The sequence below is a fragment of the Balaenoptera musculus genome, chromosome 7 (assembly GCF_009873245.2).
Source record: "Balaenoptera musculus isolate JJ_BM4_2016_0621 chromosome 7, mBalMus1.pri.v3, whole genome shotgun sequence".
Lineage (NCBI taxonomy): Eukaryota > Metazoa > Chordata > Mammalia > Artiodactyla > Balaenopteridae > Balaenoptera > Balaenoptera musculus.
This window is the reverse complement of record NC_045791.1, coordinates 20053737-20197915: the sequence shown is the minus strand read 5'-3', so window position 1 is coordinate 20197915 and position 144179 is coordinate 20053737. Positions and strand designations below refer to the sequence as shown.

General features: G+C 40.6%; 3 protein-coding genes across 6 annotated transcripts; 2 read left to right on the top strand and 1 right to left on the bottom strand.

The window, feature by feature from the left end:
• Positions 1 to 396: 396 nt before the first annotated feature.
• MCM6 (minichromosome maintenance complex component 6) lies at positions 397 to 43935 on the top strand. Its single transcript, XM_036858119.1, has 17 exons — positions 397 to 601; positions 10882 to 11028; positions 12365 to 12475; positions 13353 to 13602; positions 14935 to 15100; positions 15387 to 15532; positions 16280 to 16430; positions 20009 to 20150; positions 22469 to 22610; positions 23317 to 23424; positions 24295 to 24450; positions 27188 to 27316; positions 29088 to 29249; positions 36928 to 37063; positions 37547 to 37702; positions 39934 to 40073; positions 43189 to 43935. Exons 1-17 carry the CDS (start codon positions 495 to 497, stop codon positions 43303 to 43305), a joined length of 2466 nt encoding a protein of 821 aa, XP_036714014.1. The 5' UTR covers positions 397 to 494; the 3' UTR covers positions 43306 to 43935.
• Positions 43936 to 53095: 9160 nt separating this feature from the next.
• On the top strand, positions 53096 to 107984 carry LCT (lactase). Of its 2 annotated transcripts, none has more exons than XM_036857244.1 (17): positions 53096 to 53735; positions 62934 to 63013; positions 65684 to 65767; positions 67475 to 67577; positions 68994 to 69072; positions 71668 to 72394; positions 82468 to 83113; positions 85380 to 86930; positions 87576 to 87844; positions 90591 to 90881; positions 93166 to 93364; positions 94801 to 95003; positions 96868 to 96977; positions 99926 to 100060; positions 101599 to 101822; positions 102712 to 102936; positions 103573 to 107984. In XM_036857244.1, the coding sequence occupies exons 1-17, from the start codon at positions 53096 to 53098 to the stop codon at positions 103791 to 103793; spliced, it is 5787 nt and encodes a 1928-aa protein (XP_036713139.1). In that variant the 3' UTR covers positions 103794 to 107984. The 2 variants fall into 2 exon arrangements, with proteins under 2 accessions (XP_036713139.1, XP_036713138.1); XM_036857243.1 differs by lacking the exon at positions 53096 to 53735 and adding an exon at positions 67077 to 67230 and having other exon boundaries at positions 62963 to 63013.
• On the bottom strand, positions 106051 to 140059 carry UBXN4 (UBX domain protein 4). 3 transcript variants are annotated; one of them, XM_036857245.1, is made up of 13 exons: positions 139707 to 140058; positions 132202 to 132304; positions 129591 to 129619; positions 128806 to 128924; positions 127984 to 128158; positions 123335 to 123428; positions 120174 to 120228; positions 119247 to 119411; positions 118072 to 118199; positions 113460 to 113562; positions 111629 to 111760; positions 109974 to 110176; positions 106051 to 108295 (listed from the first exon to the last, which is right to left on the bottom strand). In XM_036857245.1, the coding sequence occupies exons 1-13, from the start codon at positions 139786 to 139788 to the stop codon at positions 108157 to 108159; spliced, it is 1527 nt and encodes a 508-aa protein (XP_036713140.1). In that variant the 5' UTR covers positions 139789 to 140058; the 3' UTR covers positions 106051 to 108156. The 3 variants fall into 3 exon arrangements, with proteins under 3 accessions (XP_036713140.1, XP_036713141.1, XP_036713142.1); XM_036857246.1 differs by having other exon boundaries at positions 107625 to 108295; positions 113460 to 113559; positions 139707 to 140059; XM_036857247.1 differs by lacking the exon at positions 132202 to 132304 and having other exon boundaries at positions 107625 to 108295; positions 139707 to 139959.
• Between the last annotated feature and the right edge of the window lie 4120 nt (positions 140060 to 144179).

Sequence of the window (144179 nt, the reverse complement as noted above, 5' to 3'; positions counted from 1 at the left end):
TTTTGACTCTTACAGGGTTTCAGCCAGTGGTTTACAGTTTATGTCCTCCAATTAGATGGTTCAAGCAGGAGGTCGGAATCTTACTTTCCTCTTCCATAAGGCATTACGCCTCTTGCTCAATTAACATAAGTGAAACGATTTGAAGAATATTAGAAAAACCACCCCCGGGCAAAGATCTTATCTTTTAACTCGCTCCAGCAGCAAACTTCCCCCGGACACGACCAACTGCGCAGGCGCAGAGGCCGATCACCCGGCTTTCTCGGGTCTTTGCATTTGGCGCGAAATCTCCGCTCCGTGGGCGGGGCTGAGGGAGAGGCCGCGCTCATTGGACAGGTTTGGCGCGAAATCCCCGAGCTCCTGCGCCACGATTGGCTCTGGCCTTCCGGCGAAGGGGCGGGGCAGAGGAGGTGCGCGCCGAGCGGCAGCGTCCGGGGAGAAGCAACGCTCTGCTTGCTTCCAGCGTGGCGCCGGCGGTCCGTCAGCATTAGGCAGCGATGGACCTCGCGGCGGCAGCGGAGCCGGGCGCCGGCAGCCAGCACCTGGAAGTCCGCGACGAGGTGGCCGAGAAGTGCCAGAAACTGTTCCTGGACTTCTTGGAGGAGTGAGTCAGAGGGCGCCCCTTACCCGCGGAACTTCCCCTCCGGCCCCTCGCGGCTTCCGGAGCCCGGGGGCGCCGTGGGCCCCGCGCGTGTTCGGGAACTGAGGGGTCGCGCGCCTCGGAGAGCGGGCCGCGGGGAGGAGGCTGGGCCGGGCTGGGCTGGTTTCCGGGGGTGAAATCCATCTGGAGCCCTTCCGCAAACTCCTGCCGTGCGCAGTGCCCTGGGCCGAGCGCTTTAGGCCCGTCGTTCAGTTCTCACAGCCTGTAAGGCTGGTGGTCGGGTAGCCCCCGGTTCCCTGTTCGGACCCTGAGGCTGGGTGGGGATGAGTAACTCGTCCAGTTAGGCCGCGCGTCCGCGGGGTCGCGGGGGAGGCCGAACTGGCGTATGAATCCTGGCGGGGGCCTGACTGGGGTCCACCGAGGGCCTGGCAGCCCTGGAGCCCGTGGAGTTGAAAGGGCCGGAGTGAACCCCGTGGTTGACAGATGCTCGGGCGAGGGGCCGACCTGCTTATGGCGCTGAACGCACTCCCTCCGTCTCTTCCTATCCTTCCAACCCTCCAAACCCCACTTTTCTTTTTTTCTGTTGCCTTTTTTAGGCTGCAGCCATCTCAAACCCCCTCTCCCTGGCTTTCAGCCACTGCCACCAGTTACTTTTCTTAGATCGTGCAGATATAGCTCTGCTTTCCCTGAGTATGGACTCTACCGCCTCCAGGAAGAAGTGGAAGCACTGCGGAATGTCTTAGGAAATTCTTTTTTTTTTAAGAGCTCAGTTTTTAAATTTGATCATTTCTTGCATTTGAAGTTCTCCTCGATGACATCTTGGCCTGAGACTCTTTGCCATAGTTCTAAAAAAAAAAAAAAATCTTATGCGGTTTTACTAATATTTAGAAACTCCACTAAGTTGTTAGCACTAGTTATAGTGAAGCTTTAAAAAATTAGCACGTCTTACGAAAATGCTTCCCATCCTTAAAATTTCTTTTAGCTATTCTCAGGGACCTTAATGACTTCCACGTCTTTAAGGCTTATAACATAGCAGGAAATTTTTTTTTTTTTTTTGTGGTAAAACCTTTACCATTTTAACCTTTTTTTTTTTCTTGGTCGTGCCCTGTGGCACGCGGGATCTTAGTTCCCCAACCAGGGATCGAACCCATGCCCCCTCTATTGGGAAGAGAGTCTCAACCACGGGACCACCAGGGAAGTCCCCATTTTAACTTTTTAAACGCAGAGTTCACTGGCGTTAAGTACATTTACCTTGTTATACAGCCATCACCAACATCCATCTCCAGACCACTTTTTTTCTTCCCAAACTGAAACTCTGCACCCACTAAACAATGGTAAACCATTCCCCCGACCCTCCTGCCCCTGACAACCACCATTCTATTTTCTGTCTATGAACTTGACTACTGTAGGTACCTCAGACTTGGAGTCATATAATATTTGTCCTTTTGTGACCAGCTTACTTCACTTAGCATAGTGTCTTTGAGGTTTTCCATGCTGTAGCATGTGCCGGAATTTCCTTTTTAAGGGTGAATAGTATTTCATTGTATGTCTATACCACATTTCGTTTGTCTCTTCATCCATCCGTGGATATGTAGGTTGTTTTCATGCTTTTACTACTGTGAATAATTCTGCTGTCTTACGAAATTCTGATAGAGTTAAAACCATAGTTTACTTTATATTTCCCTACTTTTGGCAGTGTTACTCTCTGCCTGACAGCTCTTCATCCTTCAAAGCCTAGCTAAAGATTCATACCTCATTTGTTAAACCTTATAAACCTTTCAGGCAGCACCAATCCTTTCTTCCCGTATGTTCCCAACCTGCCATTTTCTGTCATGTCTGGTAATATATCTACCTGTCAGCCGTTTCATCTGAATGTAAATCCCATCCTTAATCCCACCTAGCCACCACACCACATTACACAGGTCCTCAATTATGTTTGATTTTAACAAATAATGTAATTGCCTTTGCTTCCTTGCAGTTTGCCATGCAGCTAACTCCTGGGCACAATGATGAACAAGGCAAATAATCCCTGTATTTGTTGGGAAAAAATGTTAACTCCCTCTCAAAATACCAACTTTGGTTTGCCATTGCTTATGGAATAAGATCCAAATTCTTCACAGCTGCTCTTTCCAGTTTGATCTTCCACAGCCATTCTGTCATTATCCACACTCCTCCAATACCTTCCTGACTTTGCCACATACTTTCGAACATCTGTAGCCAATCTATCCACCACTCATTTTTTTTCTTTCAAATTTTAAAACTCTTTCAACGCCGAATTCCAGTACTACCTTTTATATGCATGAAGCCTTTCTAGATGTTCCTGTTAGGCAAAATTAGTTTATATTCCCCTGTCACATTTCTTTTACCTCCTTTTTTTTCTTTTTCCTTTTTATTTTATTGTGGAAAGAACACAACATGAAATCTACCTTCTTAACAAAATTTTAACTGTACCGTGTTATTGTTATACAGTAGATCTGTTAGAGCTTATTCATCTTGCTTGACTGAAACTTTATGCCTGTAGTACCTCCACATTCTCCTCTTCCTCCAACCACCATTCCACTCTTTGATTCTATGAATTTGACTTTTGGGGGGTTTTTTTTGGCCACTCCCAATGCCTTGTGAGATCTTAGTTCCCTGACCAGGGATCAAACCCCAGGCCCATGGCAGTGAAAGCGTGGAGTCCTAACCACTGGACCGCCAGGGAATTCCTGAATTTGACTATTTTAGATACCTCATATAAGTAGAATCATGCAATATTTGTCTTTCTGTAATTGGCTTATTTCACTTAGCACCATGTCCTCAAGATTCATCCATATTGAGACATTGCAGAATATCCTGTTTTAAGGTTGAATAATATTCTGTTGTATGTGTATACTGCATTTTGTTCGTTCATTTGTCATGGACATTTATGTCCATGTCTCCTATGAGAGTGTCAACCCTAGCAGAGGAACAATGCTGTCATTTCCAGCCTGTGGTACCTCTGGCATAGTGCTTTGCAGATAGATATTGTTCGTTAGGTATTTAACAGTTAGAACATGCTGTATTTGAAGGAGAAATTGATTTTTTCTCAAAACTAATCTGCATGGTTATGTTAGAAGAACAAAAATCAAATATTGTTCATATGATACGCTTTTGGAAAAAACACACCAGCTTTACTTTGTGTGTGTGTATGTTTCCATTTTCCTGAGGTCTTAGGTGCTGAAGCACCTCATTTCTGTGTATTTATTTGTATTCTGGTTCTTAAACCAACAGCTAATCTGTCAGTTTTCCCTTTAGAAATTAAATCTTTGGATTTTAACCTGAATTTCTTTCTTTTTTTTTTTATATCATTAATAGAGTTGGGTTTTTTGAGTTTTTTTTTTTTTTACTTATCACTTTTTTTAATATACAGCAGGTTCTTATTAGTTATCTATTTTACACATATTAGTGTATATATGTCAATCCCAATCTCCCAATTCATCCCACCACCACCACCACCAACAACAACCCCCTGCTTTCCCCCCTTGGTGTCCATACGTTTGTTCTCTACATCTGTGTCTCTATTTCTGCCTTGCAAATGGTTCATCTGTACCATTTTTCTAGATTCCACATATATATGTTAATATACAATATTTGTTTTTCTCTTTCTGACTTACTTCACTCTGTATGACAGTCTCTAGGTCCATCCACGTCTCTACAAATGACCCAGTTTCATTCCTTTTTATGGCTGAGTAATATTGCATTGTATATATGTACCACATCTTCTTTATCCGTTCGTCTGTCGATGGGCATTTAGGTTGCTTCCATGACCTGGCTGTCACAAACAGTGCTGCAGTGAACATTGCGATGCATGTGTCTTTTTGAATTATGGTTTTCTCTGGGTATATGCCCAGTGGTGGGATTGTTGGGTCATATAGTAATTCTATTTTTAGTTTTTTAAGGAACCTCCATACTGTTCTCCATAGTGGCTGTATCAGTTTACATTCCCACCAACAGTGCAAGAGGGTTCCTTTATGTCCACACCCTCTCCAGTATTTGTTATTTGTAGATTTTCTGATGATGCCCATTCTGACCAGTGTGAGGTGAAACCTCGTTATAGTTTTGATTTCCATTTCTCTAATAATTAGTGATGTTGAGCATCTTTTCATGTGCCTCTTGGCCATCTGTATGTCTTCTTTGGAGAAATGTCTATTTAGGTCTTCTGCCCATTTCTTGATTGGCTTGTTTGTTTTTTTAATATTGAGCTGCATGAGCTGTTTATATATTTTGGAGATTAATCCTTTGTCTGTTGATTCATTTGCAAATATTTTCTCCCATTTTGAGGGTTGTCTTGTTTATCCTTTCCTTTGCTGTGCAGAAGCTTTTAAGTTTCATTAGGTCCCATTTGTTTATTTTTGTTTTTATTTCCATTACTTCAGGAGGTGGGTCAAAAAGGATCTTGCTGTGATGTATGTCATAGAGTGTTCTACCTATGTTTTCCTCTAAGAGTTTTATAGTGTCTGGCCTTACATTTAAGTCTTTAATCCATTTTGAGTTTATTTTTGTGTATGGTGTTAGGGAATGTTCTAATTTCATTCTTTTACGTGTAGCTGTCCAGTTTTCCCAGCACCATTTATTGAAGAGATTGTCTTTTCTCCATTGTATATCCTTGCCTCCTTTGTCATAGATTAGTTGACCATAGGTGCGTGGGTTTATCTCTGGGCTTTCTATCCTGTTCCATTGATCTATATTTCTGTTTTTATGCCAGTACCATGTTGCCTTTATTACTGTAGCTTTGTAGTATAGTCTTAAGTCAGGGAGTATGGTTCCTCCAGCTCTGGTTTTTGTTTTTTGTTTTTTGGTTTTTTTATTTACTTATTTTTGGCTGTGTTGGGTCTTAGTTTCTGTGCGAGGGCTTCCTCTAGCTGCGGCAAGTGGGGGCCACTCTTCATTGCGGTGCGCGGGCCTCACTATCGTGGCCTTTCGTTACGGGGCACAGGCGCCAGACGTGCAGGCTCAGTAGTTGTGGCTCACGGGCCTAGTTGCTCTGCAGCATGTGGGATCTTCCCAGACCAGGGCTCGAACCCGTGTCCCCTGCATTAGCAGGCAGATTCTCAACCACTGCGCCACCAGGGAAGCCCCTCCAGCTGTGTTTTTCCCCTCAAGATTGCTTTGGCTATTCGGGGTCTTTTGTGTCTCCATACAAATTTTAAGATTTTTTGTTTTAGTTCTGGAAAAAATGCCATGGGTAATTTGATAGGGATTGCATTGAATCTATAGGTTGCTTTGGGTGGTATAGTCATTTTCACAATATTGATTCTTCCAATCCAAGAACATGGTATATCTCTCCATCTGTTGGTATCATCTTTAATTTCTTTCATCAGTGTCTTATAGTTTTCTGCATACAGGTCTTTTGTCTCCCTAGGTAGGTTTATTCCTAGGTATTTTATTCTTTTTGTTGCAGTGGTAAATGGGAGTGTTTCCTTAATTTCTCTTTCAGATTTTTCATCATTACTGTGTAGGAATGCAAGCGATTTCTGTGCATTAATTTTGTATCCTGCAAGTTTACCAAATTCATTGATTAGCTTTAGTAGTTTTCTGCTGGCATCTTTAGGATTATCTATGTATAGTATCATGTCATCTGCAAATGGTGACAGTTTTACTTCTTCTTTTCCAATTTGGATTCCTTTTATTTTTCTTCTGTAATTGCCATGGCTAGGACTTCCAATACTGTTGAATAAGAGTGGCAAGAGTGGACATCCTTGTCTTGTTCCTGATCTTAGAGGAAATGGTTTCAGTTTTTCACCATTGAGAATGATGTTTGCTGTGGGTTTGTCATATATGGCCTTTATTATGTTGAGGTAGTTTCCCTCTATGCCCAGTTTCTGGAGATTTTTTATCATAAGTGGGTGTTGAATTTTGTCAAAAGCTTTTTATGCATCTTTTGAGATTATCATATGGTTTTTATCCTTCAGTTTGTTAATATGGTGTATCACATTGGTTGATTTGCATATATTGAAGAATCCTTGCATCCCTGGGATAAATCCCACTTGATCATGGTGTATAATCCTTTTAATGTGTTGTTGGATTCTGTTTGCTAGTATTTTGCTGACGATTTTTGCATCTATATTCATCAGTGATATTGGTCTGTAATTTTCTTCTTTTGTAGTATCTTTGTCTCGTTTTGATATCAGGGTGATGTCCTCATAGAAAGAGTTTGGGAGTGTTCCTTCCTCTGCAATTTTTTGGAAGAGTTTGAGAAGGGTGGGTGTTAGCTCTTCTCTAAATCTTTGATAGAATTCACCTGTGAAGCTATCTGGTCCTGGACTTCTGTTTGTTGGAAGATTTTTAAGCACAGTTTCAATTTCATTACTTGTGATTGGTCTGTTCATATTTTCTGCCTCTTCCCGGTTCAGTCTTGGAAGGTTATACCTTTCTAAGAATTTGTCCATTTCTTCCAGGTTGTCCATTTTATTGGCATAGAGTTGTTTCTAGTAGTCTCTTATGATGCTTTGTATTTCTGCAGTGTCCGTTGTAATGTCTCCTTTTTTTTTTTTTTTAAGGAATTTCTTTATTTTATTATTTATTTATTTATTTTTGGCTGTGTTGGGTCTTTGTTACTGTGCGAGGGCTTTCTCCAGTTGCGGCAAGCGGGGGCCACTCTTCATCGTGGTGCGCCAGCCTCTCATTATCGCGGCCTCTCTTGTAGCGGAGCACAGGCTCCAGACGCGCAGGCTCAGTAGCCATGGCTCACGGGCCTAGTCGCTCTGCAGCATGCGGGATCCTCCCAGACCAGGGCTCGAACCCGTGTCCCCTGCATTGGCAGGCAGACTCTCAACCACTGCGCCACCAGGGAAGCCCACGTCTCCTTTTTCATTTCTAATTTTATTGATTTGAGTCCTCTCCCTCTTTTTCTTGATGAGTCTGGCTAAAGGTTTATCGGTTTTGTTTATCTTCTCAAAGAACCAGCTTTTAGTTTTATTGATCTTTGCTATTGTTTTCTTTGTTTTTATTTCATTTATTTTTGCTCTGAGCCTTATGATTTCTTTCCTTCTACTAACTTTGGGTTTTGTTTGTTCTTCTTTCTCTAGTTCCTTTAGGTGTAAGGTTAGATTGTTTATTTGAGATTTTTCTTGTTTCTTGAGGTAGGATTGTATTGCTATAAACTTCCCTCTTAGAACTGCTTTTGCTGCATCCCATAGGTTTTGGATTGTCATGTTTTCATTGTCATTTGTCTCTAGATCTTTTTTGATTTCCTCTTTGATTTTTTCAGTGATCTCTTGGTTATTTAGTAACGTATTGTTTAGCTTCCATGTGTTTGTGTTTTTTACAGTTTTTTCCCTGTAATTGATTTCTAATCTCATAGCGTTGTGGTTGGAAGAGATGCTTGATATGATTTCAGTTTTCTTAAATTTACCAAGGTTTGTTTTGTGACCCAAGATGTGATCTATCCTGGAGAATGTTCCGTGTGCACTTGAGAAGAAAGTGTAATCTGCTGTTTTCGGATGGAATGTCCTATAAATATCAATTAAATCTATCTGGTCTACTGTGTCATTTAAAGCTTGTGTTTCCTTATTAATTTTCTGTCTGGATGATCTGTCTATTGGTGTAAGTGAGGCGTTATAAAGTCCCCCACTATTATTGTGTTACTATCGATATCCTCTTTTATAGCTGTTAGCATTTGCCTTGTGTATTGAGGTGTTCCTATTTTGGGTGCCTATAAGTTTATAATTGTTATATCTTCTTCTTGGATTGATCCCTTGATCATTATGTAGTGTCCTTGTCTCTTGTAATATTCTTTATTTTAAAGTCTATTTTATCTGATAGAAGTATTGCTACTCCACCTTTCTTTTGATGTCCATTTGCATGGAATAACTTTTTCCATCCCCTCACTTTCAGTCTGTATGTATGCCTAGGTCTTAAATGGGTCTCTTATAGACAGCATATATATGGGTCTTGTTTTTGTATCCATCCAGCAAGCCTGTGTCTTTTGGTTGGAGCATTTAATTCAATCACATTCAAGGTAATTATCGATATGTATTTTCCTATTACCATTTTCTTAATTGTTTTGGGTTTGTTTTTGTAGGTTCTTTTCTTCTCTTGTGTTTCCCACTTAGCGAAGTTCCTTTAGCATTTGTTGTAGAGCTGGTTTGGTGGTGCTGAATTCTCTTAGCTTTTGTTTATAAAGCTTTTGATTTCGCCTTCGAATCTGAATGAGATCCTTGCTGGGTAGAGTAATCTTGGTTGTAGGTTCTTCCCTTTCATCACTTTAAATATATCGTGCCACTCCCTTCTGGCTTGTAGAGTTTCTGCTGTGAAATCAGCTGTTAACCTTATGGGAGTTCCCTTGTGTGTTATTTGTCGTTTTTCCCTTGTTGCCTTTAATAATTTTTCTTTGTCTTTAATTTTTGTCAATTTGATTACTGTGTGTCTTGGCGTGTTTCTTTTGGGTTTATCCTGTATGGGACTCTCTGCGCTTCCTGGACTTGGGTGGCTATTTCCTTTCCCATGTTAGGGAAGTTTTCGACTATAATCTCTTCAAATACTTTCTCTGGTCCTTTCTCTCTCTCTTCTCCTTCTGGGACCCCTATAATGCAAATGTTGGTGCGTTTAATGTTGTCCCAGAGGTCTCTTAGGCTGTCTTCATTTCTTTTCTTTTTTTTTCTTTATTCTGTTCTGCGGTAGTGAATTCCACCATTCTGTTTTCCAGGTCACTTATCCATTCTTCTGTCTCAGTTATTCTGCTGATTCCTTCTAGTGTATTTTTCATTTCAGTTATTGTATTATTCATCTTTGTTTGTTTTTTACTTCTTCTAGGTCTTTGTTAAACATTTCTTACATTTTCTCGATCTTTGCCTCTATTCTTTTTCCGAGGTCCTGGATCGTCTTTGCTATCATTATTCTGAATTCTTTTTCTGGAAGGTTACCTATCTCCACTTCATTTAATTGTTTATCTGGGGTCTTATCTTGTTCCTTCACCTGGTACATAGTCCTCTGCCTTTTTATTTTGTCTGTCTCTCTGTGAATGTGGTTTTCGTTCCACAGGCTGCAGGATTGTAGCTCTTCTTGCTTCTGCTGTCTGTCCTCTGGTGGATGAGGCTATCTAAGAGGCTTGTGCAAGCTTCCTGATGGGAGGGACTGGTGGTGGGTAGAGCTGGGTGTTGCTCTGGTGGGCAGAGCTCAGTAAAACTTTAATCCACTTGTCTGCTGATGGGTGGAGCTGAGTTCCCTCCCTGTTGGTTGTTTGGCCTGAGGCGACCCAGCATTGGAGCCTACAGGCTCTTTGGTGGGCAACACCAGGAGGGCTCACGCCAAGGAATACTTCCCAGAACTTCTGCTGCCAGTGTCCTTGTCCCCACGGTGTGCCACAGCCACCCCCCGCCTCTGCAGGAGACCCTCCAACACTAGCAGGTAGGTCTGGTTCAGTCTCCCCCGGGGTCACTGCTCCTTCCCCTGGGTCCCGATGCACACACTACTTTGTGTGTGCCCTCCAAGAGTGGAGTCTCTGTTTCCCCGAGTCCTGTGGAAGTCCTGCAATCAAATCCCCGTAGCCTTTAAAGTCTGATTCTCTGGAAATTCCTCCTCCCATTGCCAGACCCCCAGGTTGGGAAGCCTGACGTGGGGCTCAGAACCTTCACTCCAGTGGGTAGATTTCCATGGTAAAATTGTTCTCCAGTTTGTGAGTCACCCACCCAGCGGTTATGGGATTTGATTTTATTGTGATTGCACCCCTCCTACCGTCTCATTGCAGCTTCTCCTTTGTGTTTGGATGTGGGGTATATTTTTTGGTGAGTTCCAGCGTCTTCCTGTCAATGGTTGTTCAGCAGTTGTGATTCCGGTGCTCTCGCAAGAGGGAGTGAGCACACGTCCTTCTACGCCGCCATCTTGAAACAATCTCCTAACCTGGATTTCTTGATTTAATATTTTCTAATCAACAAATACTAACTATTCTTTTATTGTTGGTGTGTACAGTTCAGATTGGAAAGTGTTAAATCAAGAAATTCAGATTTAAATCTTAAGACGTGGTTTTCCTATGTTCCCAGCTTTGTACAAAACATTTGAAAGGCATTCTCTCATTTAATCTTCACAGTTATCTTAGGAGATAAGATGATGTTCTAATCTTTTTTATTATTATTATTTTCAAACAGAAGAGGGACAGGTTTAGAATAGGTAAGTAACTTGCCCCAAGTTATACAACTACTAAAATGGGCCTGTCTGACCCTAAAGCTGATGGTCTTTAACCAATATGCTGAATTATCAGGCATTCACATTCTTCTTTTTGCTGCCTAATGCTTCGGTTTAATCTGACTTGCATGTATCTACAGGTTCCAGAACAGCGATGGAGAAATTAAGTACTTGCAGTTAGCTGAGGAGTTAATTCGTCCCGAGAGAAACACATTGGTTGTGAGTTTTTTGGACCTGGAGCAATTTAACCAGCAACTTTCCACCACCATTCAAGAGGAGTTCTATAGGTTTGGTGTATTAATTTTTACTTTAAATAGACATGGACCCCGGGAAGCCAGCTCTTCTTAGAACGGAAGTGTTCATTTGTGAGGCAAAAAGGCAGCTGTCACAGAGGCCCTTTGATACAGCCAGTGGTCATTTTATTGCTGCTCTGAACTAATTTAGGCCTTTGTGGAGTTGACTATTTTTCTCATGCGAATGTTGAAAACTTTTGTTTTCTATGTAGTTTTTCCAGGTGTTAAGAGGATTGCTTACTTTGTGTCAGGCTTCAGTGCTATTGCTATGTCATTCATTTAATCCACTCCCACTCCCCATATCATATAAAATCCCTTGAAACATTTTAAAAGCTGAATGGTATTTTTTTGGCAGAAATTAGACATTAGGCTTTTGTTTTGCTTTCAATTGCTATATAAAGCCAGAAATATCTTTCTACACAAAACTTAGTTTAAATAAAATCAGGTTAAAATAAACACTGTGGACTGTTACGAAAGAGAAATGAAGACCCAGGAGTAAGCAGTCACAGTCTTGTTCTTTTACCTGGTATACTGGGAGATGGAGGATTTGTCTCGGTGTTTCTAGTCATATATGGCTATCAAGCTATCAAGAATGGTTGGAGGGATAAGCAGCAGAGTTTATTGTGATAGTATGTAGCAGGAAAAGTTGTACTAACAAGTGAGAGGGAGGTAGAAAGTCAGGGCTGTTGGTGGAAACACCTATGCCTGTACCTCATGCACAGACCGTGCCGCAGTTCTGTGTCCTGAAAGTAGCTGATTTTTCAGAGGACTTCCAGATCCTACCACTTAAACCAAGCTGCCTCAGCTATTTAAAACTTAAGAGAACGTGCACACTTCCATCTAACCAGTCAAGTGAAACGTTTCTGCCAACTTGCTCTCAAATCAGTACACAAATTCCTTCCCTGCCCTTATCTACTTCCTATCAATCAAGAATTAAACCTGGAAGAAAATAGTAGGCCTTGACACCAAATGGGAGGCTGCCTTGCTAGATAGTATACTGCCCAGGTGGTTCAGGCAGAGTCATCTTGGACAGAGGAGTGACCTGCCATGTGCATGCTAAATGATTATTTAAAAATAATAGGTATTCAGGAACAGCATTTTATCTTTGGTGTTTCTGTTGTCTTAGATGTATTTATGGTGGAATAGGAGAGGATTGAAGATGCTCTAAACCTAGACCAGATGATAGAAGACTCCTGCAGAGTTAAATTCTAAAGCTTGGTTGTAACCAGATGAAATTCCTTAGTTTCAGCTTTTGGGAAGCATAAGGGGAAGGAGCCCTTGGTAAGCCTCTTGAAGTTGTCAGTTGATTTACTTTTTGTTTGTTTTTCAGAGTTTACCCTTACCTATGTCGGGCCTTGAAAACCTTTGTCAAAGACCGTAAAGAGATCCCTCTTGCCAAGGATTTTTATGTTGCATTCCAAGATCTTCCTACCAGACACAAGTAAGAAACCCTTCTTGGAAAAAAAAAAAATTCCCCAAATAGTATAGGCATCACTTAATTGGCAGAAAGCTCAGAAGGTTGTAGTCTTAGGTCTATAAAGAGTTATATCCAGTTATCCAGAAGATTTAGTTTTGGAAAATATGTATTTCCAGGAAAACGGGATGGGAAGTATGTTAAGTGAAGCAATTTCTGGGGATTATAGTATTTTAGGACACCTTTTAAGGGATGTTGAGGTGAAAAATTAGTTCAGTGAGAAAATATGAAAACTGAGAACAGTCACAAAAATTAATGAATTGTCAAGAGCTTAAATAGCATAGCTTTTAAACTGTTTTCCTCTTTAGCAGTTATTTAAAGAATAAATTTGTTGGAGGAAATTGAAGTGATATTTTGAAAACTTAAACTACTAAAATTACTTATAAAATTACAAGTTATTTAATATAAAATGGGTTTGTGAAATACAGTGTTTTCTAAACCTTCAAGTTCAGAAAAAAATTTGTCCCGATAATTTTTCCCAAGGATAACTTTACTGTGAAAATGCTTATTTAGAAATGTAGGTAAGAAAAAAATATATTTGCATATAAAACAAAAATGGGATCATTCTGTTTTATAATTGTAGTTGCATTTCTTTCATGTCCTTTACTTAGTTTTTCTTATTTATTCATTTATGTATTTTGTTGTGGATGCATGTACATTATACTTCAGGAATGGGCATGTTGATTAAATTATTCTTGTAGGAGAGTCCAAAGAATACCTTGTCTCTTATTTTGTTGTTGTTGTTATTTTAAGCATAAATTATCATTGAATATCCTCTCATTAAAAGTGAAAATTTTTAGTTTGAAAATGAATACTTACTAATGCAATATCTGTCTTTAAACAGAATTCGAGAACTCAACTCATCCAGAATTGGTTTGCTCACTCGCATCAGTGGGCAGGTGGTACGGACTCACCCAGTTCATCCAGAGCTTGTGAGCGGAACTTTCCTGTGCTTGGACTGTCAGACAGTGATCAAGGATGTAGAACAGCAATTCAGATACACCCAGCCAAACATCTGCCGGAATCCAGTTTGTGCCAACAGAAGGAGATTCCTGCTGGATACAAATAAATCGAGATTCGTTGATTTTCAAAAGGTGCTTATTAATTTCTCTTTAGGTCAGATTCGGCCTATGCTAATAATTCACTTCTAGGCACTTGTAATTATTATTATAAGCTTACTTAGGCAATGTTAAACTCAGTTTTTATGTAAGTCAAGGTTCGTCAAGTGTGACTACAGATTTAAGCTAAAAATTTGTAATGCAAATTTCAATTATCAGTATATAAATGTGTTCTAACCTTTAATAACTTGGATTGGAAGCTCCTTCAGGCAAATAAAATGTATTTGTCAAAGAATAAACAGTAACCATTATTATTATTACTGTTATTATTATTATTACAAGCTAGAGTTAGGAAGATTTTTGAAGAAGTAGAGACTTGTTGGTGTAAGACTTGGAGTTGGTGGTTAGGAGGGAGGAAGGCATAAATAAAAGAACAGATGAAAATGAACATGCTTGTCAATAGCAGTGAGGATTATCATGATTAAAGTAGAGTAACCAAATTGGAGATCATCTGAGAGATGATTTGGTATGAGGCATGGAAGTACTTGGAGCCTTAAATCTCAGATTGAGAAGCTTGGACCTATCTTGATAAGCAAGGGGAATACGTTTTCAGATGATGTGAATTTTTCTTTGTTAAAGGAAGATTGATGAGACAACTGTGCGTGGTATTTAACAAGAGACTAATAGGTAGTTGTAGTTAACTGGGCAAGAGTTGCATGGTAGCAGTAAGAATGAAGGGGCTAAAGCTCTTCAGGGCTTAGTAACTCTGGTATATGCAAAGAGAAAAGTTGCAGCAGCTCAAGCACTGGAGAATGAGTACCGGACTAAAATAAATAATTTATATTAGATTCAGTTTTTAGTCCTTACTTAGTTTTCTTGTTTTATTCTGATACTTGGTTTATAGGAAACATGTGTTCTTACCAACAACTTTGGGTAAAAGATGCTTTATATTTGATAAAGAACATGATATAACAACCAAATACAAAATATGAATTCAGGTTGGGTCTTGGTTTGGGGAAAAAAAAAACAGCTGTAATAAAGGACATTCTTGACAACTGGGGAAATTTGAAGACGGACTAGATAAAGAAGTCATTATGGAATTAAATATTTAAATCTCTTGGTGTGATTGATGGTATTGTGGTTACATAGGAGATTGTCTTTATTCTTAGGAGGTGAGTGCTAAAATATTTGGGGGTGAAGTATCTTGATTTTTGCAACTTCTTTCAAATAATACAGTAAAAATATGTGTGTCTTAAGTAATGTTAACAGTTGTGTTGAGGTGGAGGGTATAAGAGATGTGAAATTTTTCATAAAATTTCCCTGACAATTTAGAGGAAGATGGAACACATTTATTTGTCTTTGTTATAGGTTCGTATTCAAGAGACTCAAGCTGAGCTTCCTCGAGGGAGTATCCCCCGCAGTTTAGAAGTGATCTTGAGGGCTGAAGCTGTGGAGTCAGCTCAAGCTGGTGACAAGTGTGACTTTACAGGGACGCTGATTGTTGTGCCTGACGTGTCTAAGCTTAGCATACCAGGTCGGTAATCTGTGGCTCAAATTTAACAAATTCTCAGTTACCTGAACTGCAGAGTATCTAGCTTCTTGCATCTTCCTTGTCTTATTTTTGGCTACCAATCAGAGGGTGAGCGAGGAACTATGATGAGAATAAAAACAAATTGGTTTGCTATAAAAGCTACTGTTCTGAAAAATTTCAAAGCCTAAATGAAATTTTTGCATTTATAGGTTTCGTTTATCTGAGCAGTTTTGATTCTCAGCACCTTCAGTATTTGAGCTGTGAAACAATCTATCATTCAATGTTTCAGGAGCACGTGCAGAAACTAATTACCGTGTCAGTGGTGTTGATGGATATGAGACAGAAGGCATTCGAGGGCTCCGGGCACTTGGTGTTAGGGATCTTTCATACAGGCTGGTCTTTCTTGCCTGCTGTGTTGCACCAACCAACCCGAGGGTGAGTCTTCTTAGTAGAATGGCAAAGCTTAAGAAAGGCATCCCCTGAGGCTGCCGCAAACTCAGTGTTAAAGATGGGGTTGGGTTGAGATTTGTTCTTTAGTTTTAAAACCAGATTTTTTCACATCTGTCTTCCCGATCTTAAGGAAAAGTCTTATTTTTGTACATAAGAGCTCAATGCTTTAAGAGCATTGGTACTATTATTATTCACGGTGGTTTTTCTGTTTTTAATTGTTAAAGTTCCTCTGTCACGTTCCTCGAGATAGTACAAGTAGAAAAATTTAGTAATCTGGGAAGTACAGTATATTGCTCTTTCTGAGAGTGATTGACCCCTGGTATTCTAGTTGTTCAGAGCTTGATTTTGTTCCAGGTGGGGAAAGCAGTGAGGAACAGTTTGGAAAATGAGTGGTGAACATAATATTCTGTTTCTTCATTTTCATCTTCATATCAGTGATTAACATTTTATTATGGCTCATCTCATGAGCATCTAGATTCATTTAGATAGCAATACAAAACAATGGTGGTAGCTTTTTTTGTTATTTTTAAATCACTGGACAAATGACAAGCTCTTCAGTGTCTTAACTTAGGCCGTACTGGTTAGGAGATTTTTTTAAAAAACCTTTACAGTCAGCAGATTCTGAAGTTGACCTCCCAGGCTATATTTCGTTTGTGGTGATGTTTCTTCTCTTTCACATTATTTTGACTATTTCTATACTACTATTTTTTTCCTTTCTTCTCCACCCCTCAGTTCGGAGGAAAAGAGCTCCGAGATGAGGAACAGACAGCTGAGAGCATTAAGAACCAAATGACTGTGAAGGAATGGGAGAAAGTGTTTGAAATGAGTCAAGATAAAAATCTATACCACAATCTTTGTACAAGCCTGTTCCCTACTATACATGGTAAGAGTTCTATCCATTTGTGGCATAAACTTGAAGTCAAAATAATGATTATAAAACAGCAACATGTGACTTCTTAAAACACACAAATCAGATTATGAAAGTTTTTTAGTGGGTTTAGAAGGGGTTTTAAAAAGTCATTTGTAAAAGGACAGATATTATACAATTCCACTTAAAATGAGGTACTTAGAACAGGTAAATTCACAGAGACAAAGTAGAAAGAGGTTACCTGGTGGGGAGGGAAATAGGGAATTGTTGTTTAATGGATAGAGTTTCTGTTTGGGATGATGAAAAGTTCTAGAAATGGATAGGGGTGATGGTTATAAAAGATGGTGAATGTACTTAATTCCACTGAACCACTTAAAAGTTGTGTATATTTTACCACAATTTTTTTTTTTTTCTGAAGGTTACTATTTTATTTACACAGATAGTTAAGGACTGGAAGAGAATAATGTTTGTTTTTTTTTAATTGAAGTATAGTTGATTTACAATGTTGTGTTAGTTTCAGGTATACAGCACAGTGATTCAGTTATATACATATATATATTCTTGTTCAGATTCTTTTCCTTTATAGGTTATTACAAAATATTGAGTATAGTTTCCTGTGCCATCCACTAGGTCATTGTTGGTTATCTATTTTATATATAGTACTGTGTATATATTAATCCCAACTTCCTAATTTATCCTCCCCACCTTCCCCCTTTGGTAACCATAAATTTGTTAGAGAATAATGTTAACTTAAACATCATTGGAAATAGATTATTCTTGACATGACTCTTACTAGGAAATGAACCTAGCAGAATTCTTAAATTATATTAAATTTACAAAAAAGTTCGGACTGCCCACAGCAAATTCTATACATGAAAACATTTTTATAAGTGTCTAACAACTGTAATCTACTTTTAACAAGTATCACTACCACAGGCAGGTAGTCAAATAAGTGCTCACTTACATTTTCTTTGGCTTGTTGATGCCCCTCTCCCATATTTCTTAAACTTGCCAAATGCAGTTTTTCCAAGTTCTTTATTTTCTGAGTTGGTGATTCCTCCCATTCTGTCCTTAGTTCTTCTGCCAAACGAGTGAGTTGCTGATTTCTCCTGTTTTATATCTTCTCTTATTTGTAAAGCAATATCTCTTTCTTGTTCTCGAACCTGTAGCAATCTTAGTTTTCGTCTTCTTTCATAATCTTCCTTTAAAATGAAGGCTTCCTCATTAGGACTCAATCTCAGCTTGCCGGCGGCATTCATCACCTTTCTTTTCGTTTTCACGTAGTACTTTAAATATGAAGGTTCCAGGAAACGGGACCCCGGACTCAGGAACCGCGGCTCAGACAGAGAAGGTCTGGGCGGCCGCCACACAGCAGCCTCCCAACAGCCGTTTGTGCGCCTGCAGGGCGGCCATCCCCGAGCCCCCGTCACTCTACCACAATGTTTTTTAAAAAGAAAACAAAAAAGGTCATTTAGTCTTCTTTTTTTCTGGCTTTAGGATAGAACTGCACTTAAGTATATTCTAATATGCCAGATTAATATCCTGATCTTGTTTTTCTTTTTAGTTTTCATGGTGGAGAGAGATTTCTTGATGTTTTTTGGTTATATGTACTATGCCTATACCTTGTGGTTTCTTTCATATTTTCTTAGCTCTTGGTTACTAGCTGCTCACTGTCATTAAATCCCCTTGTGTGTTGAGGATTTGACTAAATTTTCAGATCTCATGCTTTACCCTTGTTTTTTCCATCCTTATCTTCCATTTTCAGTTAGAGTTATGGCAAGAATTCATAAGATTATGGGTATTTCTCTTAGGTATATACATATATTTTTAAGCTATTGGGATTTTTACAAGTATTTATTTATTTATTTATTTATTTGCCTGTATCGGGTCTTCGTTGCGGCACGTGGGATCTTTCATTGTGGTGTGCGGGCTCTTCATTGCAGTGCACGGGCTTCTCTCTAGTTGTGGCACACGGGCTCTAGAGCATGCGGGCTCAGTAGTTGTGGTATGCAGGCTCTCTAGTTGTGGTACACGGGCTTAGTTGCACCGTGGCACATGGGATCTTAGTTCCCTGACCAGGGATTGAACCCGCGTGCCCTGCATTGGATGGCAGACTCTTAAGCACTGGACTACCAGGGAAGTCCCTAGGTATATACTTTTAATCATTGAAAGTTAACCTTTTTTTCTACTTAAATATTTGGTCAATGAAATTGAACTGAAATTCTTTATGTTAATAATCCTTTGTGGATTTTAGAGTGTCCTCCCTTATAATGAGTAGGTGTCAAATTTTATGTTGCTCCATTCCCCCGTAAATTAATCTGTTGCTACATAACAAATTATCCCAAAACTTCATGGCTTGAAGCAACAAACATTATCTCATACAGAATATAGGTCAGAAATTTGAGAGAGACTTAGCTAGGTGGTTCTGGCTCAGTCTCTAATGAGTTTGTAGCCGAGACGTCATCTGGGGCTGCAGTCATCTGATGGCTTGACTTGGGCTGGAGAATCCACTGACAAGGGAGCTCACTCACTGCTTATGTTAGTGCTAGTTGTCAGCTGGAAGCCTCAGTTCCTTGCCACATGAGTCTCTTCCATTGGGCTGGTTCAGTGTCCTCACAACACAGCAGCTGGCTTCCCCCAGAGCCTGCAATCCAAGAGAGCAGAGCAAGGAGGAAGCAAAGTGCTTCTCAGGACCTAGTGTCAGAAGTTACACACCTTCACTTCTACCATAGGCTATTTGTGGGAAGCAAGTTGCTAAGCCCAGCCACACTTAAGGAGAGGAGAATTAAGCCCCATCTAGAAAAGAGGATTATCAAATAATTTGTGGACCATTTTAAAACTACCACACCTCCAACACATTTGTTTCATATAGGTTATGAGTCAGAGAAATTTTCTTTATGGAATGGATTTTTAATTTTTTGCTTTTAAGGAGTGTTTTGTATAAATGTACCTAGCACTTTGTTGATGGAATTCACAGAAAGTCATAATAATTAAAACGGAAAAATGTTTCTTCCCGTATCACATTTCTAAAAATCTGGTGTTGTCTTTTTTTTAAATTGTGCATTTCCTTCTTATATTGCATTTATAAACAGTTCTTAGAAGCAGCTGTAAATCACATTCAGCATCTTATCTAATCCATATCAGTTCAATTAGCTTGTATTTATATTCAGCATGGGTCACTGTACCTGATACAAAAGAAGTAAGTCATGGACCATTTCCTCAAACTCTTGGTAGAGCTGTAAGACTTGCCTTTAGAAAGAACTAGTAAATGTGGTAGGCTGTAGTGGACATAGTTTATTTATGGGGAGAGATATTTGAGGACTGTGACATAGGGAAAGGCTTTGTTTAGGAAGTAGGACTTACGGACAAGGAGAGGCTCTTAGAATGGTGAGCATTGGCATCTATGATAAGGTGAAGACATTAGGACAGTGACTGGGTGACTTTACGTTCACAGGACAAGAACCAGATATTTTTACTCTAGTCTTAGCTTTGCTTCAGCTGTCTCTGCTCTTTTGGTTGGTAAATATGCCTTTGTAGTTTCCTGTGAAATTGTTTAACCTCATGTTGAAAAATACCTTGGGTTTTCATTTCAGGCAATGACGAAGTAAAACGGGGTGTCTTGCTGATGCTCTTTGGTGGTGTTCCAAAGACAACAGGGGAAGGAACCTCTCTTCGAGGGGACATAAATGTTTGCATTGTTGGTGACCCAAGTACAGCTAAGAGCCAGTTTCTCAAGTAAGTGTTTGCCTGAGATAGTACAGCAGAGAAAACAATATGCGTAGTTCCAGGCTTTCTGTGCTACCAAGAATGCAGTCAGTGTGCCCTTACCAGAGCAGGAGTATAAATTATGACTGTTGAATATATAACTCTCTTAGGTTAAGTACACCTTAATTTGTTAAGTAGAATGTAACAACATTTTACAATTTTTTGGATTAGGGAAAAATTGTAATTCCAATCCCACATAGAATTCTTTTAATCTTTGTGTAAAAGTCTTTGACTATATGAATATATATTTTCATGGTTATAAGTCACAGCATGCATATTTTTAATTTTAATTTACCCTAAATATTTTTCCATGTTTCTTTATTTTCACGATTGTTGTTTTTTGTTGGTATAACTTACAAAATCATTCCCCTAGCCTGATATTAGACAATTTAACAGTAATTTATTTTAATGGTCAAATACAGTGAACATCATAATGTGTATAAGTTTTTATTTTATTATTTTCCTTTGGGTAAATTCCTAGGCATAGGATTGCTGAGATTAAGAATACAAACATCCTTAAGGTTCTTAAATAGGACACTCTTTCCAAAAACAGTGTGATAAAGATGAGACATTTTATGCTAAACTTATCAGTATGAGTACTACTTTAGCAATTTTTGCTTATTTTTAAAAGCTATAATAAAATACTTGCTTACTTTCAAACTTTTAAGAAACTTAGAGGTCAAGATAATAGCAACCAGTTTTTGAGCACTTGCTGTGTTCTTGGTGCTGTGTGTGTGTGTGTTATGTCTTATCCTACCAGCATCCAGACAGGCATGTAATATTATTCTCTTTTTTTAGGGAGGCAATCAAAACTTCTCTGAGCCTCAGTAATTTCCCTAACTTCATAGAGCTGACAAGTGACTCTTAAGCCATGAATATTAGAACTCAGCATTTTGACTGCAAAGCATGTGCTCTTCATATTATATCAAGCTGCCTTTCCTTTATTTGTTTGGGAAATTTTTAACATGGCAATGTTCTAGAACCTGAAACATTTTTAGTTGAAGTTTTGTAACTAAATACTATTTCCTTCAAGTATATCAGGGACTGAGTTCTAGATTTGAAGGTAACAGTCCTGTGTTAAGAGAATTCTCTTTTTTTTCTCCTCATTTCCTCTGCCCCTGCCTCCCACCTCTCCCACCACCACCACAGAAAGATGTACTGCATTGTTGCCTCTGAGCGGTATTATACACGATTATGTTTGCTTGTTAACAATATTAAGTCTTTTGATCCATGAACATGGGATATCTTTCCATTTATTTAGGTCTTCTTTAATTTCTTTCAATAATGTTTTGTAGTTTTCAGGGTATAAGCTTGCTCTTCTTTTATTAAATTTATTCCTAAGCATTTTATTCTTTTTGATGCTATTGTAAATGGAACAGTTTTTGTAGTTTCATTTTTGGGTTGTTTATTACAAGTGTGTAGAAATACAATTATTGATCTTTTATCTTGCAGCATTGCAAGAACTGACTTATTAGTTCTAACTGTTTTAGTGGATTCCATAGGATTTTCTGTTGACAAGATCATGTTAACTGCAAATGGTGATAGTTGTTGTTTCTTTCAAATCTGGGTGACTTTTTCTTGCCTAGTTGCCCTGGCTGAACCTTTCAGTATAATGTTGAATAGAAGTGGCAAGAGCAGACCCCTAAGTCTTGTTCCTGCTCTTAGGGGGAAATCATTCAGCCTTTTACCTTAAGTATGATGTTAGCTGTGGGTTTTCATAGATGCCCTTTACCAGATTGAGGGAAAGTCTCTTCTAGTTAGTTGAGTTTTTATCATGATGGGTGTTAGATTTTTTGACATGCTTTTTCTGCATCTGTTAGGTGGTTCTTATCATTTTTTAATATGGCACGTTATTGATTCTTAGATGTTAAACCAGCCTTGCCTTTTTGGAATAAATCTCCCATCTAGTTTTGTTTTGTTTTCATTTTTTTGTTGTAGTTGTTGTTGTTTGTTTGCTTTGTTTTGTTTTTGTTTGTTTTCATTTTAAGTGCAAGGCCTTCTAATAGATCACTTTTGCTGAACTCTTTATTATCGATTGTTTTTGCCATGTATGGACTTCATCTTCCTTTAACAGGAATGGATTTGACCTATTTAAAAGACCAAAGGAGAAAAGGCTTTCTGTTTGGTCTATGGCATGTGTCTTTATGAATTGCTTTTTTTTCTTAATGCCTCTTTCAAATGTTCTTTTAGAAATTTAAATTCTTACCTGACATAAGCCATAACCAGCTGATAATCCTGAAAAGGATGCTTTGTAGTCATATGTTAATGAATATGATAACCTTGAACAGGCACGTGGAGGAATTCAGTCCCAGAGCTGTCTACACCAGTGGCAAAGCATCCAGTGCTGCTGGCTTAACAGCAGCTGTTGTGAGAGATGAAGAATCTCATGAGTTTGTCATTGAGGCTGGAGCTTTGATGCTGGCTGATAATGTAAGAACATTTTACCCTCTTGGGTATAAAGAAATCAGAATATCCCCTACCCTATCAGTAAAGGCCTATAAGTTCCCATTAAGGAGATGTCCTCTTTTTAATAAGTACTTTTAGTAAATAATTCATGGTTTTATTAATTTAGAAATTGGGATTGTCATCATTAATCAGCACTTTCTGAACTTCTCTAGAACGTATTACGTGCCCTGAGCTTGTGTTTGCTGTGACTAGTACTTCTGAGCAGTTTTCCTTTCTAGACTGTGACACATCTATGAGTATATCTATTGCATTTCGCATGTATTTGTCACAGATCAATTAGCTCTGTGAATGCGTGTAAATTGTAGCTATATATACTTATAAACATTATGTTCCAACTCCATCCTTCACTTTCCCAGTCTAAAGTCAACACTGAGGTAACCCAGAATATTTTGACCCTGAGATTTACACTAGGTTTTTATGTTGAATAAAAGTGCAGTAAGTAACTGCATGTTTTTAGTTTCACTCTTGGTTTAAAATGAGTCAAAAGAGTATGGTTCCCTCGAGCTCCGGGAATTATTGTACTATCTTTAGTAGAGGGAGTTAGGATTGCTTACTTACCTATCTTAGTTGTTTAAAAGAACTGAAAGGTCTCTGTGGTAGCAAACTTTGAGTTTCCTTGCCGTTTGACATCTGAAAGACAGTTTCTTATGCTAGGTTTGTTTGGTTACAGGGTGTATGTTGTATTGATGAATTTGATAAGATGGAGGTGCGGGATCAAGTTGCTATTCACGAAGCTATGGAACAGCAGACCATCTCCATCACTAAAGCAGGAGTGAAGGTATGTGTGTCCACTTCTGTTCCATTGCATCATGCCTTAGCCTTGTAGATTAATGTAGCTCTAGATGATCACTTGGATAAAATGCATTACTTCAACATGAAATGCAGTTTACTGAAACGGAAAACACAGCCTTGAGGATTATTAATCAAGTTGACGGATTATTTAAATGAAAATAATAAGTACAATGTTGTAACTAGCATTAGAGAGAAATCAAACTTTAAAAATAAAAGTAATACATTCAAATAGTTAAGAAAAATGTAAGCAATACATTAAAACATAAGTTAAAAAGAGAAATCTTCCCCTCCAACTCCTAGCACCAATAGATACTCAGAAGTATCTGCTGAGTTTATGTCCCTTTTAGGAATATTTTATCATAAATAAGCATAATACACATACAGTTTTGTTCCTTGTTCATTTAACTTCATAATTTTATTTTGGTAATCTTTCTATACCAGTATATATTAGATCCACTTGTCTTTTTATTACTCCCTGATTTTCAATTGTACATACCCCCGTTTGGCTCATTAGACTCTTATAAGGAAGAGTTGACATTCAGGTCATTTCCAGCCTTTAGTATTAAAAACAATATTGTAAACATCCTTGTACACATCTTCCTGTACCTAGCTGCAAGGTAAATTCTTAGTAAGAAATTGCTGGCTTAAAGGGTGTGCACATCATACCATCAACATCATATGGGAGTACCTGTTGCTATATATTATCAGACTTTAATTTTGATGATTCACTGGGTGAAAGATGATATCTTACTCTTTTGGTTTGCATTTAGTTAATTATGAATGAGGTTGAGCATTTTGTCATATGCCATTACAGTTGTCTTTTTAAACCTGTCACAATTTTTCCTTTTGTGGTCAGGCTACTCTAAATGCCAGGACATCCATTTTGGCAGCAGCAAACCCAATCGGTGGACACTATGACAGATCAAAATCATTGAAACAGAATATAAACTTGTCAGCTCCTATCATGTCCCGATTTGATCTCTTCTTTATACTTGTGGATGAATGTAATGAGGTAACTACATGAGCTATTGCTCTGAGCTTCCTTTATTATTTCCAGTTTGGGTAATTGAGTGAGACAAGCCTGGAGGATGTACTCCTGAAGAACTGGTGCATGTGTTGGCACTGACCTTTCATTTCTGTCAGAGTGGCACAGGATTGGACAGAGGTTTATTAAGCAACTGAAAATCACTTGAATTGCTGGTTCTGCTTAATTGTTTTGAGGAATATCAAGTTTTTTGGTTTTGTTGCTGTTTTTGTTTTGTTTTTGGTTTTTTTGTGTGTTTTTTTTAAAGATTTATTACTTACTTATTTACTTATTTATTTATGGCTGCACTGGGTCTTAGTTGCAGCATGCGGGATCTTTTGTTGTGTTGCGCAGGCTTCTCTCTAGTTGTGGCATGCAGGTTTTCTCTTCCCTAGTTTTGGTGCACAGGCTCCAGGGCACGTGGGCTCTGTAGTTTGTGGCACTCAGGATCTCTAATTGAGGCGCACAAGCTCAGTAGTTGTGGCGTGCGAGCTCAATAGTTGTGGCGCGCGGGCTTAGTTGCTCCATGGCATGTGGGATCTTAGTTCCCTGACCAGGGATCGAACCTGTGTCTCCTGCATTGGAAGGCAGATTCTTAACCACTGGACCACCAGGGAAGTCCCCTTGTTACTGTTTTTTAATTCTCAAATAAAAAGTATTTCAGTTAATTCCCAACCATACTCTTTAAGATTTTTACTAGATTTTTCTTTTTGTTTTTGTTCTTTCATTAAGGTTGAAAAGAACTGGGGTACCAAACAAATTTCTTTTTTTTTTTTTTTTTTCAAATTGAGTCATTTGTCTTCCTCTGTCTTCCTATCAAATTATTGCATGTGTCACATTTTTTTTTCCTAATTATGTAAGAGTGTTAAGATTGAATATAAAATTGCAGATTTAGGGACTTCCTTGGCGCAGTTGTTAAGAATCTGCCTGCTAACTCAGGGAACACAAGTTCGAGCCCTGGTCCGGGAAGATCCCACATCCCGCGGAGCAACTAAGCCCACGCGCCGTAACTACTGAGCCTGTGCTCTAGAGCCTGTGAGCCACAACTAGTGAGCCCGTGTGCCACAACTACTGAGGCCCGCACACCTAGAGCCCATGCTCCACAACAAGAGAAGCCACCACAATGAGAAGCCCATGCACCGCAATGAAGAGTAGCCCCCTCTCGCTGCAACTAGAGAAAGCCTGCGCGCAGCAAAAAAGACCCAATGCAGCCATAAATAAAAAAGTAAATAAAAGAAAAAAAATTTTTTTAAACTGCAGATTTACTTACATTTCTAACATGTTAGTATTAGAGTTATTTATACTTAGACTTAAATATTTAACAACATTGCACATCTCAGATGTGCACAGAAGTACAAAATGACCTTCTGTAGAAGGTCATGTTGTACTGTACTTTTAACTGCTGAGCATGGAGGTCCTACGTTACATTAGGTACAATGCATACCTCTTGCTTACAGCAAAATTTTAAATTTATCTAGATAAAATTTGCCTTCCATTAATGTGAATGTTTAAAGGGTTTTCGTTTTTTTTTTTTTTAATTTTTTTTTTTATAGCTACTTTATTTATTTATTTATTTATTTATTTTTGGCTGTGTTGGGTCCTCGGTTCGTGCGAGGGCCCTCTCCAGCTGCGGCAAGCGGGGGCCACTCCTCATCGCGGTGCGGGGACCGCTCTTCATCGCGGTGCGCGGGCCCCTCACCACCGCGGCCCCCCCCGCTGCGGGGCACAGGCTCCAGACGCGCAGGCTCAGCAATTGTGGCTCACGGGCCCAGCCGCTCCACGGCACGCGGGATCCTCCCAGACCAGGGCCCGAACCCGTGTCCCCTGCACCAGCAGGCAGACTCCCAACCACTGCGCCACCAGGGAAGCCCAGGGGTTTTCGTTTTTTATGTTTGGGTTTTGTTCTTTTCCTTCACAAATCTATATAAATGTTTAACCCAGTCCCCTCCCCCCCATTGTTGGGCATTGTCTGATTTTCATATATTTCTGTCTATACATAATTTACTAAATTAGTTTTTTAGCTTTTTAATTAGAAATAATTTCAAACTTACAGAAAAGTTGCAGGAAACACAATAGTGCATATAATACTCATATACCCTTTATTCAGTTCACATATTAACTTTTTGCCCCGTTTGCTTTACCATTTGCTCTGTATCTCTACTTTATTTTTCTGTACTTTTTGAGAGTAAATTGCATATTTTTAGTATGATTTTATTTTTTTCAATGTTAATGGTTCTATGATGATCATCATTCGTATGTTCATAAGCGGCAATGTAATGTAGTGGCTAGGAGGATGGACTCTGAAACTAGACTCTTCAAATCCTTGCTCTATTACTAACTGTGTGGACAAGTTACTTAATCTTTCCAGGCCTCAATTTATTCATCTGTAAAATGGGGGTAATATTATCTACCTAATAAATTTTTTTGTGAGGGTTGCATGAATTAATGCTTCTAGACACACTTAGGGCCCTAGAAATCTTATTTCTGCCATATTAAAGTCAGTAAATTCCTTCAGGAATAGTCTTAGAATAGGGCAAAGGTATATGTTTAAACTTTTGATTTTGGATGTGGTACTAAATTTTCGTCAGAAACTTGAACCCATTAATACATCTTACAGTGGCATATTAGAGCTTGTTGTTAGCTATAAAAAATTTCTTAATGCCTGGGATAGTCTGGAGTGGATATTACTATAACTGATTAAAATGATTTTCTTATTTTGAATTAGGTTACAGATTATGCTATTGCCAGGCGAATAGTAGACTTGCATTCAAGAATTGAAGATTCAATTGATCGTGTGTATTCCGTTGATGATATCAGGAGGTATCTTCTTTTTGCAAGGCAGTTTAAACCCAAGGTAACCTGCCCTTTTGTACTGTAATTGGGCATAATGAGTATATGAAAGTGGCATTTAAACAAAAGCGTTGTATGGAAATTAACTGAACCTGACTTGTTTGGGTGTTTCTTTAAGGTCGTTTGGTTGGTTGGTTGGTTGGTTTGATTTTCGGTTTGGGTTTTTTGGTTTCTTTTTGGTTTTTTTGAGAACAGTTTGTTTCCTCAGAGAGACTTGAGAAAAGGGAATTTTTTAAAAGTCTGAAAAATTCCATTTCTTTTACTTTTTAGGTACTAATAAAAAGATTTTTATGGGTGAACAGTTTTGAATAACCAAGTAAAGTAGGATACCCTTTTATTTCAACCATTATTCCTAAGAATCTTAAAACTGCATGTGCTTAAATCAGTAGTCTACTGAATGCTCTCGAATCTGTCTCTGAGGAAAGCTTGGATTCCTCTAGGTTATTGTAATGAACATGAGTAATTCTTTAACAGTACAAGATCCAGGGTGCTCACTTGGACGTTTATTTTTAAGATAAACCTCCAAAATGCATATTTTTTTTGACATTTTCCTAAAGTAGAGTACAAAAAAAAAATTTGTTTGATTCTGGTTGAGGTTTTTACACTCTTTCTGGCTTGACTTTTGGGAGTTATGCTTAGATTTTAATTATCTATCACCTTCACTTGATTATCCATAATATTGGGATTGACTCACTGTCCCAAGGGAAGGGTAAAGCGCTTTTGTTTGCAGGGGCATTTGTTCTCCATGACTGTGCTGGTCCCTCTTGACCTTGGCATGCTTCCTTAATATGCTTAGTTCCTTGCTCTGAAAAACAGTATTCTTTAGTATGCCTCATTTTGTTGTTATTATTTAACTAATAATAAGGTTGTTATTATTTAACTAATAATAAGGTATATATACAGTAGGGGATATGTTCCAAGACCCCCAGTGGATGCCAGAAACCACAGATAGTACCAAGCCCTATATGTACGATGTTTTTTCCTATACGTACATACCTGTGATAAAGTTCAGTTTATAAGTTAGGCACAATAAGAGAATATCTGAATTGCCCGCATTACTACTATTGCACTTTGAGGCCATTATTAAGTAAAATAAGGGTTACTTGAACACAAGCACTATGTTACCCTAACAATTGATCTGATAACCAAAATGGCTACTAAGTGACTAATAAGCAGGTAACATATACAGTGTGGATACACTGGATAAAGGGATGATTCTCATCCCAGGTGGGACATTGGACAGCATAAAATTTCATCACACTTCTCAGAATGGTGCACAATTTAAAACTTATGAAATTGTTTATCTCTGAGATTTCCTATTTAATATTTTCAGACTTCAGGTGACCACAGGTAACTGAAACCACAGAACGTGAAGCCACTGATAGGGGGCAGTATTATATATATTGACTTCTCTTTTTCCCAAAGACTGCATAAGTTAATTAACTGAGCCTAAAGAATAGCCTGAGTAGTAATTTGTTTAATGAGCTTTGGCATCTTGGGTATAAAAGTATACATTGTTTAGAAATGGTCATTTGCTTAAATACTAACTCTACTGTCTTCCTATTCATAAAATTAGTACATGGAATTCATAGTCCTCCTTTGTATTAGTTTCTTTTGAAAGGCATTTCAGTATTAATTTCTTGTCATTGGTTTCAAAGTTTGGACCTTCTCAGTTCCCCCAGAGTATCTTCACCTGGGAGGCTCTTAAACTTAATGTTTAAAGCCACTCCCATTAAGTAGAGAAATGCTCTGACTTCACTGATATTCTGAAACAGATTTCTAAAGAGTCAGAGGACTTCATTGTGGAACAGTATAAACGCCTCCGCCAGAGGGATGGTTCTGGAGTAACCAAGTCTTCATGGAGGATTACAGTGCGACAGCTTGAGAGCATGATCCGTCTCTCTGAAGCAATGGCTCGGATGCACTGCTGTGATGAGGTATCAAAGTCACTCTAACATAATGGGAAAGAGAAATTGATTTGTTGGCTTACAAGCTGTTTTTATGTTTGGTATAGGACATACTAGCATTCGCTGCAGATTTATTTTTATATAACTGTTGAGTGCTCATAGGATACATGACCCCTGACCCTGGGGTTTTTCCCTTGAAGAATGTTGCTGTCAACCATTTATTGAATGTACTAGTTAGATTAATGATAATGAGATAATCATGACATAGATTATAGAGTACATACATATAGAAGTGAGTTCAAGATTAATGCCATTCATTCAAGGAAAATTTGTTTAAACCCTACAATGTGCTAGGCCTGTGGGCAGGGGATACAGATATGATAATGTAGCCTCCAGTCCTAAGAAGGGAATTCTCCTCCTTTGTATAACATGTGGATATTAAATTGTTCTTTGAGCCCTGGGTTCTACAGGTACATGTCAGTGGGTATTTAGGGAGTAAATGGGGAGCAGAATGGAAGGACGCCCTCATCTCTGCTTCAGGCAAATAAGCCCTGCTTTTATCTAGCTTTATATTTTAGATGGTGTAAGATTTTGTTTGAGGAAGGAGTTTGGCTATTTTTCTTAATAGTATGATTGAGGTATAATTCACATAGAGGAAAATGTACAGCTTTGACTTTTTACATACACCCTTGTGGCCACTCAGCTCATAACATAGAAGGTTTACATCATCCTAGAAAGTTCCCTTGCACCCTTCCTTCCCCAGAAGTAACCACTGTTCTTACTTCATTCACCATTTCTATCCCATAGATTTCATTTTTTGGCTTTTTTCCTTTTGTCTAATTTTTCAAATTCTCTGATGTGGTGCTTTACTGTTTACAAAATACTTTCACACTGTCTTACTTGTTATTCTTTGATTCTCCTGACATTTAATGGACATCTTTGTAAGTTAGGAGATGAATAAAAGAGCCCCTGTCTTCCATTGCTGATAGTTTGGTGGGAGCAAGACATATGTTTAATTAAGCATGTGAAATATGAGAGAGGATATTATGATAGAGTGTCATCAGCAAAGAGTACAGAGATCAATGAATTCTTTCATAACAAAGGTGGAGGGTTTGGGGAGATGCCAACATTTAAACTGAATCACTGAAGGGTGTATAGAATTTTGGTAGGCATTTTTAGAGTGAAGGTGGAAAGTTTAGCAAGAGTGTAGGGTATTGGGAGGAATGTAGTGGAATCTGTAGAGAAAGAATAGGCCATGATGGAGGGGAATTCTTAAAAACCATGCTAACATTTGTACCTTTTTTTTTTTCTTCATTGTAATGTTTCTTAAAATGAGTTTCACAGAACTGACGTGTCTTGGAGAATTTCTAACAGATTTTTCTTTCCTTTTTTTGGTTTTTCCGTAGGTAGCAAATTCACATGATATGAAATAAATATACATATATATGCATATATATATACACAGATACAGTTCCTGAATAAAATCGAGTGTTTTTGCATATATTTAAGAGCCATTTCTACTTCCTTTTATGATCATATTCTTTGTTCATTTTTTACTTATTGTTTTATTAGAAAGGCCTCCCCCACTCTAAGATTATAAAAGAATTTTCTCAGGATTTCCTCAGGCATTTAGATGGTTTCATTGTTTGTATTTAAATCATTCAAACATTTGGTATTTATCCTGCTGTAAGATGTGAGGTGTAAATCAGTTGATTCTTTTTCAGCTAGTTTCCTAGTTGTTCCAACACCACTTACTGAACAATCCATCTTTTCCATACTGGTTTGGTACACTTTTATTATATATTAAATTCTTGTGCTTGTTAGGATCTTTTTCTGAATTCTGTTCCTGTGCTGTCTCAGCCTCCTCTTGCATTAGTACCACGATATTTTAAATGTTCTCTTTTGTTCCACTGCATTGTTCTCTTTTGGCTGTTGTGAACTTAATAGCCAGCTGGCTTTATTTTGTTTTGGTTTTTATTGATTATTGATATTCACTGTTTGAGGAAAGCATCCTAGGAACTTGTTTGGAAAACCCAGGAATTTCTGAACAAAGCACTAACCATTCTGTCTCTAGACTGCTGTTCTAATCTACAGATTCTGAACTTGAGCTACAACATTTCCAGCCTCCAGCCACCTCTGCTCACTTCAGACTGGCCCACATAATCCTGATTGGCAAGAACCAATTCCTTAATACCTATCCTATTGCTCCTGAATTCAGTGGTTTTTGTATACTGACAGACTCCTTGGTTTGTCTGAAGTCAAGGGCAGATTCTGTTGACATTCAAGGACCTCTCTGTTCAGCCCTGAAATGGGTTTCTCCTCCAATTGCATGGCTTGTCCCTATACTTGTGCTACTAAATGTATAAAGGTATATAATTATACCACCCCCTAGATTTTCCCTGATTGTTGAATATATTGTGAAATGTGAAATACATTCACCCTTAAAGCTATCTGTCCATTTATCTTTATTTCAAAAATCTGAACATAGAGCCAGCATATACTTGAGCTCAGTATTTGAGGTGAAATTTAAATATGAATAAAATAAAAATAGTACACCCCCAAACAAATTATTGATATTGAGAGTATGTTAAATTTATATGTTAATATGGAGAATTCTTTATGATGATTTTTCCTGTCTAAGAAAACATAATAGCGGTTAGAATCTAGATTATGCCACTATAAAAATCTCAGCTGTTTAAAACAGAAACAATTATATTTTTTTGCTCGTGCTTCATGTTCATTTATGTTAGCCAGAGGCTCTCCGCTTCACATCATTCAGAAATTCAGGCTGATGTAAAGGCTTTCTTGACATACACTTCTATGATCACAGAAGATAGAGAAAAGACAAGGTGAATCATATGCCATTTCTTAACCTTCTGTCTAGAAATGACGTGACACTGCTGGTCACATTTCATTGGTCAGAGGAATTAACATGGCCATACCTAAGTTCAAGAGGTTAAAGCAATGCCTTCCTTTCAGGTGTCTAGAATGAGAAAAGCAAACATTTGTTAACAGTTCTGAGTACCAGAGACCTCATTATCTTTCCACTTATGTCTTCTGTTTCACTCAATAGGTTGTAAGTTCGTATGATTTTTGCATGTTTCTTGTTGAATTTATTTCTTGATATTTTGTTATTCTTGTGGGTATTGAAGGTAGACTTTTTTTCATTTTATATTTTAACTGGTTGTTGCTTGTATATATGAACTATTGATTTCTGTATGCTAGTTTTGTACCATACTGATACCTTTTGTTTGTAGTAGTGTTTCAGTTGAGTCTGTTGATTTTCCAGATTTTTGTTCTTATTTGCAAATGATAAATGATGTATGTTTTTCTTTCTATTCTTATTGAAAAGTAAACTTAATCTTTTCCCATATTCTCCACTAATTTACTTTTGCTGTTGCAATACAATGTCTAATAATTATGACATTGGACATTTTTTTCTTGTTCCTAATTGGCTCTGTGGCTGAGATACGATGTGTTTTTATCAATAGGAACTATACATTTATTATTATATCTTGAATATTTTTATCAAGAAGATTTTTTTTTTTTTTGGCCAGTTGTCTTTTTAGTGTGTATAGAGTTAATCATGATTTTTTTTTCTCCTGGATCTATTAAAATGAAAAATAATTTAATAGACTTTCTAATGTCAAGCCTTCCTGGAATAAATCCCACTTTTTTAATGCATTTGGCTTCTGTTTGCTGTTATTTAGAATTTTTAAAGCAGTACTCATAAAAAACATTGATTTCCGTTTGTTTTTGCAGTCTGTTTTATTATTGTGGTTATTTCATTTAAATTTTTGAAAGTTTTCCCCTTTTTTCTCTATTCTAGAATGGTTTTCTATTGCATTAAAATTATCTGCTGTTTTACTGATATGAATTCTCAAGTAAAACTCTCCGGGTCTAGTGTATACAATTTGGGTGCATGGTTCTTAATTTCTGCCATGGAAGTCAGTCTTGTTTAGATTTTCTATCTCTTCTTGGGTCAGTTTTGGTAAGCTACATTTTCCTAGAAAAGTATCCACTACCAAGAGTTGTTTCAGAGTTTAATAATATCCAGTTAGAATGTGTTTTTTTGGTTGCTTGTTTTAATTTTACTGCATTGTGATTAGAAAATGATGTCTATGTTTTTCATTTAGTTTTTTGGTTTTTTGGAATTTGGTTTTTTGGATGCTTTGTAGCCCAGAGCCCATTTCCATAAGTGTTCCATGAACACTTCAATGGAAGGCCTAGTCTCTGTTTACAGTGTATATAATTTTATATATATCTGTGAAGGGGGAGGTTACCTTATTATGTTACATAGGTTTTCTATTTTTTTGTGGGGTTTTTTGGTCTACTGTATCTTCTCTAGATTGAAAGTTAAAAGTCTCCTATGGGGACTTCACTGGTGGTGCAGTGGTTGAGAATCTGCCTGCCAATGCGCAGGGGACACGGGTTCGAGCCCTGGTCTGGGAAGATCCCACGTGCTGCGGAACAACTAAGCCCGTGAGCTACAGCTACTGAGCCTGCGCTCTGGAGCCCGCGAGCCACAACTACTGAAGCCCGCGTGCCTAGAGACCGTGCTCCGCAACAAGAGAAGCCACCACAAGGAGAAGCCCGGGCACCGCAATGAAGAGTAGCCCCCACTCGCTGCAACTAGAGCCTGTGCACAGCAACAAAGACCCAATGCAGCCAAAAATTAATTAATTAATTAATTAATTAAAAGAAAAGTCTCCTATGAATAGTTTTTATTTCTCTACCAACATAGTTATTGTCTCTTTGTATTTATCCTTTTTTCTCCTGTAATTTCTATTTTACTGATATTGTTGTTCTCTTAACTGATACATATATTTTCATTAGATTTGTACCTTCTAACTTTGTCTCATTTATGCTTTTTGGCCTGAACTCCACCTTGCTTGCTTTCTTTGGTATCCCTTTGCCTAACTTTTTACTATTTTTCGGCATTTCTGAGTAAGTTTAAGTGTGTCTTATATACATGTACAGCATAGAGTCGGATTTTGTTTTGTGATGCAAACAAAATTTTTTTTAGTATGTAAGTTAAACCCATTTACATTTATTGGTATGAGAGATAGGTTTATTTGGGTTTTTGTTTTTGTTTCTTTTTATAGTTGACATGATTTTTCATTTTGTGGTCACTTTGCTTTTGCTTGTGTGTGTAGTTCTGAGACTCAGAAAGTTATTTTATTTTAGTGGTTACTTTTATTATTATAACTTTATATTGTACCCTTAGTTCTCTGTTGGTTCTCTACTATGAAGTGATAAAATTAGCATGTTCATCTTCTTTCTTCTTCCCTTCCCTCCCAACCACCTGATTTTAGTAAATAATATTTTACTGTTTACCTTTGCACAGTCAGATATGCTTATCCATGGCTTGATTTATCATCTGTTACAGGTGAGAGGCAATCAGCAAAATTTTTTTTTTAATTGGGATATAGTTGTTTTACAGTGTTGTGTTTCTACTGTACAGCAAAGTGGAGTTCCCTGTGCTATACAGCAGGTTCTCATTAGTTATCTATTTTATACCTATTAGTTAGTGTATATATTTGTCAATCGCAATCTCCCAATTCATCCCACCCCCCCTTTCCCTCCTTGGTGTCCATACGTTTGTTCTCTATGTCTTTCTGCCTTGCAAAAAGATTGATCTGTGCCATTTTTCTAGATTCCACATATATGTGTTGATATATGATATTTGTTTTTCTCTTTCTGACTTACTTTATTTTGTATGACAGTCTCTAGGTCCATCCACGCCTCTACAAATGACCCAATTTCAGTCCTTTTTATGGCTGAGTAATAGTCCATTGTATATATGTACCGCATCTTCTTTAACCATTCATCTGTCGATAGGCATTTAGGTTGCTTCCGTGACCTGGCTATTGTAAATAGTGCTGCAATGAATATTAGGGTGCATATGTCTTTTTGAATTAATGGTTTTCTCTGGGTATATGCCCAGTAGTGGAATTGGTGGGTCATATGGTAATTCTATTTTTAGTTTTTTGAGGAACCTCCATACTGTTCTCCACAGTGGCTGTATCAATTTACATTCCCACCAACAGTGCAAGAGGGTTCCCTTTTCTCCATGTCCTATCCAGCATTAATTGTTTGTAGATTTTTTGATGATGGCCATTCTGACTGGTGTGAAGTGATACCTCATTGTAGTTTTGATTTGCATTTCTCTAGTAGTTAGTGATGTTGAGCATCTTTTCATATGCGTCTTGGCCATCTGTATGTCTTTGGAGAAATGTTTATTTACATCTTCCTCTCATTTTTTGGGCTATCAGCAAATTTACTCCCATCTCTCGGGTCTCCCTGTACCCCTCTATCTTCAGGACATATACCATTTACATTTTGCTCTGTCACTCTTAATTCCCACGTTTGTTTAAGTCTTAGTTTTGTAGCTAAATATGTGCAAGGCATGATCATTGGAGATAAATTTGTTATGATTTCTAACTTATCACTTTGCTGATTGAAATTTGGCCTTTTTTCAAGGGTTTGATGAAAAAGATGAGTTCATGGGAATAATATTCCCTGAGTGTTATGTTCAACAGGGTTATTTGTGGTCTTTACCTGAATGACATCCAACCTCTGGCTCATATTTTCTTTTCTTATAAATTTTTCTGCTGTATCCTGACATCACTTGTTCTTTGGGAAAATCTGAGGCCAGCCCTTGATTATTAATTTTTCCTCCATAAGTAGTTTGATATTTTTCTCTTTCCAAAGTATTCTTTCTTATTTTTATAGACCAGTAAGCTTACTAGGATATGTCTTGATATTGACTGTCTCAAATGGCTTAAAGTTTCATTGCAGGTGGTAATGTATTTAAAGAAAAAAAAAAAAAGGGCTGCTCTGCTAGGTTTATCTGTTGTTAGGGGCTCAGCTCGTTAGGAAGGGAGTAGATTTAGAGAGACTGTTGGTTATTTATACAAGGACTTAAAGCAATCTCCCCCCGCCCCCAAATAGACTTGTAATTTTTCTTCTAAGTAAGCTTTTTTTTGAGGCAAAACATACGTACAGAGAGTGCACAAATCACAAGTGTACAGTTCTGTTAACTTTCAGTGAACATATCTATGTAATCTATACCCAGATCAGGAAGCTCTCTAAGAGCTACCCTTTCAGTTTGTTTACAGTCACTGCTACGATTCTCTGAGGATAACCTTTTTTTTTTTTCTTTATGGTTATATAGTAGTCTAACCATACTTTTCCTGATGGTTAGTTAGGTTGTTTTCAACCTTTTTTCCCCTCCCAGTTGTGGTTAAATACACATAACTATCAGTGAATGTATCACAGTGATTGGCTCATTCTTCTATTAATGGACATTTGGATAGTTTCCAATTTGGGTTCTTATGGGATGTGCAGGTCTTTTAGTTCATCTGGTGTATTTATATGTACATTTCTGTTTGGTGTTTACCTAGGAGTGGAATCATTGGGTCATAGATTGTAGGTGTGTGCAGTTTAGTAAAGCCTGAAAATCAGTTTTCCATAATGGTTGTAACAATTTATATTCCCAACAGCAGTGAATGAAAGTTGTCTACATTCTCAATATTGTCGGTCCTTTTAACCATTCTGGTGAATTTATGGTGTTCTCTCATATTTTATGTTGTGTAGAGGGAGAGTGTGAGAAAACCAAAATGCCACTGTAATTTCATATGGAGAAAGTCTGTTTGGTATGTCAAAAAGACTGGCTTACTGATTTACTTAATCTTGATTGGCTTAGGTCCAGCCTAAACATGTGAAGGAAGCTTTCAGGTTACTGAATAAATCAATCATCCGTGTAGAAACACCTGATGTCAATCTAGATCAAGACGAAGATGCCCAGATGGAGGTAGATGAGGGCCCAGATGGCATCCATGGTGAGGTGTCTGTTCATGACTGTTCTAGAGTTAGGGACCAAAATGTTCTCTGAGATGTCATGGTAAAAGTGCACTTACTGATGGTTGTGAAGTCTATGTAGCAAAAGGGGAAAAAATGGATATTGAATTTTATTAACTGTTTCTAAGTTAAAATATAATTAAATAGTTGATATAAAATATATATGCTTGAAAGACAGAGAAAAAACACCAAAATGGAGATAGTGGACTTAATATTGCAAATGCACTTTCAGATCATGAAATCCTTTTATCTCCCAATCTTCCCATCCCTTCCAAATGGGTTTTTGTCTTCACTGGTAGCATTTATAAAGTTTCTAATTTATTTGTACAATTACTAAATACTGAGTATAACTATATGGTTGTTTTAAAATTAGTATTAAAGTATAAGTAGTATATTTATAAACATTTAATAGGGGAGTATTGGAGGCACAGAAACAAGATTCAAACAGTTAATATTTCACTTAGGTCGTGCTGATAGCCCTGCTCCTGTGAATGGAATTAACGGTCACAGTGAAGACATGAACCAAGATTCTGTTCCGAAAGCCTCCTTAAGGCTGGGCTTCTCCGAATACTGCCGAATCTCTAACCTTATTGTGCTTCACCTCAGAAAGATGGAAGAAGGTGAGGCCATACTTAGTGCTGCTCACATGCTGAGTCATTTACATAAGCTGTATTCACATAAACAACTTTTTTTTTTTTGTCTAACAAATCTTTTTTTTTTTAACATCTTTATTGGAGTATAACTGCTTTACAATGGTGTGTTAGTTTCTGCTTTATAACAAAGTGAATCAGCTAACAACTTCCGATTCCTAAAGATTGTGTTATTTTGTCAGAAGAGATGAGAAACTGTTAGACAAGCTCACTTTGGCAAACAAAATCTACTAGGGAATGTCAGCATATCTACCAGCCTAGACATTTCCCCACAAGTTCATTGTCAAAGGTTTATGACTCATTCTTATTAATGTCCTTGGCCTATTTTAATATTTGTGAAGCCGAATTTGGGATCTGATAATATATAAAGATGCACTTAACAAATGTTTTTACAGACGCAAAGTCACTTTTCCTTACAATGAGTTTGTTTAAAATGGATGGACTCCTAGGGTATTTATATTTCATAGACAAGTAATTGAACTCAAAAGACTATTAGCACAAGTACATTCCAGACTAGAAATGAAGTAAAATCCTCTTTTCTCTGTAGGTAAAGTGTGATATCTGAACATTAGTACCCTTCCTGTTCTTAACTGCTTTACCATGCTATCCAAGTTTTCTCAACCTATAATTAGCCACAAGGCAGAGGAAAAGTGATTAAATCAAGGGGTTGAACTTAAACTTCAATTTGGTGATTAACCATCAGAAAATTCTTATCTGACTGTCAGTATGCTGGCTTCCGGACATATTCTCATCACAGTGTCTTAACTGCGATGGAGGAAGAGAACACCAGAGATCTTCTTAGCTTACTAAAAGATTTAAGCCCTTTAGTTTCTGCCCTCATTCCCCTGGGAACTGTGGACCAGTGGGAAGGAGGAAAGAAGGCAGTAAAGAGGCCACTAGGACAGACAGGTTTTAGTTCCAGTCCCTTCTCACATAAAAAGATTTGGGAGCAAACATTCCTGTGTTCACATTGTACTTCATTATTCTTTCTCTCTCTCATGCAACTAAGTTTTAAACATGGCCAGCCATCAGTGGAGCAAAGATATGATTAGCACCCACACAGTGCATTCCACAGATAAATTCTAGGTCTTCCTCCTTTCCCTAAAAAAAGAAAAAAGACACTATTCACCCAGCCTGGTAAGTTATTATTTCACAGTCTTCAGATAGACAGCTGTTTTCTAGCAAAACTTTTTTCTTTTTTTAATTCATTTATTTATTTAGGCTGCTCTGGGTCTTTGTTGCCACACGCAGGCTTCTCTGGTTGCCGCATGTGGGCTCTAGGGCACGTGGGTTCGTTGCGGTATGTGGGATCTTTGTTCCCCAACCAGGGATCGAACCCAGGCCCCCTGCATTGGGAGTGCAGAGTCTTAACCACTGGACCACCAGGGAAGTCCCCTAGCAAAACTTTAAACTGTAAACCAAGGAGGTTACTTACTCAAAAGCATTTGGACAAACCACTGAAATTTGAGTACAACCATAATAAAACTTTTCAGAGGCATCATCAGTAAAGCTAAAATTTTCCTATTTTGATTTTGTATTTTATTAGCAATTTCTAAAATCAAGACAAATGAAGTTTTCTTTTATTATGCTTTATATCTGTGATAGTTTAAAATATTGCCAGGTTCCAACTTTTCTTGTGAATTTAGAGTTCTGGGCTCTAAAGGGCAGGTAGTTCAGTCGATAAAGATAGACCTTGCTGGAATAAATTGGTAATTTTTTATTTTTGAGTGAACATCTATGGATTTCACTCCTTGGTTGACCTCAATTCCCTAAAGTGTTCCCCTTTCCAAAGAGGAATAGTTGTATTTAAGCAGTTTTGCTTGCTGTGACTTCATTCCTAATTTATGCTTTCAACTGCTGTTGAAAGATTGTCATAGGTGGTGAAGCATGAGAAGGTGAAGGAAACACCTTCATACTTTGAAATCGTTATAGCTTTAAGAAACTTGTTTCTTATAATCTCTATTTTTTTAGGTTTTTCTTTTCAGGATAAAGTAAGGCATACTTTAATTCAAGTAATGTAACACGTTATTTCAGGCTTATGCTGGAAGATTGCAAATCTTATTTCAGCAGATATGTTTTCTGACAGATTGAAGGTTATCTATTCTGTACATTATCTTGTGCATGCAGACTCCAAGAATTGGCAACACAGTTTGCTACAAGGATAATTTAATCCTTTTTAAATATATTTTTTGTTGTTGCAGAAGAGGATGAGTCGGCATTAAAGAGGAGTGAGCTTGTTAATTGGTACTTGAAGGAAATCGAATCAGAAATAGATTCTGAAGAGGAGCTGATAAATAAAAAGAGAATCATAGAGAAAGTCATTTATCGACTCACCCACTATGTACGTATAGAATTAACCTTGCTGAGGTATTACGGAGGGAGTTCATGCCTCATATCTGTGTAGGTTCATTAGATGTTCATTTATTTTGAATCATTAGGATCTAGTCAGAATTAGGAGTTGTATAAAACGAGAGAATTATTAACAATTAATTGACTTATTTCTTCTGCTAAAATAAGCAGAACTTAAAGCTGGTAAAATGAATTTAGGGTCTTATTATTTGTGTTTTTAACCTTTGTTTCCCACTCTCTTTACCATAAACCTTCGAGCGTCCTGCCCACTGTCACCTATTTTCTGCATTTTATCCTTCCTCATGTTCTTATCTCCCCCATTACCCAGCTTAAAATCTATCCCATGATCACTTTTTTCTTATACTTTCAACTTCATTCTCTTTTTATATTACTTGCTTGGCAAAACTCCAGATTTGGTTCAGTCTAATTCATTTTCTGTACCTATATCTAAGCAGTTAAAAGTATCTGGAGAAAAGCATACAACCATGTGCCAACTCTTATTTTAAATTCATGACCACAAATCTCAAATGGACAATTCTTTACTTCTGTCTTATCGACGTCACAGTAGCACTGACCTCACAGTAGCACTGCCTGATGCTATTACTTTTCCCTAGGCAGTTCATTCTCCCACTCTCTTAAAGAACCATTATACATACCTTCTCACTACTCCAATCAGTTGATTATTTTCAGTATTCAACTTGTCAGCAGCATCTGTCAAAGTTGATCACTCCTTCTAGAAATACTTTGTTCACTTGGCTTCTGGGTCACCATGTTCTCCTGGGTCTTCTCCTTCTCACTGGTTATTTCCTCTTATTCTCTTTTCCTGAGTCTTTCTCCTGTCACTTTTTAAATGAAGTATTATGCTTAGTCCTCAGACCTCTTTTCTATTTATATTCCTTGCCTCAGTGATCTCATTTGGTTCTATGAATTGAAAACCATTTGTGATGACTCCCATATTTATATCTCCAGCTCTCACCTGTCCTCTAAATTGCTAATGTATGTAGCTAGCTGCCTACTTGCAAATTAATAGGCGTCTCACACTTAATGTGTTCAAAACAGTTTTTCCTTGCAGTGTTTCACTTACTCAATTGCTTTAAGCCAGGCACCTTAGAATTATCCTTGATTCCTTGATTTCTCTTTCCCCTCACAACTTCTCCTTTTATAAGCAAATCCTGTGTGCCCTGCCTTCAGTATCAGTATTCTCTGTTTTCTTCTCACCACCGTCACATCTACCCAAGCCACCATGCCTGGACCTCCATGGGTGCCTCCTAACTGTCCTCCCTTGCAGTGGCTCTCTGCCCAGCAGCCAGACAGATCTTTTAACAAATCAATTGTTTTAGTGCCCTTCCTTCTAGTCCTTCCCTCACATTTAGAATAAAATCCAGTCTCCATACCACGGCCTGCAGAACCCTGCACAAGCAAGCCCCTGCCCACCTCATTCACCTCATTTCATAGCCTCTTCCCCTTGCCCTTTCTGCTCAGTGACACTGGCCTTGTCACTGTTCCTTAGACACACCAAGCATGAAGGCCTTTGTACATGCCCTTTGTTTCTTTGCCCATATTCCGTCCTCCATTCTGATGTCTGCTCAGATGTTACCTTCTCAGAGAAGTTCTTCTTGCCTGGCCAGTCAAAATAGCCTCCTCCTTGCTGTCACCCCCTTACCCTGCTTTGTTTCTTCATAGTGCTTATCATTGCCTGGCAGTATAGTCTTTATTTGGGTGTTCATTTTGTCTCTCATATTAACATGCAAGCACTATGAGGACAGGGACTTTGTTTCTTTAGCCACTGTGTCCCCAGAATCTACAGTGGTGCCTAAGTCATAGAGGGCTCAAATACTTGTTAAATGATTGAATTTTTCTGTTCAAATGGCAGAGATTGCAGTTGACTTCACATTGCTCACTATATAAATATTATAGTTGTCACATATCAGGGTTTGTCATCTGAAAAACTATTTCCCTATAGAACTAGATGAGTCTATGGTTACAGGTATGGGGGTGTGGGAAGAACTATTCCATTCAAAATTTAATGAAAAATATGTACAAAAATAAAGCTGAACTGGGCTGGCGTTGTGCTCAGAGTTATCTATCTAGTTAGTGGTGGGCAATGTGTTTGCATCAGGCCAGCCCTTCCCTCCCTTGTGGCCCTGAGATCAGTGTAAGATAAAATGGTCCACACAAGAAATCCACATTCGGACACATTGTGAGATTAACTGATCTAAATTGGACTTACCTTTTTAAGTTTGACTCACCGCCTGAGCCAACTCAATACAGAAGACTAAGGAACTTATACTGTGCTAATCAAATGTGCTTCCTATGAAGGTGTGTTAGTACATAGAGTGAGTGCTTGAAAGTGTCCAGTCCCTCTTAGTGGAATTAGTGCTTATACTGTGGGACTTTTCCACCTTCTTAGGATCAAATCACTGTTTCCTGAGTTCCTCTGTATGGGCCTTCGGTAGGAGTCCTTCTCATTTGTGGACATGTTAGACTGACTTATAGTTACATCATGGCTTCAAATCTGTCATCAAGTTTATTAAGCCACATGGCATGTTCTGCTTTTTTTTAATTAGTTGATAGGTCAGTGAAAATTTTTTCATGTTAATTATCTTTAGATTCTACTTCTAACTGAATTATGAATGAATGGTATATAAAAGAGTTCAGTGGCCAATAATTAAAAATTAACATAATATTAAGCAAAATTAAACACTTTTATCAGAGTGATAAACAGAATCATAAACATACTTATCAGAGGATTTTATATAATTGCATGATTGTAAAATTCATATGTTCTTTTTTGAAGTTATATTTATAAGTAGTTGATGTAATATGCTAGGGAACCTGATTAAAATCACAATGTCAATCTTACTGATATATTTCTTAATTTTTCAAAAGAAGTTTATGGTATGAAAAAGTCTATATCCTAATGGGAAGGTGACTTAGCAGAAACTTGATATTGACTTTAAGATATAGTCCTTTTTCTGAGAGAGTTTCTGGGGGGAAATGAAAGAAAATGTTAGTCACAAACATTCAGAAGAAGGGTCAAGTCCTGTGTATCTTAGCATTCTTATAATACTGCTGGAGAACTGAGGACAAACGTTTGTGTTTCATAGGATCATGTTCTAATTGAGCTCACCCAAGCTGGATTGAAAGGCTCCACAGAAGGAAGTGAGAGCTATGAAGAAGATCCCTACTTAGTAGTTAACCCTAACTACTTGCTTGAAGATTGAGCTATTGAAAGTAACCAGAGAAACTGGCCCTCCACCTCTGGCGTGGAGTCTGGGTGGAGCTCTACTAGCCAGAGAAGTGCTTCTGGGAGTGATGATTCAGGAAGATTTACTCTGAGGAAGAAGAATCAAGTTGATTGTCTTATATGTCACATTCCTTTTATACCAACACAGGTTTTATCCCTTTGTTTAGTGTGCTTCTTGCCTAAAAAAAGTTGGATTGCAATAGTGTGTCATTTCTATAACTAAGACCTTTGTTTTCATGTGTAGGAAAAGGTCTGTTTTTATGTTATGTGGTGTCTTACTGGAGAAATAACTTTTTTCAATTGCCAACTACTTTTTTTCACCAAAATAACTTTTTCTGCACTTGTCTATTGGATTTATTTCTATTATAAATTATTGCTTCCATTTATTCATGAATATGAGTCTTTCCCTTTTTGCTTGATTCCTGGGGAAAGGGGTGGAAATACGGCATTATGGTAAACATTTAGGTGTAGGTTCCTGTGAGGAGAGTCCTTATAAGAATTTGTTAGTGTGAAAGCTAAGAGGCCTTGGAGATGACTTTCCAAGGTTAATTCCAGTTCTCTTTGGTTTTTTTTAAAGAGAGTTTATGAAAATAAAAAGTTTATTATACTTTTTTCATTACTCTTTAATAACTTTTTAAACATATATCCTAAGAGTAAGGTCTCAGAATTATTTTCTAACTGCTTTTTTAAGGGAAATACATCATTTTGTTTTGTTTTGTTTTTTTAAGATTTCTTTTGATGTGGACGATTTTTAAAGTCTTTATTGAATTTGTTACAGTATTACTTCTGTTTTTTCCTTTGGTTTTTTGGCCACGAGGCATGTGGGGTCCTAGCTCCCCAACCAGGGATCAAACCCACACCCCCCGCATTGGAAGGCGAAGTCTTAACCACTGGGCCGCCAGGGAAGTCCCCAATATGTCATTTTCTATATTACAGACCACCCTTAAATTTTATGGCATTTTTCCAGGAAAAGACTTATTGCTGTTTATGACATTAATAGTCCCTGAGGCTTAGCTTTGATCAGTATGTTCATCATGTAGCAGTTCCTTTTGCTGCAGCTTTTGTCAACAGATGGCATTCTGGGGCCTGCAGGGCCAGTTGGGGAATGTTTATATGTGGCATTTGAGTTCACTAATAGAAACCTCTCTCCACTGGTTTGCATACAGTAGGGTAAGGGAGACTGGAAATGGATAGAGAAGTTGCACAGTTAGCAGATGCAGGGTATAAGCTCCTGTGAAAACTATGTTCCTAATTAATGGAGGTAGGAGAGCCTGTTGGGACAAGGAAACTTCAGTGTACAGGATCTCAGACTACCTGTTGAGACAGGAGAGTCTAGGATAAGGCATGGACTAAGGCAGGACGTTCAGTAACAGGTGATAGGAAGAACAATGAGTAAAAACTCAGAAGACAGCAAGAAAGAGTTCCTTCCATGCACTGATTCCCAACTTGATAAAGAAAATGGGGTGAGGACATTCTGAAAAGAGAAACAGCCTGACAGAAATTTGAACTTCAATTTGATCAAATACTGAACCAAAGCAAAGTGTGAAGCCCAGGGAAGATGAGTTCCTTTATGGTGAATCTGTCTTCTCCTCCCCAATTGTGTCATTAGTGAAAGTAGGAGCTCTAAAGCAAAGTGAGGCCATTAATACAACTAAAATCAGTTTTTACCCATCTGAATAAGTGTGTTTACATTTTCACACACCCCCTTTCTCTACGTGTTACTTGTCAGGGAAATGAAGTGGCTAATGGATGATGGAGCATGTACAAGATCTTTATGAAGAAAATTAGACGAGTATTTAGTAAGCAGATGTAACTTCTTTCTGAATAGGACATCTTGAATACTGTAAGTTGTCAACTGATCCATAAATTTAATGTATTTTCAACCAAATGCCAACAGATGTCCATCAGTAAGGAAATGACTACATAAATTGTGATATAGCAATGCTCTGAGTTATGCAAACTAAAATGAGGGAAATGAAGATGTTTGAAATGGAAATATCTCTAGGACACATGGAAAAGAAAATGCAAATAAAGCAGTGGAGCACCTAAATATATAAAGCAAGTATTAACAGACAGACAGCAAACATTAACAGGATAGACAGCAAAACAGTAATAGCAGGGAACTTTAGTACCCCAGTTTCATCAAAAGGATAGATCATCCAGTCAGATTATCAATAAGGAAGCATTGACCTTAAATAACATGTTTAGACCAGATGGATGTAACAGACATGCAGAACATTCCATCAAAAAGCAACAGAATACAGACTCTTTTCAAGCACACATGGAAGATTCTTCGGGATAGATCATATGTTAGGACACAAAACAAGTCTTAATAAGTTTAAGAAGACTGAAATCAATATCAGGCATCTTTTCTGACCATAATGGTATAAAACTAGAAATCAACTACAAGAAGCCTGAAAATTTCACAAATATGTGGAAATTAAGCAACCTACTGAACAACCAGTGGGTCAAAGAAGAAATCAAAAGAGAAATTTAAAAATAATGAGAAATGAAAATGGAAACAGCATACCAAAACTTACAGGATACAGCAAAAACAGTCTAAGAGGGAAGTATATAGGGATAAAAGCCTACATCAAGAAACAAAGATTGCAACCTAACTTGATATCTCAGGGGGAAAAAAAAATGAAGCCCAAAGTTAGTAGAAGAAAGGAAAGAGCAATGAAACTAAGAGCTGGGTTTTTTCTTTTTAAGATAAAATTGATAAAACTTTAGCTAGACTCACAAAAAAAGCCCTCAAAATCAGAAAGGAAAGAGGAGGTGTTACAAGTTGTACCATGGAAATACAAAGAATCAGATGTTACTGTGAATGATTGTTGGCCAACAAATGGGATAGCCTAGAAGTGGACTGCTAGAAACACACCTACCAAGATTGAATCATGATGAAATGTGAAATCTGAGTAGTCTGGTTAGTAGTGAGGAGATTGAATCAATAATCAAAAACCTCCCAACAAACAAAAGTCCAGGACCATATGGCTTCACTGATGACTTCTACCAAACATTTAAAGAAGAATTAATACCAGTCCTTCTCAAACACTTCCAAAAAATCAAAGAGGAGGTACCACTTCCAAACTCATTTTATGAAACCAGCATTACCCTGATAGCAAAGCCAGACAAGGACACCTAAAGAAAAGAAAATTATAGGCCAATATCCCTGATGTACAAAATAGATGCAAAAATCCTTAACAAAACTTTAGCAAAGTTAATTCAACAGTATGTTAAAATGATCATACAACATGATCAAGTGGGATTATTCCAGGATGCAAGGAAGATTCAACATCCGAAAATCAATTAATGTATTACACCAGGTTAACAAAAAAGGATGAAAATCATGGTCATCTCTGTAGATGGGGAAAAAAGCATGTGGTAAAATTCAACATCCATTTATGATTTTTAAAAACTGTCAACAAATTGAATATAGAGGGAAAGTACCGCAACACAATAAAGGCCATAGAGACTACCCTGGTGGTCCCCTGGTTAAGACTCTGTGCTCTCAATGCAGGGGGCCCGGGTTTGATCCCTGGTCGGGGAACTAGATCCCAAATGCTGCAACTAAAAAATGATCCTGCATGCCGCAACTAAGGATCCTGCACACGGCAACAAAGATCCCATGTGCCACAACTAAGACCCGGCACGGCCAAATATTAAAAATAAAAATAAAGACCATAAATGGCAAGCCCACAGCTAATCATACTCTTGGGAATGAGACAAGGGTGCCCACTCTCACCTCTTACTCAATATAGTATTGGAATCCTAGCCAGAGCTAGGAAAGAAAGGCATCCAAATTAAGGAGAAGTAAAATTGTCACTATTTGCAGATGACATGATGTTGCATATAGAAAACCCTAAAGACTCCAGCAAAAAACTGTTAGAATTGATCAACGAATTCAGCAAAATTGCAGCATACTAAATCAATATGCAAAAATCTTCATTTCTATACACTAATAAAAACTACCAGAAAAAGAAATTAAGGAAATAATCCCATTTACAGTTGCATAGTAAGAAAAAAAAATACCTAGGGATAAATTTAACCAAGGAGGTAAAAGACCTGTACACTGAAAACTGTAAGAGTGGTGAAAGAAATTGAAGAAGACACAGATAAATGGAAAGATATTCCATGCTTACAGATTGGAAGAATTAATATTGTTAAAATGCCCATACTATCCAGAGGAATCTACACATTCAATGCAATCTCTATCAAAATTCCCACGTCATTTTCCACAGAAATAGAACAGACAATCCTAAGATTTGTATGGAGCCACAAAAGACCCTGAATAGCCAAAGCAGTGTTGAGAAAGAATAAAGCTAGAGGTATCATGCTTCCTGATTTCAAGCTGTATTACAAAGGTATAGTAATTAAAACATTATGGTATTGGCATAAAAACATACATATAGATCAGTAGGACAGAATAGAGAACCTAGAAATAAACCCATGTATATATAGTCAATTAATTTACAACAAAGGAGCCAAAAATATACAATAGGGAAAGACAGTCTCTTAAATAAATGGTGTTGGGAAAACTAGATCACTACCTTACACCATACACAAAAGTTAATATGGATTAAAGAGTTGAAGATTAAACCTGAAATCATAAACTTCCTAGAAGAAAACACAGGTGCTGGCTTCCTTGGCATCAATCTTGGCAATGATTTTTTGGATTTGACACTAAAGCAAAGGCAGCAAAAGCAAAAATAAATAGGACTACATCAAACTAAAAAGCTTCTGCACAGCAAAGAAAACCATCAGTCAAATGAAAAAGAATGGGAGAAGATATTTGCAAATAATGTATCTGATAAGGGCTTAATATCCAAAATATGTAAAGAACTTATACAAGATAACAATCTAAAATGGGCAGATGATCTGAATAAGCATTTTTCCAAAGAAGATATTCAGATTGCCAACATATACATGAAAAGGTGCTCAACATAACTAATCATCAGGGAAATGGAAGTCAAAACCACAATGAGCTATCACATTACACCCATGAGAAAGGATATTATGAAAAAGACAAAAAATAACAAGTGTTGGCAAGGATGTGGAGAAAAGAGAACGCTTGTGTAATATTGGTGAGAACCTCTATGGAAAACATAGAGGTTTCCCAAAAAACTAAAAACTACCATATAATCCAGCAATTCCACTTCTAGGTATTTATCTGAAGAAAATGAAAAAACTAACTCAAAAAGATATATGCACCCTCATGTTCATTGCCACATTATTTACAATAGCCAAGACATGGAAGCAACCTAAGTGTTCACTGATGGAAGAATGGATAAAGAAAGTGTATATATATGTACAATCAAATATTATTCAGCCCTAAAAAGAAGGAAATCTTGTCATTTGTGACAACATGGATGAAACTGGAGGGCATTATGCTAAATGAAATAAGAGAAAGACAGTGTATAATCTGTGTGGAATCTAAAACAAATATTTTTAGAGTAATTTAAAAAATTTTTAATTTATTCGTTTTGTTTTTTTGGCTACGTCGGGTCTTAGTTGCAGCATGCGGGATCTTTTCATTGTGGCACATGGGCTTCTCTAGTTGTAGTGCACAGGCTTCTCTCTAGTTGTGGTGTGCGGGTTTTCTCTGTCTAATTGTGGCACGAAGGCTCCAGGGTGCATGGGCTGTGTAGTTTGTGGCATGCAGGCTCTCTTGTTGAGGTGCGTGAGCTCAGTAGTTGTGGCATGTGGACTTAGTTCCCCTGCAGCATGTGAGATCTTAGTTCCCTGACCAGGGATCGAACCCGCATCCCCTTCATTGGAAGGTGTATTCTTTACCACTGGACTACCAGGGAAGTCCCTAAAAAAATATTTTTAATAAAATAAAAAATGAACTCATAGGTACAAAGGATAGATTGGTGGTTGCCAGAGGTGGAGGTGGTAGGTGGGTGAAATGGGTGAAGGTGGTCAAAAGGTACAAACTTCCAGTTACAAAATAAATGTTATGGGGATGTAATGTACACCATGGTGACTATAGTTAATAACACTCTATTTGAAAGTTGCTAAGAGAGTAGATCTTAAACGTTCTCACCACACACAAGAAAAAAATTTGTATCTATGTGTGGTGATGGATATGTTAACTAGATTTATTGTGGTGATCTTTGTGCAATGTATACAATCATGTTGTACACCTGGAACAAATATAATGTTATATGTCAATTGTATCAATTTTTAAAAATTAATTTTAAAAAGGAAAAATATGTGCTTTTCTTACAACTTTGTAGAAGAGGCTTTTTAAAACTATGTATAAGCAGAGATGCCATAAGGAAAAAAAATTAATAAATTTGACTACACCAAAATTTAAAAATTTAAAAATTAAAAACCAAAGCTACAGATTGGGAAAATGCTTTCTCAACCTATATACGAGAGAAAGGATTAATGTCCAGGATAAATAAGCTGCAGATGAGAAGAATATACTATATATATGTTTCAATAGCTATATATTTTCTCAGTTTATAATGGGAAAAAGATTATTTCCCAAAATGGATACAGAGCTGATACAAATCAATTTTAAAAATCATTCAAAATTATAAACACTAATAATTTGATAATATTATAATAGCATTGGTGGGTTTGTCTGGAATTTGATGTTGTAATGCACTACTAGTAGGAGTGTAAATCAGGACACTCCTTTTAGGGAAAAATTTGTCAGTACCATTAGAAGTTAAAATATAACTGACTACCCTATTACCCAGCAATTGTACTCTTCAATATTTTCCCTGAAGAAATAACCTATATATGTATAGAAAAAGGCATATACAATGACATTCATTGTGACATTGTGACACTGAAAATGGAAAATAACCTAAAACCCAATCAACAAAATAATGATTATGCAAGGTCACACAATGCAGCTCTCAAAAAGAATAAGATATATCAATATTTGCACAATGTGAAGATCTCCAGGTTGTGCTATATGGTAAAAATAACAGTTGTAGATCAATACTCACATTATAGTACCTCTTATTTTGTAAACTTGTTAGGTAAAAGTATATTCTTTATGTACATACACATGTAATAAATGGTGAATACTTTTTAGGAAGTAGCTGGGATTAGGTATAAGGCAAATGGAACTATTATCTAAATTTGGGGGATATTTATGAGAATGCATTTATTTAATATTTCTATAATTAATATATATATATACTTTTAGAGAGATAACAATGATTATAAACACAAGAATCTGAAAAATGATACATTTATATGAAGCTGTCAGGGCCACCTTGAAAATTCCACTAAGCGAAATAAAACTGTTTCTATTAAAATAAATATATATATACAACATTTCTAAGACAATTCTAGGAAAAAGAATGATAGGAGAGGCCATGTCCTATCATAAAGTGAAAAGTACTACACAGGTATAAAAATTAAAATACTGTGGTACTGGCACAGGAATAGATAGACAAGGAGTAGAAAGTCTAGAAACATATGTCTAGATAGATATTTCATTTCTGATAGTTGTCATTTCAAATAGTGGGGAGAGAATGGCCTATTCAGTAACCCATTAGAAATTGATAAACCCTACCACACAGCACAAAGTTAAAATTCAAGATGGGCTAAAGATCTAAAGATTAGAAACAAGAATATTAAATAATACATTTGACACGAGCTTTCAAAAATATGGTACCAAGTAATGTATTTTGAAGGACACTATAAAACAAATTTTAAAACTAACACTAGGGGGAAGTGTTTTTTCTATCACATTTTAATACATGATATCCAAACTCTATTAAGAGTTCTTATATCAGTAATTTAAATAATAAAAATGTACAAAGGATATAAACATAAATCTCAGAAGAAAAACAAGTAGCCAATTAACATGAAAAGCTACCCCTCTAAACAGAAACAAGTGTCCAAAATATGAAGTTTTATAACAGGTGTGAGCAAACCAGAGAGATTTAGACACACTTCTAACTGTAGGTAGGATTTAAATTTGAAGAAGCCTGTTTTGGAAGACTTTGGATTACAATAAAAATTCCAAATGGGCATGCCATTGAGTCAGCAACTTAATTTCTAAGAATCTATCTTAAAGAAAAGAAATGTGGACAAAGATGTATAACTAAAGATACAGATATTAATTTGCAACATATTAAAATTAAGAACCAACCAGTGTTCAATATGCAAGAGGTTAAACCGTGGTACAACCTTACTGTGGAATGCTATGCATCTGTTAAAAAGAAGTGGGTCTACATATTCTGGTATAAACAGAGCTCCAAGCACTATTAAGTGAAGGAAAAAAAAAACTGAGGAACGCTACATAAGACATAATTCCATATGTGTTAAATTATATTATATATTTTAAATGTTATACACATGTATGTTTGCCTTGTATATATGTAATAATAGCTATCATTGAGTTGCATTGTTCTAAATATGCTAATGAATGACCTCATTTAATTCTCACAACCTATCTATCACCATTATACAGATGAGGAAACTGAGGCACAGAGAAATTTAGTAACTTTCACCAGATGAGATTTAAACACTGGCATTCCGACTCCTGAACAGCCATTAATATGTACAGAGAAAGGAAACTGGAAGGAAGCACAGTGTTGAAAGTGATTACCCTACAAAGGGAAAGGAAGAGGAGAATTAGTAAGTTTTCATACATATTTCTGTATTGTTTGAATCTTTTACAAAATGTGTTCATCATTTACTTACATATTTTTATTTTTATTTTTTAATTTTATTTATTTATTTTTAAGATTTATTTATTTATTTTTGGCTGCGTGGGGTCTTAGTTGCAGCACTTGGGATCTTCACTGAGGCATGCGGGATCTTCCGTTGTGGCACGTGGTGTCTTCACTGCGGCTCCCAGGCTTCTCTCTAGTTGTGGCATGCAGGTTTTTTCTCTTCTCTAGTTGTGGTGCGCAGGCTCCACGGCACGTGGGCTCTGTAGTTTGTGGTACACGGGCTCTAGACGAGGCACAAGAGCTCAGTAGTTGTGGCAGGCGGGCTTAGTTGCTCTGTGGCATGTGGGATCATAGTTCCCTGACCAGGGATCGAACCCGTGTCCCCTGCCTTGTAAAATGGATTCTTTACCACTGGACCACCAGGAAGTCCCTCCTTTTTTTTTTTTTTTTTATTGGCTGCGTTGGGTCTTTGTTGCTGTGCGCAGGCTTTATCTACTTGCAGTGAGTGGGAGCTACTGTTCATTGCGGTGTGCAGGCTTCTCATTGCGGTGGCTTCTCTTTTGCGGAGCAAGGGCTCCAGGCGCGGACTCCAGTAGTTGTGTCACGCAGGCTCAGTAGTTGTGGCTCGCGGGCTCTAGAGCGCAGGCTCAGTAGTTGTGGCGCACAGGCTCAGTTGCTCCGCTGCGTGTGGGATCTTCCCGGACCAGGGCTCGCACCCATGTCCCCTGCATTGGCAGGCGGATTCTTAACCACTGCACCACCAGGGAAGTCCCCCTACATGTTTTTAAAGGAGAAAAAAAGTTTGGCGAGGAACTCACTTTTGTTCTGCTATGTAAATAAGTTTTAAAATAATTTGTAAGTAAGAAAAAATGTGGAGAACTTTTTTTCTTCAGACACTTCCCAGGTTCCTTGGCGTAAATTGTGTGAGAAGTTTAAGGTTTTTGTGTTGTCTCTTACGGTTTTAAAATTTTTTGATATTACATAGGTGAATCACATACTGATTTTATTATCGTAGATAACCCAGTTACATATTAAGTGTTTACAGTCACTTAGTATTTTACAACCTCAACTGTAGTTATAAAGTAAGTATTCCACATACTTCCTAACAGTTCCTTGAAGATGGAGCTAGTCTGGCATTTAGTCCTTATTGTCCTCCTAAGTTTTTCTTGTTGGGGGTTAGACTGGAAATCTGATAGAAACTTCATTTCAGCTGCTGGTCCTCTAACCACCGACTTGCTACACAACCTGAGGGGTCCACTGGGAAACCAGGATTCTCCCTTTGTAACAGGAGACAAAGAAATTTATGTTTGTCGCCAGCCACTGCCCTCTTTCCTGCCAGAGTACTTCAGCAGTGTTCGTGCCGTTATGATCACTCATTACAAAGTATTTCTGCCATGGGCACAACTACTCCCAGAAGGAAGCTCCGAGAACCCAGACAAGGAAACAGTGCAGTGCTACCGGCAACTCCTTGAGGCCCTCAAGACTGCTCAGCTTCAGCCCCTGGTGGTCCTGCACCACCAGACCCTCCCTGCCAGCACCGTCCAGAGAACTGAGGCCTTTGCTGATCTCTTTGCTGACTATGCCTCCTTCATCTTCCACTCCTTTGGGGACCTAGTTGAGATCTGGTTCACTTTTAGTGACTTGGAGGAAGTGATAATGGAGCTTCCGCACCAGGAATCAAGATCTTCACGTCTCCAGATCCTCACTGACGCCCACAGAAAAGCCTATGAGATTTACCATGAAAAATATGCTTCTCAAGGTGAGTACACATGACCCAGGTGGCTGACCCACCGGCAGCCTTCATTACCCACCTTCCTCCACTCTCCTTAAAGCAGGACTCAGCATTTCTTTCCACTTACCTCCAATAGTCCCCTTGGGACTTCCCTGGCAGTCCAGTGGTTAAGACTCCGAGCTTCCACTGCAGGGGGTATGGGTTCGATCATCCCTGGTCGGGGAAGTAAGATTCCACATGCCACAAAGCACAGCCAAAAAAAAAAAAGTCCCCTCATATCTATTTATTAGTGAGAAATTAATACCGTACTGAAGATTTCCTGGTGGAGGTAGGTAGGGGTGGTTTACATTGTACGGTGCCCAGCATTCCCTTTGAAAAATATCTTTTAAGCCCCCTTGCCCAATCTTGAGTCTGCACTTTCACCGATTATCTTTCTGTCCTTCTTTCTCCAGTCCTGCCTCCCTGACTCTTCCTAAGATTTCAAGATTGCCCATCCTCTCATCCACCCCGTTTTCTTTTATTTATTTATTTATTTTTATTTTATATATATATATGTGTGTGTGTGTGTGTGTGTGTTTCGGTCATGCCCCTCAGCTTGGGGGGCCTCAGTTCCCCGACCAGGAATCAAACCCATGCCCCCTGCAGTGGAAGCCCAGAGTCCTAACCACTGGACCTCCAGGGAATTCCTGAGCCTCCCCTTTTTCTTATGCAAAGCAAGTTACATGTTCTAGTTGAAGCCTACATTCCAGCAGGGGAGACAAATACAAAGATAAAATAATAATATGCTGACAGATAGTGAGAAGAGCATGCTTACAATTGTCCGTATTCCTGCTTCATGGCTAGTTTAAGGTTCCAATTCAGTAGGCCTGGACAGAATCAAGACATTGATTTTAATAAATTCCCTAGGTGAATCTAGGCTAGGTACACCAAAAAATTGGTACACCAATTTTGAGAACCAATTTTGGGTTATATATGCTTTCTGGTTATTATTATATACTGTATGTATATTTTTATACATAGTATATAATACATCTGCATACTTGTATACTCTACCTTTGAAACTTAACATATTTAATGAATATATTCTCATTTTATTAAAAACTCTTTGAAAGCATGATTTTCAGTGGTGTTACAGGTTCCCATTATATTAATGGATCATAGAGTTTAAAATATTCTTTCATTTTTGTATATAAGTTTATTTAATTTTCACTATTAAAAATTATGTTGCATTGAACATTCATATAAATAAATGCTTGCCTTCAGATAAATTCTTTCTGATAGATTCTTAAAACTGAAATGACTGGGTCAAAAGATGTGCATTCTTTAAGACTTTAAAGGATGTTGCTAAATTATTTTCCAGAGAAGTTGTAACTTTAACTAACAGTTATAAAATTGTTCTTCTGACCCCACTCAGCCTGTTTTCAATGACGTAATTATTTTTATCATTGGTATAGACAGAAATAGTCAATAACTGATCTATTGTAAGAGTAGAAGAGACTTTTATTCAAGCCAAGCTGAGGACTCTATCCTCAGAGACAGCCTCTCAGATAGCTCTGAGGAACTCCGCCAGGGAAGCATGGTTTTCAGCAGTTTTATCTTTTGTCAGAACAAAGAACATCAACCATGACTGGGGTATATTCCTTCAAAGTTTTGAAAAAAGACAGATTAGCATGTACACAGCGAGTCTGTATGGCTTGGCACCTGGGAAGGGAGCCTTATTATCAAAGGAGTACTAGCATTGATGTCCCAGGAAAAGAGGCATTTATGTCTATCTTTGAAACAGACATTCTTTACTTCTGAACAATGCATCCTCTTCTTTAATGGTTAAAGCAGATGTACAATGTATGTTTAATAGGCTACAAAACAGGATGTTCTAGTTAGCATAAAGTTTATGTTAAATCATGTATAAGTCAGAATGACTTCCCAGTATGTGAAAATTTTCTTCCGTCACTGGTAATTTGACAGCTGAAAACTACTATCTTCTTATATTCTTTATTTGCATGTATGTGCTCATAGAGAGGTTAAACATTTTCTCCACGTTTAAAATAAAAGCAGGACAAGGGCAGAAAGAGTGTGAGTGTGGATGGAGCTATTTTATATATGATTGTCAAAAAAGCTGTCCTCAGACCACCTTTTTTTTTTTTTTTTTTTTTTTTTAATTTTTTAATTTATTATTTATTTATTATTTTTATTTTTGGCTGTGTTGGGTCTTCGTTTCTGTGTGAGGGCTTTCTCCAGTTGCGGCGAGTGGGGGCCACTCTTCATCGCGGTGCGCGGGCCTCTCGCGGCCTCTCTTGTTGCGGAGCACAGGCTCCAGACGCTCAGGCTCAGTAGTTGTGGCTCACGGGCCCAGTTGCTCCGCGGCATGTGGGATCTTCCCAGACCAGGGCTCGAACCCGTGTCCCCTGCCTTGGCAGGCAGGTTCTCAACCACTGCGCCACCAGGGAAGCCCTCAGACCACCTTTTGAGCCAGCTGGAATGAGGGAGGGAGCAAGCAACCATGGGATCTGGAGGATTACTGGCCATGGGGTGAGTGCAAAGCCCCTGGCGAGGGAACAGCAAGAAGCCCAGCTATCCATTTCATGAACTGTAGAGGGAGGGAGAAGAAGGAGATGCCAGATTTGAAACTGGATTCTTTGGAAAGCCTATCATGGGGTGAGTGAGAAAATAAATAAATAAATGTTTGTTGGCTGTGATTCTACTGAAGAAGCTTTGAGTAAAATGAACTTTGAAAGAAGGCAAGGCTGAACTGGATCATCTGAAATTAAGGAAAATCTATCTCGTTTTTAGAAAATTCTAAATAATAGAGTAATTTAAATTATAAAACTAGACACGTTTATTAAAATGCTTTATATATTTCATTTTTAATCTCCGTCAGGTTACTAAAGACTATTTCTTTCTTAAATTCATATTTTCCTTCTTTTCTTCTTCTGCTCATTCCTCCCAGCCTTCATTTCGTGTTTCATCAACATCACTACATTATCTGCCCCTGATAAAATGCAGGACACAAAATAAATTCTCTTCTCAGTCTCTTTACTATACCAAAAGGTGGTTTTCCTTCTTCCTTTCTCTCTCTCATTCTCCCCTCCCTTTTTAGTCCAATTAAATAGCTTTTTTGTTCTTTGTAAAATATATTTTTAATATACACAAAAAAAGTTATATAACATATGTTGGTTCAAAGCAAAATAACTTTTCGAAGGTGGGGATATTGAATAATATCCCCCAAATTGAAGAGGAACTTTGAGACCAAAAAGTGAAGCAGGCAACTCCATAAAATGCAATTATGGAGTTTATTGTGGGTAACTTACATATGGGTAGGATCGGGTGAACAGCGATCTGGAAGCATTTGCAGCTGCATTCCTCACTGCCAAAAGGGGCACAGGGGAATTTAAAGGGGCCAAAGCTAAAAATGCAATCTGACTATTAAGGAAGAAGCACATCTGCACCAGTGGGACTGGGAGTTTTTCCGTCCCCTCGGGGGTCTCATGACCATTATTCCTTGTGGACCATTAACCATCTGTGTCAGCTAAAGAGCATTCTTCCAGTTCTTATATCAGATGAAGACAAGGGTAAAAGTTGATAGGAAACTTATCTGGCTTGGGTGCATTACTTGTGAGTAGGCTAAAGCTCAGTCACACAGGAAGGGGAGGGGGTAGGACTGTGGGCCTAAGATGGAGCTGACAAAATAGAGTCAGTGTGGTTCAGCCACACAACAACTAATACCCATGGAGTGACCACTCAGTCCAACAATTAAAATATAACAGAATACTGTGGTGATTTTGTAACACAGAAATATTGAATCACTATGTTGTGCACATGGAACTAACATAGTATTGTAGGTCAATTATGCTTCAATTTTTTAAAGAGCAAGAAAACAGCAAAAAATTATATATAATATATAATACATATATATAATATATATATATTATACCACTTCACATCAACTAGGATGGCTGTAGTAAAAAGGACAGACAGGGACTTCCCTGGTGGCGCAGTGGTTCAGAATCCACCTGCCAATGCAGGGGACATGAGTTCGAGCCCTGGCCCGGGAAGATTCCACATGCTGGAGAGCAACTAAGCCTGTGTGCCACAACTACTGAGCCTGTGCTCTAGAGCTCAAGAGCCACAAGTACTGAGCCTACGTGCCACAACTACTGAAACCCACGTGCCTAGAGCCTGTGCTCCGCAACAAGAGAAGCCACCACAATGAGAAGCCCACGCACCACAACGAAGAGTAGCCCCCACTTGCTACAACTAGAGAAAGCCCGTGCGCAGCAACAAAGACCCAACGCAGCCAAAAATAAATAAGTAAATAAATTTATTTTTTAAAAAAAGACACAATAACAAGTGTTGGCAATGATGCTGAGAAATTGGAACACTCATACTTTGCTGGTGGGAATGAATTATGGTGCAGCCACTTTGGAAATCAGTTTGGCAGTTCCTCAAGTTAAATTTTAGAGTTACCATATGACTCAACAATTCTTCTCCTAGTTATATATCCAAGAGAAATAAAAGCAAATGTCCAGACAAAAACGCATCACAAATATTCATAGCAGTATTATTCATAATAACCAAAAGTGGAAACAACCCTAATGTCCATCAATTGACTAATAAACAAAAAGTGGCATATCAGTACAATGGAGTATTACTCAGCCCTTGAAAGGAATGATGTACCGATTCGTGCTACAACATGATAATCCTTGAAGACAGTATGCTAAGTGAAAGCAGCCAGTCTCAAAAGACCACATATTATATGATTTCATTTATATTAAATATCCAGAGTAGACAAATCTATAGACACTAAAGTAGAGCAGCTATATCTGGGGCTAGAAGAGAGAATGGGAAGTGACTGCTAATGGTTATGTAATTTCTTCTTGGGTTACTAAAATGTTCTGGAATTAGTGGAGATGGTTGCACAGCTTTGTAAATGTACTAAAGACCACTGAATTTTATACTTTAAAGTGATGAATTTTATGGTATATGAATTATATCTCAATTTTTTAATGTTAAAAAATTAATTGGAAGGTTGAGGATTTATAAAACAAAACAAACCATACCACAATTTATGTCTACTTGTATATTCTTCCCTATCTCATCTCCCATTCTCCCCCACCGCATCCCAGGTTACCACTGTGCTAAATATTCCATCCATCTTTTATTAGTCTATGACTTTCCCCTCTTCCCCATTTGGTGTCCATAATGGAGGTACAAGGTCAAACATTTTAAATAAAAATATTTAATTACAGAAAAAGTGGGATTTTACTAAATATATTATAGCCCCCCAAAATTCACCATGTTTAAAAAATATGTTCAAAAATTAAATTCCCATTTACTGCTGATTAGAAAATAAACAATGTGAAATGCAGTTCTGATTTTTTCCTAAGAATTTTTTTATCAGGGTATTATTTACATACAGTGAAGTGCATAGATCTTAATTTTACAGTTTGATTAGTTTTGACAAACACATACATCCATGTAACCCATACCTTTATCAAGATATAAGACATGAACCAACACCTCCAAAAATCCCATTCCTGATCAATTTTATCCCTTCCTAATCAATCCCTACCCAAGGAACAACCACTGATCTGACTTCTATCAGCATAGTTATGAATGGAATCATACAGTGTGTACTTTTTTGTTTCTGTCTTTTTTCATTCAGCATGTTTGTGAGATTCATTCATTTCGTTGCTGTATTAGTAATTTGCTCCTTGTTTCTTCTAAGTGGTGTTCTATCATGGATGTATCACAATTGAGGGGCATTTGGGCAATTTCCAGTTTTTATCTCCTATAAATAAGTTGCTATCAACCTTCTTGTACAAGTTTTTGCATGGACATATGTTTTCATTTCTCTTGGATAAATACCTAGGAGTGGAATTGCTGGGTTACAGGGGAGAGATGTATTTGACTTTCTAAGAAACTGCCAGTTTCCCAAAGCAATTGTTCCATTTTATACTCCCACTAGCCGTGTGTGAGAATTTCAGTGGCCTCACATCCTCACCGTTTGGCATTTTCATCCTTTCTATTTTAGCCATTCTGATGGTATCTCATTGAGATTCCATTACTTTTTTTAAAATATAGTTTCTATCCCAACTGCATGTGTGCTTAAACAATACAGTATTCAGTTTTGCTTGGTTTGGTTTTGAGCATCATGAAAGAATATTATACTTTTTGTAGTCCTTAGGACTTCTTTTTTCTCAAACAAAACTGTTTCAAAAGCTTATTCATATTGTTGAATATAGCTATAGTATCTTCTTTTCACTGCTATCTGATATTCCATTGTGGGACTAAGCCACATTTTATTAATTAATTCTCCTGCTTATGTGCATCAGCCACCAGAATGGCTACTATTTTTAAAAAGCAGAAGATCCCAAGTGTTGGTGAGGATAGAGAGAAATTATAACCCGGTGCATTGCTGGCCAGGATGTAAATGGTGTAGCCACTATGGAAAAGTGTGTGGCACTTCCTCAAGAAATTAAACATAAAATTACCATATGATCTAGCACTTGTGGGTATATACCCAAAAGAATTGAAAGCAGGGACTTGAACAGATATTTGCACACCCATTTTCATAGCAACATTATTCACAATAGCCAAAAGATGGAAATAATCCAAATGCCCAGACAAGGATGAATGGATAAAGAAAATATGCTAGATACATACAATTGAGTATTATTCAGCGTTAAAAAGAAATGAAATTCTGACACATGCTACAACATGGATGAACCTTGAAGACATTATGCTAAGTGAAATAAGCCAGACACGAAAGGACAAATATCGTATGATTCCACCTATATGAGGGACCTAGAATGATCAAATTCACAGAGACAGAAAGTAGAATAATGATTACCAGAGGCTGGGAGGTGGGGGAAATGGGGAGATACTGATCGTGAACGCAGAGTTTCAGCTTGAGATGATGGGGAAGTTTGGGAGGTAGTTGGTGGTGACAGTTGCACAGCAATGTGGATGTACTTAAAGCCACTTAAAAAAATTTTTTAATGGTAAATTTTATGTTACGTATTTTTACCACAATTCTGAAAAGTTCTTTTCTAATCTTTCTATATGTGTTATTATAAACCTCCTATTGATGTTTTCAATGTGCTACCATGGGAAGGATACAAAAGAAGATTCTTAGCAGAGAGTCAGAGGGAGGGCAGGAGAGTGAACATCCCTCTCACATAAGAGTAGAGTTGCACACAGCACCCTGCTCTTGTACAACACTGGGACACAATCTACAGCAACACTTGTAGTCCCCACCCACCTCTTGAAGCACTGATACTGGCAGTTCAATACTGGCCGTATTAACTTTTATTGAAGCATTTGGGGCAAAAGGGAAAGGAGCAAATGGAAAGGGACTATTTTTTAATGGACAACGGCAATGGTTTTTGGAGGAACGACTTCCCTTTGTGGGGGAAACAGAATTGAGCTTAGCCTTAGTGAAATCTAGTAATGCCTGTGAGGGACATGAACTTACACAGTGCCATGCAGTGATTTTCTACATGGCCTTGAAACAGTTAATTCTCAACCCACAGCAAATACTGATTTTGAGTTCTGTAGACAAGAATACTGACTTTTAACCATATCCAGCAAAAATTACAAGATAAATTATCCTAAGCCAGAGCAATTACCCCCCATTTCATTCCCAAGAAAACATGAAACTGCAAGCTTAGAATGAGAATCTAGTTTTGAGTAATCTGCATTTTACATTATTTTAAGAAGTAGTTTGTGCTTGCACTGGAAACAGGTTGGGAACCATATCGGAAAGTTTATTTTGTATGATATGAGAATTTCTGGGACTTCAGGTACATTTGTTCACTCTCATGCTAAAAACAGCTTGTAAAGTCAAATAGAAGTGATTTGTGGGTCACTTGTGCTTAGGGATTAACTGTACTCTTGTGTCATGTCCTTGATCCAGAGATAATACTAAATTGTACATTTTAAAGTGTTGAGCACAGTCTGAGAACACGTGTTCTATGTGAGCTGATGTGATGATAGACTGAAGCATGGAAATCTGTGGAAGATGAAATGGCTCCATCGGGCACAATCACTGAATAACTGGAAAATATCGTTATCTTATCAGAATGAGGACTAAATGTCTCTGAGTGATATTCCCTGCTCAGGGGATTTCAAAGTTCCATTATGTTTATCAAAATAAGCACTTTGGTAGTTGGCAGCGGTTGTTAATGGTGGTTTCATTGACTGGGGAGATCTTTCTCCTGTATAGAATTTGGATGCAGGAGAGAAGTCAGGCATATAGTCTTATAGTTTAAGTCTCAAACTCTGGTTTCATTCAGTTTTTGTTCACTGTTTCCAAAGCACAGGTCTGAGCACTTGCCTATGCACCCAGTCCTAAGCTTGCTGTTTGGAGGGCCTAGAGAAATGTTTAAGTTTGCTCCTCAAGGAGCACACAATCCAGCAGGAGATAAAGACTTATGCACATCAAAGAGTTAGATGACACTGCTAACAACTGAGGAATCCCAAGTCCACAGCAGCGTGTCTCGAGTTGTGGTCTGAGCATCACTGCCTCAGAAACACCCAGGAAGCTTGTTAAAAGGCACTCGCTCCTGGGCCCACCCCAGTTGGCTGACGAGAAGGACAGGTGATTCTGATGCACATAAGCTTAAGCACCACTGTTAGGTGAGCAAATGTCAAAGCAAGTGGGTACAAGCTGCACAGGTTTATATTTCCTTCATGTGCAGTAAGTGTCGAATGGACATTTGCACAACAAAAAAGGACAGGTAACAGCAGTCCCCTGAGAACGACCTGTCTTTCAAAAGTCTCTCCCCACTTGGAACCCTTAGCTGTTTGGGACCAATGGTTCCCAAGCTTAGTGTGTATCAGAATCACCTGTAGAGCTTGTAAAGCACGCAGAGGCCAAGGCTTATTAGGAACGTAGGACGCAGTTCTCGCCTTTCCGCCTTTTACATTGCTCAGAGTTGGGGGAAGGAACTGCTTTTATTCTTACAAAAGACTTTACAAGGGTCCTGCACTTCACCATCCTGATTTACATGAAACACTCTTTAAAGGGACATTTTTTAAAAAGCTATCTTGTTTTCTAAAATCTTTCAGCTAGGGTAAAATCATGTGAGTGATTTCTTAAGAAATCCTTTTTAAAGCCAGTGAACATGGAATAGAAAAGTCGATAGGAAATGAGTTCGCCAGGGGCTTCTGGGGTCACAGGCTCCTTCCTCTCTCACCTTCAGCCCTTCCTCTGGTTGGTTTCAGGCGGAAAGCTCTCTGTGGTCCTGCGAGCTGAGGCGGTCTCTGAGCTCCTGCTAGAGCCATCTACGTCTGCACTTGCCAAGGTAATGACAGCCCAAAGAAATAGCATCTGTAACTTCTCAGGAAAGTTGCTATTTTAATTTTTAAAAACCAAGAGAAATTTTTGTCTGTTGGCTTGACATTCTTTTTTTAAAATCTATTTGATTGAAGTATAGTTGATTTACAATGTTGTGTTAATTTCTGCAGTACAGCAAAGTTATTCAGTTATACATATATATATATTCTTTTTCATATTCTTTTCCATTATGGTTTATCACAGGATATTGAATATAGTTCCCTGTGCTATACAGTAGGACCTTGTTGTTTATCCATCCTCTGTATAATAGTTTGCTTGACATTCTTACAAATGCCTCTTATGAGTGTTATGCATTCTCTAGATTCATAATTACTTTAAAACAAAATCTTTATTTGTTGTAGCCCCAGCTCTCACTTGGTCAAGTGTCAGCTTTTGCCTGCACAAAGAAGTCAAATGCCTCTGCTCTTGCTCTGACTTTTTATTAAAAGAGCTTCTTAGAAGAGAGGTCAGTTTTTTTAGCAAAACAGATACTAGGGTAAAGGTTTTTTGGGTTTTTTTTAAAATAATGTGCTCCCTAGAGTGCCCATCCTGGTTTTTACCTCCTCTAAATACAACTTTTAAATATAATTTTAATAGGAAAAGTTAAAACATCTGAGAATTTAACAGCTTTGGCCCTTGTAATGTTGGCTGCTGGGCGGTATGGAATGCCCTCAGAGAAAACAACTGATTTCTGTAGTTGTGCAGCACTGGTGTCTGTGCTATGATGGAGGCCCCATATGCCAAGGTCCAATTTCAGATTTACCAGCTCAGGGATTTAAAAACCAGACATGATAAGGTTCTGAAATGACCAGGTCCAAGACTGATTGTATGGCCAGATAACCATAAATTCTTTTACAAGGGGCGATAATTGCTATCAGTTATGAGCTCAGGAGACCAAAGTGCTGATTGGAAAGTGTTTGTCAAGCAGCAGTCTTTGAACTGGTCTCTCTGCCCCCACTCCTGCCACGCGTCTGGGCCACCTTCCGAAAGCACAATTTTGTTCATTCCCTACTGAGAAGCTACACTCCCCTGAACTGGTGAAATTCCTCAGGGCCTTCCAGAATATGGCTCACTCAGGCCCTCTTGCTCTCTCTCTGGCCTCACCTTTTTGTCCCAGCGTGTATGCTATGCTTCCTGGCGGCTCTCCTGCATTCCCTACCTCAAGTCCTATCCTCCTGGCCTTCCTCAAATCTCTTCCAACAAAATTCTATCTATTTTTAACATCTGTGTGAATGTGCCGTCCATCAGGAGGCCTCTGTTAATAATACTCCCTCACTCAACCTGATGTTGTCTCTCCCCGCTTGGAACCCTTAGCCATTTGTTTAGATCAGCAGCTCCCAAGCTTTGGTGTGTACCAGAATCACCTGGAGAGCTAGTAAAGAACACAGAGGCCAAGGCTTAATGTGGAGGGATGCCCTGGGCCTTCATAGGCTTCCCAAGTTCCCAGGTGAGTCTAATCCCCACCAAGATTTGAGGAGCACTGATGTGGATTTTTCATATAGCACTTAGAACTTTCTGCCTGTTCTTCATGTAGTCAGTGCATCTATTAACACTCTGTATCAAGTTGTAAGCTTCTGTGGATCTTACTCTTCTTTAAACCCAGCACAGTGACTTTCAAGAGTATGAACTCAATGATCATGTGCTGTATGGAATTGACAAACAAAGCAAGCGCTGATAGGGCAGAGGGGAAGGTTCGAGTGGAGCTCACCAGCGGGGAGCAAGCCTGTGGAATGTTGAGTAAACACCGATGATAACTTGACTGGGAAAGCCATAGGGAGCCAGAGGAGAGTCAGTTATCAAATGTCACAGTGCACTGGGTTGTCAGCAGATGCCATTAGTGACGGTCTTTGTCCCAAGAGAAGAGAAGGGGAGAAGACAGGCAATGATCTGGTCATGGCCAGGATAGAGATGGCTCGCTGAAGAGGGTAGGGAGGGAATCACCGTGGTATCTGCATGTGTTTAGACTCTGAATCTGTAGTTCTTAAAGTATATGCAGGCCAGAGACAGGGCAGAGGGGTATGTCCTTAATTGGAGCACAGACAGGGGTGTCCATGGACCATGAGAGTTCTGTTCTCCAATAATAATGTGGACCAGGCTAGGGCCAACTGGGGTGGACTTTAAACTGTGGCCTGAACGTAGCCAGTGACTATAGCCTACAATTAAAACAAAACCCCAAACCCCAATAGGGTCTGCTAAAGTTACTAAGGGGCCTGTGGGTGGGTGAGGGCCCCACTGCCTCCGTCCTGCAAAGTGGAAGGCCGTGAGGAGGTGCTGCTCAGGGCAGCTCTGGCCTCTGACTCCCTTCCTTCGTGCTCATCCACTTGGTGGAAACCCACCCCTTCTGGCATATGGTGCTTCTTTCATTCACTCATTCAATTGTGTGCATTTATTGAGAGCTTCCTGTGTGCCAGGCACTTTGCTGAGGGCACACGTGATGTATTCCCCACAACACGTAGGCACACCCCACACACATTCTCACTTTGTCCCCAGCTTTTCCTCATCCTGCTTCTCCCTTGGAAAATCCCATTTTGGAGTATTCCTTTTAGTGATAAGGGGAGAAACAAAAAAAGAATACTTCTGAGCAGTTCTTTGTCTTGAAATTCCTTGTGCTCTGATGATCCTATTTACTTATTTCCAGGATGCAGTTGACTTCCTCTCTCTTGATTTATCTTATGAATGCCAAAGTGAGGCAGATTTCCGGCAGAAGCTGAGTAAATTGCAGGTAATTTGAGCTATTTTCCATATTGATGATGAATGGCAAAGTTTCGTGAGAGCATATTAGACATTTAATGCTTCAGCTGATGTGTAAACTGAACTTCCTCCAAGAGTCCATATACTTGCAGGGAATTCCCCAGTGGTCCAGTGGCTGGGACTCTGTGCTTTCATCACTGCCAAGGGCCCGAGTTCAATCCCTGGTCAGGGAACTAAGATCCCACAAGCTTCTCGGTGTGGCCAAAAATAAGTAAACAAATAAAAGAGTCCACATACTTGCAGAGTTGCATCTGGGGAGATTCCTATAGAGAACATCTGGAGGTTAGATAGTCTTCCCTGGAAAGGATAATGAGGGTTGGCTTGTTAAGGTAAATATTTACATGGATCCTCTGCTCTCTTGTGTAGAAAGCTACTGAGAATCCAAATTCCAGTGTTCATTCTGAGATTAAAACAGACATTTCATGGATGTGGTCATGTAAATATTTACCCTGACAAGCCAGCCCTCACTATCCCTCCACTCTCCTCAGAGCACCTGCACCCCCTCTCCGAGCCTCAGCTGCTGCTCCCCACTGGCACGCAGGTGTCTTAGGGCCTGAGGACCCACAGCACATCCACAGGTTCTGAATTCTGCAGGAGGTACATGTAGGGGTCCCACGTTCCCTTCTCAGAAGAGGCTTTGCTCACCAGAGGCTTCCCCACTCAGCAGAGGGCTCCTCCAGCTCTCCAGTCCTGTGATACCACAGGCTGCCTCACTGCATATGGATCTTTCAGGAAGGGGAAAACCCTCAGTTCCCTTAGGAGTTTGGCTTTACTGCATTGACCTGGCCCAGGGAAAGAACAAGGCTACGTGGGTCACAGCTCCAACTGGTTCTGAGCGACTTACTTGGTTTCTCAGAGATTAAGGCTTGAGGCTCATTGTTACTGGCTGCTCTGAGAAATTAAAGAACCCGCCTGGCTTCTTTTTAAGTAGTTGCTATTGGTATTTCTCAGTGGCTGTTAACTACTCAGAGGAGGAAAACTTAGTGTGGGAAAAATGACCAAACCCAACCTCCCTCAAAAAAGGTAACCTAAAGTGAGGTCAAACGACATGTCAGCCTAAAGATGTTTCTTTTGACACTGAAATGGCTAGAAATGGGAGAAAAATTACACCTGCTCCAATTTTAATGAAGATAGCTTCATTTAAATTTCTTTATGGAATATGTCAGATATATCCAAAGGTAGAAAGAAAAGTAAAAATGAAGCCATCCCCAGCTTCAAAAGCTCTCAACTCGTGGCTGATCTTGTTTCATCTATACCCTACCTTCCCCCTCTCAAACCAGATTGTTTTGAAGCAAGCCCTAGACATCCATAAACATCGTGACGGTGGCACCTGATTGAGCTTCTTGTAGCAGCACAGGCCCCTGACATGAGCAGACTGCCTTGTTCCTGGTCCTAACACAGTGACTGGTTCTAGGAGGTACCTTGTAGCCTGAGGTGATGGCAGAAATTAACCTGTCTCTTTGGTGGGGGTCAGTGTAGAGAATGGCCTATGTTATTGAAAAGTGTAGATTTTTCTCCCTCAAGTCTAGAGTCGGCTCTCTTTATTAACTGAGATGGCTAGTGGTCATTTCCAAAACCAAATTGAGTGTCGTGACTTCTCATCTTTAAAATCTGTCCCTGTTAACAAAAAACTTACTCTAGGCAGCTTCAGTTCACTTGCTGGCCTATATCATTTCAGACTATTGAGCCAAAAGTGAAAGTTTTCATCTTCAATCTGAAACTCCAGGACTGCCTCTCCACCAAGAAGAACCCATCTGATCTGTTCTTCAGCCTTCTCACAGGTGAGTGGACCATCACTGGAGAGGTTTGGAGTGATATTTGGTGCACTGGCTTGTGGGGTAGCTATTTTAAAAGTCTGGGGTTCCATTGGGAGGAGCGACCAGAGGAGGGGTGGTCTCAGAGCCCACCCCAGATGGGTTTAGTGTCCCTTGTCTTCTTGTTGTTGGTCTTGATCCCTTAGCTCCCACTGACCCAAGAAAGAAGAGAGGTTCTGTACGAGGATGGTAAGGATGCCTCGGTCTCTTGGAAATAAAGACCATCAGGCCTCAGATGTCAGGTGTAAGCATGGCAACTGCCCTGTGCCCATCTGTCCACTTCCATTACCCCTCCCTCTAACGTCTCTCATCTCTGCCCCCCTTGGCAGGGCTGCCTCAGCCACCTTACTTTTGTTCATTTCCCCATTACCTAATCAAAATCTTCAGATCTAGGACCCACAGCTCATGGAGCATCTCCTTGGTGTCTCTTAGTTCAAATTCTTGAGGGTGAATCTGATGGGTAGGCCATGCATCAGAAGATTGCTCCTGGGACTTCCCTGGTGGTCAAGTGGTTAAGTCTCTGTGCTACCACTGCAGGGGGCACGGGTTCCATCCCTGGCTGGGGAACTAAGATCCCACATGCCACATGGTGCGACTAAAAAAAGAAGAAGAAGATTGCTCCTGGTCCAATCCGGCCAAGGGAAAGTAGGAGGTCCACTAAGGCCTCAGGGGCTGAGGACCACTAGACACTCTGCAGGAAGGGCCAAGGGGCACACTCCTGCATGCCTGGATATCCAGTTCAGTCTCCCTGTAAGGTCAGAATATGGGAGAAGTTGGTAGTGCCCTTTCTACCACCTGTAACCAGTGCTGAGCTGGCTTCACAGACCTCTTGAACTGCATCCATGGATACCACCTAATAACTCTTGCCCTAACTCATCTTTGATGGTATAATGATTTCCGTTCTTAAATCCCATCACTTTCTAAATGGTTAAAATGGTCAGTTTTATGTTTATGTATAGTTTCTTACAAAAAAAAAAAATTCCGCCCCCTTCTGATATTTGAGTTTTGAGTCAGTTGTTCTCCGTGTTTGGTCTCCAGACAAGCAGCATTAGCATCACTTGGGAACTTGTTAGACATTCACATTCTAGAGCCCACCTCAGATCAGAAACTGTGATCAGAAACAGATCAGAAACTTTGGAGTGGGCCCAGCAATCTGTGTTGAACAAGCTCTGCAGGTGATGCTGATGCACATGGAAGTTTGAGAACCACTGTGCTATCACTTTTGACTTCTATAAATCTTTAGCCTGTGGAATTTTCCAGAGGGGCTTGGAGCCATTGCTTGGGGCTTGGGTGTGGTGTATAAATGAGGAAAACTGTTGATAGTAGTCATGCATATTGTTGGTTGGGCTTCAGGTGGAGTGAATTAAACGTCTTCTCTTACAGCCTTAAGTGAAGAACAGATGCTCACCATTGGGTTTGATCTTAGTACATTTCTGAGCTGTTCATCAAGTTCCAAGAAAAGGTAATGTTAGATTTCCCGTTGGACTATCAATAACTGATATTTGCAGAATACTCTGTTGTTCTTTCACATGTGTAAACTCAGGAGACTGTTGTCATCTGCCTCTTGGACCAGTGAGTCCTTCGTGGCCATTCTAGAGACAAGAGATGAAGGCTCAGAGGGGAAAGCAGGGAGCAGTGTCTCTGGCCACCACACGGTTCTCCTCTAGTTCACCCAGGTGCACACAACTAGCAGAGCTGCTGCCTTCTAGTTTAGATCTTGTTGGAGGCATTGTGAGGTTGTGGACGAGCAGGCTGGGTTAATGATAGATCTGCCCATCCCTGAAGTTATGTGATCTGAGTAAGTAAGGTGAGTTCTCTGCACCAGTTCCTCACACAAAATGTGAAACATCTTACCCGTGAGGAGATGGCATAGATAGGAAAGCCAGCTGTGCAGTGGGACAGAAGCCTAACTCAGCAGTTTCTCAGGACAAAGGTTTTAAATTATTGTGGGATTGCAAATAATTTCTTAGCACATGACTAAAGTACCAAAATTTGTAAGTGACATACTGAAAAAAAAATTAGAGTCGATTTGAGGTTATCTCCGTAATTATATCATTCTCATGAACTTATATTCCAATGCGCTTCTTGAGAAAAGTTTGATGTGGAAGCCAGTGCAGGGAGTTTCCCAGAACCCTCAGCTCTCCGTGGGGGTATGTTACACACCTGAACATCATGTACCGTGCGTCAAGGAAGGACCAAGGCCCGGAGGCAATCGTTGGCTTCCCAGACCTTCAGCTAGAGCTCACCTCAGACATTTCTAGCACAGCTCTGTCCAAGATCATAAACTTCAGTTGCCACCACCTCTTTGTACTTTTTCTCTCCCAACATTTGGCTGTCCTCAGCTGTGTCTCCTTCCATTGTTCAATCCTCTCAACTCACTTCAAATCAGCAGTTCAGATCACCAGACCCTAAGCAGCTGCGCATGTCAGGCTTTGTGCTGGGAGTATGAACAGTATGATGAGCAAGTAGATCAGAACTGCTCTCTGTTCACACTTGGAGTCAGCTGAGGAGTGCTGGGCTATCTTTTCAGAAAAATAAAACTCAAGAGGTCATAATAAACATGGTACCCTGGGGACTTCCCTGGCGGACCCGTGGTTAGGACTCTGTGCTTCCACTGCAGGGGGCATGGGTTCCATCTCGGCTTGGGGAACTAAGATCCCACATGTCATGCATGACATGGCCAAAGAAAAAGAAAGGGGGCACCCTGAGATCACAATGATTGCAAAACCACAAGATGACATGAGACACCGGCTCCAGGATTCTCTAATACCTTGATCTCTCAGTACCTTGCCTGCAGGGAAGATCCAACATTGGCTAACGTTAAACCAAGAGTGGGGGCGGGGGGTTCTCACTCAGGTGGATGTTGATGGAGAACCTGCAGGGGCAGGTGGAAGGGAGTTCTGAGAGGATGGACATCATTTTCTCGTCGGAGTGTTTTAGACCTCAGAAGTGAGACAGGCCCGCCAGTGATTCAAGCACAGAGTATGGCAGGAGATATAGCACTGCTTCCCGGAGGAGGGAAAAAGAGCATTACCTGGGATGCTCTGAGGAGGCTTAGAGTGGGGGGTGAGGGGTGGCTGAAGGAGGGGCACCTGGAGGGCTGGGCATAGAGACTTTCTGTGCTAAATCTCTTCCCAAGTTAGGCAAACCCAGGACTCCCAGCTCCAAGGCCTGTATGGCAAGTTCTGTGTTATCCAGGGGCAGTTTGTTTCTTCAAGACCTCTTCTCACCCAAGCCAGAAGGATGGTCATAGTCAGAAGGGTTGGGTCAGAACAGCTGAGTGGGCACCCCTCCATGTCCCTGGTGTGCTCCAGAGTCATTCATCTGTTCTGGGTAATCCACAACTATAGGCTATCATTTCCCCTCACCACTTTTCTACCAAATGCAGATGAGTTGATGCTTCACGAAATAGGAGGAGCTTAAGTTTGGAATGTCCAGGCTCCACTCCACGGGAGGAGGTCTTTCTGCAGTGTCCCCGTCACTTCTACCGGTTCTGTGCTCTGGGCCAACCTTGTATAAGTGTCAGCCCCTCGATGGCCCAAGGACAGGGAGGTGCTCTTGTACTCCACTCCCTCTCCTCATGTGTGTTCTCTTCTCCAGGTCAAACACACCCACCTCCACCAACCCTTCTGCAAGGTTGCCCTCTGCTGTTGTAACTGCTGCATGTTATCACGCACTGCTTTCCAGCCTGCAGGACAGGACTCAGATAGAGAAAACAATAAAGAAAGAAGGGACGGAGGGAAGGAGGAAGGAAGGAAGGAAGGAGAGAGAAGGAAAACAGATTAGAAGTAAATAGAATATATCAGACTTCATTGCATATGAGAATCGCATTTTTATGTTATGCTTTATTTCAGCTATGTTTATTTCTGATGTTTATTTCAGATACATTTATTTCTGAAATAAAATATAACATGCACATAAATGTCTACACATCTACACACATACATAGTGATATGTGGTTAAAAGCACAGACTCTGTGCTGTACCTTACATTTGTGCATTTGTAACTTACAGAGTCATTACTTACTATGTCCCTTCATGTCACTTCACTCCTGCAGCAGGTCTTGTTCTCTGACTGACAACCTGACCCTCCAGACTGCCCTGCAGCTGGACCCGGAGACAGCAGTAGACTCCTTGCTGCCCCACTCGGCCTACCAGAGAGTCTGGGAAATGTTTGCCAACCAGTCCAGGGCAGAAAGGGATGCTTTCCTGCAGGATGTTTTTCCTGAGGGTTTCCTCTGGGGCGTCTCCACAGGGGCTTTTAATGTCGAAGGAGGCTGGGCCGAGGACGGAAGAGGGGCGAGCATCTGGGACAGAGTTGGACACCAGAACACCGCCAAGGGCCAAGCAACGCCAGAGGTGGCCAGTGACAGTTACCACAAGGTGGACACTGACGTTGCCCTGCTTCGTGGCCTCCGGGCCCAGGTCTACAAGTTCTCCATCTCCTGGTCCCGCATCTTCCCCACTGGGCAGGGGCAGAGCCCCAACCTCCGGGGCGTCGCCTACTACAACATGCTGATCGACAGGCTGCTGGACTCGCACATCGAGCCCATGGCCACGCTGTCCCACTGGGACCTGCCTCAGGCCCTGCAGGATCGCGGCGGGTGGCAGAATGAGAGCATGGTGGATGCCTTCCTGGACTATGCGGCCTTCTGCTTCTCCACATTTGGGGACCGTGTGAAGCTGTGGGTGACCTTCCACGAGCCGTGGGTGATGAGCTACGCGGGCTACGGCACCGGCCAACACGCACCGGGCATCTCCAGCCCAGGGGTGGCCTCTTTTAAGGTACTTCCCATCCTTGCAATCTCTACTTGTTGGAAGAGAAAGGACATTGGGTTGGAAAAATGTTATTTTACCTTCCCATCAGCAAGTCTTCCCTTTTTTTTTCCTTTAAAGGAAATCAGAGGGAGGGAAGGAACCATAAATTGTTAATCACCTTATTTGTCCAAACACTATTCTGGCACTTTAAAAATTGTTGCCACCTCCTCAGAACGGCTCTGATGGATGAGGGAATCGGGGCTTAGGAGGAGAAGCAATTGGTGGTGATGACATTGCTAGTGGGTTAGCAGTGTGAAGCCAACATTTGAGCCCAAGTCCCTTGACTCCAAAGCAAGTTTTCCATGTCAGCCAGGACTCTTAATTGCAAGTGACAGAAAACCCAACCCAAACTGACTTAAACAAGGAGGGAGTTTCTGAGTTCTGGAAACTGAAAAGTCTTCGTTTTAGCTGATCAGAGTGGAGCTTGATTAGACCACAGATGATGTTACCAGGACTCGATTTTTCTTCTTCTCTTGCTCCCCCCACTGGCTTTATTCTTGGGCTACCTGGTAGCCAGATGGCCGCAATCCTTCTCTCATATTTCAAGATCAGCAGAAAACAGAAAAGACAGCTTGCCTCTGTTCTGGCGTTCCCAGGAAAGTTCTCCCCATGCTCATGGTCTCTGCATGGGTCGCGTGCCCATCCCTGAACCAGTCACTGGGTCTAGGCTAGGGAACTGTGTGGCACTGATTGGTTTTGACCCAGGTCCCAGCTCTACCCCTCAACACACTGGTTGAGAGACAGGGAGGTGGGGAGGGGAGAGGGTGGTCTTTCCAGAGGGCAATCAGGGTATCATTTCAACAAGAAGGGGATGTATATCCTGGAGACAAAATTTAAAATGGCTTAACATGGGTCCCATCCATCATTTCCCTTTTTCTTCAAAATCTCCCAGGAAACCTACCAGCTTCCCTGGCTGCATTCTTCAGGACAGACAATTAGTCTAGCTTTCCCCCAGCACCTTCTGGGTTCTGTTCTCTTCTGAAAGAGGAGCATTCACTGGGCCCCAAGCTAGATGTTAAGTGCCATCAAGACACTTATCTGCCCATTAGAAAATTAGAGAACAATTCAAAATACCCACAATGAGAGTGAGCTGGAATACTGTGAGTAAATGACTCAATGAAATGCCAAAATATAGCACTTAAGTCAAGGCTTCCATTCTGCTTTTGTTCAGCAAGTGACCGTACCCACGGAGAGAGAGAACACTTCTGAAAGGGGGAAAGCTTGAACCTTTCTGTTTGTCTCTTTGTTGTAAAACTCATACCAGCCTTTTCACCTTAGGCTTCTTATCCCTACAGCCATGGCTCCTGAGACTTTTCTACAGAGACTTTTATAAGAAAGTCCACCTCACCTTTTTTTTTTTTTTGGCTGCGTTGGGTCTTCATTGCTGTGCGCGGGCTTTCTCTACTTGCAGCGAGCGGGGGCTACTCCTCATTGCGGTGCGTGGGCTTCTCATTGCGGTGGCTTCTCTTGTTGCAGAGCACAGGCTCTAGGCGCACGGGCTTCAGTAGTTGTGGCACGCAGGCTCAGTAGTTGTGGCTCGCGGGCTGTAGAGCGCAGGCTCAGTAGTTGTGGCGCACGGGCTTAGTTGCTCTGCGGCATGTGGGATCTTTCCAGGCCAGGGCACTAACCCGTGTCCCTTGCACTGGCAGGCGGATTCTTAACCACTGCGCCACCAGGGAAGCCCCACCTCACTTTTCTCTTTCAATTCTTCCTTTTATTTACAAAACATTATGACACCATTAAGGAAAGATTTCCAAGAAAAGATCTTTCTCATAGTTCTACCAGTATTTCCTTCCAGTCATGGCTTCCTTACATTCATAGTGTAGTCACAGTGTGCACTCAGCTTAGTGCCCTTGTTTTGTTGTTTTTATTGAAGTATAGTTGATTTACAATGTTGTGTCAATCTCTGCTGTACAGCAAAGTGACTCAGTTATACACATATAGACATTTTTTTTAGGTATTTAGTCTTTATTCTGAAGCTGATAGACAACAGTTTTTTTTTTAATTTTTAAATTTTATTTATTTTTTTATACAGCAGGTTCTTATTAGTCATCCATTTTATACACATCAGTGTATACATGTCAATCCCAATCTCCCAATTCATCACACCACCACCACCACCACCCCGTGGCTTTCCCCCCTTGGTGTCCATACGTTTGTTCTCTACATCTGTGTCTCTATTTCTGCCCTGCAAACCGGTTCATCTGTACCATTTTTCTAGGTTCCACGTATATGCGTTAATATACGATATTTGTTTTTCCCATTCTGACTTACCTCAGTCTGTGTGACTGTCTCTAGATCCATCCACGTCTCAACAAATGACCCAATTTCGTTCCTTTTTATGGCTGAGTAATATTCCATTGTATATGTGTACTACATCTTGTTTATCCATTTGTCTGTCAATGGGCATTTAGGTTGCTTCCATGACCTGGCTATTGTAAATAGTGCTGCAATGAACATTGGGGTGCATGTGTCTTTGTGAATTATGGTTTTCTCTGGGTATATGCCCAGTAGTGGGATTGCTGGATCATATGGTAATTCTATTTTTAGTTTTTTAAGGAACCTCCATACTGTTCTCCATAGTGGCTGTAACAATTTACATTCCCACCAACAGTGCTAGAGGGTTCCCTTTTCTCCACACCCTCTCCAGCATTTGTTGTTTGTAGATTTTCTGATGATGCCCATTCTAACTGGTGTGAAATGATACCTCATTGTAATTTTGATTTGCATTTCTCTAATAATTAGTGATGTTGAGCAGCTTTTCATGTGCTTCTTGGCCATCTGTATGTCTTCTTTGGAGAAATGTCTATTTAGGTCTTCTACCCATTTTTGGATTGGGTTGTTTGTTTTCTTAATATTGAGCTGCATGAGCTGTTTATATATTTTGGAGATTAATCTTTTGTCCATTGATTCATTTGCAAATATTTTCTCCCATTCTGAGGGTTATCTTTTCGTCTTGTTGATGGTTTCCTTTGCTGTGCAAAAGCTTTGAAGTTTCATTAGGTCCCATTTGTTTATTTTAATTTTTATTTCCATTACTCTAGGAGGTGAATCAAAAAAGATCTTGCTGTGATTTATGTCAAAGAGTGTTCTTCCTATGTTTTCCTCTAAGAGTTTTATAGTGTCTAGTCTTACATTTAGGTCTCTAATCCATTTTGAGTTTATTTTTGTGTATGGTGTTAGGGAGTGTTCTAATTTCATTCTTTTTCATGTAGCTGTCCAGTTTTCACAGCACCATTTATTGAAGAGACTGTCTTTTCTCCATTGTATATCCTTGCCTCCTTTGTCATAGATTAGTTGACCATAGGTGTGTGGGTTAATCTCTGGGCTTTCTATCTTGTTCCATTGATCTATGTTTCTGTTTTCCTGCCAGTACCATATTGCCTTGATTACTGTAGCTTTGTAGTATAATCTGAAGTCAGGGAGTCTGATTCCTCCAGCTCTGTTTTTTTCCCTCAAGACTGCTTTGGCTATTCGGGGTCTTTTGTGTCTCCATACAAATTTTAAGATTTTTTGTTCTAGCTCCGTAAAAAATGCCATTGGTAATTTGATAGGGATTGCACTGAATCTGTAGATTGCTTTGGGTAGTATAGTCATTTTCACAATATTGATTCTTCCAATCCAAAACATGGTCTATCTCTCCATCTGTTGGTATCATCTTTAATTTCTTTCATCAGTGTATTATAGTTTTCTGCATACAGGTCTTTTGTCTCTCTAGGTAGGTTTATTCCTGGGTATTTTATTCTTTTTGTTGCAGTGGCAAATGGGAGTGTTTCCATAATTTCTCTTTCAGATTTTTCATCATTAGTGTATAGGAATGCAAGAGATTTCTGTGCATTAATTTTGTATCTTGAAACTTCACCAAATTCATTGATTAGCTCTAGTAGTCTTCTGGTGGCATCTTTAGGGTTCTCTATGTATAGTATCATGTCATCTGCAAACAGTGACAGTTTTACTTCTTCTTTTCCAATTTGTATGCCTTTAATTTCTTTTTCTTCTCTGATTGCTGTGGCTAGGACTTCCAAAACTATGTTGAATCATAGTGGTGAGAGTGGACATCCTTGTCTTGTTCCTGATCTTGGAGGAAATGCTTTCAGTTTTTCACCATTGAGAATGCTGTTTGCTGTGGGTTTGTCGTATATGGCCTTTATTATGTTGAGGTAGGTTCCCTCTACGCCCACTGTCTGGAGAGTTTTTATCAGAAATGGGTGTTGAATTTCATCAAAAGCTTTTTCTGCATCTATGGAGATGATCATATGGTTTTTATTCTTCAGTTTGGTAATATGGTGTACCACATTGATTGGTTTGCATATATTGAAGAATCCTTGCATTCCTAGGATAAACCCCACTTGATCATGGTGTATGATCCTTTTAATGTGTTGTTGGATTCTGTTTGCTAGTATTTTGTTGAGAATTTTTGCATGTATATTCATCAGTGATATTAGTCTGTAATTTTCTTTTTTTGTAGTGTCTTTGTCTGTTTTTGGTATCAGGGTGATGGTGGCCTTATAGAATGAGTTTGGGAGTGTTCCTTCCTCCCCAATTTTTTGGAAGAGTTTGAGAAGGATGGGTGTTAGCTCTTCTCTAAATGTTTGATAGAATTCACCTGTGAAGCCCTCTGGTCCTGGACTTTTGTTTGTTGGAAGATTTTTAATCACAGTTTCAATTTCATTACTTGTGATTGCTCTGTTCATATTTTCTATTTCTTCCTGGTTCAGTCTTGGAAGGTTATACCTTTCTAAGAATTTGTCCATTTCTTCCAGGTTGTCCATTTTTTTGGCATAGAGTTCCTTGTAGTAGTCTCTTAGGATGCTTTGTATTTCTGTGGTGTCTGTTGTAACTTCTCCTTTTTCATTTCTAATTTTATTGATTTGAGTCCTCTCCCTCTTTATCTTGATGAGTCTGGCTAATGGTTTATCAACTTTGTTTATATTCTCAAAGAGCCAGCTTTTAGTTTTATTAATCTTTGCTATTGTTTTCTTTGTTTCTATTTCATTTATTTCTGCTCTGATCTTTATGATTTCTTTCCTTCTGCTAACTTTGGGTTTTGTTTGTTCTTTTTTCTCTAGTTCCTTTAGATGTAAGGTTAGATTGTTTATTTGAGATTTTTCTTGTTTCTTGAGGTAGGCTTGTATAGCTATAAACTTCCCTCTTAGAACTGCTTTTGCTGCATCCCATAGGTTTTGGATTGTCATGTTTTCATTGTCATTTGTCTCTAGGTATTTTTTGATTTCCTCTTTGATTTCTGCAGTGATCTCTTAGTTATTTAGTAACGTATTGTTTAGCCTCCATGTGTTTGTGGTTTTTACGTTTTTTTCCCCTGTAATTCATTTCTAATCTCATAGTGTTGTGGTCAGAAAAGATGCTTGATATGATTTCAATTTTCTTAAATTTACTGAGACTTGATGTGTGACCCAAGATGTGATCTATTCTGGAGAATATTCCGTGTGCACTTGAGAAGAAAGTGTAATCTGCTGTTTTTGGATGGAATGTCCTATAAATATCAATTAAATCTATCTGGTCTATTGTGTCATTTAAAGCTTCTGTTTCCTTATTTATTTTCATTTTGGATGATCTGTCCATTGGTGTAAGTGAGGTGTTGAAGTCCCCCAATATTATCGTGTTACTGTCGATTTCCTCTTTTATAGCTGTTAGCAGTTGCCTTGTGTATTGAGGTGCTCCTGTGTTGGGTGCATATATATTTATAATTGTTATAACTTCTTCTTGGATTGATCCCTTGATCATTATGTAGTGTCCTTCCTTGCCTCTTGTATTCTTTATTTTAAAGTCTATTTTATCTGATATGAGTATAGCTACTCCAGCTTTCTTTTGATTTCCATTTGCATGGAATATCTTTTTCCATCCCCTCACTTTCAGTCTGTATGTGTCCCTAGGTCTGAAGTGGGTCTCTTGTAGACAGCATATAGATGGGTCTTGTTTTTGTCTCCATTCAGCAAGCCTGTGTCTTTTTGGTTGGAGCATTTAATCCATTCACGTTTAAGGTAATTATCGATATGTATGTTCCTATGACCATTTTCTTAATTATTTTGGGTTTGTTTTTGTCGATCCTTTTCTTCTCTTGTGTTTCCCACTTAGAGAAGTTCCTTTAGCATTTGTTGTAGAGCTGGTTTGGTGGTGCTGAATTCTCTTAGCTTTCACTTGTCTGTAAAGCTTTTGATTTCTTCATCGAATCTGAATGAGATCCTTGCCGGGTAGAGTAATCTTGGTTGTAGGTTCTTCCCTTTCATCACTTTAAGTATATCATGCCACTCCCTTCTGGCTTGTAGAGTTTCTGCTGAGAAATCAGCTGTTAACCTTATGGGAGTTCCCTTGTATGTTATTTGTCGTTTTTCCCTTGCTGCTTTCAATAGTTTTTCTTTGTCTTTAATTTTTGCCAATTTGATTACTATGTGTCTTGGTGTGTTTCTCCTTGGGTTTATCCTGTATGGGACTCTCTGTGCTTCCTGGACTTGGGTGGCTATTTCCTTTCCCATGTTAGGGAAGTTTTCGACTGTAATCTCTTCAAATATTTTCTCTGGTCCTTTCTCTCTCTCTTCTCCTTCTGGGACCTCTATAATGTGAATGTTGTTGCGTTTAATGTTGTCCCAGATGTCTCTTAGGCTGTCTTCATTTCTTTTCATTCTTTTTGCTTTAGTCTGTTCCGCAGCAGTGAATTCCACCATTCTGTCTTCCAGGTCACTTATCTGTTCTTCTGCCTCAGTTATTCTGCTATTGATTCCTTCTAGTATAGTTTTCATTTCAGTTATCGTATTGGTCATCTCTGTTTGTTTGTTCTTTAATTCTTCTAGGTCTTTGTTAAACATTTCTTGCATCTTCTCGATCTTTGCCTCCATTCTTTTTCCAAGGTTCTGGATCATCTTCACTATCATTATTCTGAATTCTTTTTCTGGAAGGTTGCCTACCTCCACTTCATTTAGTTGTTTTTCTGGGGTTTTATCTTGTTCCTTCATCTGGTACATAGCCCTCTGCCTTTTCATCTTGTCTATCTTTCTGTGAATGTGGTTCTTGTTCCCCAGGCTGCAGGATTGTAGTTCTTCTTGTTTCTGCTGCCTGCCCTCTGGTGGATGAGTCTGTCTAAGAGGGTTGTGCACGTTTCGTGATGGGAGAGACTGGTGGTGGGTAGAGCTGACTGTTGCTCTGGTGGGCAGAGCTTAGTAAAACTTTAATCCAATTGAATGCTGATGGGTGGGGCTGGGTTCCCTCCCTGTTGGTGTTTGGCCTGAGGCAACCCAACACTGGAGCCTACCTGGGCTCTTTGGTGGGGCTAATGGCAGACTCTGGGAGGGCTCACGCCAAGGAGTACTTCCCAGAACGTCTGCTGCCAGTGTCCTTTTCCTCATGGTGAGCCACAGCCACCCCCCGCCTCTGGTTGGAGACCCTCCAACACTAGCAGGCAGGTCTGGTTCAGTCTCCCTTGGGGTCAGTGCTCCTTCCCCTGGGTCCCGATGCACACACTACTTCGTGTGTGCCCTCCAAGAGTGGAGTGTCTGTTTCCCCCAGTCCTGTCGAAGTCCTGCAATCAAATCCCACTAGGCTTCAAAGTCTGATTCTCTAGGAATTCCTCCTCCTGTTGCCGGACGCCCAGGTTGGGAAGCCTGACGTGGGGCTCAGAACCTTCATTCCAGTGGGTGGACTTCTCTGGTATAAGTGTTCTCCAGTCTGTGAGTCACTCACCCAGCAGTTATGGGATTTGATTTTACTGTGATTGCGCCCTTCCTACCGTCTCATTGTGGCTTCTCCTTTGTCTTTGGATGTGGGGTATCTTTTTTGGTGAGTTCCAGTGTCTTCCTGTCAATGACTGTCCAGCAGCTAGTTGTGATTCTGGTGTTCTCGCAAGAGGGGGTGAGAGCACGTCCTTCTACTCCGCCATCTTGGTTCAGGCTCCCTGGACATTCTTTTTTAAGTATTCTTTTTCATTATGATTTATCCCAAGAGATTGGATATAGTTCCCTGTGCTATACAGTAGGACCTTGTTGTTTATCCATTCTAAATGTAATAATTTGCATCTACCAACCCCAGACTCCCTGTCCATCCCTCTCCCTCCCCACCTCCCGCTTGGCAACCACAAGTCTGATCTCTATGTCTGTGGATCTGTTTCTGTTTTGTAGATAGGTTCATTTGTGCCATATTTTAGATTCCACATATAATATCATATGGTATTTGTCTTTCTCTTTCTGACTTATTTCACTTAGTATGATCACCTCTAGTTGCATCCATGCTGCTGCAATGGCATTATTTTGTTATTTTTTATGGCTGAGTAGTATTCCATGGTATATAGGTACCACATTTTCTTTATCCATTCATCTGTTGATGGGCATTTAGGTTGCTTCCATGTCTTGGCTATTGTGAATTGTGCTGCTGTGAACATAGGGGTGCATGTGTTTTTTTATTTTTTAGAGTAGTTTCAGGTTCACAGCAAAACTGAGTGGAAGACACAGAGATTTCCCATTTACTCCCTGCCCCCACACATGCATAGCCTCCCCTGTTATCGACATCCCCCACCTGCGTGGCAGATTTGTTACAATCAAGGACATATACAATGACCTATACACTGACACATTATCACGCTAGTGCCCATTTTTTACTTGAAATGTCATTAAACATTTTCCATGTCATTACATGATCACAGTGATTGTTTCTGATGGTTGCCTAGTATTCCACTGAGCACCCTGCCCTGACACCAGCAAGCTTAGAAGGGAAGCCTTCCTGCCTTCTGGAAAGGAGCACAGTTTGCTGTTGGAGATTAGGACCCACCCAGTTAAGAACTAACATTTGGGACATTAGAAGCAGTCAGGAGGAGCTTCTCTTCCTAGAGCATGTTTTGGCTGTAAAATTCTTCAAACATAGGTGTCATCATCTTCACATGATAAAAAGGAAAAGAAAAAGGCGCTAAGCGGTAGCAAACCTCCTCCTGCACTCCAAGTTTCTGCTCTGTGCTCTGTGTACACAGTTGCATTGAATCCTCCTGGATGGATCCATAATTACCTACTTCCTGCAGACAAGGAAGCTGAAGTCAAGAGAGAAGATGGTTTGAGTTTACTGAGCGTGTTAGTGATAGAGTCAATATTTAAATGTAGGCTTGTTATACTCTAGATACCCCACCTTTGCCGTTTCTCCTGGTGCTCCACCAAGGAAATATGTTGACATTTGTAAGACCGTGAGTTAAGTCTACAGCAGATCCTGGTTGTGGTTTCTCTTCCTAGATTTCATTAAGTAGAAAGGAGAACAGGAAGGCTAGAAATAATTTTCCCCTCTTTTGTATGTTAACTAAAATGATCGCCCCTGCCAATTAGTTGTGGACTAGTCAATAAGCACTTACTGGGACTTCCCTGGTGGCACAGTGGTTAAGAGTCCGCCTGCCAATGCAGGGGACATGGGTTCGAGCCCTGGTCTGGGAAGATCCCACATGCCGCGGAGCAACTAAGCCCGCGTGCCACAACTACTGAAGCCTGCACGCCTAGAGCCCGTGCTTTGCAACAAGAGAAGCCACCACAATGAGAAGCCCGCGTACTGCAACGAAGAGTAGCCCCTGCTCGACGCAACTAGAGAAAATCCACATGCAGCAATGAAGACCCAATGCAATCAAAAATTTTAAAAATTAAAAAAAAAAAAAGCACTTACTGAGGACAGAGGCAGAGGAACTGTGGGTGATGATCCAGGCCTGAGGTCAGACTGCCTGTGCTCTCCCCTTCTCTGGATCCTGTGTTCCTTACCTCTATCACAGTAATAGTATTTGTACTTGTCACATAAGTGAGGATCACACAAGAGAAGTCATTGACACCTGTTATTGTTAATGTGGTTGTGGTGCTGTCGCTATCGACCTGGTGATGGTGGTAATGGTGGTATTGATGTGTTGACACAGTTGTGGATGTTGTTGACATTGTTGCTGTTGACTTTATTAACTTGCTACCATTACTGACTTTGGTGTTGACTTGCTGACATTGTTGTTGACTTGTTATTGGCTTGTGGGTGCTGTTGTTGTCACTAAGACCTGTATTTCCTTCTTTCTTCCTCACAAGGTGGCTCATGTGGTCCTCAAAGCTCATGCCAGGGCTTGGCACCACTACAACAGCCAACATCGCCCACAGCAGCAGGGGCGGGTGGGCATTGTGCTGAACTCAGACTGGGCAGAGCCCCTGTCCCCAGAGAGGCCTGAGGACCGGAGAGCCTCTGAACGCTTCCTGCACTTCATGCTGGGCTGGTTTGCACACCCCATCTTTGTGGATGGAGACTACCCGGCTGCCCTGAGAGCCCAGATCCAACAGATGAACAAACAGTGCCCCACTCCTGTGGCCCAGCTCCCTAAGTTCACCGAGGCAGAGAAGCAGCTCCTGAAGGGCTCCGCTGACTTTCTGGGTCTGTCCCATTACACTTCCCGCCTCATCAGCAAGGCCCAAGGAGATACCTGCATCCCCAGCTATGATACCATTGGAGGCTTCTCCCAACACGTGGACCCTGCATGGCCCCAGACCGAATCCCCTTGGATTCGTGTGGTACCCTGGGGTATAAGGAGGCTGTTGCAGTTTGTATCCTTGGAATACACAAGAGGCAAAGTTCCAATCTACCTGGCTGGGAATGGCATGCCCATAGGGGAAAGTGAAGATCTCATCAATGATTCCTTGAGAATTGACTACTTCAATCAATATATCAATGAGGTGCTCAAGGGTAAGAACGTGGATATGCTGGTGATTGGAACGTGGGTGGTATTTCATCAAGTCTTCAGAGTTTTGTTTTAAGGGACAAAGACATTCTCCCAAGGAAATGAAGCCAAAAAGTAGTATTTGTAGTAATAGTGTGAGTGCTTCATATCAGCCTCCTAACTCTCCCTCAAAGACCTCAAGCCTTTACTTTCATATTCCTAGTCCCTACAGTGCTCCCTTCTACCCTCTGCCTGTCTGAGTCCTATCCATCCATCAAGCCTCATCATCTTTTAACGCATTTAGGTAACAAATATTTATCGAGTGCCCATTACATGTCAGACATTGTGCAAGACAGTAGGGGTACAATACTGAACCAACGCCATCTTTTCCCAGAGGGGACTCAGAGTCTACAGAGGGGCGCAGACAGAAAAGTGCAATATATGGTGATGATGGCATTACAGGGTGGCATGAGGACACTCAGGGTGGGACTCCAGCCCATTAAATCTTCCCTCATCGCTCCAGCCTTGCCTGATCTTCATTTCCTTTAATGGGGTATAAAATCTACATTCCACATCATTCACTTTGGTCCACTTAACCTATATCTACAGTCTCATTTTTACCTTATATGTCTTTTTATTTCAAGTAAAAAGGAGCGGCAAATAGGTTTCATCTTGTACGTCAGTCCTAATCAACTGATAGTGGCTAGTTGTCTGCCTAGAGGGCTGTGTTGAGAAGATTTTGAGGCCTTGTCTAGAATCAAAGAGAAAGAGTTAAAAAGTGATCCCTGCCCTGGGCACTGCAGTAAGGAATGGAGACCTACATCCCACTGTTGGTGAGGTCAGACACCCTCACTTCACCTGTACTCTCCTCAGTATCAAGGAATCCCTTTAAGACATTATCTCAAGTGATCTTTGAAACAGCCTTGTTCAGTAAATAGGGGCAGATATTATCTTCATGGGACAACTGTGAAAACCGATGCTCTGAGAGATTAAATGATATGCCCAGACATCCAGTGCGTGGAGCCATAGGCCCTTCTGTTTCTGGCTCAGCTCTTCCTTCTGCCCACTAACCGATGAGGCTTTTATTAATCTTTATGTTCCCAGAGCCTAGCACAGCCTGGGATAAAGTAGGTGCTTACTAAATTATTGAGTGAATGAGCAATGTTACCTACCTCTTACACAATCATCCACAGCTATTGCTCTGATTCCTGGTTGACTCACTAGAACATTTTTAATTCTTTCACAGTTATGGAGGCCAGAAGTCCAAAATCAAGACGTCACTAGGAACACTTTCCATCCAAAGGCTCCAAGGGAGAATCCTTCCTTGCCTCTTCCAGCTTCTGGTGGCTCTAGGCCTTCCTTGGCTGTGGCTGCATGACTCCAATCTCTGCCTTCATCTTCACATGGCCTTCTCCCCTACGTCACTTATGATGATGCTTGTCATTGAATTTAGGACCCACCTTGATTAATCCAGGATGGTCTCATTTTGAGATCCTTAACTTAGTGAATTATATTTGCAAAACCCCTTTTGCCAAATAAGGTTACATCAGTAGTACCAGGAGTCAGCACTTGGATATACCTTTTTGGGGACCACCATTCAAGCCACTGAATCAGAGAATACATTTTTTTAGGCTTTATTTCTCCTTTTAAAAACGGAATGCGTGATTATTTCATGTCAATATTACTAAACATAAAGAAGAAAAAACAAAAGCACATTTTTAAAAGATTAAATGATTTATGTATTCTGTATTAAACCAAGGAGTCCTGACACTAGCAGATGGGGCACTTTTTCTTTATTATTCATTTTAAGGTAGGGACACACCTTTGGATTGAGACTTATGGCCATAGATGTGGCCTGATGTTTTGTGTGGGTCTTATGGATTTTCCTTTTACTTGTTATGAGGAGGAAAAAGGGTTAAAATTTTGGGGGTAACCCAGGTCACCTCCCGAACTTTCACGTTGAAAGGAAAACCTTTCAAAAGTAACATCAGCCCTTTGCAACTCTGTCATCATTTCAGACCCCAACCGATCCTTGCTTAACAAACACCCTTACTTCTTGCCAGCTCCAATCCTAATTCTCGACAAACAATTTATGTAACCTTGCAGTTTTTGTCTTTATAAGCCTCCCGCATTTTATAGCGGAACACAATTCAAGTGCTTCTTGACTCTGTGTCTCCCGGGCTGCAGTGCTAACAAACCCCAAATAGACACCTCTATTTTAAAAATAATAAAAATAAAAAGCAACATCAGTAACAGACTTTAAAACAATCCCAATTTTGGTTTTCTCCACAGCTGTCAAGGAGGACTCAGTGGATGTTCAATCTTACATTGCTCGTTCCCTCATCGACGGCTTCGAAGGCCCCTCTGGGTACAGCCAGAGGTTTGGGCTGTACCATGTCAACTTCAACGACAGCAGCAGGCCAAGGACTCCCAGGAAATCTGCCTACTTTTTCACCAGCATGATTGAAAAGAACGGTTTCCTCACCAAGGTAGTAAAAAGACTGCCACCAGCCAGTAAAGCAAACGTCCCCCGGAAAATCAGAGCCTTCACATTTCCATCCGAGGTGCCCTCCAAGGCTAAAGTAGTCTGGGAAAAGTTCTCCAACCAACCCAAGTTTGAAAGAGATTTGTTCTACCACGGCACATTCCGGGATGACTTCCTGTGGGGCGTGTCCTCGTCAGCCTATCAGATTGAAGGAGCTTGGGATGCTGATGGCAAAGGCCCCAGCATCTGGGATAATTTTACCCACACACCAGGGAGCAACGTGAAAGACAGTGCCACTGGAGACATAGCCTGTGACAGCTATAACCATCTGGATGCTGATCTGAATATGCTTCGAGCTTTGAAGGTGAAGGCCTATCGCTTCTCCATCTCCTGGTCTCGGATTTTCCCGACTGGAAGAAACACTTCTGTCAACACACGTGGTGTTGATTATTACAACAGGCTGATTGATGGCTTGGTGGCAAGCAGCATCTCTCCCATGGTGACACTGTTCCACTGGGACCTGCCCCAGGCCCTCCAGGATATTGGAGGCTGGGAGAATCCTTCCTTGATTGAGTTGTTTAACAGCTATGCAGACTTTTGTTTCCAGACCTTTGGTGACAGAGTCAAGTTCTGGATGACTTTTAACGACCCCACATACCAGGCATGGTTGGGGTATGGCTCAGGGGAATTTCCCCCAAACGTGAACGACCCAGGCTGGGGACCTTACAGGATTGGCCATGCAATCATCAAAGCTCATGCCAGAGTCTATCACACTTACGATGAGAAGTACAGGCAAGAGCAGAAGGGGGTCATCTCTTTGAGCCTTGGTGCACACTGGGCAGAGCCCCAGTCGCCTGGGGTCCCCAGGGATGTGGAGGCAGCTGACCGAATGCTGCAGTTCTCACTGGGCTGGTTTGCCCACCCCATCTTCCGAAACGGAGACTATCCCGATGCCATGAAGTGGAAAGTGGGGAACAGGAGTGAACTGCAGCACTTAGCCACCTCCCGCCTGCCCAGCTTCACTGAGGAAGAGAAGAGGTACATCTCAGCTACAGCCGACGTGTTCTGCCTCAACACCTACTCCTCCAGAATCGTGCGGCATGCAATACCGAGGTTAAACCCGCCCTCCTATGAAGATGACCGGGAGCTGACCGAGCGGGAGGACTCTTCCTGGCCCTCCACAGCAACGAACAGAGCTGCGTCCTGGGGGATGCGAAGACTGCTCAACTGGATCAAGGAGGAGTATGGGGGCGTCCCCATTTACATCACTGAAAACGGAGCAGGGCTGAAAGATCCAAAAGTGGAAGATACCAATAGGATATTTTACCACAAAACCTATATCAATGAAGCTTTGAAAGGTACGTGAGTGTTCATGTCCCCCTTACAAAATCTCCCAACATCCACATGTCATGTGCCTGAAATGGTTTGGCAGAGTGGATTACACACCATCAACAGGTCTCTCTTTTATACCCTAATTCCATAATTCTTTCCCGGTCTGGGGTTACATATCCCTTTGGGAATCTGAAAAAAGCAATGGTCTTCTCCCCAAATGTACACACAGGGTCCCACAGGAGTATTGTCATGGGTCCATTCATTCATTATTGAGCAATTACTATGTGACAAGTTCTATTCTAAGTGCTGGGAACACAGCAGTGAACAAAATAAACAACTTTCTGCTGACATGGAGCTTATATTCTGGTGGGTTCCATGCACCCTAGAGCAATCAACTCTTCTCTAATTCACATTTCTGTATTTAACTTCTAAAGTAGGCTGAGACTCTTGAATTTCAGACATGTCCCTTTACCCCAACAAAAGAATTTGATTTTGCAAAGGTCAGTCATTAATACTTGCTATGGGGGCATCAGTGTTGACAAAAAGAAAGAGACAAGATGATCTATCAGGGCACACATTACTTGTGTGCACAAGTTAGTGGTTTAGGACTGCCTGCAGTGAGGAGTCCTCCTGGTGTAAAGCTCTCCTCTGCTGTCTGTGAATGTTCCCAGCTTACAGGCTCGATGGTGTGGACCTTCGAGGATATGCTGCATGGTCCCTGATGGACAGCTTTGAGTGGCTAAATGGCTACACGGTCAAGTTCGGACTGTACAGTGTTGATTTCAGTAACGTGAACAGGCCTCGCACAGCAAGAGCCTCTGCCAGGTACTACACGGAGGTCATCATCAGTAACGGCATGCCACTGCCCAAGGAGGACGAGTTTCTATATGGACAGTTTCCCAAGGGCTTCAGCTGGAGTGTGGCTACCGCTTCATATCAGGTGAGGAGTTCAGGGCAATTCACCATCTACAGCAAACCTACTATGTGCCAGCCTCTGGGGTCAGGGCTGGAGAGGGCAGGTGGGAGCAGTGGATTTTTATAGACCTGTGGGAGGGAAGTACGGGTACCTTGCGGGGGAGTCTGGGAGGCCCTTTTCCCAGACAGCTTGGCTTCTTCACATCCCCAAATTCAGGCGGGCCATCACAGTTACAAGGGCTGTGCTGAGATGGGTGTTAGCAGGCCAGATGGAGCAGGTGGAGCCTGGAAGAAATACTTAGGCAAAGAAATGCAAATATGAAGATTCTCAGCTGGACGCCTTTATTTCTCACCTAGTTTCTTCCCAGCAGACAGTTCGATCAAAATGGCTATCACATGGGCCTGGGCGTTTTCTGATGTCCTAATAACATCATACCTCTACCTTATTCATGCTAAATGAAGCTCACTAATACAGAAAATATGAGGATTTACTTTTCCTCAGAAAAAAAAGAAAGATAAAAAACAAAGAGTGACTTGCCTGGGCATTTAGGGGTGTGACCCTGCTTTACATCTTCTGCCTCCATTTATTTTCTTTGATACAGGAGTAGGGGTTTGTATTCTCAGTGTGGAACCTGGGTGGGGTGAGTGGTCTGAGCTGACTTGACTCTGGGTTGCTCAGCCCTTGGATTTTTTCTAGGTGACCATAGCTGCTGAAAATGTTTCTGAGGAAGGTGAGGGTAGCTACCCCCAGACTACCAGACTACCAAGGTATAATGAAGTCTCAGACCAAATTCTGCCATATCCAGACATATGTTAACTAAGCACACAAACAGAAACTATTCATGTATCCTATTCCATGGCCTGGAGAAAACCTCAGCTCTTGGTCCTCTTCGGTGCTCTGGTCAACACTGTACATGAAAGGTTCACTTGAGGAAATGCCAAGATTTCAGAGACAGGATCCTGTTGCTCCAGGGAGACAGAATCTTCTGTAGCAGGGTTTCTCCAGCTGGGTCTGATTGACATTTGGGGCTGGATAGTTCTTTGTTGTGGGCCTGTCCTGTGCACATGTAGGATGTTTAGCAGCAAACCTGGCCTTTACCCACTAGATGCCAGTAGACTCCTCCCCCAGCTGTAACAACTAAAAATGTCTCCAGACATTGCTAAGTGTCTCCTCAGAGACAAAATAGTCCCTGGGTGAGAACCACTGCCCCACAGGTTTATAGCTGGACTTATTTATTCTAGGGCTAGGGTTAGGGACTTATTCTAGGGCACAGGTTGCAGGCCTGAATCAGTTATTACTATGATAGTTGACAAATGGTGATTTTCTGAGTTCATCATTGCTTTTATATTTATTAGGTGGCATTCAAAAGAAAGGTCAAGCTTTGTCTTTTCTCCTACTTATTTACATTTTACTTATATGTAAATATATGTTGATATATATCATCAGTATGGCCTCGTGAAGTCCTGTTTTTTTTCTAGTGGGTTATACTTTTGCTGCTATTATGTATGCATATGCGTAAATCGTCCATTTTTTGCCTGGTGGGTTGTCCTTTAGCTGGATCCTGTGTCCTTTTGACATGGCCCATCACTCTTTGAGCACTCTCTTAATTCTTTCTGGTGCAGCAAGATGTTCCAGGCTCATCTTGTATCTTTTCTGCCCCAGCCCTGTAATCAGCCATTTCTCTAATGAGGCCTGGTTCCTTTTATGGGATAAGGGCATTTAGAAACCAAGATCTGGGTGCTAGGTGTGCTCACTGCTACTGGGGTGTCATTACTTCTAGGCCCTCTCAGTGGACAGAGCTAGGAAATGCATGTGTACACACACACACACACACACACACACATCTATGTGCATATATATCTAGTTCTACATCCACCAAAATCTTTAAGTATGTTAAAAAACACACTGATACCTCCAATTGCAATCCAACTCTACAGGGTTAATGCTGGCCTTCCCACTTTTCATATTTGTATCTCTTTTCTCCAATGATGAGAAATCTAGTTCCTAATATCTTCAACATAGTCACTAATTTTCTTAGTCCCTCTGCATTAACTAGTCTCCCAACCACCAAGCCATCTCCTCTACCCAGATGGACCACACAGGGTGCATTCCCGCTGACTTAGGGCCTGCCACTCTCAGAGGGGCTGTGCAGGCCAAGCCTGGACATGTATTCTTGCTGAGAATGCCAGCACTACCTTAGCTGCAGCCAATCACAGAGTATCACACTATATATGCTGAAGCGTTTTAAAGTAAATTATAGAAATTACACCTTTCAGACTACCTAAGCCCATAGGTAGGCGTTTGCCCAGTGGCTTGTGGTCAGTTTATAGGTTAGGTGGGAGGAGGAAAAGGAGGCACAGAAACAGTGATACACATCCTGATTAGAAACTCTGCCTCTACATCTGGCATCATTGGGATTTGTTTGGCTGTGACTGGGGTTGAGGCATGTGGAATTGTTCATTCAAACTTTGAGTGAGCACCCACCATACTCCAGACACTGCTGCATTGACTGCTGGGCCACCAAGATGAAAGATGCAGTGCCTAGACCTCAGTCTTGTAGGAAGAAAGCCAGTTAGCAAGCGCATAGTTGTGCAGTGCAGCATGACAGCGCCGTGACGTTCAGAAAGTATGTACAGGAAGCTGTAGGAGTTCAGAAATCGGGGGGTGGCAGAGAAGGTGATGCCAACTTATGTCCTGACTCAGGACTCACCCACTGACTGGGAAGGGCTTGACTACATGACTTGCTTAGACCATGTCTTGTCATCTTGAGATTGAAGGTGCGTGGAGAGCGGATGGCAAAGGGCTCAGTATTTGGGACACGTTTTCTCACACACCACTGAGGGTTGGGAATGATGACACTGGAGACGTGGCCTGTGACAGTTATCACAAGATTGCCGAGGATGTGGTCGCCCTGCAGAACCTGGGTGTGACCCACTATCGCTTTTCCATCTCTTGGACTCGCATCCTCCCTGACGGAACTACCAAATACATCAATGAAGCGGGCCTGAACTACTACATGCGGCTCATCGAGACGCTGCAGGCCGCCAGCATCCAGCCCCAGGTGAGATGGGGCCCTGACTGGGCCTTGGCCAAGTCCCCTGGGAGCCAGCTGGGCTGGAGAGCACATTTCTTGTGTGAAACAATGCTGTTTTCAAATTTAATTTTTGATTGATCAGTAAAGATTTTCCTTCTGCCCCTGACCTCTAGCCATCTGTTTCCCTCCTTACAGGTGACCAAGTTTGCTGGGTTCTCATGTCCTTTTGTGTATGTGACCAGTAGGCATGTGTATATGTGTATGTATATGCCTTTTCCCCTCTTTTTTCCTAATGGTATGATACATACAGTTTGATACTTGCTTTTTTTAAAATTTTTTATCTTATTTATTTGGTTGTGCCAGGTCTTAGTTGCGGCAGGCGGGCTCCTTAGTTGTGGCAGTGGGCTTCTTAGTTGCAGCTCACAGCCTCTTTAGTTGTGGCCGGTGGGCTCCTTAGTTGTGGCACGCATGTGGGATCTAGTTCCCTGACCAGGGATCGAACCCTGGCCCCCTGCATTGGGAGCGCGAAGTCTTAACCGCTGTGCCACCAGGGAAGTCCCAGTACTTGCTTTTGTTTAACAATAGTTCTTACAATACAGATATTTCCATATCCGTACATAGTTTCCTCATTTGTTGTTTTTTTGTTTTTTGTTTTAGTTATGTGGTAATTGTACCTTACTTCTCTAATCACTTCCCTATTAATGGACACTCTTCCCTGTGATGTTTCCCCTCTTTTGCCATTATAACCAACACTACAATGAGTAACCATAGATACATAATTACACTAGGGTGGAAGTTTATCTGTAGGATATGGTTCTAGGAGCAGAACTGCTAAGGCAAAAGTGCACATGTTTTTAAGCCATGAGTTGTTATGAATAATAATACAGAAGCTCACTTGTGGGCTTCTTTGCTGTCACCAAATCTTTTACATTTTACTTGGGAGCCTAAGAATACTCCTTTTCCCCTGGGCCATTTACGATAAAGGGCTGGAGGGCACTAGTTCTATGATACTGTGTGTTTCCTCTGCTGTATTGACTGGAGATTATGAACTGCAGCCAGAGCATATTCTCCACACTAAAACCCCCCCACTCCCCGCCCCCAAAGCAGAGATTTTTACAAATAAAAGTGCTACCTGGACTTCTCACACTGCTAACACTGCAGGAACAAATCATCCATGCAGCGTTTATTACAGTGCGTGTGAGCACTATCTGTGATGAAGAGGGGAGGACCAGTGGCTACCCTGCACGAGCCCAAGATCTGGGGGGAAATGAGCTCCATTACACATAACAATTCAGAACATCAGAAAGAACACAACTCAGGGCTAAATGATTTTGTAGTCCTTATTTTTTTAAATAGATTTAAAATTTTTTATTTATTTATTTATTTTTGGCCATGCCACGTGTCATGCAGGATCTTAGTTTCCTGACCAGGGATCAAACCCAGCGTCTTGGCAGCAAGAGCATGGAGTCCTAACCACTGGACCTCCAGGGAATTCCCTGTAGTTCTTAAGGGCATTGAGACACCGCAGAAAAGAAAAGTGCTGTGGCCAGAAAAAGCTTCAAGGAGGTGTGGGTCTTGAAGAAAGAGGACAGTCTGGGTGGGTGGGTGGGCAGGGGAAGGGCATTTCAGGCAAAGGGAGAGACTGGGTCTGAGCTGAAGATGGTTGGCAGCCCAGTGGAGACTGAGGACAGTGGAGACCCCCGGCGTGGCCAAGATGGGGTGTGTCAGGAGCATCAAGGGAAGACCTGGAGAGAGGAAAGGCTACCACATGGACATGGCCATAGGGGCCCCTCTCCAGCAAAGGGTTCCCAGGTCCTTAGAAAGAACCTCCAGACATATTAGATGTCCACGGGGATGCCCCTTTACAAGCAAAATGCCTCAGAGCCTCAGACTCTCAGTGCAATCTATCCCAGAGGTTCTGAAGCTCTAGCATTTCTGATCCTTGACTACAACCATAGCTAACATTTGTTGAAGAGCTGGCAGGATGTCAGCCACTTTTCATGTCCTCTGCCATGTGATTTAGGCCTCACAATGATTCCGGGACATGGAGGTCTCAGTGCCTGAGCCCGGGGTCATGCAGCTGGTAGGTGGCAGAGCTGAGACTCAAACCCAGGCTTCTCTGATCCAGATGTTTGAATTTCTCATGCTTCAGCACTGCTGTGCTACCCTTCCTGCCAGAGAACCTTTGAGGCTTATTTGTCTCATCATTCATCCTCAGCTTTAGCAGTAGACATTTACGCTGGTGCACACAGCATCGCTGGCTTCCCATGAAAAGCAGGTTGATGGAAATGCTGATCTTGCTTTTTCACAGGTGACCATTTACCACTGGGACTTGCCGCAGGCACTCCAGGATGTCGGAGGCTGGGAGAATGAGACGATTGTACAGCGGTTTAAGGAGTATGCAGATGTGCTCTTCCAGAGGCTGGGGGACAAGGTGAAGTTTTGGATCACACTGAACGAGCCCTATGTCATTGCTAACCTGGGCTATGGCTATGGGACAGCAGCTCCAGGTAAAGGTCCCAGACCCCCCTTGTCAGCTCTTTGGAGTGTGGCATTCTCAGCACCACAAAGACATGAAATCCAGGTGGCCCTGGAGGAGGAGGCTACGAAAGCCCGAAGGCAGTGCTTCAGAATCCCCGCCTTCTGCTCAGGGCTGCCTGGCAGGCAGCAGAGCTTCCCTCTTCTGACACCACTTTTGCTGAACATGAACTTCACGTCTCAATACCTCCAAATGGCTTCATTGTTCTCTCTGTACGTCTGATCTGCCTCAGATAGGAAGCTGCCTGAGCTCAAGGGTGTGGACTAATCGATATAGGAAAGGACAATACATCAGACTGTACGGATCCACAGTGTTTTTTGCAACTCCCAAAATGCAAAAGTTTCCAATATATGATTTGGCTGACCTGGGCTTAACCTGACTTGAACCAATGTGAGGTGACATCCCATTTAGAGTGAACATTCAAAAGTTCTGCACAAGCAGCGCTCGTTTTGGCAGCACATATACTAAAATTGGAAAAGTTCAGCAGCAGACGTATTAATGCCCTTAATCATGGAGAGCTGTCCTGGGCCCTGCCGGGGTCATATGTAACTATGTTATATGCAGCTTATTACTTTTCCAAGACACAGAAACCTTTTAATTCCAAAATACATCAAACCCTGGGTTTTTTGTTTTTTTTTAATTGAAGTATATAGTTGATTTACAGTGCTGTGTTCCTAAGAGTTTTTAATAAGGAATTGTGGACCTGTCCTTGTCCCTTGGGAACCCTCCAATTTTCCTTTTCTTGAGTTCTGAGCCTTAGAGAGTAAATTTGTGTTCATTTATGTGATTCCTTGGGATTACACGTAAAAGCTGGAAAGAGCCACGGGGAGATCTGCTTCGACCCATTACCAGATGTATCTCCCATTGGTCCTTGGTTGACGCTTTGGTTTATCGTTCCTTCAGCATATAAGGCAGCCTCTCTCATAACATTTGCTCTCAAGGAATCTCTGTGTCAGCTGCTTCCATCAGCTATACTCTCCAACTCTTACTTTCACTGTGGGTCCCCACAGAGTGCCAGGATGTCACCTCCTGAGGCACACACTCTTCTGGGTACTTTGCCTGTGACATATGAGCCACTCTTTGGGCGAGGGGTACAGAAACCAACACCTATCAAGTGCCTTCTCTTTGCCAGACACAGTACTTCTGGGTGCTCTGCACACACAGTTTCATTTCCTTCTCCTAAGAACTCTCTATTGCTCATTTTGCAGAGGAAGGAACCGAAAGACTGAATTACTCACCCAAAGTTACCTGGCCAGCTTTAAGAAGTGGAGCCAGGATTTGAATTCCATTCTTCCTCAAGCCAAAATCTTCAGCCTTTCTCCCAAACACGAAGAGGCCATCTATAGGCAGAAAGTGATATTCTTGGCCACATTTATTCTTCACTGACATCTATGTGTATATTTCCAGGAATCTCCTCCAGGCCTGGCACTGGTCCCTACATTGTTGGCCACAACCTAATAAAGGCTCACGCTGAGGCCTGGCATCTGTACAACGATGTGTACCGCGCCCGTCAAGGTGGCATGATTTCCATCACCATCAGCAGTGACTGGGCTGAGCCTAGAGACCCCTCCAACCAGGCGGAGGTGGAGGCCGCCAGGAGATACGTTCAGGTCTGTTCTTCCTCTGGGCATTGTTCTTACTCTTGCTCTTTTCCCCTTCTGTCATGATCTAATGGAAACAGAATTAGATTGCGAAACAAAGATTTAGGATCTAGGCCCTGAGTTGCTATTACCTTATTTTGTGCCCTTGGGAAAATCATCTAAATTTTTTGTACTGTAGTCTTCTCATCTTTGAAATGTAGGTGACCTAACTACCTCATAGGTTTGCTGTGATGAAAGTTCTTTGAGGTTGAGTTTTCTTTCAAGTCTTAAAAAAATCATTTATACATATAGCTCTTACTGGATGCAACACTGGCTTGAAGCTAAATAACAAAGAAATTCTGCCTCTTCCATCTGTGGTTTGACTATAGGAGTTACTAGAACTGGGCTGCAATGTCACATTTCGCGTCTAGGTGTCACCATCTGATTTTACTTACTCTGCCTAAGAATTACCTTAAGTTGGGGGCTTTAGATTATGTGAAACTCATTAGCGCCCCTAATTTTCCATGAGCTTCACATAAGGACATGCATCTTTTGGTCATGGAATTTTGCTACTGGGAAGTGGAGGCACAAGTAAGCAGGTCCCAACAACATGGCCCACCCTTATTTCAGCCTGGGCCCCTGAAAGACGAGAGAGAGAGAGAATGGTGCTCTTCATGCCATAGCTTTTCCCTGGCTCCGGCTACTGTCTCTGAAGAGGTCTGAAGGCACCCTCTCCCATGTTTCAGCATCAGGAAAGAAAAGCAAGCTTCTCTCTCTCTCCAGATTGCTCCCTGCTTTTAAAGGCTCTGAGGAGGAGTCCGCAGACTGTGGCATTTCTGAAAGGACACCAACGGCCTTGGTTTGCCAAATTCTTCACAAAGAAACTTGACAAAGGTGGTCAAATTAAAAAGTGCAAACAAGAACTTAATGCCCCATTTGCTAGAAAGCTGGGGGAAAGCCTTGGAACAAAATTCATTCATTCCCTCATTCAGACTCACAGAACTGGTGAATTAGAGCAATAATTTGTTTTCTGAAATCAAGACAAACCTCAGGAAATGTTAGGCTGTAGTCTCATTATCACAGCTCGCCCGTGAACTGTGATCCTGCAGCTCAGGACTATGATACGCGCGTCCCCTAATAAAATCAGCTTCCACGGAAACAATTTCTTCACCTCAGAGTGAACTGAAGCTTCTTTTACCAGAGCGAGTGTGTTCCAAGCCTCATCTCTGACCGGGAATGGAAGGCTGTCCTCACCCCCCGTTTCAGGGAGTAGCCAGCAGGTGAGGGGAGCATGTCAAGATAGAAGAAGCCTCTCAGGACCCACAGCGTCATAGCACTTGGTTGCCATGTACACCCCCTAAGGGTAAGGATGGCCTGGACCTCATTCAAGAAAACAGACTGAAAAGTTCCTCACTTTGCGAGTCCAAAGCCCATGAAGAATCATCCTTAGCCTGGGCAACCAGCCTTGCACCTGGTTCCTCCCAGAAGGTTCTGGTGGGTCCTTAGGCATGAGGTCGGGGAAGGACCTGCTCTGTGGTGAGAGAGGGAATCAGGGCCTGGAGGCTTGGGGTCTCTCCCCCTCTTCTGCAGGACCCTCCTAAGGGCAGCCAGCCGCATCTGTCAAGTCCAGGGCCCATGCTCAAATCGGTTCACATCCCTCAAGCTACAGTGGGTGAGAACATCGCCCTGCCCACAGTGAGCTCCCAGTGGGGTGACAAGACCTGTGGGCATTTGAGCTGCAATATGGGAACAGCCGCAGAAGAGAGGCACGCTTCAGACTGGGTCGGGGAGAAAGGGCCCTGGGGTCAGCGACGCCTGAGCACGGAGCTGCGGTCTCCTGTGGGCCCGCCTGCTAATGCCGACACTGACTGTCTCCCCCTAACCCCACCCGCAGTTCATGGGAGGCTGGTTCGCACATCCGATTTTCAAGAATGGGGATTACCCCGAGGTGATGAAGACACGGGTTCGTGACAGGAGCTTGGCAGCAGGCCTCAACAAGTCTCGGTAGGTCCTGGCGCCACGCTCTCAGCCATGAGAGCTGGGAGGAAGTCTGCTCTGTGGTGCCCAACTGAGGCTCCGGGGGGGACGGCACAGGGATGAGAGCATGGCTGTTGGGGTCAGAGAGGCGTGTCTTAGGGTCAGAGAGGCGTGTCTTAGGCGTGCCTATCTGCGCTTCCTTGCTTGCCGGGAAGATCACACGTGAGTGTGTTAGGTGAAGCGCTTAGCCCAGGACCTGACATGGCTGTGACAGGCAGTTGAGACAAAAGGCAGTTGCCCTTATTATTCTTCTTCAGAATAGCCAGGAAATCCGTCCCCAGGGCACCTACTTCTTAGCGACCCACCACCTCACTCCAAGGACAAATTCCCCAGCTCATCCTATCCTAAGCTCATCACCTTAGGAGTGAATGTGAGTAGCAATGGGTGACTCTTAGCAGAGTGCTTTTTGTCCTTTGGCCAGTGGGTGGCAGTGGTTTGCACCGAGGCAGTCCTACTTCCGTCAAGGAAGTAACAGCAACATCAGCAACAGCTAACACGTATCCATCTTCTGTCGGCACTTTCACTCCTATTTAAAGATGAGTAAGCTGAAGCACAAAGATTATGGCAAGATCGCCCAGCTGTTCAGTGATGGAGCTGGGATTTGAAAGCAGGTTGTCTGACTGCAGGGCCCATGCTCAGTTTAAGAGTCGTCCAGCTGGGAATTAGAGGTGTGGTGTGGGGAAGGGGACGCAGTGCCCTGGCCTTCTGGGAACACACCCACAAGCTCCAAGGTAGCTCATGTGACCATAAGAAGACGGGGAGAGGGTAAAAGAATTCAAAAGTCAGGCATTCCTAACACAGCCTTTGAGTCTTATGCAGCCCACCTGTGAGGATGAAATAATCCATCCCGGCCCTTGCAATGCACGCCTGTGCTGGCCTGGTTAGGGCAAGTCCTGCTGAGCCAAAAGGTCTGATCTGTCAACCCTGGTCTCCAACAAATAAGCGAGTGCTCCAGTCCATTAACACAACCTTGCTGAGCACCTACTGTGTACCCAGGCCAGGGCCAGGCCCGGCAGGGTCCACACAAAGAGGGGGTTCCAAATATGGTTCCTCAAGTGCTGACACACTGGCTGGGAAGATCAATCCAAGGAATTCTATTCCCCAATTTCTTCATGCAAGGAAAACTCAGATGAGATCAGGGCAGGCTGGGTAGACCCAGGAGACTTCACGGACAAGACAGGACATCAGCTGAGCCTGGGCCTTGACAAGGAACAGCGTTTGGGAGAGCAGAGGCCCTTCCATCCAATGGGGAGGGCTGTGAGCACCGGCCTAGAGGTCTGAATGAGTGGGACACCTGCAGTTGGAATTCGGGAGACTTGGCCCAGTAGCGGTGGGAGGGCCGAGACCACATGGTGGCGGGCCTGGAGGCCAAGCACAGGGGCTCAGCCTTGATGCCACGGGACTTGAGGAGCCCCTGCTGGCTCCTGAGCGGGGAAGTAAAAGCATGGGCACGGGGGCTTCGTTTTGCCCCAGTATTTCAGAAACCCCAGGGAGGGAAGGTTCTTCCTCAGGTTAATGGTAGCAGAAAGGTCAAGGTGAGGCGTCAGGCACCTAAGCAGGGCATTCTCTAGGCAACCCTAAACCTGCAGCATGTAGTCAGGATTTGGCTGAGACGAACCTCTAAGTGTTGCACACAAGTGCATGTTGATCAAATAGTATAGAAAAGTCTCACTAAGAATACATGGAAAGAGGGCTTCCCTGGTGGCGCAGTGGTTGAGAATCTGCCTGCTAAAGCAGGGGACACGGGTTCGAGCTCTGGTCTGGGAAGATCCCACATGCCACGGAGCAGCTGGGCCCGTGAGCCACAACTACTGAGCCTGCGCGTCTGGAGCCTGTGCCCCGCAACGGGAGGGGCCGCGATAGTGAAAGGCCCGCGCACCGCGATGAAGAGCGGTCCCCGCACCGCGATGAAGAGTGGCCCCCACTTCCCGCAGCTAGAGAAAGCCCTCGCGCGAACCGAAGACCCAGCACAGCCAAAAATAAATAAATAAATAAAAATTTAAAAAGTAGCTATAAAAAAAAATTAAAAAAAAAAGAATACATGGAAAGAATGTTTACATGTGTATAACTGAGTCACTTTGCTGTATGGCAGAAATTGGCACTACACTGTACATCAACGATACTTCAATTTTAAAAAAAAGAATACAAGGAAAATGTTCCACCAGATGTTTAAAAAGAAAGTGCAGGCTTCCCTGGTGGTGCAGTTGTTAAGAATCCACCTGCCAATGCAGGGGACACGAGTTTGAGCCCTGGTCCGGGAAGATCCCACATGCCGTGGAGCAACTAAGCCCGTGTGCCACAACTACCAAAGCCCGCGCTCTAGACCCCGTGAGCCACAACTACTGAGCCCATGAGCCACAACTACTGAGCCTGCGAACCACAACTACTGAAGCCCGTGTGCCCAGAGCCCGTGCTCCGCAACAAGAGAAGCCACTGCAATGAGAAGCCCACGCACCACAACGAAGAGTAGCCCCCGCTGACCGCAACCAGAGAAAGCCCGCTTGCATTAATGAAGACCCAACACAGTCAAAAATAAACTAATAATGTTTTAAAAAGTGCAGTGAAATCACGTGAGCAGAAAAGTCCAAATCTCAAAAGTTCAATCAATTCAATTTGTAAAAGTATTTCCCCTACTAATGAGGATAAACTTTGGAGAAAAGTAGCACGCCTAAACAAACCACAGTAAAAACTTCCAACAGGAAGAGAGAGGGTCTTGCAACGACAGAGGGAGGCGAGGTCTGTGGTCTGGTAGGAGGAGGCTCAGGCGCTTTCAGCAGCAGCTAGGAGGGTCTCCCCTCGCTCCCGGCCAGCTGCCCATAGTCACCTCCAGGTACCTGAGTTTAGAGCCCTCCACCAACACCCCACAGCACATTCTCTTCCCAAACCCCACGTCCTTAACGGCCCTTTCCGTCCAGGCTCCCTGAGTTCACAGAGAGTGAGAAGAGGAGGATCAACGGCACCTATGACTTTTTTGGGTTCAATCACTACACCACTGTCCTGGCCTACGATTTCAACTATGCCTCTTGGATCTCTTCCTTCGATGCAGACAGGTAAGGAAGGGTGCCTGGAACAATCTTTGGAAAAGACAGCAAAGTGCCCCTCTTCTCTCACTTAGAGGCCTGTACAGCCTCTGAAACTGCCTCCTGATGCTGTGTATTCTGGGGTTTTTGCAAGATGAGCCCCATCTCCTGAGATACCTAAAAGAACCTCTATCAGTCGGATAGTAATTCAGGCTAGGGTTTCCAAGATGCTTTCCATTTAAAGCAGACAGGCTTAGAGTTTTTTAAAACATTAAAAAAAATTTTTTTTTTCTTTCTGTTTTCTTTTTTCATCAGATTTGTTTCACTTACCAGATGTTATTTCAGTCAAAATAACAAGCTTCTTTTTTCCTTTTGAGGGTAAAGGTTAAACTATTATTTCTGTATTACAAATAATATATGTTCACAGTAGAAACACTGGAAAGCAAGAATAGGAAATTCTTGAGTGTCATTTCAGAATTATATGTGTGTGTGTATGGGTGTACTACCTCTCTCTATATATATTTATATTATATAGTTTATATAGTATATACTTATACAGAAACGTTTATTACAAGAAAACCAGGATTATTATGTGTGCACACTGTTTTGTCCCTTTTCTGACAAGCATCTTTCCCCATCAGTAGCTGTGACTCTGTCCGGGTTCTTTCTTTGGAAACAAGCACTGACATCCCCACTGCATCCTGCAACCACCAGAGTCAGGCTTGCTAAGCAGGGCTGAGAGGCCTCCCTGCTGGTCCCCATTCACGCACCCACTCGACTCTTGCTGCCTCATGGGTCCTGGGACTGTCTCCTCAGGCACCTGTGCTCAAGCTTATGAAATGCCCCACCTGCAGTTCAGGTGAACAATAAATCCAGCTCCTGATAAAACGCAACAGTTTTTTTTCCTGAAGGATTTGGACGTTAAGAAATATCTAAATGGCTGTTCCTCATAATGAAATGCATGAGCTTCTGTGCCCCCCACCCCCCCAGAGCTCCCTCTGGCACAACCTGACGCCCTCTCCTTGCCCATCGCTGGAGAGAGAGGAAGGGTCTTGGGCACTTGAGGCAGGTCCCAGCATATCTACCCCATCATCACACGAATGGGGGCCCAAATACTGGTGCCTGTGGCTGTGCCTGTGGCCTGCAGGTGGCGTCAACCAGACGTAGGTGACTCAAGGGAGCCTCTTCTCTGAAGACATAGCACTCGCATCCCATGGGAGATTACGGTATGGGAAACTCAGAGCCCTTTCACATCTAGTGTGAGGTGTGGCCTGTTAACAGAGCCGTGGAGGGTTAGATCCATGAGTAAGACCATTCCTCTGTACAGGTAGAAAGCAGAACAGAGAGCGTAGGCGGCCTGTCCAAAGTTACACCAGCACTGACTGATGCCACTACAACTAGTGAAAAGAGAATCTGAGGCCATTTGACTCTTCTAGGTGTAGCTAAGACTCTCAAGTCTAGACAAAAATCTAGGTTTTTTTCTAGTGTAAATCCTGTTTTACGTTTTGTGCAGAGGGCCTCTTGGGATTTACAAATCGAGACCTAATCCTTAGCGTTTGAACTCGTAGGGGAGTTGCCTCCATCACAGATCGCTCTTGGCCAGACTCTGGCTCCTTCTGGCTGAAGATGACACCTTTTGGCTTCAGGAGGATCCTGAACTGGTTAAAGGAGGAGTACAACAACCCCCCGATCTACGTAACAGAAAATGGAGTGTCCCAGCGGGAAGAATCAGACCTCAACGACACTGCTAGGATCTACTACCTCCGCAGTTACATCAACGAGGCGCTCAAAGGTATGCCAGGCCCCCGCCCTTCTTCCACGTGCACCTTTCACTGCTGGAAACATATGCTAACGTCTGCAGTCAGGACAGTACTGCATCCACAAGCCCCAGATGAGAAAGACGAGGCTTCTAGCTCCCTTTGGGTTTAAGCCTTTGGGGCTGCACACTAAGATTCTTCCTTCCTAGATTTAAGCTCAGCAAGCAAACCCCGCTGCCTGATACAGCTAGACCCGAGTTCTTGGCCTGTCATTTGCTCTGCTTGATCCTCTGGTGTCAATGTCCCTGAACAGCAGTGCCCTCCTGAGGACAGTCTGGGCAGGGGCCAGGTGGAATGGGCTGGAGGGGTTGTCTGTATGATCTTTCGTTTCCCAAGCAAAAGTCTTTGAGGCCCTTAGCTCAGCAGAACAACTTGGGATGGGACTATGACACGGAAATGGTAAGTAATGCTGAGTAAAAGAAAATGAGCGATGCAGCAGCAAAAAGAAACGATCAGAAAATCTTATTCCAGATAAAATCTTTTCCAAGGGCCACTTTTCTACAGGGAAGAGCATTAACACTCCAAGGCTCTGTCCAAGACCAATAACCCACCATGTGAAGACAAGGAGGATTACAGATGACCCAGAAGGATTAATTTAGTCTACCCATGTTCCTGACTCCCATTCAGGGCTGAGCCTTTCTAGAAAATGCAGATGGCTCTGCAATAGCACCCATGGAGGACCAGCTAACGATTCCTGCACGCAAAGGGTGGGCAGCTCTCTTAAAGAGCTGAAAAAAGCTCACCTTGACCTGCACGCAGGAAGTGTAGGAGAGCTGCGGGCAGGCACGGCCTCAGTAGGCCTGATGGAAAGGGGTGTCTTAGAAGACCAGGGAAGCTCAGGCCGGGGCCTCTGTCTTTGGGCAGCTGTGCAGGATAAGGTGGACCTTCGAGGATACACGGTTTGGACCCTGATGGACAACTTTGAGTGGGCCACAGGCTTCGCAGAGAAGTTCGGTGTGCATTTCGTGAACTATACTGACACTTCTCTGCCAAGGATCCCCAAAGCGTCGGCCAAGTTCTACGCCTCCATAGTCCGGTGCAACGGCTTCCCTGACCCCGCTGCAGGGCCACACCCTTGTCTGCAGCAAGGTGAGACGTGACTCTGGGAGGGACAAAAGCCAGAGGGTGAGGGGCAAGGGGGCCTGTTTCTGTTTTCTTCTAGTTTACTACCCTCCTCTCTGCCTCTCCATCCCCTTCATTCAATCAACCAACATTTCTGTACTTTGAATGCTCCAGACATTCTTAGGATGGAACAAAGGAATTAGGGTTAAAGTTACATCGAGAAACTAGGCCCTGGTCTGGGAACAGCAGGTCTAGATTCTTGTCCCAGCCCTAGCACTAACTTGCCGTGCAACCTTAGGCAAGAAACTAGGCGAACGCTGGGCCGATGCAAGGATCAAACGCAGTGCCTGGCACAATGTTAAGGTGGCCAATGTTTGCTGAGTGACTGAAAAAGTATAAATTACTATACAAATTAAGAGATAATTATCCAGTAGAGATTATACTCTAATCACTGAGACGGATGCTTAAAAACTAAAACTACGTGACTTCCTTCAGAGGCTCATAACTCACTCAGTGAAAAGGATTCATACAGTCACCTCCGCAACGCGCTCACCCTGTAGCTTCTCTATTGCAAGGATCTGGCTCGGGCTTAATCTAGGTTAACATACATCTGATAACTCTGTCTGTACCGGTGCACACACTACCTTTGTTGTCTTCTCCTAGATGCTGAGCCCACCACCAGCCCCATGAGAGAAGAGGACGTTCAGTTCCTGGGGCTCAGGCTGGGTACAGCAGAGGCCCAGACAGCACTGTATGTACTCTTTGCTCTAATGCTGCTTGGAGTCTGTGGTGTGGCGTTTCTGTCCTACAAGTACTGTAAGCGCTCCAAGCAAAAGCAAACACAACCAGGCGAACAGGAATTGAGCCATAGTTCTTCATTCTGACCTACAAGTTACCACCTCCTCCAGTTCTGCAAAATAGGCCTAGTTTCTTTGAAGCCTTTGCCACCTACAGGACCACTGAGGATCTTATACTTTACCCATAACAGAGTTTGTAAAAGTCTCTGCACTATTAGATACTAATTAAACTTGAAGGATTTCAAGTCCCTGATTAAAATGGAAATATCTCCACCTTGCCCCAGGATCAGGAATTCACTTGGGCATTAGATGACCCTGCGAGTGGCTCTTGTGGAAATAAGTAGATACTGAACGCGTCTACTGGTTCTGTGAGCCACTGAACTGGGCTGTTTTAATTTTCAGAGATTTTAAAGGTGAAAACATTAGTAAGAACCACAGCAACCCTTTTCATAAAAAATCAACTGCAATGTCATCTCCTGCCCTCTCTCTTCAAGCTCCCTCCGACTCTTACCTTGTGTTTCTCAGAAACTAAAAAAGGTGCTATTAACTAACTGTGTCCTATCTATCTATCTTCTATGGGTGCTTCTCCTTGAGAAGGCAGGTTCCACAGAAGTTATGACTGTCCCCTTGTATAGCTTCACCACAGTAATCCTCTGCTGTTAGCTTCTGGAGGCTAGAGGGCCACATCTCAGTGTCCCTGGCAGGCACATTTTGGAGACAGGGCAGAGGAGACACACCTGCTGCATTTGTGTGCTCATTCACAAAACATATGCTGAGTAGCCCCTCGGATGTGCTAATCAGACAGTCACAGTATGGAACACTCAAACTTGTTTAGTCTATATATTCTTTCTTTCTAGATATCTGGGAGAATGTTTTTTTAAAAATAGAGCAGTTTTCAACTGGTTTTAAAAGGCCAATCACACTCGAAATTTTGCTTCTTGTAAGCGTTCCTTACCTGAATTGTATCTACAGAAAATTCCTATCAAAATGTTCCACTGCCGTGGGCCCCAACCTGACAGTCAGAATTGCGGGGCACAAGCTTTTTTCTCCTACCAATAGACAGAAAAAGTTTATCAGATGGGGTGAAGATGGTTCTAAAAGTGGTATCAGAGACATTCGTATAAGCTGTCAATTATACCTAAAGTCAATATAACTTTTTTTTTGGGGGGGGGGGGCGGGACATGAAAAAGAATAATATAAAGTTTCACATGAAACAAACTTGAGAAAAGATCCAGGATAAATATCTGGGGGGAAAAAGAATATAAAATATATTATAAAGCTAGTTATAAAAAGTAGTTTTGAAACAGATAGAATAGAAAGATCAACAAAGGAAAAGAGAGCCGAGACAGACCAGCCACGTGTGGGAACAGGGTGCGTGACAGAGGCGGCCTGCCAAATCGGGGGCGGGGGGCAGGTGGATGATGGACCACTCCATTAATGGAGGCGGCTCACAGGTTAGCTCTTGAGGATGTTAGCCACAGGCGTGGGGAAGGGAGCCACATCCCTTACTCGGATACAAGATGTAAATGTAAAAAAATGAAACCACGAGAATGCTAGAATAGATGGGGGAATTTTTTTTTAAATTACTTTCTGAAATGGGAAAAGTTATTTTGTAATCAAGACTTAAGACCCAGAGGCCATAAAGAAAAACGCTGATACAGGACCACATAAAAATTGTGCCAAGAAATTACCATCAACATACTCACCAAAAGATGAACAGGGAGAAGATATTTATAGCATATGCTAGACAAAGGGCTAACTTTCTTAATATACGTGAAATTGTTATAAATCAATAAGAAAAAGATGATAAACACAAAATGAAAGAAAACACAGGCAGTTCTCAGAAAATAAATCAAAATAACCAATAATATTAAAAGATGCTCACCTTCATTCATAATCAACACAATGCATATAAAATGCATACAATTTTTCATTTATCACGTTGACAAAGATGAAAAAGTATAATACAGTGCTGCCAAGGATCTGGGGAAATCAATATCCTCCTACCTGTTAGCTGCTGTAAATTCACAGAGCCTTTATAGGAGGCAATTCCCCAGCATTTTTTATAATCCAAACTGCAAACACCCTTTGACTCAGTGACGTTCAAGTATATTTCCACAGCTAAGAAGACACCTTCCCAAAGATGTTCACTGTAGCAATGTTTGTAACAGAAAAACAGACACAAGCACAAAAACTGTAATAACCAATGAACGCAACCAGAGAATGGGTAAGTTTATCAAGTGAAATGCTTTGCAGCCGTTAATAAGAATGAGGTAGCTATGTGTTGAATGGGGAAAGATCTTCAAGACTGTGTACGTAAAAAAGCAAGATGCAGAGTAGTATATATATAATATGATCCCATTTATTTAAAAAATAAAGATTACATATTTGCTTATGTATGCATAAAATTTTTCTGAAAACTACAAAAGAAACTGTTAATAGAGGTATAACTTCTGGGGACTAGAACTGGGGATAGGATACAAAGAGGAGGATGTCATTTTATAGCGTTCCATATGGTTTTGAATTTACCACGTACACTTTTTAAAATATAAAATTGAGGAAGGATCCTCTTACTCAAAGACTGTGAATCATTCTTTTATGTACGTTTCTCTAAGAATCTCTATTTGATTTTTTTTCAAGGCAAACTTGGTTTTTTATTCACATATTGCTATGTTTTTAAAGACGACAAACCTTTACTTAAATGGGATGCTTGCTGGAGATGTTTCTTTTTCAAGCTCACTTTTTAAATTATGGAAGTAATTTCATTACAGAAAATTGAGAAAACATATAAGGATGAAAAAAAGAACTAAAATTATATATAACCACTCTTACCACCATTAACGTTTGGTGCGTTTTCTTTTTTCTTTACATTATGTTAATACATAGTACTACCTCTATATAAAATGTGTTTATAAAGCTGAGATCATACTGTACTTACAGCTCTGTATCCTGCTTTTTTCCCCCGAACGCAGAACAGGTACTCAATAAATATGTTAAACTGAATTGTTGAATTAGTATTGTGCCATTTCTCCTCAGCAAAAGTTAATTCTGCAGAAGGCATTTAGTTGGTTTCTAATTCTGAAGTAAAATAAATAAAACTTAACACGTTTATACCTAAATTTTGCCTGCATTTATGGTCATTCCTTTGAAAAACTTATTAGATCAAAGAGCATGAAATATTTAAGGTTTCTGACAATGTTTTTCAGAAAGATTATCCCAGTTTTCATTCCTACCAACAACATACCTGGTCTCACTGTTTCCTTGCCAACACTATTACCATTTTTTAAAGTCACTGTTACTTCATAGGTGAAAAACGAAGTTTGCTCTGGGAAAATTTCTTCCTCCCATTACAAAATAAAGTCAGAGTCCTTCTATTCCAATCTAAACACAAAAGGTTAGAAGAGGAACAGTCAAACTTACTCCCTTTTTCAAACATTCTTAGTGTCTCCACCACCATAAACATACAGTAGCATGTTAGTCAGATTAAGAACCTAAAATTCTTAAGAATAACCAAATGAGCAAAAGGCAGATCTTAATTCCCTACTTCTTGTCCTACAATACAGGCACTTCAGTTCTTTGAAGAGTGATTATCATTACTGAGAGCAAAACTTCAGTATAAAGGTGACAGAGAACTAGTTGTAGACCAGCAGTTGTTTTGTCCGATGGGAACAAAGACCATAACATTATGCAAACAAAGCGATGCCTCCCTGACTTAGGAGAGACAGTAACATAGCATCGGTGTGTGTCAGAAAATTTCTTCCTGCAGTGATATTTAAGATAAGGTGGTCACCTCCTTTCCTGGGATAGTTCCAGGGCAGTACAGGGGGGTGGGGGGGTATCAGAGACACATGACCTCCACAGAGCCCTGTGCAACAAAAAGATGCTAGGATAACAAAACTTAAAGCAAAGATAAGATCATTCTGATTTTTGGAAAAGATTTTTTTATTCAGTGTTTAAGTAAGATTAAAAACTACAAGATTTTGCTTGCAGCTGATGAGCAAGAAGAGAAAAGTTAAACCCAAATTATCATCTGATTGGCTAGTTAAAATGCTCTGACTCAAAATCAAATTATTCAGTGACATACCAGTTACTCTGTGTGGGCTCAGGAGTTTTGGAGCAAAACAGCCCTAAACAAAACATATCATCTGAGAGCACAGGGCTAATGGGCATATGAAATACTAAACAAGAAAGCTGATAAAGGGAGGCTGTCGCAGACCTTTTGTTATTTTAGGCTTCTAGCAGTTGGTTACCATATACAAGGACCTAGCAGCCAGTTATTTTATCTCTTGACTTGTCTGAGGTTAAACAACTTTAACCCACTAAGCAGGAATAAAGAGACACTTTGTAGATGAGTTGGAAAACATAAAGCAGTCCCACTTCTCCAGCAGAATTTTAGTTCAATTAAATCATAAGAGAAACAATGATTACTGCACATATTGTACTTGTCACACTACATCTGCTGAGTAGAATTTCCATTCCAAGTGTTGTTTTCATCTTCACCATCGTCTTGAGTCCTCAATCTGTATATCTTGCCCTCCTTTTTAAAGTCTTCCCCCCGTTTCTCCAGCACTCTTTTTCTGACTGGTTCCCTGATATAACAAAAGAGGGAGGAAAGAAGATGATGATATAAAATGAAAACAGCAGTAATACAAAGCCATTTCCTTTAAACTGCCATTAGTATTAAGGAAAGTTTAAGGAAAGTCCATGGAGATCATTATATCTACTAACGCAGTACTAGACTTTACACATTTTTGGCGGGGTAACTTCATCTGTTCTCTAAGCCAAACTAGTCACATCATGTTGTCCATGTATTTCTTGGTGACTCACTAAGTTTTAGAAGACTGGGACCACTTGCCAACTAAATCTTTCCTTTATTATTTATGCAAGCTGATGTATCTACTAAAATATTTATTTATAACTTACACAACACCCTAGAGGCTATCCCAAACTCCATTCATACAGAAATGGTCAGTTAGCAATTTTCAATTCTTTCAGAATCTTTAAGAGTGATTTATTTCTGCATGGACAATTTAGAACAGTTCTTCATCTGAAAATGGAAAGGAAACAGGTGAAATTTATGCTAATACATTCTCCAACACTAGAGGGGAAGGGAGAGAGAAAAACAAAAGCCAGTAGTGGAACACGAAGCTTCACCTGCTCGGATATACATTCATCCCTTCCTTTGCCCCAACCCAAGACCTTTTTCCTTACCTGAAATAAATTTTTGAAACCCACACAGCAAGCTCTTCTATATGACAGTAATTCAGGATGAAATGCTTCCATTCATTGCTCAGTAAGAGCTCTGAAATTCAGACCTGACAAGACCTAGTTTGAATGCTGTTCTAAAACTAGAGAACAATTTCTGTCCCCACTTGAGTAATGTACTTGTCTTCCTGCTTAATAGTTAAGAAAGAAATAAAGATAACAGCTGCATCAGCCCAGTCACAATATTAACACAAATTGTCATCTAGAGAGTCAATAGGACACAAGATTAGGGATCTCCTTTCAGCAGACAAATGCAAGGATTTTCATTACTTACCACATATGATTGGTGTGAGGATTTGCTATTAATGACCCAATAAAGTATTGAACAGTACTAGGTATATATTGTAATAAATTGTGCTATTAATTATTAGAAGGGGGTATAATCTCGAATTCTAAGAAAATACTTCCTGTAAACCTCTTTCAAATATGTAGAATTTTAACAGAGGTATGAGCTAAGATCATTAGTGTTGTCTATCAGTATTACCATTCAAACCTTGGCCATCTCCAACAAAAGTTAAGGCCTCTTGGTTAAGGAACTAGTCCAAAATAACTCTCTGAAGAGTTATTTCATTTTCAAGTGAACATCCAGTTTGGTCCTTCTCTTACTGACCCAGAGGAGGCAGTTAAATTATCTACAGCACAATGATTCCTCTAAAGTAATCATGCAAGATGACTGTGAGAAATTAATTATCTTGTCAGACAAAACGTGGGTAACAAGAAAAGATATTACTGTTTAGACCTGAAAAAAATATGCCTTTTGTTATGGGATAAAGAGAATTCAATAAATGAAATAATAAAATCAGTAGCAGTGAAGTTGCTTTCCATGGAATAGGTTTTAGAAAGATGGCTGAGAAAACGCAGGTATTGAGCTTCCCAGAACATGTTGGGTTTTCCCCCTTATACAGAGAAAAGGCAAAGTATCCATAACAAAATTTTTCATTTTGAATAAGGCATTGGGCATTACGAACATATTTTGAAAATGGGGAAAATACAAACAAATACCTTTTTTCTGAGTTGCTGGACGATGCAAGGTTTGAGGATTCCAGTGATCCTGCTCTCACCGAGGTCTGTGCAGGAGGAGGATGACTAAATAAGAAGTTGCTGATCAATCTCCAGATGGCAAGGAATGGGTAAAGTACTGTCCCCAAGAATGTCCAAAAGTCGCCACTGGAAGAATGTACCATGGATGTAGTTGGTCTTCCTGCCTAAAAATTAAGAAAGAAACCTAGATAAAGACTACATCAGCCCAACCACATCATACTCAAGGTTCTAGATAAACTTTTTTACCTGGAAAAGTCCTGTGGATTTTAGTTTACTGCAAGAAGGTAAAATTGCCATCTTTTGCTGTTTTTCAAGTGTATAAACTTCTAGGAACTCCTGGAGCTCTTTTTCTTTAAAGGAGTAATCACAACACAGAAACTAGAAAGTAGTTTCTCAGTGACATGAACCAATTATTTTGAAGAGAACTAAACTTTTGTAATGAAATTAACAATTTTGATTTTAAAAGTCTTTCTTAATGATTTTTAAAAAGGGAAAGGTTTCAGATCTCAATGAATACAATTAATCCTGATTACTGGAGGACTGTTTTAGGTGTGGGGCTATAGTTCAGATCTGGGTAAACTACAGTAGTCCCCCCGCTTACCTGCAGGGGATACTTTCCAAGACCCCCAGTGGATGGCTGAAACCATGGATAGTACCAAACCCTACATATACTATGTTTTTCCCTATACATGCATACCTGTGATAAAGTTTAATTTATAAATTAGGCACACTAAGGGACTAGCAAAATTGCCAGCATCATCAGTCTTGAGCTTTGGAGCCATTATTAAGTAAAATTAGGGTTCCTTCAACACAAGCACTGCAATATTTTGACAGCCTATCCGATAACCAAGAGGGCCAGAAAGCGACTAATGAGCAGGTAACGTATAGAGCATGGATACACTGGACAAAGGGATGATTCATGTTCCAGATGGGACAACACACCATTTCATCACACTACTCACAACGGCCCGCAATTTAAAACTTATGAATTGTTTATTTCTGGAATTTTCCATGTAATGTTTTGAAAGTGCAGTTGGCCACGAGTAACTGAAAGCATGGAAGGAGAAACTGTGGGTTAGGGGGCACTACCATATACTAACCAAGATATGGAAGACCCAAGCTCTCATCCCAGCTCTGGCACTTAAGGTGGCACCTTGGCAAAATTATTTAAGGTTCTGAGCCTTTTTTTTAATCAGAGATTAAAATATTGTTACGATCAGATGGGATTAATATGTTTAAAAATGAATGTTATTTTTAGATTAAAATGTTTTTTAAAAAATTGGTAAACAGTACTCATATACTCATACATAAATAAATGACACCAAGTCAGTAGATTAGGCAGATATTCTACATTTCTTTTCCTCTCCTACTGGTCGTTTTTTGTACATGAAAATAGGTGAGGGAAAAAGTTGAAAATTTATATTGTGTCTCACTAGCAATACAAATATAAAGCCCAGGATAATAGAACAATAAATTGATCTAACATTTTTTGATAATTTGGATTTTAATTACCCACCGTACACTTTTCACCTTCCCTTCCTCTAATTGTAAGAAGAGATCAAGAGCAGAACAAACAGGACTATAGGAAGAGAAAGAATACATATGCGTATACATACTGGCAACAGGACCACTGAAGCACTTGGGGCAAGTTCCAAATCCAGTAATTTCTTTTTATAATCTTCTTTGGTAAATTCCCTCCTGGGAAACATTGTTGCTAATGAAAAATTACCGTAAGTGTTGCCAACAGTCTGTAACATAACAATAAGTTTTAAAACCTTACAGTGGAGCCTTTTTAAAGTAAGATATTACAAACTCATATGCATCCAAAATGACTGCTTTAATTTTAAAAGTTCACTTAAATGTAAAATCAAAAGACATTTATAAAAACTTTGTGCTTCAAAAAATAGCTGAAGGCTATCAAATCCAAATAGTACTTAAAAGCTTTTAAAGCTCAAAAAATGACCATGAAATAGCAAGAATATGTTTCCTAAGACTATATAAATACACTGAATAAAAATGAACAATTATATATCTTAAGTATGACTGCAGTTTGCAATTAGAGTTTTCACTGTCCTTTGGCAAACTTACATTAATATCTCACAAATACCCATTTGGATTGTAGGTATTTTGTATTAAAAATCTGGAATAGACCAGAATTTCCCTCATATTATACATATGATAGGAGTTTTTGCCTCCTCCTTGTCTCAGAGAGTAAATGGTCCATAATCAACCCATACTACACACATAATCCCAGGTCCAGGAATTTACAGTGGGCAAGCATCACAGTCACTTTCACAATGTTAAATCACCTATACTTATAAAATCTTCCAAAGGAAGAGTCTAATTTCTGTTTTTTGTAATTTTTTACTCTAGGTCATACTACCTCTCACTGTTCTCACTCAACATAAGGTCACAAAATTAGGTCACTGTACTGAGATGAAGTTCTAATAGGACTGATGCAATTAAAGATCTTTCTTTTTAACTCATGTGATTCACTCTTCACTTACCTGTGGCAGAAGCACCCCATTTGGGGAGGCCCCAAGTGGGGCTCCAAGGCAAAAGAAGGATGAAAGAGGCTATCTGGAGTTGATTCTACTATAAAGCTTGGGGAAAAGGGTTATTAAAATAACTTTTTATACTGTCTAGCCAAGCTCACCAGTGGAAGAAGGCATATAACTTTTTAGGCATCCTTTTCTTGGGACCTATAAGTGAGATGGCAGACTAAATGCAGAAGAGGTCTAGCAGAAAAGACTGAATCCTAATTTTAATCTTGAAGTGATACATAAAACAAACACCGGTACGTATAACAAGCCTAGATCCTAAAGGACATCTGATGCCTCATTTTGAAAAAGTAATCAATGAGAGTACAAAAACTAACTAAAAGTACTAAAAGTACTCATATCTTCTCTTCTAAGATGTCAATTTCACAACCATTCAGATCTTGAATAAGGCCATGTTCTGGAAGTAAATTCCTGAAGAAGATACTTGTTGCCAAATAAAGATTATTGATCTTTAGGTTTGACCAACTGGCAGATGGTGGGAAAACTGCCAGCCCCAAAGCATTCTAAGCAACTTGCAGAAAATTCAGAGAGAGGACTAAGAAAAAATGCATCTTTTACAGAGGACAACTCCTTCAGATTAGACTTTTGGAAAATCACTTGCTTTTCATTCCTCCAACTGAATGTACTAAGCACTGAGAAAAGTTTCCAGAGTCTATTTTACAATAGCAGCAAATTCGTCTTTTTACAGAACAAGCAGATGTGCTGTTCCCATATGGCACTCATACATGACGGAAGCTCCACAACATCCCACAGGCATCTTGTGCCTCCCTCCTGGGGATAAGTCATGACTTATTCATACTCTTCAAATCCTGCCTGGAAAACTTCCCCTCCTACATTCTAATAACCCATTCACCTACCTTCATTACAACTCAAGACATAAATTTACCTGTGCAGCAAACTGCCTTGCTTCTTCTAGAGGAGCATCAGAAGGGAACTGATTTGTAAAGGAAGAACCATCAGGAAGACGGAATTGAATTCTCGCAACACTGCTATGAGAAAATGAAAATTTAACTCAGCATCTTTACTTATACACCTTCTCAAATGATATCATTAAAACTAAGAGAGGGCTTCCCTGGTGGCGCAGTGGTTGAGAATCTGCCTGCCAATGCAGGCGACACGGGTTCGAGCCCTGGTCTGGGAAGATCCCACATGCCGCGGAGCGACTGGGCCCGTGAGCCACAATTACTGAGCCTGCGTGTCTGGAGCCTGTGCTCCGCAGCAAGAGAGGCCGCGATAGCGAGAGGCCCGCGCACCGCGATGAAGAGTGGCCCCCGCTTGCCACAACTGGAGAAAGCCCTCGCACAGAAACGAAGATCCAACACAGCCATAAATAAATAAAAAAAAAAAAAAAAAAAAATTTAAAAAAAAAAAACAAAAAACTAAGAGAAAATGGAAGTGGAAATGTGTAATGAAAACAGGTTTTTATGGAGAGTTGGGGAGGGAGGATTGGAGGAAGGTGGTCAAAAGGTATAAAATTCCAATTTAAGGTAAGTAAGTAACTAGGAATGTAACGTACAAGACGACTATAGCTAACACTGCTGTTATGGTATATAGGAAAGCTGTTGAGAGTAAATCCTAAGAATTCTCATCGTAAGGAAAGAGGTTTTTTAATTGTATCTCCATTTAGCCCGTGAACAACAGGGGTCTGAGCTGCACGGGTCCATGTAGAGGTGGATTTTTTGCAATAAACACATACTACAGCACTGCACTATCCACGGCTGATTGAATCCATGGATGCAGAACCGTGGACATGGAGGGCCAACTTTGAAGTCATACACGGAATTCTGACTACGCGGGGGTGGCACGCCAACTGCAACCCCACACTGTCCAAGAGCCAACTGTGTATGAGAAGATGGATGTTAGCTGAACGCGCGTGGTAATCGTTTCAAAATATATGTAAATCAAACCATCAGGCTGTATTCCTTAAACTTACAGAGAAATGTATGTCCAATATTTCTCCAATTAGAGAACATAAAAAGAAAATTGGTTCTTTTCACAGTCAAACCTCATTTATTACTTTTAACAACAGCTTTTTTGAGATAAAATTCACCCTTTAAAATGTACAATTCAGTGGCTTTTAATACAGTCAGAGCTGTGCAACCATCACTGCTATCCAATTCCAGAACATCCCATCACCCGAAAAAGAAACCAAGCCCTTTAGCAGTCAGTCCCTGCTCCGCCCTCTCCCTTTCCCTGGCAACCACTCATCTACTTTCTGTCTTTGTGGATTTGTCTGTTTCTGGCACTTCCTATAACGGAATCATAAGATGTGTGACTTCTTGGTAAATGGCTTTTTTCATGTAGCATTATGTTTTCCAGGTTCATCCAAGTTGTAGCAAGTGTCAGTACTTCCTTCCTTTTTATTGCTGAAAAATATTCCATCATATGCTATATACTATATTTTGTTTATCCCCGCTTCAGTTGATGGACATTTTGGTTCTTAGCACATTTTGGCTATTATGAAGAACGCTGCTATGAATATTCATGTACAGGTTTCTGTGTGGACATCGTTTTCAACTCTCTTGGATATATACTTAAGAGTAGAATTGTTTAGCATTTTGAGGAACTGCCAAGTTGTTTTTCCAAAGCGGTTGTACCATTTTATAATCCCATCAGCAATGTAGGAAGGTTCCAAATTCTCCACATCCTTGCCAAGACTTGGCGGTTACTTACTTACGTTACTTATTTTTTTTCGGCCATGAGGCATTCAGGGTCTTAGTTCCCTGACCAGGGATGGAACCTGTGCCCCCTACATTGGGAGCGTGGAGTCCCAATCACTGAACCGCCAGGGAAGTCCTGGTGGTCACTTTAAATTTAGGCTTCCTAGAAGGTGTGGTTTTGACTTGATTTTCCTAATGACTAATAATGTGGAGCATCTTTTCATGTGCTTATTAATCATTTGTATATCTTCTCCGAAAAAATATCTATTCAAATTCTTTCCCCATATTTAAATTGGGTTGTTTGCTTCTTTGTTGTTGACTTCCTTTTATATTCCAGTTACAAGTCCGTTATCAGATATATGGTTTGCAAGTATTTTCTCCAATTTTTTTTTTTTTTTTGGCCACACTGTGTGGCATGCAGGATCTTAGTTCCCTGACCAGGGATCAAACCCGTGCCCCCTGCAGTGGAAGTGCGGAGTCTTAACCACTGGACCGCCAGGGAAGTCCCTCCAATTTTGTGGGTTGTCTTTTCACTATCCTGATGATATCCTTCGAAGCATAAAAGTTTTTAATTTCGATGAAGTCCAGCTTATCTGTTGCTTTCTCTTGTCACGTGTGCTTTTGGTGTCCTGTCTAAGAATCCATTGCCTATTCCAAGATCACAAGATTTCCTCATTTCTTTTCCTCCCAAGAGTTTATACTTTTAGCTTTCACACTTAGGTAGATGATCCATATGGTGTGAGATAATGGTCCAAATTTATTATTTTGCACATGGATATCCACTTGTCCAAGCAGCGTTTGTTGAAGAGACCATTTTCTCCCCATTGAATGGTCTTAGTAAACTTTTCAAAAATCAGTTGATCATAAACGCATAGGTTTATTTCTAGAGACTCAATTCCTATCACAGGCATACCTCAGAGATATTGTGGGTTTGGTTCCACACCACAATTATCACAATAAAGCGAGTCACATGAAATTTTTCGTTTCCCAGTGCATATGTTATGTTTATACTATACTCCAGTCTAATAAATGTGCAGTAGCGTATGTCTAGAAAAACCATGTACATGCCTTAATTAAAAAATATTTTTTGCTAAAAATGCTAACTATCAACTGACGACAAAGAGCTGCCACAAAACTTCAATTTGTAAAAAACTGCAATAAAGTATTATCGCAATAAACGAGGTATGCCTATACATCAACCCATATGTCCATCCTTATGCCAATACCACACTGTCTTGGTTACCGTAGTTTCATAGTTAAGTTTTAAAACCAGAAAGTATGAGTCCTCCAACTTTGTTCTGTTTTGACTATTCTGGGTCCCTTGCATTTCCATATAAATTTTAGAATCAGATTCCTACATAAATTTTGGCAAAAAAAACAGCTGGAATTTTGAGAGGGATTGTGTTGCATCTGTAAACCAGCTTGGGGATTACTGCCATCTTAACAATATAGTCTTCTGATCTATGAAAACAAAATATCTTTCCACGTATTTAATTAGGTCTTCTTTAATTATTTCGACAATGTTTTCTAGTTTTCAGTGTAGAAGTTTTACACTTCTGTTAAATATATTCTTAAGTATTTTATTACTTTCGGAAAATAGTTTCTATTTATTTTATTTATTTGTTTTTGGCTGCGTTGGGTCTTCATTGCTGTGCGCGGGCTTTCTCTAGTTGCAGTGAGCGGGGGCTACTCTTCACTGCAGTTCACGTGCTTCTCATTGCGGTGGCTTCTCTTGTTGCAGAGCATGGGCTCTAGGTGCACAGGCTTCAGCAGTTGTGGCACGCGGGCTCAGGAGGTGTGGCTCGCAGGCTCTAGAGCACAGGCTAAGTAGTTGTGGCGCACGGGCTTAGCTGCTCCGCAGCATGTGGGATCTTCCCAGGCCAGGGCTTGAACCCATGTCCCCTGCACTGGCAGGCGGATTCTTAACCACTGCACCACCAGGGAAGTCCCACTTGTTAATCTTCTAATATAGAAAATACAGAAAAGTACAAAGAACAAAACAAATATTAACCGTAACCCTACTAGCAGTATGTACTGGAAATCTAAATTTTTGTCTTTGCACCACATTTTTGTTTTGGGAACTGCCTTATCCCTCCAATTCATTCATTCATTCGGGTATGATTATCAGTAATATTTCCTTATCTCCTTCAGCACAGGGGTGGGCATGTCTACTACCCCAACCAGCTGGCCTACACAAGTGGACATAGTGATTGGTATTAAGATGGCCACATGACCCAAACGGGGCCAATCAGAATTCTCAGTGAATGAGAAAAAGGATTAGTCTTTCCTCTCTAGGATCAGAAGCTCACGATCCTGGAAGGTGCCAGGAGGCCCTAGGATCTCCTGACACTATCTGAAGAGTTTCTCTGAGAATAAAGCTAAGACAGAAACCAAGAGATTAAAAGGAGAGAGAAAAAGTCCTAATAATATCCTTTAGATCCCTGGATCTGGTGATGCCTAACCAATTCCATCACTGTAACTCCCAGCTGCAGAGCCAACGGATTCCCTCTTTTGCTTAATCCTGTTTGACTTGATATTCTAACAAGTAAAGAATTCCAGTACACATGAGATAATCACTATAATCATTTTGATGTATGTGCTTTCTGTCTTTTGAAAAGGATTTCTTCAGCCTTCTTTTAAACATCATGTATTTAGTACCGTTATGTTGTACATTGACATTCAATGACAAATACCACTGGCAGCTGCCAAACCGATCAATATGTTCTTGTAGAACTATTTACTAATCCACAGAACACATCAGTGTTAAAAAGCAGCCCACAACTGCTTTTCTCCTCAGCTGCCATGTATACACATACATTTTAGCAGGAAATAAAGTACCTTCTTTCTTTTATGGAAGAGTCTCTCTTGACTTCCATTTCTGCCTGTTTGGCCAGCAGGGCAGCAGCTTTAGCAGCTTCTACTTCTTCCTTTGTCTTTGCAAAACGAGCAGCTCTCTCTGCACGGTCCTTTAAAACAGTTGTTAGATACTAATTATATTTCACTGCCATAAAGATCTAGTTACACATTTCCAAACATAAGGAACATAAATATGCATGAAATTCCTTAAGGTCATACATGAACTTCATCACTCTGATTCTGGTATTTTTTAGTTTTATCAACTTTCAGGGACCAGAGTTATTAGTAAACAAACAAGGACTTGATTTTGGTCACTATTCTCTCTCTAAAGCCTGGAACAAGGTCTGGCACATAACAGATAATCAATAAATATTTACTAAATGAATAAATGAACAAACAATATTAAGTAGGGTGTAATATGTATTACAACTGCTTAATTCTAAAAGCAATTGTTGGGACTTCCCTGGTGGCGCAGTGGTTAAGAATCCGCCTGCCAATTCAGGGGACATGGGTTCGACCCCTGGTCCGGGAAGATCCCACATGCCACGGAGCAACTGAGACTGTGTGCACAACTACTGAAGCCTGTGCACCTAGAGCCTGTGCTGCACAAGAGAAACCGCTGCAACGAGAAGCATGCACGTCGCAACAAAGAGTAGCTCCCGCTCTCCGCAACTAGAGAAAGCCCGTGCACAGCAACAAAGACCCAATGCAGCCAAAGATAAATTAATTAATTTAAAAAAAAACAAAAAATAAAAAATAAAAGCAATTGTTGCAAAACCATCCTGAAGCTTGATGTGTCTAAATCCTTTGAATGTCCTAAAAAAGAATGCTTATGACTAGCAGAGCCTGTGACGTTGCAAATTCTTAGCTTCTTTCCTAGGGAATCTTTGAAAACTACCTTTTGACTACTGATAAAATTCATAATACAACACTGAGAAAAATTACTACCAAAAAATCATCTCAGTTTTAATCTTAACTGTATTTTAATTCAATACACAATTTCTAGGAAAAGAAAACTGAGAATTGGTATGCTCTGAGTCCCTAAAATCTACTATTTTCGTGGGCCCTGTCTGGTAGTAAACCAAAACCATTGTGCATGAAAAAACAATTTCATTAATGTTCTAGAGTCAAGCATTAAAAATAAACTTAATACTCACCAGTGCAATCTGCTGTTTTATACGCTCTCGAGCTGCCCTATCTTCTGCCTTTTCTCTGTTTCTTTCCTCTAACATTCTTTTTGTTAATTCTTCTTCTTGCTTTCTTTTATAATCCAACATTTCTTTTCCAGTTTTCCTCCTCTCAATTTCCTTCTTAATCTCTCTCTGAATTAAAGAAGAAGTAAGTTTTATGAGCCAAAAAACAAAGTTTAATAATCTTCCCTTAATATTATTTTGTACGCAGGGAAAGCCGGTTGTAGGGTACAGCTAAAGGAAACGAACAACTTCACAAAATCTAGGGGTCTAGTAGAATGTATTAACACCATGGGTTAATGGTCAAATGTCTATCAATTTATAAGTCTTTGCCAGTGGTTCTGTTAAGATTATGATGTGGTCAGTGTCATTTGAAAAAAAAACATTACCGGTCTTTGGTTTCTGAGGTGCCCTCTAAGGACAACATGGTAGTCATCTATTTAGCTTGAAGACCTGATAACCTTCATATATTAGAACCCCAAAGAAATGATGCAGTTCAGGTGCACAAGGTGAGAAAAACAAATGGTGCACTAGAATGCAGCAACACCAAAGGAAAAATTCAGCAAAATATCTACGCATTTCTTTTTCACAAAAAGGAACTAAAACTTTGAACTGCATCAAACCAATTTTAGTTCAAGTCCCTTTATTCTTAGCGTAAAGGATTCATTGCAGAGGAAGAAAAGATGGTCCAACCTATTCCTAGCAATTTATAAAAAGAACAGAAAAAACTGTACACTATGACCTTACTACAGAAGACAGATAATTCCCCTCACTGTGCTGCAACACTGAACTATATAACCAGAAAGCCCTTCCAGGTTTGCCAAACTGAATAGGGAATCAAATGCTCCCTCACTTAAGGGAAGAGGAAAACAATGCCAGGCACATGAACTTTACCTGTTCTTCCTCTTTCCTTTTCTCTTCTCTCCTTTCTTCAAGTTTTTTGGTTAGTCTGTATTTTAAAAGTTTAAAAAATACATTAACTGAGATACTTCATATTAATATAAATTACATTTAGAAGATTTCTTTAGCTAAAAACTGGGGAAATGTGGAGACAGACAAAAAAGCTCCTGAAGGCAAAGCCACAACTTACCTACCTGGTCCCTGCCCCTAGGGAAATCCATGAGGAGTCAGTGGGACCATCAGAAGCCTCACTCCAGCTCTAAGTGCCTTACCTCCTACTTAAGATTAGTTCCCATTCCTCCCAATTTATCAGATCTTGATTTTTTTTTTTTTGGCTGCGCCACGTGGCTTGTGGGATCTTAGGTCCCCGACCAGGGACTGAACCTGGGGCCTTGGCAGTGAGAGCTCGGAGTCCCAACCACTGGACTGCCAGGGAATTCCCTGAATATTTATTTGAAAATATGCATCTTCAAATACATATGTATAAATCAATGACTTACAAATGCTTTACTTCTTACAAAGACGTAAACAGGAATATGGCACAAAACTGTTAAAAAATAAAAGCAAAAAGCTGAAGGCTAACATTTATAAAAACCAGTAATTCCAAAATTGATTCTCAACTGTGAGAAACTCAGCAATTAAAAACTAATGATTCTGAAAGCAGACAGGGGTAATGGTTGCACAACCTTGTGAATATATAAAAACCCACTGAATTGCATACACTTTGAATTTTATGGTATGTGAATTATATCCCAATTTTTAAAAACTAATGGCACTTTCTCTCAGAGGGATTTGGGTTACACAGGTATATGCATTTGTTAAAACTCAGTTGAACAACTTGTGCCAGAAATCAAGGGATGCTCAAAGAATGATGGTTTAGAACCCGAAAGAGATGATGAAGTTTAGGTGCACACGGTGAGAAAAATGAATGATGCACTAGAACGCAGCAACACCAGAGGAAAAATTTAGCCAAATGTCTACAGATTTCTTTTTCACAAAAAGGATGTCAAAAGGACATAAGGCCCAGGATGAAGAGGTTCCGCTAACCAAATCTGAAGCAATCTGTGCATCAAAAAAAATTGTAAGAGAAATTAATTGTAACACATTAGGGTTAAAAAAAAGGACCCATGAAATATCTTACTGCTGACGGAAGTTATGAATTGGTATAACCACTCTGGAAAACTGTTCAGCCAGTATCTATGACCCAGAAATTCAGACTCCTGAAAATACACCCAAAAAATATGTTCACCAAGACATGTAATAAAAGAATGTTCATAGCAATTCTATTCTTAACTGACCCAAACTGAAAATAATTCAAATATCCATCAACAGTAGAGTGGATAAATAAATTGTGGTATAGCCAATACACAGTCAATATAGCTATACAGTAACAAGCAACAATTTGAAGTGCTTACACGATTTTAATTATATGATCAAATGACCCGGATGTTTGAAATGCTGTCTAAGCAGCTAATAGTTACTTCCCAATGAAAACTGTTTCGTTATTAAGAGCTTGTCAACATTTTATCTAATCTCAACATTAGTATCCCTTTTTAAAAGCTTAACAAATTTTGTGTATATGTATCTTCTAAGAGTGCTTTATAGTTTTTTTCAATTTAAGAAATCTCAAACAGCTGTAGACCCATTCTGTCCTGACAGGCTAACTATAAAAGTAATAATGCTCAATGAAGAAAACTTGGCAACCCCAGAACAAAGCAAAGAAAAAAATCTCGAAGTCCAATTTCATAGATACTAGTATAAACACTTTGGTGCATGTCTTAAAATATCTTTTTTGGACTCATTATACTATATAACACATATACACCAATATGTGTACATATAATTATTTTTTAATTAAAAATGGCATATTATATTCTATTTGCAGAACCGTCAGGCAGACACAAGCAGACACCCCTTTACATAAGAATGGAAACTATTGGGGGGAATTCCCTGGCTGTCCAGTGGTTAGGACTCTGAGGTCTCATTGCCAAGGGCCTGGGTTCGATCCCTGGTTGGGGAACTAAGATCCCACAAGCCATGCGGTGCGGCCAAAAAAAAAAAGAATGGAAACTATTAAGAAATAACAGAAACTCCCCTTTCCCACAGGAATTAAATAGCACTTGATCTCACCCCACAATAAAGGGCTACCTGCCATGTTTCTTCACACTCCCCCCAAGTCTCGAAATCTTTTCCTGATTTTTCATTTTCACTTCACCCCAGGATCCCAGGGTGATGCAAGTAAGGGTGCACAGTGGTGGGCTTGTTGTTAGCAAAGCAGAAAGAAACAGAAGAGGATGAGCCCCTGGAACTCTGGTTTCCTGCTGCTCTTCTTCCAGACACACACCATTTCTCATTGCTGTGAGAGATCTACCCTGCTTTGCACCTCCAGATTCTGGCCCTGCCCCAACTCCCATAAAGAACAATCAGAATCTAGGTTTTGCTAAAATGAAGCACATTTTTACTGAATCATGAACTAACCCAAATACCCAATGTCAGCAATCATTTTGAACTCTGGTTCTCCATGACATCTATGTGAACAAGAAAATATCAAGTCTAAGTAATTTTTCTTAACTTCCATATAACACTGAATGATTTTTAAGTCAAGATTTTAAAATATTCCTGCTTATCCATTCACCATTAACTCAGTTATCTTTTAAGAATCATAGTATAAGACTATGATTTGATAATCACTACAACATTAAAAATACTAAACTAGAAGCCACAAGAAGTCAGAAATTTGATTATGAGACCAACTAATAACATATGACACTTAATAGACACCCACTTATGCAGAACCCAGGCTCAGTACATAGTCATAAAATTAGCTGAAGTTCTTGCCCATCTGGAACTTATCCTATGACACAGAGAGATAAAAGCAGAAGTAATAGATGGAAACACATATACCAAAATACTAGTGAAAAAGGGATTCTTAAAATTATCAGACCTAAAGCTGACCAATGACTTCAGAGATACAGAAGTTTTTACTTCTAGAATGTAGTTTTTATGGATACAAATAAGTTGGTCAGGTAATAAAAAACTTCAACCTAGAATTCTGAAATTTCATTTGTGTAATTTTAGCTCTTATTCAAATCAATGAAATAACTGAAAACCACTGTTTTTCTAACAAAATACTATTTCTAAAAACAAGACCAAACCTTTCCACTCTGACGGTGAGCTCCTCTGTAGGTCTCTGATTTGAACATCCACCAGGCTCTTGAGACACAGTGGCCTGGCCTGAAATTTCTCCTCCTTAATTATTTAAAAAAAAAAGAAAGAAAAGAAATAAGAAGAATATTGCATTCAATGCGAATTTTTAAAAAGGTATATATCTTTTCGGTTACAACGTCTGTTAACAATCTTGTTTCTTAAACAATACATTTTTTCCCTAAGAATGGAGTAGGAGATAAAAAATGAGCTATTACTAGTGATAATTCTTACGTTTGGATCTGGATACAAAAGTATATAAATGGGAAATAAGGCAGCTACCCAGCTGAAAGCCACTGAGATAAAACATGAAATATTAATCTGGCAGTGAGAGATATAACAAAAGTAGACTAAGCATGCCTGGCCAGGGGTAGGCTCTACTCTAAAGAAGCATGGTCCAATATTTTTGGTATCCCATAGGGTAGCCACTAGTCAGGGACAAGTGGCTACTGAGCACTGGTAATAAGGCCAGTGCAGGTGACAGACTAAACTTTTAATTGTATTTAATTTTAATTAAAATTGCCACGTGTGGCTGCGGTTATGGTATTCAATAGTGAAGCTCTAGGGACTTCCCTGGCCGTCCAGTGGTTAGGACTCTGCACTTCCACTGCAGGCGGCACAGGTTTGATACCTGGTCGACGAACTAAGATCCCGCATGCTGTGCATCACAGCCAAAAAAAAAAAAAAGGGCGGGGGAAATTCTAGAGGCCAAGTTTGATACTGGGTATCACTCTAGACTTATGATGACCCAAGGGATCTGCTTCTGCACATCACAATGATTCCTTAGAAAAGCTTTTTATATCTACACTAGTATTCTTTTAAGGATCTCCTGAAGGCCAGAATTTTGTCCTGGCCTGCTGTAGAGGATAGCTATGGTCTGGTACTCCCTTTCAGAACCTCTGCTATTTCCTTCCTTACCACTCACCATCAACTTAATTCTTCTTTACATTTTCGATGAAGAAGAGCCTTGGAAGAGCATGGACTGCGGAGCAACAGAGTCTGGGTTGAATCCTGTTCTGTCACTTTAGTAAGCTACTTACTCTCAGTGTACCTCTTCCGTAAAATGGGGATAGTAACCTCATAGAAATGTCATGAGAAGTATGTGTTAATAGAAGTAAAACGCTGAGACTTTTACTAGGACTAGCACATAGTAAGTGCTTCAGTTATTACAGCAGTAGTAGAAATATTAGAATTATTAAGCAGAACCAAAGGTACACATCTCTTCTTACTTCTGCATTCAGTGCATCACCTATGTAACTTGAAATCAGCCATAGTAGGAATATTTACACTTCGGAAATTAGCAAACACTACAAATAAGGGCTTTTTTTCTCCCCCCAAAAAACAACCTTTTGTTAAATATTTACCAGCATACCACTGAATGAAACCCTTGGATAAGAAGTGGTAACCTCTAGCAGCCAGTGTGTGTTCAGTAGGAAATTAATCACTTTTCTTTAGTAAATAAAATGAATGCCAAGGACATTTATATCTTGATATCAGAAAAAAAATTTAAGAAAACTTCTGAAGATAATTTGTGGACAAGCTGAAAAAAAGTGCTGTGTGTAACTTAGGTGGATCTATGACTCATAAACAAAGAAAAATGGATGGCAATAAGCTAAAACAACTGATAAAAATCCAAACACAGGGACTTCCCTGGTGGCACAGTAGTTAGGAATCTGCCTGCCAATGCAGGGGACACAGGTTCGATACCCGGGCCAAGAAGATCCCACGTGCTACGGAGCAACTAAGCCCGTGCGCCACAACTACTAAGCCTGTGCTCTAGAGCCCGCAAGCCACACCTACTGAAAGCCCGCGTGCCTAGAGCCTGTGCTCCGCAACAAGAGAGGCCACTGCAATGCAATGAGAAGCCCACACACCACAATGAAGAGTGGCCCCCGCTCACCGCAACTAGAGAAAGTCTGCGCGCAGCCACGAAGACCCAACACAGCCAAAAGTAAATAAATAAATAAATAATTAAAAAACCCAAATCCAAACACAATAACAATTTACTAGAGGACGTTCTGTCTTTAGGTTTAAGAAGACAGCTGGAGGGCTTTCCTGGTGGTGCAGTGGTTAAGAATCCGCCTGCCAATGCAGGGGACACAGGTTCGAGCCCTGCTCTGGGAAGATCCCACATGCCGTGGAGCAACTAAGCCCATGCACCACAACTACTGAGCCTGCGCTCTAGAGTCCGCGAGCCACAACTACTGAGTCTGCGTGCCACAACTACTGAAGCCCAGTGCCTAGAGCCCGTGCTCCACAACAAGAGAAGCCAGTGCAATGAGAAGCCTGCGCACCGCAACAAAGAGTAGCCCCCACTCACCGCAACTAGAGAAAGCCCGCGCGCAGCAACGAAGACCCAACTCAGCCAAAAATAAATAAATAAATAGATTAAAAAAAAAAGACAACTGGATTATCAGGCATAACATATCTCCTGATAAAAGTACACAGCAACAGCTGTAAAGTAGTCTTGCCAGAAAAGAATAAAGAATAAACCTGACTCTGACAAGTAAAACAAGCCTATAGTTTTACTACCAATTTAGAGGAATATTTACAAATTATCATAAGGATGCACCAAACCCAAACTATGGGAAACTACAGAAAAAAAACACTGGTGACAGTGGGAATCTATGAAAACCATCAACCAATAATGGTATTCTGGGGACTTCCCTGGTGACTCAGTGGTTAAGAATTCGCCTGCCAATGCAGGGGACGCGGGTTCAAGCCCTGGTCCGGGAAGATCCCACATGCCGCGGAGCAACTAAGCCCATGTGACACAACTACTGAGCCTGCGCTCTAGAACCTGGAAGCCACACCTACTGAGCCCACGCACCACAACTACTGAAGCCCTAGAGCCCGTGCTCTGCAACAAGAGAAGCCACTGCAATGAGAAGCCCGCGCACCGCAATGAAGAGTAGCCCCCGCTTGCCGCAACTAGAGAAAGCACGCGCGCAGCAATGAAGATCCAACACAGCCAAAATTAAGAAGATAAATTAATTTTTAAAAAATGATATATTGGACTCCAACTCAAACAAACTGAAAAATTTAGTGTAAGGTAAATATTGCCTAGATAATTAATGATAAAAAGGAATTACTGTTAAACTTTCTAGGTTTCATAAGGGATAATGGTATTGTGGTTATTTTTTTAAAGTGCTTAACTTTTAGATACCAACATTTTTTGTTTTGTTTTGTTTTTGCTGTGCTGTGTGGCTTACGGGATTTTTAGTTCCCTGACCAGGGACTGAACCCGGGCCCTAGGCAGTGACAGTGCGGACTCCTAACCACTGGACCACCAGGAAATTCCTGGTACCAACATTTTTAAAGATGAAATGATATAATGCCTAAGTGTGTTATAAATAATAAGTGGCAAGGAGACGAGGAAAGGGGGCATAGATGAAACAATATTGGCCATGAATCAAACATAGCTGGGGGACTTGTGTGGCGGTCCAGTGGTTAAGACTCCGCACTTCCACTGTAGGGGGCGCGGTCTGATCCCTGGTCAGGGAACTAAGATCCTGCAAGGCACGGGGCGCAGCCCCCCAAAAAAAAAAAAAGTTGGAAGATAGGCAATGGGTTCATGGGATGGGATTTCTTATACTATTTTCTCTACTTCTGTATATGTTTGAAATTTTCCATAATGAAGCTAAAAAAAAAAAAGCTACAAAGAACTAAGATTAGAGTTGCTACTCACCTCAGATAAGACAGAGTCTAACAGTTTGAGTCTAACCAAATTAATTGCCTACTAAAACAAAAACATCAACAAACACTCTTCGTGGGAATATAACAGAATCCAGAGTGTTATGTATAACTCTGTAAGCAGCACTAAAGCACTCAAGTTAATGGGAAATTACAGAGCATCAAATTGCAGTTCAATATAAGGAAGAACTTTTCTAAAAACTAGGGCTTTGACAATAGAATAGGCTTCCTAGCAAGGTAATGAGCTTCCTGTCACTAAATGTATTCAAATAGAGGCTTGATGATTATCTATCCAGGATGCTGGAGCAGGATCACCTTTCAGGATACTAATATTCTAACTTCTTAACTTACCTAACCCTACATTGCCTAATACAAAGCTATATTACACAAAACAACTCTGACTGTGCATGATCCCTAATATATAGTATAAAATTTCTCCTCTGCCTTTTCTATCAACCCCTCTGCAGTAACACCTCCCATTGCTACAAACTCTATTTTACAATTAACTTTTAATTCTAATTTTAAAAGTGCAAATACAATTCTCTTAAAAGTGTATAGTATTTTATGTTATAAAAACAATTTCAAACACATCAGTTCACTTGGTCCTTTCGATATCCTCTGGCTGAGAAGAGATTTACAAAACTCATGAGTATCATAATGACAGTCCCTGAACCATAGCACAGTAGCAGAAATTACTACTATCAGCTGTTCTGGACTGTTGCCTATTTGGGTTTGAAGGACAGAGTCACTGACTTTATCCCCTCTGCCACTAAATGACAAACATATTAAATTTTAAGTTAAATGAACATGAAGGGGGAAAATACAGTATTCTTATTTTTAAGGATATTAATCCACAGCCTTTATAGTGGAGTGTTTAGTGTACCCAAAAGGGTACATTAAAAATTACCTGTTGCAGAATCTGACTTTGTATCAGAAGTGGGTGGTGTCTCACAGAGCTCTACATTTCTGGACTGACAGTTTTCAGAAGAGTTGTTATGATCAAATGAGGTGGATGGAGTAGAGACTGAACTTCCTGACTGGCCACTCTTTGCCACTGCTATTTCACCTTTTAACGAGTGCATCTAGGGAGAAAATACATTGGAATTTAATTACAGATAAGAATCTAAGTTTACCATGGTATATGAGAACAAAATATGAGCAAGTCAATTTGTACTCCATAGAAGGGAGAAGTACTAAACTTTCCAAGTAAATCAATCTAAAATGTATAATCCTATATACGACAATAATCACATTACGGAATTCAACTGCAAGGTGACAAGAGCATAAAAAGATATTTTAAGCACACTGTTGATTTTTCTTACAATTAGAATTCAAGGAAAAAAGTTACAAGCTATATTAGCCATTAGTCCAAAGTGGATGCAAGTGAGAAATTGAGTAAGGTCCTTAAAACAAGTCAAGCAATATACTGTTAGGGACCTTAATGTGACAGCAACTCCCTTTTGCAACAAAATAATAGTGACTGCATTATGTGGCTGGTTGAGGGAGAAAAAGGGAAGGGAGAATAAGAAGTCACTCATGTATTAGGTATAGGCACCTCGAACTTCATAATGTTATTTTCAAAACCAGTCCAGAAAGACAGTATTTACTACCTTTTAATAGCATGGTTAGTTCCTGAATATTCAGAGTGGCTCCAAAAATATTCCAACGTCAAGTTCCTGACATACCATTTTCCCATGTTTATACAAAGAACAATTCTGTTCCTTCTCACCTGCCGGACTTTGTGGATTCTGGTAACAAGTTCATCTGCAGGAACACTTCCTGCTATTACTTCCAAGGGAATTCCACTGTCTCCAATAAAGAAACTTGACGGAACACACACTACAGGATCTGTACAGCTTAATTAAGTCTAACAATTCGTGGGAAACAAGGGAATAATTTTATGAAACACTATTGATAACAAAGCAAAAGAAATCATCTTTGTGAATTTCACAATATAATCGGCTAACATGTTCACAAAATAATTTCAACTACCCTATCACTATGCCTGTAGTGCATGTGATATGTAAATTATGATTTATCTATATCACATATATAAGTGGAAAACATCCACTACATTCCCCTCTATCATAACTTTTACATCTATCTTACCTCTTGCTAGTTACTTCTAACATTCCAACCAAACTGCATCATATTGCTTTCCAGCTATTCACAATTTATAAAAACTCCCCAAGGGGACTTCCCTGGCGGTCCACCGGTTAAGACTCTGCACTCGCACTGCAGGAAGCAGGGGTTCGATCCCTGGTCGTGGAACTAAGATCCTGCATGCTGCACGGTACAGCGAAAAAAAAAAAAACCAACAAACTCCCCATGATTCCATTTGCTACAAGGTACTTACTCTCTCAAAGGACACTTAGTAATATAAAGTTTCCATAAACAAGAATGCATGAGTTCCTAAATAAAAATGAATAATTTCTAATTGTCATGAATCAACCAAAAGAAAGGTAAATCCTCAAGCAAAATATATATAAAACCAATTCTTCATGGAAAGGATACAGATCTGTGAAAACTGTAGGCAGGCTTCACTGTAAAACAAAATCAAACAGAAAATCACTAGATGAATACAAGTATTTCCCAAATATTGAGTTGTTTTTATAAAAATTTACTGTAGCAATTACAAGTATTTTTCTGAAACTATTAGTTCCTTTCATAGCCATCAACTGAAAGGGGAAAAACGTAATCCTTATCTCACAGATCTTTTTTGGTTTGTTTTATAATTTTCAGATTAAAGAGCACTTGTTATGGCAACCCACAAACTGGCGGCTGGATCTGGCACCTAAAAATCAACTTAGCATCTGCCCCATGTGGCTTCCTCAGCAGCAAGTATTTCTGAATACAGTATCTTAACTTGTAATAAGAAGATATTAATACCTGTGACTTACTTGTGCAAGTGATAATACAATACTTTATAATAACAAAGGATTCAAAACAACCTAAATATCCACCAATAAAAACTGATGAATCATGCAATTACAAAAAGGAAAAAGGTATAAAAAAGTATGTCAAACTACTACCATTTTTGTAAAAAAGGGGAGGAAAACAAATATATTTTCTTGATTTGGTTGCCTCCAGAGAAGAGAACTGGGTGGTCAGGGACAGGGATGGGAGAGAGACTTTACACTGTAATATGAATAAAAGACATTGATCAATGTAGATGAGTAATTCCAAGAATCAAATTAATGCTTCCAAGAACCAGAAATCTGCTTCATTTTCTCTGAATATAAGGTATGATTACCATAAAAACATCTGAAAATACGAAAGTATAAAGAATAAAATTACCAAGAATCCTACCTTCTCAGAAATTACCACTGTAAACTTTTGATGCATTTCCTACCAATCTATTTTCAATGCAGGACATAACATAAACTAACACGTTCCTAGAACATTAGGTAGCTTTGTTATTATTATATAATAAATAAAATTTACTTTTCATAATTTAAAAGACACACTAGATTCTATTAGTAGACTGTCCATAATGAAACAAACATCAACCATCACTATATACAGGTAACCCTGCAGCTGCTAATAGAAATTTGTTTTTAAAAATACTGGATATATCAGTCTGTATATAAATCTCAACAATTCTGAAATTCTCATTTCTTCCACATTCCCAATAAACCTCTACATTCCTTCTGCCATTACTGACTCTAAAAGGTGCTTCTGGAAGATAATGAACAATATCAATGACACAGCAGACTCTTTTTAAAAAACTATTACAGCTCCATAAATATAGAGTTCAGTAACTGCTGCTGTTGTGAGGCAGACTATACTATGATTTGCTTTGTGATGTTTTGTTAATAAAGAAAATTTTTAAATAAAAAGTTTACAAACTTATAGGTAAATTTCTGAATATTTTAATCTTGACAGTAATTTTCATTTTGACATTACCAATATCAGAAGGACAGAACTACCACTTTAAAACTGCTAATGAATTAATGTTTCCAGGCATTTATCACTGATGGCTGCTGCTAACACCATAAAGAGAGACAACAGAGCATTATGTACCCTCTAATGGAAGAATGGAAGACTTACAACCACCTATGAAGTAGTCTTAAGGGGGAAAAAACCTAACCTGAATCCAACTGTCAATTTACAGAAAATAGAGGACAGAGTAATAAACTAAATGACACTAACAGAGCTGCAATGAACAAAACCCGTACTGTAGGAGACTACATAACGAATGACCTGGTTTCCCAAAAAAATAAACTGCAAAGGAAAAGACAGAGAGACATAGAGGCGAAGCCTACAGAGTAAAAGAGACTTGAGAGAGATCAATGCATCACAATGTGTGGACCTTGATGGACCCTGAACCAAACTGTAATAAATTAAATTAATAATAAAACCATGACTGATGAGAGAACTGAAAATTTGAACACTGAGTAGATATTTCAAGTTAAGAAATTAGATTCATTTTTGACGTATTACAGTTATGTTAAAAAAAATTAAGAATCCTTATCTTTCAGAGACATACCAAAATATTTATAGATGAAGTGACATGATGACTGAGATTTATTTCAAAATTATATGGGATGAGTTGAAGTGGGTGAGGGAATAGATGAACAAGACTGACCATGAGTTGATAACTGTCGAAGTAGCTGACAGTACAAGGGGGTTCATTACACTACTCAAGCACTTTTGTGTGTGTCTGAAATTCTCTATCCCCCCCCAAAAAAAAAATTAACGGGGGGAAGAGGGATGTATTAATAAAACAGACTTGTGGTTATCAGGTCCTACGATGGACCTATAAATGTCCTTATTCTTATTGAACAAAATGGTTCCATTTTCAAAAATAGGATCCAAAAGAGTGGTCAACCTTTCAGAGATATTTAATATATGGTTTACAGTCACTTCCAAGTTTTTAGAATCTGAGGATCACAGTTCCTTTGCATTACTGGTGCATGTCACATAGCTGCTTGGCAGACCAAGAATTCATAAGTTTTTCAGTATGATATAATGATGAACTTGAAAAATGGCAATCAGAATTTAAGTCCCTAACATGTCTTAGACAAAAATGAACATTCTTATAGTCTAAGAGTATCACCATAAATCACAACCAAAGACAATGGTTAAAAAAAATTTTAATTACAAGATTAAAACATAAGCAAACCTTTTGGTATCGATTTTAATAGCAACAAAACTGTTTGAAGACGCTTCTGTCACTTTTTCATCTTCCCAACTTGCAGCCATCTGTGTAGACTGCTCATCATCACCTGTAAAACATTTCAAGCATTCTTAAAACATAAGGCCAGTATCTGCTGATTCTTTTCCCTGGAAATCTGGAACTTCAAATAAAATGTAATCTCACAAATAATACTTTCTACCAAATTTGAAAACTGAATTTTCCATAAATGAAAAGTGTGACTTTATATGCATTGTTAACATTAATAAAAAGTAATGAAAAACAAAATACTGCTATTTAGATTATACAAAGTGTTTTCTAAATGAAGACATCCGAATTATGATGCAAATATTATCACAATAATTAGAAGTCATGGGCAGAAATGTGACTACTTTGGCTTTTCTACATATGATTTTATAAAATAAACGTACAATACTTTTCCTTTATGCAGCATCTTTCTGTTGAGTTCAATGTCCTCCACACACACCCCACTTATTTTCCAGAATTCCTCCAAGGTAGACAGAAGCAGGTGCAATCCTGTCTGCAGTTCTGGACCTGTCTTTTGTTATAGGCATACTAATTATAAAAGTTACACTGATCCAAAACTAATCTATGGTGACAGAGTTCAGCACGGTGGCTACTTTGGTAGAGCTACTATTGATTGGGAAGGAGGATGAAGGAGGCTCTGGGGTCTTGGAAATGTTTATATCTTTTTTTTTTAATTTTTATTTTATATTAGAGCATAGTTGATTAACAATGTTGTGTTAGTTTCAGGTCTACAGCAAAGTGACTCAGTTATACATATACCTGGATCTATTCTTTTTCAAATTCTTTTCCCATTTAGGTTACTACAGAATACTGAGCAGAGTTCCCTGCACTATACCATAGGTCCTTGTTGGTTATCCATTTTAAATACAGTAGTGTGTACATGTCAATCCCAAACTCCCAATCTATCCCTACCCCCCAGGTTCCCCCCTGGTAACCATAAATTCATTCTCTGTGAATCTGTTTCTATTTTGTAAATAAGTTCATTTACATCATTTTTTTTTTTCAGATTCCACATGTAAGTAATATCATATGATAGGAAATGTTTATATCTTATCTGAATGATAGTTACACAAGTGTATTCATCTATAAAAATTCATCTCGTTGTTCACTGAATATATTTAATATACTGTATGCCATACCTCAGGGACAAAATGTTTTAAAAGTTATACCTATCAAGAGATTATTTCCATTTTAGACTTGTAATATCTAGATTTTGGCATAACCACTTATTGGTGGGCAAAGGGAAACTTACCTGAGTTAAGTCACTGAAAAATATTTCTGAGGTTAGCAGAGCTAAGTGCTTTTTCAAAGGTGAGCAACCTTTGCCAATTATGCTTATTTAAAAAGGCTTCAGGTCACATTTTTTGCTTTACAAAAATGAGATCTTTCTATACCTACTCTTTTGTAAGCTGCTTTCTTCCCATGTGTGTTCCCGCCTTCCCCAATTTAATCCACCCATAACCTTCCCCATTTCAGTTATCTGTTAATGGGTAACACCATCCTTTCAGTTCTCAGGCCAAAAAGTTTAGCTATTCTTGCCTTCAACTGACGCTATCTCCAAAATATATCCAGGGACTTCCCTTTCAGTTCTCAGGCCAAAAAGTTTAGTTATTCTTGCCTTCAACTGACGCTATCTCCAAAATATATCCAGGGACTTCCCCGGCAGTCCAGAGGTTAAGACTCCGCGCTTCCACTGCAGCGGGTGCGGGTTCGATCCCTGGTAGGGGAACTAATATCCCACATGCTGTGTGGCATGGCCAAAAAATTAAAATAATAATAATAATAATAATTTTATATATATATATATATATATATTTTAAAGCACCTTTCTTTAAAAAGTCAGATCAGGGACTTCCCTGGCGGTCCAGTGGTTAGGACTCCACACTCTCACTGCCGAGGGCCAGGGTTCAATTTCAATCCCTGGTGGGGGAGCTAAGATCCCACAAACTGTGCGGCGCAGCCAAAAATAAAATAAAATAAAACAAAAAGTCAGATTACATCAACCCTCTGATCAAAATTCTACAGTAGCTCCCTATTTCCCTCAGAGTAAAAGCAAAAGTCCTTACAAATGACCTCAGGCCTTCAGTTACCTCTCTGACCTCATTTCCTTTTACTTTTTTGCTGTCCCTTTCCTTCCTATCCCTTTCCTTTCTATTCCTCAAATATTAAAGACATTCTTGCTATAGGTCTGTGTACTAGTTGTTTCCTCTGCCTGGAATATTCTTCCCCCAGATACCTACACGGTTAACTCTCAACTCCCTGAAGTCTTTGCTCAAATATTATCTTCTCAATACAAACTTTCCCTAATCACTACTTTAAAATTAAACACTTCAGGGAGTTCCCTGGTGGTCCAGTGGTTAGGACGTGGTGCTTTCACTGAGGGGACCCAGGTTCAATCCCTGGTCGGGGAACTAAGATCCCACAAGCCACGCAGCATGGCAAAAAAGTAAAATAAAATTACACACTTCAGATATTCCCAAAGCTCCCTCATTTCCTGATTTTTTTTTTCTGTAATACTTATCACTTTCTAATAGACTATGCGTTTTACTTATTATGTTTACTGTTTATTGTCTGTCTCCCTCCACTAGAATGCATGTTCCATGAGAGCAAGGATTGTTTTCCTTTTTATTTACTGATATAACTCAAATGCCTACAACAGAACCTGGCCTACAGTAAAATACCTGGAATATAGCAGGCTCTCAATAAGTATTTTGTGGAATGAATAGCTAAATTTCTGGTATAGTATCTTGGCATGCCTACAAAAACTTGACTAATGCTGCACAGTTGAAAACATTTTTTGTGAAATGAGATCCAGGAATATTCAGTAATAAGGGGATTGAGAAATCTGGCCACGGAAAAGTAGACAGGGACTAGAATGCATCCACAGACCAAGACCAAAAGAACGCCCATTAGCAGACCCCTAGATGTTGAAGCAGCAAATGGGAAAACTATCATTTGCAGTGAGATCATTCTGAGCACATCTTCAGACACTATGCGGTGAGGAGAGATGTAAAATTCCAAGTAAATGACAGGATTATCAACCTAGAAAATAGCTATATAGGAACATTTTTACTAAACTTAGAGAAGGCTGTGCGGTGATAGGGATCTTTTTCATTCATTCTTTCTTTCATACATTCACTATTTTATTCCACATTTACGTTGTGCTAGGCACTGAGCTACAAACTAAATATAAAACAAATGAGATACTATATGCCCTCAGTGGAGCTTAAAATCAAAAGATACAAAAAAAAGTACTTGTTTGGTAACTCTAAGTAGTTATAGTGTTTACCGTGCTGAAGAAAAAAAAAAGACCTCTTTAGATTGGTCAGGGAAGCCCTCTCTGAGGTGATATTTAAGGTAAGACCTAAAGGATGAAAGAGCTGAGCCATGCCACAAGCCAGAAGAGTTCACTACACAGAAGGAACTTCCGTGTAGGGAAAGGGCTGTGTGATTACGAGTGTTGTGAACAACAGGGAGCAGGAGACAAGATGAGACTGAAGAGTTAAGGGTCCAGAGATGACGCCCACACTTCGGTTTATCCAACTGGATGTAAGGTGGTGCCATTTACTTAGAAGTAGAACACTGGGGGGAAAAAAAACAGGTTCAAGCAGTAATACTTTTAGGCTTGAGAATCCTGTGAGGCATCCAAGTGGGGATGTCAAGTTGGTACCTGGAAGGATGGATATGCCACTTCTTAGGCCGATGTCCCTCACTCCCTCACCTATGCTGTATGACGTGGACAGGGTCTCAAATGTTCCATCCCCACTAGCAATGTCTGTCCATGAGTCAGGCTAGTGCAGCAGCAGCTGCTTGACCAACAGAGATGGAAGACTGAATGGAATTACATTAACTCAGCAAGAGTTATCTTAACACTGCTGGGTGGGATTATTAATCGCCAACTTCAGTATCTTTAGTTTCTTATTTTTAATCAAATTATGAACTGTGCTGTGGACTTAGGTGGGCCAAAGATTTTAGGAGAAAACATTACATCCTTGGTGGTATGAGCAGTATCCAAAAGTAAAGCCACTTAAAAGAATAGTACAAACTCTGAAGCAAAGAGCTGCAGACGCTACAATCAGTAACTCCAACCTAGAAAAACTCAACTGGTCAAAACCTAGAGGGTTTCTTAGTCTATTTTAACCAAAAAAAGAGGTATGAAATAGTGTCTGTCAGTCACAGAGATTTTAGCCAACTAGCAACACTAGTCAGTGAACCCACACCTCTACTTCAGAATCCTTGTCAGATTATTCTGTCTTCCCAAGAATAGAATCAAAATCTTCTTCAGTTTTATATCTTTCAATTTACACAGCTATAATACTTTGAAAATCCTTGTTAACTCTTTGACTTAACTAGTAGTAATCTCTCTAGTCTCTTAACATCAATCCTACATATTCTTTAATTCATCCATGAAAATTTCAGTAAAATATAAACAATCTACCTAAAATGCTTCCCACTTGAGTGGTTATATGAAGCAATGATTACCCTTAAGACCACTCCTTCCAACTACAGAGACTCCCTCCAACTATTACATCTTTTTAAATTTCAGTGAGTTGGTATATTACTATCGAGGTCTGAGACGTAAGAAAATCATGAGTTCTGGCTGTATTCTTCAAAGTCAAGAACAGAGGTCTAAGCAACCTATAAGTGTTGCAGTTTCATGACTCCACTGTCTACATACTTCTGGAGTGACACTAATCCTACCTAATCTTGGAGATTAACTTCCTAAAACTCTAGAAAAACCAACAGTATTTTCAATGAGTCAAGGGACTGACTCCTTTGGCAGATTGCTAACAGTCCTCCTGCAAACATTCAACAGTCACTGATATTCTAAAAGCATACGACAAGGCTTCCCTGGTGGCGCAGTGGTTAAGAATCCGCCTGCCAATGCAGGGGACACGGGTTCAAGCCCTGGTCGGGGGAGATCCCACATGCCACGGAGCAACTAAGCCTGTGTGCCACAACTACTAAGCCTGCGCTCTAGAGCCCAAGAGCCACAACTAGTGAGCCTGCGCTCTAGAGCCCAAGAGCCACAACTACTGAGCCCGTGTGCCACAACTACTGAAGCTCCTGTGCCTAGAGCCCGTGCTCCACAACAAGAGAAGCCACCACAATGAGAAGCCCGTGCACTGAAACGAAGAGTAGCCCCGGCTCACCGCAACTAGAGAAAGCCTGCGCACAGCAACAAAGACCCAACGCAGCCAAAGATAAATAAATAAATGTATAAAAGAAAAAAAAATAAAAGCGTAAGATACATGCTCATCAGTAAAGAGTTAATTGAAGAATGTATGTATTATATATACACACAAAGCCCCAAAGATCTATAACTTTATTTTTCTATTGTATTAATTAGCACTACTGTTTCCAAATGGGTTTCCAAATATTTAATTAAATCTAGCATTTCTTCTAAATTAACTGGTTAGCCCAGGAGTGCCTTCTAGGAACCTTTGGACACCATCAAATGTGTTTTCTGTTTAAAAATATGACTACCATAATCCTAGATTTCCTGATTTCTACACCAATTTCAATAACTACCTAAATTCTACAACTGTTCAGTTTTTTTGAGAAACAAAAAAGACACTTTTTTTTTGAAGCTGCTAAAAAAAAAAATCTGTCAAGACTAGATATAAATCCTTTTTGTGACAATGGTGTATGTCATTTTACCACTGTGGACGTAAGTTTCCTCATCTATAAAATGGGCATAATAAGCCCTGTTCTACCAACTGCCAGGATCAATTGAGATTATATATGAAAAACACAACTTAAAATGTCATTAAAACTATTACTGTACTCTTAATAAGCATACTAAGTATCATTAATTTTCCTTTCCCTTTTTTTTTTAATAAAACAGGACTACTTTTTTTAAATAAATGTATTTATTTTATTTATTTATTTTTGGCTGCGTTGCATCTTCATTGCTGTGCGCGGGCTTTCTCCAGTTACAACGAGCAGGGACTACTCTTCTTTGCGGTACAAGGGCTTCTCATTGCGGTGGCTTCTCTTGTTGCAGAGCATAGGCTCTAGGCGTGTGGGCTTCAGTAGTTGTGGCACATGGGCTCAGTAGTTGTGGTTTGCGGGCTCTAGAGCGCAGGCTCAGCAGTTGTGGCACACGGACTTAGCTGCTCCGCGGCATGTGACATCTTCCCAGACCAGGGATCGAGCCCGTGTCCACTGCACCGGCAGGCAGATTCCTAACGACTGCGCCACCAGGGAAGCCCTCCTTTCCCTTTTAATCCACTTATTTCCTTACAGGTTTACCGCAGTTATTTATTTATGTGAAATATAACTCTAAAAAAGCGTAAGAGAATGTAAACTACTCCAGCTCTTCTAATTAACAGCACTGGGCTAACATTTTAGCATAATTTAAAACAATTCAAAATTCCAAATGTAATGTTAAATGAAACTCATATTCCAGCAACTTGCTCTTCACCGCAGTGCATAAAGTTATAGGGCTATTACCTAGCCTTCCAAGTCATGAGTTAATGATGAATAAGCCGTTACTAAACACAAATAGTTGAAATAATACACCTCAAATTAACGGTAGTCACAAACACTGATTTGGTTCATGTAATGAGGACCAGCAAAACCTCACAGAGGCAAAGGCTTACGGTAAATCTAGAAGATTTCAGTAATAAAATACGGAGCAAAATAACCCAGAGCAACACGGCGTAAATGAGTTAGTACACCTTCTGAAACTGTAGCTATGAGACTAGGAAAACAACAAAAAGAACCAAGGCTGGTGTGTCTACTTCTTCTAAACAAATGGTTAAAAAAAAAAAAATCAACTTGCAAGAAAGCAATTATTCCACATTAGATTCACCACTCCCATATCACTATAAAAAAAAAAATCAAACCTATATAGACCTCAAAAGTTTGCGTTTCAGGAACATACGAAAGCCAGTAACCCTGAACATCAGGTGCTTTCTCTTTGTTGATTACCGATGACACAGCTTTCTTCCTGACAGTCCACAACTAATTACAAGTAAAACTGCCTGCCTAATGGCCCGTCTCTCTTCCCACCTACACACTAACTACACGGGCGTTAAAGCCTCCCGAAGTGGATCCTCGGGGACAGAGCGCCCTACCCGGGGGGCCCGGGAGGCGGCGGTGGCGTCAGTGTACGCGCGGGGTCAGGCTCGGCGGGGCGCTGCGGGCTGAGCGGCGAGGGCCTGCTCCACCCGTCCCCTCGCCCCGCGCAGGGAGGTGACCGCGGGGCTCGGCGCGCTTTGGGGGCGAGGCCGGGGCCGTGCCTCCCGCCGGGGGCCGGGAGAAGCGGGCGGTGGGGGCCAGGCCCGGTGCGCTCCAAACGGACGGGGGAGGAGCTGAGACGCCAGGGAGACGGGCAGCCCGGGCCTCTTGGCGCCCGGAGGAAAGGCTAGGGGCCCCTGGGGTTAGAAGTAGGCCGGAGGGGGTGCCCCGGCCACGTCTCGGGCCCTCGCCTCCTTCACCTGCCACGAACACCACGAAGACCGCGCCGCTCCTCTTGGCCGACGCGATGGCGGCTGGAATGGCGCCCTGGAACCACAGCATCGCTGCCCTCGGGCACAGGCACTCGCTCGCTGTGTCGTCGCCTCGGTCCCGGAGCTGGCCCCGCCCTCTCCGTCGTTGGGCCCCGCGGCCCGCCTCCGGCTCCGCACCGGCGCGCAAGCCTGTCAGCGGCCCCCAGGACGCGCGCAAGCGCGCAGGCCGAGGCGCGCCCCGCGACACATGACGCCACGCGTCGCCGTCAGCACCGCGCTCCCGTGCCTTGTCTCGTTGGCAAGTCGGTGCGTGTAGGCGCCCGCGAGACCGCAGGCCCTGCAGTCCCGGAAGTGGAAGGAGGCAGCGGAAAGGATGACTAATCGCTAAGTGGCGTCGGCGGCGCCTTCCTGAGGCATGACGGGAATTGTAGTCTTCTTAGGCTTGGTTCCTTTAATGTGGGAAATATCACTGTGGTTTCCCGGGCACGGCTAAGGGGGCAGCAGTGAGAACCACTTCACAATCTATAAAGAGGAGGAGAAGTGGCGCTAGTCACCGGGAGATGGCACTCTCGGCATTACTGAGACCTTAAATGTGGAGGAAATCATCCCCGCCCCGGGTGGAACCCTGCGTAGTGGGACCACGTAATCGTGTATTATGATTAGTGGCCATTGTGCGATAGGGTGGATGTCTCTCGGTACAGAACTAAACGGGCTTTGTAGGGATTTACTGCAAGGCTTTGATTTCTATTGGACTTAATTTATCAGCTCAACCTTGAAGAAAAGAACCACAGCAGTCACCTTCTGTAATACTGTACAGCCCATGTACCTGAGGGGAGGTATTGGTTGAACGCAGACCTTGAGTAATTTCCTTGTAGTTGGTTAGAGATCATTCCAAACCTCAAAACGCTTAGCTACGCTGTTGCCACAGCTGTTTTCGAAAGTAAGTCAAAAGCAGAGAATAGATAATGATGTATTTTCCAGCTACTTTTCAAGGTAATACAAAAGAGAAGAATAGATAATTTTGTTTACGATATCAAAGTACTGTGATCAAGATAGGGCACTTTGTGGTTGGTTGCCATTAAAATGAAAACTGATTCATACTTAATACTTTCTTGAAATTACATGGTCTCTATTAACTATTGGCTAAAGGCTTGTATGGTTTATTTAAAGTTGCATACGCTATTATATTAGACATCCTACATCATTTAAATTTCTCTTCCAGCAGTACAGTCATTTAACAATCCTTGCAGGATTAAGAAGGAGCTACATCTGAAAATATACCTTTCCTACAAATATTTAACCTAAAAATAGCTAACATTCTTTCCGGTTTTTTTTTTTTTTTTTTTTTTTTTTGGCTGCGTTGGGTCTTCGTTTCTCCGCACGGGCTTTCTCTAGTTGCGGTGAGCGGGGGCTACTCTTCCTTGCGCTGCGCGGGCTTCTCACTGTAGTGGTTTCTCTCGTTGCGGAGCACGGGCCCTAGGCGCACCGGGCTTCAGTAGTTGCAGCACACGGGTTCAGTAGTTGCAGCACTCAGGCTCCAGGTGCACAGGCTTCAGTAGTTGCGGCACGCAGGCTCAGTAGTTGTGGCTCGCGGGCTCTAGAGCGCAGGCTCAGTAGTTGTGGCGCATGGGCTTAGCTGCTCCAAGGCCTGTGGGATCTTCCCGGACCAGGGATTGAACCCGTGTTCCCTGCATTGGCAGGCGGATTCTTAACCACTGCGCCACCAGGGAAGTCCCTCTTTCTGATTTTTATTTACATTTTTCCAACCAGGCCTCTCATACAGTGTTATTATAAACCGAAATATAATGCTGATTACAGACAGTTGCTGCTTACATAGGACACCATGCCTCAGGAGGAATTAGAGTTCATCTTCAACGTCCACTTTAAATGGATTCCTTGTGATTCCATCAACATATATATCCTTTTGGTAGAGCGATGTCTTTATTTCTAATGTTAGAATTAATATTAGAAGAATCATTCATAGCCTTTCACTCATTCATCAACTATTTATTTCTCATCTGCTATGAACTAGGCATTGTACCTGGCATTGATAAGAAGGTGAGGCAGTCAGACAAAGGCCCTGCCTTTGTGACTGCACAGTCTAAAGGGGAAGACAAGTGATGATGAATGCCACAAGAGGGGAAATTCTGAGTGCTTCAGAAATGTGATTATGTGACCCGACGTGGATAGCAGGGTTAGAAAAGACCTTTCTGAGGAGATGGCATGTGAGGGGAAATCTAGCTAGGTGAAGGAGAAGACTATTCCAGATAGAGGAAACAGCAGTGTGAAGGCTCCGAAGCAAATGAGAATAGTACCCTTGAAGAACTGAAAAATGTCCAGTGTGACTAGAACATACAAAGAGTTGTATGGTGAATGAGGCTGGAAAGATAGCAAGCTTAGCTCATCCAGGGCCTTGGAAGTCATGTTAAGGATTGCAGACATTTTTCTAAGAATTGTAGAAAACCATTGAAGAATTTTAAACTGAGGAGTTACACATAAGATGTGTGTTTTTAATATGCAGCTATGCTGCAGTTTTAGTGGATTGCATTGGAAGTGGAAAGGGTGAAAGTGAAGAAACTGGTTAAGAACCCAGAAGTGGGTGCTTTCAAGAATTTTGGAAGCAGACCCAATAGGTTTTGTTGATCAATTAGCTATGGAATTTGAGGGAGGAGGAGTCAAGAAGAGATCTTGGGTTTCTGTTTTGAGAAATTGTATAGAAGATGGTAGTGTGATGGGGACCACTGAAGGAAGAGCAGGTAGGTGGGGACGTGGGCTTGAAGATGTGAGTTCAATATTATTAGCCATGTGTTTGGAGTGCTGGAGAGACAGCAAGAGGTGATGTTAAGTAGGCAGATAGATGTCAGGTTGGGAGCTCAGAAAACAGTTCTTACCTAGAGATAGGAATGTGAGATTTCTCTACATACAGGGGATAATTGAAGCTCTGGAGGATGTTCTCACTTACAGTGTGTGCAAAATGAGGTAAGACAAGAGTTATGACGGAGGCCTGAAGACCTCCGACATCTATAGCGTTGTGTAGGAAAGTACAAACCAGTAACAGAGACTTAGGAAAGGTATGGGGGTATGTTGAGGGGGGAGGGGGAGAATGGGAGCTTGTGATACCAGAGAAGCCAAGGGTAGGGAGATTTTTGAGAAGGGAGTGGGAAGCCGCTGTGTTGAATGCTGCTCTTGGGTCAAGTTAAATAAGATTTTTGAATGTCCATTGTTTTTAGCAATATGAAGGTGATTATCAACTTAGCAAGAGTGGTTTTGATGGGTTCTTCTGTGTGGAAGCCAGATGGCAATGGGTTGAAGAGTGAAGGGAGATAGGGAGGGGGTGTCAGTAACTGTGAAGAGAAGGAGGAAGAAAGGACATTAGCTGGACAGGGATTTGGACTGAGAAAAACAGCTTCTTTAAAGATTGGAGGGCTTCCCTGGTGGCGCAGTGGTTGAGAATCTGCCTGCCAACGCAGGGGACACGGGCTCGAGCCCTGGTCTGGGAAAACCCCACATGCCGCGGAGCAACTGGGCCCGTGAGCCACAACTACTGTGCCTGCGCGTCTGGAGCCTGTGCTCCGCAACAAGAGAGGCCGCGATAGTGAGAGGCCCGCGCACCGCGATGAAGAGTGGCCACCCCTCGCCACAACTAGAGAAAGCCCTTGCACAGAAACGAAGGCCCAACACAGATAAAAATAAATAAATAAATTTATTTAAAAAAAAAAAGATTGGAGAAACTTGTACCCTATCAAGTACTGACGGAAAGGAGCTAGTCTTGGAGAGATTGAATACACAGGAAACAGGGAGCCCCCTAGGAAGATGGGAGGGAATATGAGATATATGGCAAATTCTGCTAATAGCCCACCCAACAATCATGCTTCTACCATGCCCCCCATTTTTCTTTGCTGGCAGAGTTTCCCCACTAAGAGGGAAACTGCTAGATACCTGTTTTTTTCAACCTTCCCTTAGAGCCAGTAGGACCTCGTGGGAAGTGGGGATTGTGGTGGAGGCAGTTCTAGGAGAAGTTTTCCTTAAAAAAGAGACACATGGAAGAAAGCACAACCCTTCTCCGTGTGCATATTCTGCCTGGTACTGCTATGGCCAGAGGAACGACATTGCCAGCTCTCTGAGAATGGCAGAATGGAATATGGAAAGCGCCTGTGTCTGTGATGACTCAAGTCCTGTCTTGTGGGAGAACAACTGTCCTCATAGGTTAGGCTATTCTGTAAGTTGGATATTGCTTCTTGTAATCACCACCATTCTGAACAAACTGGGATGGGATCCAGAGCACAGGCAGACAGAAGAGATACCCCTTCCATATTAACAGGAAGAAGAGCGGAAAAATAACTGTGGACATAAAGAAGGTTATAAGTTTCAGGACAGTGAGTTGAGGAAGTTTTCATCTGAATGCTGGACCCTATGAAGGAGAGGTCATTTGCTGAGAGTGATGGGGGAGGTAAGGAAATT

Excerpts from the sequence above, each read along its gene's own strand:
- UBXN4 (XM_036857245.1), bottom strand. The coding sequence starts at position 139,788 with ATGCTGTGGTTCCAGGGCGCCATTCCAGCCGCCATCGCGTCGGCCAAG. Across the intron at positions 120,229-123,334 it reads CTCACCGTCAGAGTGGAAAG|ACTAACCAAAAAACTTGAAG; the intron begins GTTTGGTCTTGT and ends TTTAAAATACAG. Across the intron at positions 110,177-111,628 it reads CTTCAGTGGTCCTGTTGCCA|GCAGGAAGACCAACTACATC; the intron begins GTATGTATACGC and ends CTTAATTTTTAG.
- MCM6 (XM_036858119.1), top strand. The coding sequence starts at position 495 with ATGGACCTCGCGGCGGCAGCGGAGCCGGGCGCCGGCAGCCAGCACCTG. Across the intron at positions 22,611-23,316 it reads CTTTGATGCTGGCTGATAAT|GGTGTATGTTGTATTGATGA; the intron begins GTAAGAACATTT and ends GTTTGGTTACAG. Across the intron at positions 24,451-27,187 it reads TTGTGGATGAATGTAATGAG|GTTACAGATTATGCTATTGC; the intron begins GTAACTACATGA and ends ATTTTGAATTAG.
- LCT (XM_036857244.1), top strand. The coding sequence starts at position 53,096 with ATGGAGCTAGTCTGGCATTTAGTCCTTATTGTCCTCCTAAGTTTTTCT. Across the intron at positions 69,073-71,667 it reads TCATCAAGTTCCAAGAAAAG|CAGGTCTTGTTCTCTGACTG; the intron begins GTAATGTTAGAT and ends TCACTCCTGCAG. Across the intron at positions 72,395-82,467 it reads CAGGGGTGGCCTCTTTTAAG|GTGGCTCATGTGGTCCTCAA; the intron begins GTACTTCCCATC and ends CTTCCTCACAAG.